This window comes from Solanum verrucosum, unplaced genomic scaffold (assembly GCF_900185275.1).
Source record: "Solanum verrucosum unplaced genomic scaffold, falcon-dt-bn FXZP01000257.1, whole genome shotgun sequence".
Lineage (NCBI taxonomy): Eukaryota > Viridiplantae > Streptophyta > Magnoliopsida > Solanales > Solanaceae > Solanum > Solanum verrucosum.
In genome coordinates this window covers 349,480-490,953 of record NW_026020539.1, presented here as the reverse complement: position 1 = coordinate 490,953, position 141,474 = coordinate 349,480, and the positions used below count along the sequence as shown (strand labels likewise).

Sequence of the window (141,474 nt, the reverse complement as noted above, 5' to 3'; positions counted from 1 at the left end):
CACACAGTATGGATGACGTGACACATCTCAAATATTGGGGATTGCATCAATCTTATAATAAATGAAGTTATTTTTTTGTCTCTATAAAATGAAGTTTTATTTGGTTGCAGTAAGGAGTAGGGGCGGACCCGCATGGGGCTATTTGGGTGCTCGAGCACAGCTCGTATCGAATAATATATACTTATATCAAAATTAAGAAATTATGGTATAAAATAAAAGGCGAACACCTAATAAACAAATGGCTTAGTTGGTATGGTGGTTATAAGTGGGTGCTTTAATGCCCATGTTCGATTCTCTCTAGTGGCATTCTTTTTATTTTAAAATCAACTCTTTTCTTTCTACCTTTTCTTTTTTCCCTTTTCACAAACTGTCCTATTGCTAACTTTTCTTAAACAAAAATCCTTTTTCAAGATAATTTTTATTCTAATTTTTCTTATTGATTTTTTTCGCTATCTTATTTAAATATAATTATATTTCTTAAGACAAGTGTTAGATTTCTACATTTATATTTTATGATTGATAGCTTTAAAAGTAATCACGGTCTTAAAATCTTGAATCGGTTACCGCTCATGTCTATTATGTAACTTAATCTCCCAAAAATATAAGCAGTCATGATCTTACATGTCTATTAACTTTCTCTTTCTCATCAGTCTAATTAGGAAAAATGATAGGGAAGGGAAAAAAACAATTTGCTCTAGTGCCTTTGTTTCAGTTTTCCAATTCAAAAGTGAAAAAGTCCTCCTTCTTGTTGGATTGCCTTTTTGGTAATTACAGTTGTATGTGACGGTATATTATTTCTCCTCCTTTTTTTCTTGAACCAATCCAAAGATTCTGATTGTCTATTGCGTTAAATTGGAAAAAAAAATGCCTATGTTGATGAATTTTAGCTCGCAATTACGCTATTTGGTTGATATAAGTTTATGTTAAAAATAATGAGCACCCATAGCCGTAAAATCCTAGATCCGCCACTGGTAAGGAGTTTCCACAAAATAAGTATTATGTTTTCAGGGGCCGTTTGGTACAAAGATTAATAATGCAGGGATTAGTAATGTTGGGATTAGTAATGCAGGGATTAATAGTGCAAGGATTAGTAATGCAGAGTTTTTTTTTTATCAAGTGTTTGTTTCATTGCTTCCCACCACATCTTGTGTTTAGATTAAAACTTTATAAAAAAACCTTCTTTCCAATTATACCCTCGAATTATTATTTAATTAGGTTAAGGTAAATAATTGTCGGACAATATTTATTTTTTTATGGCCTTCTAACTAGCTATGAGAAAAACAATTTTGTTGTCATGTTTGCCTTTTTTTCACATAAATTATTTGAGGATAAATAATTGTCATATTAGTAAATTGATCACTTACAAAATGTCAATTTTCAATTTTTTTTTTTTAAAAAAAGATAAACTATCAACTTTTAAAATTGAAAAGATGGTAAACAATAGTAAAATTGAATAAACCATCTACATTTACACATAAAATTGCAAGTTGTAGTTTTAATATGTATGCAAATTTATAAATTGTTCAAAATACAAATAATTAGAAAACCATACAAATATATATATACTAGTTTCACGGCACGTGCGTTGAACGTGTATATGTAAATATAGTATACGATGTTGTAAAATAGAATTAATATTACTAAATAATTTTTTTAGTAAATAATTATAGTTTAAAAAACATAAGACAAGTGGTTTTAAATGATTAATACAAATTGTCATATAGTTACTTGTATTTTGAGATCAAAATGACCAGATATCATTGAAACATTTCAAAATACATTCAAAGTTTAAATATGGGGAGAAAGTGACATTTCTTTAGTAGTATTATTTTTTACTTTGCTAAATTTTGTAAGCAAATCTAACAAGCTTAGCCTAGTCACTATAATCCTGCAAATTTTCTATCGAAAGCACGTACCCAATGATTTATATTAATATGTATTTCGGTCACACCCCAAGAACTTCTCCCCATACTTGAATTCTCTCTTTATTTTTGTTGTTTTAGCTATACTTGTGACAAACCCCCATTGATATTTGACACTTTTGGTGTCACCCATTTGAATTTACTTTATTTTTATTCGATAATTTCTCAAACTACAGCTAACTAGAACAATATTCTAGCCTAACTACTATTTTCACTACCACTCCCTTAGGACACGACACCAACGCTTGCTTGAGTTACTATATTATCGACGATTGTAGACACTCGAACCGTAGGTTAGTGTTGTTGGTCACGATAAGCATCAAAATGGCGCCGCTGCCGGGGAGTGGTGTTAGTTGAGAATTTTTAGTTAAGTTGAATTTTTTTTCTTGTTAATTATAGTTGAACTTACTTAATTTTTAGTTTTGGTTTTAGTGTTGCTGTTATGAACAGAAAAATTGAGCATATCTGCTAGCAATGGTGATCCAATAGACCACCCTCCTCTGAAAATGATGATGCTAAGGGATAACATCCTAAGTTTCAATAAATTGGAGGGTGAGTCAGTTTATGAGTTGTGGCAAAGGTTTAAGGCTCTCTTGCAGCAATGCCCGACTCATGGAATTCCATATAAGATGCTTCAGGAATGTCTCTACCCAAAGCTGGAAGAGGGGTTGCCTTATGAAAGTGAGGCAAACCCCACTAATGGAAATTAAGTGGGGACTTGCGTCGTGCCACGACGTTAACTCACTACTAAAAAAACTGTGAATACCGACCTAGAAATACCGACCTCCGGAGGTCGGTATTCCTTGAAATACCGACCTAAAACCGACATCCCAGCTTAGGTCGGAAAAAGCTTGGTCGCTATTCAATACCGACCTCTGGAGGTCGGTATTTACTGACCTATCGAGGTCGGTTTTTATTTTATGTCGGAATATTCATTTTTTAAAATTCCGACCACTGGAGGTCGGTATTTTTATTTTTGTAATGTTGAAATTCCGACCTCCGGAGGTCGGTATTTTTATTTTTGTATTTTTGAAATTCCGACCTCCGGAGGTCGGTATTTTTATTTTTGTAATGTTGAAATTCCGACCTCCGGAGGTCGGTATTTTTATTTTTGTAATGTTGAAATTCCGACCTCCGGAGGTCGGTATTTTTATTTTTGTAATGTTGAAATTCCGACCTCCGGAGGTCGGTATTTTTATTTTTGTAATGTTGAAATTCCGACCTCCGGAGGTCGGTATTTTTATTTTTGTATTTTTGAAATTCCGACCTCCGGAGGTCGGTATTTTTATTTTTGTAATGTTGAAATTCCGACCTCCAGAGGTCGGTATTTTTATTTTTGTATTTTTGAAATTCCGACCTCCGGAGGTCGGTATTTTTATTTTTGTAATGTTGAAATTCCGACCTCCGGAGGTCGGTATTTTTAATTTTAATTTTTGAAATTCCGACCTCCGGAGGTCGGTTTTTTGCTGCAATTTTTAGTTGCCCACCTGCATATTTATACCAAAACAACCCAAAGCCAAATAAGCTTCATCCAACCAAAACAAACCAAAGCCAAATAAAATTCATCCAACCAAAGCCAAATAAACTTCATCCAACCAAAACAACACAATATTTTCAACATATACAAACTATTTCAAAATAAACTTCATCCAACTTCAAAATAAACTAAAATACGATCAAATTAAACAATTCTAAAAATATAGAAGTCTAAAATGTCAAATAGATACAACTACTCTTCATCACCCTCACTCTCCTTATCATTCTCATCACCCTCCTGATCAAATCCATCACTGCTAGCCGGACATGGAGGAAGAATATTTCCTGATTCAAAAAGAAAAGTTAGTTGGGCCTGAAGCGCTGCATACCTCTTGTTCTCTACCTCCTTTGCTGCCGCAATCTCCTCCTCTCTCTTCTTCTCTCTTTCTTCTCTCTTCTTCTCTCTTTCGGCTACAACAGCAAGCTCGGCATTGAGATAAGTTATCTTACTCTCCATTGCAGATATTGTCTCTCTATCCCCACCATCAAAGCTTGAGGATGATGAACCACAATACCAAGACTTCTCACATTTTCACAATTAACACACGGACACCTAATCAATCTTGAATTTAAAAAATCATCAAGTGTCATTGCATGATTTATAAATCTAGTGACACCTTCTGCAAATTCTGGAATCATACCCGCTCGACCAGGATTGTTTCTATTATACATCCAACTACGATCAGGATTCATCTACACAAACAATAATGATAATTTTAATTCCATCAACTAAATAACATTTGAATTTATTTAAACAACTTAACCACTTTCTAAGTCTAACTAGTTTTGACATATTTGTTTTAACTTATTTAAACAACTTAACAACTTTAACTAGTTTAGTTTTGACTTAATTCGAACAACTAAATTCACCAACTAAACCACAATATTTATTTTAACTTATTTAAACAAACTTAACTTTTTAACTTTAACTACATTAGTTTTGACTTAATTCCAACAACTAAATTCACTAACTAAACCGACATTATTTATTTTAACTTATTTAAACAACATAACAACTTCTGAACTTTAACTACATTAGTTTTGACTTAATTCCAACAACTAAACTAACTAACTAAACCGACATTATTTATTTTAACTTATATAAACAACATAACAACTTTAACTAGTTTAGTTTTGACTTAATACAACAACTAAATCCACCAACTAAATCACATTATTTATTTTAATTTATCTAAACAATTTAACAACTTTTTAACTTTGACTACATTAGTTTTGGCTTAATTCCAACAACTAAATCCATCAACAAAACCACATTATTTAATTTAACTTATTTAAACAACTTAACCACTTTCTAAGTCTAACTAGTTTTGACATATTTATTTTAACTTATTTAAACAACTTAACAACTTTAACTAGTTTAGTTTTGACTTAATTCGAACAACTAAATCCACAAACTAAACCACAATATTTATTTTAACTTATTTAAACAAACTTAACTTTTTAACTTTAACTACATTAGTTTTGACTTAATTCCAACAACTAAATTCACTAACTAAACCGACATTATTTATTTTAACTTATTTAAACAACATAACAATTTTTGAACTTTAACTACATTAGTTTTGACTTAATTCCAACAACTAAATTCATTAACTAAACCGACATTATTTATTTTAACTTATATAAACAACATAACAACTTTAACTAGTTTAGTTTTGACTTAATACAACAACTAAATCCACCAACTAAATCACATTATTTATTTTAATTTATCTAAACAACTTAACAACTTTTTAACTTTAACTACATTAGTTTTGACTTAATTCCAACAACTAAATCCATCAACAAGACCACATTATTTAATTTAACTTATTTAAACAACTTAACCACTTTCTAAGTCTAACTAGTTTTGACATATTTATTTTAACTTATTTAAACAACTTAACAACTTTAACTAGTTTAGTTTTGACTTAATTCGAACAACTAAATTCACCAATTAAACCACGATATTTATTTTAACTTATTTAAACAAACTTAACTTTTTAACTTTAACTACATTAGTTTTGACTTAATTCCAACAACTAAATTCACTAACTAAACCGACATTATTTATTTTAACTTATTTAAACAACATAACAACTTTTGAACTTTAACTACATTAGTTTTGACTTAATTCCAACAACTAAATTAACTAACTAAACCGACATTATTTATTTTAACTTATATAAACAACATAACAACTTTAACTAGTTTAGTTTTGACTTAATACAACAACTAAATCCACCAACTAAATCACATTATTTATTTTAATTTATCTAAACAATTTAACAACTTTTTAACTTTAACTACATTAGTTTTGACTTAATTCCAACAACTAAATCCATCAACAAAACCACATTATTTAATTTAACTTATTTAAACAACTTAACCACTTTCTAAGTCTAACTAGTTTTGACATATTTATTTTAACTTATTTAAACAACTTAACAACTTTAACTAGTTTAGTTTTGACTTAATTCGAACAACTAAATCCACCAACTAAACCACAATATTTATTTTAACTTATTTAAACAAACTTAACTTTTTAACTTTAACTACATTAGTTTTGACTTAATTCCAACAACTAAATTCACTAACTAAACCGACATTATTTATTTTAACTTATTTAAACAACATAACAACTTTTGAACTTTAACTACATTAGTTTTGACTTAATTCCAACAACTAAATTCACTAACTAAACCGACATTATTTATTTTAACTTATATAAACAACATAACAACTTTAACTAGTTTAGTTTTGACTTAATACAACAACTAAATCCACCAACTAAATCACATTATTTATTTTAATTTATCTAAACAACTTAACAACTTTTTAACTTTAACTACATTAGTTTTGACTTAATTCCAACAACTAAATCCATCAACAAAACCACATTATTTAATTTAACTTATTTAAACAACTTAACCACTTTCTAAGTCTAACTAGTTTTGACATATTTATTTTAACTTATTTAAACAACTTAACAACTTTAACTAGTTTAGTTTTGACTTAATTCGAACAACTAAATCCACCAACTAAACCACAATATTTATTTTAACTTATTTAAACAAACTTAACTTTTTAACTTTAACTACATTAGTTTTGACTTAATTCCAATAACTAAATTCACTAACTAAACCGACATTATTTATTTTAACTTATTTAAACAACATAACAACTTTTGAACTTTAACTACATTAGTTTTGACTTAATTCCAACAACTAAATTAACTACCTAAACCGACATTATTTATTTTAACTTATATAAACAACATAACAACTTTAACTAGTTTAGTTTTGACTTAATACAACAACTAAATCCACCAACTAAATCACATTATTTATTTTAATTTATCTAAACAACTTAACAACTTTTTAACTTTAACTACATTAGTTTTGACTTAATTCCAACAACTAAATCCATCAACAAAACCACATTATTTAATTTAACTTAATTAAACAACTTAACAACTTTATAACTTTAACAACTTTTTAAAGCTAAGTGTCAACACTAGATGGACACAAATCGATCTTCCAAGAAAATCAATTTTGTCATCTATAGGATCAACTAGTGTTGATACTTATGCTTAACAAACACATTATTCCTAAATTAAAGCTTAATAGCAACACTAGATGGACACAAATCGATCTTGCAAGAAAATCAATTTTGTCATCAATAGGATCAACTAGTGTTGATATTTATGCTTAACAAATTTATTATTTCTAAATTTAAAGCTAAGTGTCAACACTAGATGGACACAAATCGATCTTGCAAGAAAATCAATTTTGTCATCAATAGGATCAACTAGTGTTGATACTTATGCTTAACAAACACATTATTCCTAAATTAAAGCTTAATAGCAACACTAGATGGACACAAATCGATCTTGCAAGAAAATCAATTTTGTCATCAATAGGATCAACTAGTGTTGATATTTATGCTTAACAAATTTATTATTTCTAAATTTAAAGCTAAGTGTCAACACTAGATGGACACAAATCGATCTTGCAAGAAAATCAATTTTGTTATCAATAGGATCAACTAGTGTTGATACTTATGCTTAACAAACACATTATTCCTAAATTAAAGCTTAATAGCAACACTAGATGGACACAAATCGATCTTGCAAGAAAATCAATTTTGTCATCAATAGGATCAACTAGTGTTGATATTTATGCTTAACAAATTTATTATTTCTAAATTTAAAGCTAAGTGTCAACACTAGATGGACACAAATCGATCTTGCAAGAAAATCAATTTTGTTATCAATAGGATCAACTAGTGTTGGTACTTATGCTTACCAAATATATTATTTCTAAATTTAAAGCTAAGTATCAATACTACATGGACACAAACACATTATTGAAAACAATTGTACTTGAACTTTAGAAATTTAGAAGCACCAACCTTATCTCCTACTTTGATGAAAGAAGCAATATAGTCTTATATCAACTTTTTTAGATGTTGAGCTTCCTCAGTTGCCTAGCACGAAAAGTTCTAAAATTAGTTATATATAAACTTCAAATCCAAGAATATTCAAGTTTTAATAAGTTCAAGTTTTCAATTCAAGTTCATATCTAATTTCTAAAATTAATTAGTTATATATTCAAGCTAATTAGTTCCAAGTTCAAGTTCTAATTTCAAGTACAAGTCTAAGTTCAACTTCAAATTTTAAGTTCATGTTCAAAGTTCAAGTTCAAGTTCTAATTTCAAGTTCAAGTTTTAAGTTCAAGTTCAAATTCTAATTTCAAGTTCAAGTTCTAAGTTCAAGTTCAAGTTCTAATTTCAAGTTCAAGTTCTAATTTCAAGTTCAAATTCTAAGTTCAAGTTCTAATTTCAAGTTCAAGTTCAAGTTCAAGTTCTAAGTTCAAGTTCAAGTTCAAGTTCTAAGTTCAAGTTCAAGTTCTAAGTTCAAGTTCAAGGTCAAGTTCAAGTTCAAATTCTAAGTTCAAGTTCAAGTTCTAATTTCAAGTTCAAGTTCTAAGTTCAAGTTCTAAGTTCAAGTTCAAATTCTAAGTTCAAGTTCAAGTTCAAGTTCAAGCTCTAAGTTCAAGTTCAAGTTCTAATTTCAAGTTCAAGTTCTAAGTTCAAGTTCAAGTTCTAAGTTCTAAGTTCTAGTTCAAGTTCAAGTTCAAGTTCAAGATCAAGTTCTAAGTTCAAGTTCAAGTTCAAGTTCAAGTTCAAGTTCAAGTTCAAGTTCTAGTTCTAAGTTCAAGTTCAAGTTCTAAGTTCAAGTTCAAGTTCTAAGTTCTATGTTCTAAGTTCTAAGTTCTAAGTTTTAGTTCAAGTTCAAGTTCAAGATCAAGTTCAAGTTCTAAGTTCAAATTCTAAGTTTAACTTCAAATTATAAGTTCAAGTTCAAGTTCAAGTTCAAGTTCAAAGTTCAAGTTCAAGTTCTAAATTCATGTTCAAGTTCTAATTTCAAGTTCAAGTTCAAGTTCAAGTTCAAGTTCTAAGTTCTAAGTTCAAGTTCAAGATCAAGTTCTAAGTTCAAGTTCAAGTTCTAAGTTCAAGTTCTAAGTTCAAATTCTAAGTTTAACTTCAAATTCTAAGTTCAAGTTCAAGTTCAAGTTCTAAGTTCAAGTTCAAGTTCCAAGTTCAAGTTCAAGTTCAAGTTTTAAGTTCACGTTCAAATTCTAAGTTCAACTTCAAATTCTAATTAAGTTCATGACATTCAAACATTCATCTTCTACTCATAACACTTCAATTACTAATTTCTAACTTCAAATTAACACTTTACTAACTAGTCCTAAAATCAAATCCAAAAAAATCTCAATTTAACCTCAAATTACATATTCTCAAGTTTAAACTAGTTCTAAAATATAAAAATGATAATTCTTCACTAACTAACAATGCCCAATTTAAAAATGTCTACTTTCTTTTTAAAAAAACCTTAAAATACAAAATCTTCAATTATCTATACCTAACTAACAATAATCAAATCAAATTAACAATTGAATAACACAACCAACAAACAAAAACAATAATATACTAACAAACAATCAATTATAATTACTAGCATTAAAGCCAAGTATTAATACTAGATGGACACAAACACATTATTCAAAACAATTGTACTTGAACTTGAGAAATTTAGAAACACCAACCTTATCTCCAACTTTGATGAAAGAAGCAAAATAGTCCTGTATCAACTTTTTTACATGTTGAGCTTCCTCAGTTGCCTAGCACGAAAAGTTCTTAAATTAGTTAAATATAAACTTCATATCCAAGAATATTAGTTTATATATATATATATTCTCAAGTTTTAATAAGTTCAAGTTTCAATTCAAGTTCATATATAATTTCTAAACTTAATTAGTTATATATTCAAGCTAATTAGTTCCAAGTTCAAGTTATAATTTCAAGTTCATATTCCTAATTAAGTTCAATTTATAGTAAATTCAAGTTATAATTAATTATAAGTTCTAATTAAGTTGTAATTCAAATCCCTAAAATTCTAAATTCAAACTAGCTAGCTAGCTAGTGTCCCAACTTCAAACTATTAAATTAGTCCTAAAATATCAAATATAATTCAAACTATTAGTCCTAAATTCCAAATTCAAATTAGTCTTAAAATCACAAATTGAAAGTACTCCTAGAATTCAAAAATCAAACTATAGTGCTAAAATCCCAAATTCAAACTATTAGTATTCCTAAAATCTCAATAATAATTCAAACTAGTCCTAAATTCAAAATTCAAAATTCAAACTAATCTTAAAATCACAAATTCAAACTAACCCTAAAATCCCAAAATCTAACTAGTACTAAAATCCTAAATTCAAATTAGCTAGCTATTCCTAATCCCAAATTCAAACTATTAGTCCTAAAATCTCAATAATAATTCAAACTAACTCAAATAATATCCAAGTTCAAACAACTCCTTAAATACCCTAATTCAATCTAATCTTACAATTCCAAAATCAAACTAATTAACTTAAGAAATACCGAATTTCAAACAAATCCTAAGATACCCTAATTCAAACTAACCCTAACATTAAAATTTTCAATTCACAATCAACAAACACAAACTAACAATCAAATAATACCTAATTCAAACTAACAATCAAAAACCCTAAATCATTCACTTACTAACTAACAATCAATCAAACTAACAATCAATAAAACTAAGTATATTAGTACTCTAATTTTGAGATACTTCAACTAAATAGAAACAAAAGTAATCTATTATGGAGGTTCTAAAAATTCACCTTCACTAAGAAGGTCGGGGATGGAGGTGCTGGTCGACATGGAGGCGGCGCCGGTCGGAATGGAGGCGGCGCCGGTCGGGATGGAGGCGCACGACCTCATGCAGCTGGGCGTGACTTCCTCTGCAGCTGCAGCGACGTCCTCTGCTGCTGCGAAGGTGGGTGGCTGCGGTCGTGGAAGGCAGCATGGCGCCGGTGTGGCGTGGCGCCGGTCGGGGATGGGTGGGAATCGGCGCGATGGGGGTGGGTCGGGGGTGGATCTGGAGTGGGGGAGTGAAAGTGGACTTAGGTTTTTGAGAGTTAGTGTTTAGGATTAAAACTTATATTGTCATTCTTTTTTTGAAATAGGTAACTTTAACTTATATTGTCATTCTTTTTAAAGAGAATTCTTTAATATACCGACCTCGGGATGTCGATATTTTTTAAAATAATTATCTATATTTAAAAATATTTAATAAATACTGGCATCATGAAGTCGATATTATTTAAATAAAATAATAATTTAAATATACCGACCTCTTTAGGTTGGTATTTATTAATTAATTTTAATATAAATTCACCTCTAAAGGTTGACTTTATATATATATATATATATATATAAAATTTAATTACATATCAACAAAAGTTTAATTTAATAAATTTAAATATATATGTATATATATATGTATATATGTATACATATATATATACATATATGTATATATATAACTACATATCAACAGAATTTTAATTTAATAAATTTAAATATATATGTATATATGTATACATATATATATATATATATACATATATGTATATATATATATATATATATATATATATATATATATATATATATATAAACTCACCTCTTGAGGTTGATTTTATTAATTAAACATATATATATATATAATTATTTTAATATAAACTCACCTCTTGAGGTTGATTTTATTAATTAAACATATAAATTATATATATATAAAATTTAACTACACATCAACAGAAGTTTAATTTATTAAATTACAAACGTATATATATATATATAGATGTATACATATATATAGATGTATACATATATATGTATATGTATACATCTACATATATATATATATATATATATATATATATATAATTTAACTACACATCAACAGAAGTTTAATTTAATAAAAATTTTTTTTATATATATATGTAATTTAATAAATTAAACTTTTGTTGAACGGTAGTTAAATTTTATATATATATATATACACACACACATATGTATATATATATACATAATTATTTTATTATGTATATATATATATATGTAATTTAATAAATTTACATATATATATAGATGTATAATATATATGTATAATATATATGTATACATCTATATATATAATTATTTTAATATAAACTCACCTCTTGAGGTTGATTTTATTAATTAAACATATATAATTTAACTACACATGAACATATAATATATGTATATGTATACATACATACATATATATATATATATATAAATTTAACTACACATCAACAAAAGTTTAATTTAATAAATTTACATATATGATATATATATATATATATACATCTATATATATATATATGTAAATTTATTAAATTAAACTTCTGTTGATGTGTCGTGAAATTATATATATATATACACACACACACACACATACATATATATATACATATAATTATTTTAATATAAACTCACCTCTTGAGGTTGATTTTATTAATTAAACATATATATATATATATAAATATAATCACATTAAATTTTAAGAACACAAAATAGTCCTCCGGAAAATGATTTAAAAAAATTAAATCAAAAGAGAAAATAATACCGACATCAAGAGGTCGGTTTTTATTGTAATTCATTTTCTGGGAAAAATTCCGACTTCTTGAGGTCGGAATTTGGTTTACCCGGAAACCGCAAACCGACCTCCGGATGTCGCTTTTAAAAGTAATTAGATGAAATAAAAATACCGACCTCCGGATGTCGCTTTAATTAATAGTAATTATATGAAATAAAAATACCGACCTCCGGATGTCACTTTAATTAATAGTAATTTGAAGAAATAAAAATACCGACCTCATGAGGTCGGTATTTTAATTACATACTACCGACATTCGGAAGTCGGAATTATAAAATATTTAATTGAGAAAAAATTCCGACCTCCTGAGGTCGGAATTTTTAATGAATTACAATAAAAACCGATCTCTTGATGTCGGTATTATTTTCTCAATTAAATATAAAAAATATCGACCTCATGAGGTCGGTATTTTATATTAATTTATTTTTACTCTTTAATTTTACCGACATACAGAAGTCGGTATTATAATTTTTTTTGTTTTTTATTTTACACAAAACCTATTGAGAAAAAATAAAATATTGTTATTTATATATATATATATATATATATATATATATATATTTTAATATAAACTCACCTCTTGAGGTTAATTTTATTAATTAAACATATGTAATTTAATAAATTTACATATATATATAGATGTATATATGTAAATATATATATGTAAATATATACACATATATATGTAAATTTATTAAATTAAACTTCTGTTGATGTGTAGTTAAATTATATATATATATATATATATATATATATATATATATATATATATATATGTAAATTTATTAAATATTAAAATTCTGTTGATGTGTAGTTAAATTTTATATATATATATATATATATATATATATATTTATTTTAATATAAACTCACCTCTTGAGGTTGATTTTATTAATAAAACATATATATATATATATATATATATATATATATATATATATATATATATATATATATATATGTATCACATTAAATTTTAAGAACACAAAATGGTCCTCCGGAAAACGATTTAAATAAAATTAAATCAAAATAGAAAATAATACCGACATCAAGAGGTCGGTTTTTATTGTAATTCATTTTTTCCGAGAAAATTTCCGACCTCTTGAGGTCGGAATTTGGTTTACCCGCAAATCGCAAACCGACCTCCGGATGTCGCTTTTAAAAGTAATTAGATGAAATAAAAATACCGACCTCCGGATATCGCTTTAATTAATAGTCGAAATAAAAATACCGACCTCATGAGGTCGGTATTTTAATTACATACTATTTAATTTTTACCGACATTCGGAAGTCGGTATTATGAAATATTTAATTGAGAAAAAATTTCGACCTCAGGAGGTCGGAATTTTTAATGAATTACAATAAAAACCGACCTCTTGATGTCGGTATTATTTTCTCAAATAAATATAAAAAATATCGACCTCATGAGGTCGGTATTTTATATTAATTTATTTTTACTATTTAATTTTCCCAACATACGGAAGTCGGTATTATAATTTTTTTTGTTTTTTATTTTACACAAAACCTATTGAGAAAAAATAAAATATTGTTATTTATTTATATATATATATATATATATATATATATATATATATATATATATAATTATTTTAATATAAACTCACCTCTTGAGGTTAATTTTATTAATTAAACATATATAATTTAACTACACATCAACATATAATATATGTATATGTATTCATACATATATATACATCTATGTATATATATATATATATATATATATATGTAATTTAATAAATCTACATATATATATATAGATGTATATATGTATATATATAAATATATATATATATGTAAATATATATATATGTAAATATATATATAAATATATACATATACATATATGTAAATTTATTAAATTAAACTTCTGTTGATGTGTAGTTAAATTTTATATATATATTACTATATAAGAAGAGTGAATAAAGATCCTCTTTTCCGTCGACACGTGGCAAAAAAAAGAAAAAAAAAAGGGTTGAACTGGACCCCAGCAAAAAGCTACAAATGAATAAATTGGCTGAATTAAATGGGGATATTTTTGGTATTTACTAGCTTTTGCTCCTTAAAACTTTTGTATGTCAATGCTTTATAATTGTACCTTTTCTTCTTTAGACAAAAAAACCATCCAACATCTCCATAATGACACATATATCCATCAAATCTACTACTCTTTAATTAATTAAAGTGGGCCCCACCACCTTTCTCATGGCGGCTGACCAATAGTTGTGTTTTTCTTTATTTTAATTATCATGTGTCACCATTTTTCCTTGATTACATATTTTAAAAATAAAAAATAAAGTAGTATATATAAATAATTAACAATTTAGTATGCTTAAAAATAGTAAAAACTACATAAAAAGTACTACATATTATATTACAATAATTAACAATTAATTGACACTTTAAATTCTATCAATGCTATATAAATAACGATAAAAAAGGCAACATATAATATTTAAATATATTTAAAAATAATATAAGTAATACTATACTTAATATGCTTAAAAATAGTAAAAACTACATAAAAAGTCCTACATATTATATTACAATAATTAACAATTATTTGACACTTAAATTCTATCAATGCCATATAAATTAGGATAAAAAAGGTAACATATAATATTTAAATATATTTAAAAATAATATAGGTAATACTATACATTACAATAATTAACGGCTTAAATATTTCAAAGTTATATAAAAAATTTAATTGACTCTCTAAATTCTATTGGTACCACATAAAATGGATTATCTGATAAACATATATCGTTTGAAATTGACGAAAAAGATACTATAAATTACAATAATTAAAAAAAAATAGTCGACTCCAAAAAATCTATCAATTAACAACATATATTGTTTGAAATTGATAAAAAAGAAACTATAAATTACAATAATTAACAAAAAAAATTCGCTCGACTCCAACAAATCTATCAATTAATGCCACATAAATTGGGACATGGGAAATAACATATATTATTTAAAAATTAAGTTCAAAATGTACTATAAAATACAATAATTAACAACTTAATATATTAAAGAGACATATAAAAAAGGGTTAATATTTAAAATTCTGCATGTGCCACATAAATTAGAACAAAGAGAGTAATAACTATTATTTTCAAAATTATGTTAAAAAAAAGTACTACAAATCACAATAGCTAACAATTTAAAATATTATTAAAATCATATAAAAATTTCAATAACTTCTCAAATTCCATAATATGACATAAATTAAAATAAATAAAAAATATATATTGGGCCCCGTGCTGGCACGGGGTCCTATATCTAGTATATATATAAACTCACCTCTTGAGGTTGATTTTATTAATTAAACATATATAATTAAACTACACATCAACATATAATATATGTATATGTATAGATACATAAATATACATCTATGTATATATATATATATATATATATATATATATATATATGTATCACATTAAATTTTAAGATCACAAAATGGTCCTCCGGAAAACGATTTAAATAAAATTAAATCAAAATAGAAAATAATACCGACATCAAGAGGTCGGTTTTTATTGTAATTCATTTTCTGGGAAAAATTCCGACTTCTTGAGGTCGGAATTTGGTTTACCCGCAAATCGCAAACCGACCTCCGGATGTCGCTTTTAAAAGTAATTAGATGAAATAAAAATACCGACCTCCGGATGTCGCTTTAATTAATAGTCGAAATAAAAATACCGACCTCATGAGGTCGGTATTTTAATTACATACTATTTAATTTTTACCGACATTCGGAAGTCGGTATTATGAAATATTTAATTGAGAAAAAATTCCGACCTCAGGAGGTCGGAATTTTTAATGAATTACAATAAAAACCGACCTCTTGATGTCGGTATTATTTTCTCAAATAAATATAAAAAATACCGACCTCATGAGGTCGGTATTTTATATTAATTTATTTTTACTATTTAATTTTCCCAACATACGGAAGTCGGTATTATAATTTTTTTTGTTTTTTATTTTACACAAAACCTATTGAGAAAAAATAAAATATTGTTATTTATTTATTTTTTTAATACCGACATCAAGAGGTCGCTTTTTATTGTAATTCATTTTTTCCGAGAAAATTTCCGACCTCCAGAGGTCGGAATTTGGTTTTCCCGCTTTCCGCAAATCGACCTCCGAATGTCGCTTTTAAAAGTAATTAGATGAAATAAAAATACCGACCTCCGGATGTCGCTTTAATTAATAGTAATTAGATGAAATAAAAATACCGACCTCATGAGGTCGGTATTTTAATTACATACTACCGACATTCGGAAGTCGGAATTATAAAATATTTAATTGAGAAAAAATTCCGACCTCCTGAAGTCGGAATTTTTAATGAATTACAATAAAAACCGACCTCTTGATGTCGGTATTATTTTCTCAATTAAATATAAAATATACCGACCTCATGAGGTCGGTATTTTTATTGTAATTCATTTTTTCCGGGAAAAATTCCGACCTCCGGAGGTCAGAATTTGGTTTTCCCTCTTTATTTTGAATAAAAACCGACTACTTGTAAATACCGACCTCCGGAGGTCGGAAATTACCGACCTCCATTTGAGGTCGGAAATTTTTAGGTCGGTATTCACTGTTTTTTTAGTAGTGACTAAAGCACTACTTGGGAGGCAACCCAAGACCCTTTATCGCTTTATTTTTGCTTTGATAAAATAATGGTGTGTTGATTGTGCAGATGGAAGTGTGGAAAGTGATCGAAAAGTGTAGATTGGTGAGCAAAAGGTCCAGTCGGTGCATCGCCGAAGAGGTGGGCGACCCCAACCCAGACCGTCATTAGACTCAAGACAATTTTACATTGGGATCTATAAAATTCGGTGAGCCTAGGAAATTATTGGCGAATCGCAGACCATGTCGGCTATCCCTATCTAATCCGTCATTTGGACCCCCACATCAACTGAGGATCCTGTAAAACTTGGCGAGGTAAGTGACCACTTGGCGTTCCACCGAGTGAGTAGGCGATCTTGACTAATGTCGCCGAGTGGGAGAAAACTGGACGGTTTTTGCAAGCCAAAGGTTTAAAAGTTTCAACTTCATTCACTTTCCCTCACTTTTTATCTGTCCAAACTCACACTTGCACTCTAGTTTCTATGTTTTTACATTTTTAGAGTATTTTTAGTGTCGAATTGTGCTACGAGTTGGATTACAGTGCTTCCTAGCATGTCAATATCCATTTGATCAGCACAAAAGGTTACTGTCCCGAACCCCATATTTATCTTGTCAAAATTGTACTCATTTGCAAATATTGTAATCTTGTCGAAATCTGTTGAACCTCCCTGATTGGGCTTAATTGTTTATGTGTCGATTTTTCTTCGATAGCCCCACCTTTATTGCCTACACTGTGAAATCTTGCTCTCCAATGCATCGAGTGGAGTTAATGCGTGATGAGTGGTATTCATATGTTATGGGTCCTGGTCGAATTTGTGATTTTTGTGCCTAAATTGCATTTTCAAGGGTTGCGGGGCTGATTTTGAGACGTTAGGTCAAAAGTAGGCATGTTGGGTCATTCGGCGAGTTGTGACGAGCTCGCTGAACTATTACGTAGTTTGCTTAGTTACCCTATCTTGCCCTTATTATCATGCTTTATTTGTTATGGCATCTATAACTTTCGGCGAGAAGTATGAGGTCGCCAAGAGCACTCGACAACTTGCTGAAAGTCTTCTTATTCACCCTTTGTCTGCACCCCTAACTCATTTTGCACTATGACCTTCGGCGGATTGTCTGTGGCTTGCCGAATGGACTATCTGGATTTTCTGCAGCTGAATGTCTTTGTTTTGGTTGTCAAATATGTTCTAACATTATCTCAAGACTTTGCAGACATGGCCAGACCAAAAGTTGCAGAAAGAAATATGTCACCCAGACACATAAGAGCACAAAAGTTTAGGAGAACTGCAAGGAGCGAGAACAAGACAACCAATTTGAGGAAGAGGATGCCCATCGACCCTAATATCCCTTTGTGGGCTCGAGGGTTCAGCAATGCGATACACGCCTTTGTGGCAACTCACGAGTTGGACAATATGATCAAGGCTAATATCGCTGCAGAAGCTGAAGCAGAGCGAAAAGAAAAAGAAAACCAGAAGCAGAATGACAACACTCCGGGCACTATTGCCCAGACTAATGGAGCGACAACTTATCCAGGATCCCTTCTTTACCTTCCACTCTATCTTTCTTTAATTGTCATTTTGGATATTTTTTCATGTGCATCTGAGGACAAATGTTTTTAATTGTGGTGGGGTGAGGCCCACCTTTGTGTGCTACTTGTGTTCGTGTTTTATTGATATATTTTGGGTTATTCTATTTAAAATTGTGTTAATACTGCTTTTTTGTGGATGCTTGAGCTTATGGCTCCTTTTATTTTAAATTGCAAAATGATTTGAAACCCTTCAAAAAAAAAATTGAATTTTTCGCACATTTTCGCCACCCTTTATCTGCTCTTGAATGTGGCTATTCTTTTGCAAAAATTTGAGTCTCAGTTCCAATCAATACCTATGACCTGAATAGTTCTCTCAATCGAACAAACATGAATGCACGGCTACGATGAGGCCAAATGAAGTTGCATAGACAATATGTGAACTCTTTGCGTCTCGTTATGAGTAGCCTTGTAACAAGTTGATTCTCTTGTGATGATCATTGCACACTAGCGAAAGTGTGGAGTCTTGTTTAACTTTTAGTGTCAATGCCTAGTGTGATTAACTTACCTGTGAACTATGCAAGATAGATCCTAAAATTTGCCCCGTTGGTCCGGTCAACTAAGTGATGTTATCTCTTGATATGATCTTAGGCAACTTCTACAAGTGTGAGCCAATTTTACATATACCTCTTTTGTGACTTACCCTGTGAGTGTGTGAACCGCTTTTGAACACCCTTTGAGCCTTTCCCTTTTCTTTGGAAGAAACTTGATGAAAACTAGACCTTTCTTAATCCATCATCCATAATTCTCATGAGGTTGTGGTTAGTTGAATAGCCAACTTAGGCCAAAAGCCTAAGTTAGGGGTGTGTTGAAAGGATAGGGGCAAGTCAAGAAGTGCAAGGAAAGTCTCCTCTTACCCATGATTTTGAGAAAAATGGAACCCTTCCATATAAAAGAAAAGATAGAAAAGAAAAAGAAAAAGAATGAAAAAGAAAGTTGTGGAATAAAGTACAAAAGAAATAGGGTTTCCTAACAATTCATGGGAAGCAAATAAGAGGATGACCTATTAAGCACTAATGAAAATGATTAAGGAAAAAGGAAAGAAACTGTTGAGAGCACCACATTTCATGAGGATGAAAGTCACTAAGCCTAAATGACCACACATTTGCACTCAACCCCATTACAAGCCTTGAAAAGACCTTTTTGATCTTGAGTGAGCTGAAACAAATATTGATTGGAAAATACGGGCAAACATATGGGTGAAATTATGCATTATGTTCTTCTTTGTGAGTGTGAGCGTTGCATATGGAATCATTCTTTGTGTGAGGGTATTTGTACACTATAGTTGAGCTTGAACTTGTATTTGAAGCAAGTATTGTGAGCATGAGATTCATTTAAATTGGCGAGTCACAACTTGAATCTTTGAGTGCACATTTGATATTTGCATAAGTAAATTGAGTCTTGTGGTGTGCATTCATGATTGAGTCTTGTGTAGCACTGTTCGAGACACCCTTTTTGAACGGCTGAACTTGAGTTTGCTTGAGGACAAGCAAGAGTTTAAGTTGGGGGTGTTGATGAGTCCACAAATTGGACTCATTCAGGGATGTATTTTAATAGAAATTGTGTCCTCAAATGCTTATTTTATCTCAATATCTGATGAAAACCCTTAAGTTTCAGGTATTTGAAGTTTTAAGGAAAGCATGGACACTACATCCCAAAAAGGAACGAGAAGGCTGAAAAGAATGAAGAAATGAAGACCTGAGGATCGCCGAGTCCACTTGGCGAGTCGCCAAATAGTCTTACTTCACCTTTTGCTTCAGTGTGCTGAGCCCTGAAGAAAAGGATCAAGTCAGCGAAAATAGAGAGCAGTTGGCGCATCGCCGAGCAGTTCCGTGAAGCAGTACCATGCCGCCCAATGAACCAGAACACGACGATATTGAATGCTGGTGCAAGACGGCAACGAACTACACCTAAGGGAGAGTCACCGAGTTGATCGGCGATTTCGACTAATGACGCCGAACGATCCGCTGTAGCACAAATCTATGATAACTATAAATACTAGTTAGAATTTTAGTTTTAGAAGGAACATTATTGTAATTTTGAGACTTAGAATATTAGTTTTTGCATTTTTCTCTAAAGTTTGGAGAGGGTTTTGGGAAGACTTAACGAAAAAGGAGTTCATCTTCCTCAAATCGGAAGTGGGTCTTCTCTATTCTTCTTCCTTTTCTTATATCAAGGTTTAATTTCCTATACCCATTTGGTTTTAACATCATTTTAGGTATAATTTCTTATTTCTTGATGTCTAAAAAACCTCATTCTTGGGGTGTGATTTAGCAAATATGTGTTGATATTATTGTTGGGTCTTGCTTGTTGATAGGTTAGATGTATTTTAATGGTGATTTCACCTAGTGGTTGTGGTTTAACTTAATGGGTTTGTAGTTGCAAATACAAAACCACCTATGTGTTTTCGGCTTACTCGAGAGAGAGGTCGCGAAACCAAGACCGCTAGACTGATGGCCTAAGGAGTGGGTCGACATGAGGTTCAGCCCGAGAGGGTGAGCCCTAGTCCCATATCCTAACACTCAGCTCGAGAGAGCGAGTGGGGTAAGGCGTAGGCTGGCCTTCATGCAGCAACTGGGTGTCCAAGAGGAACCCATTTGAAATGGGGTAAGTTGCTCGAGAGAGAACTTATTTCCATCTAAAATTTAGCCTAGTCACTATTATCCTGCAAATTTCCTATCGAAAGCATGTACCCAATGATTTTTATTAATATGTTTTGCGGTCACACCCCAATAACTTCTCCCCATACTTGAATTCTCTTTTTATTTTTGTTGTTTTAGCTATACTTGTGACAAACTCCTATTGATATTTGACACTTTGGTGTCACCCACTTGAATTTACTTTGTTTTTATTCGATAATTTCTCAAACTACAGCTAACTAGAACAAAATTCTAGCCTAACTGCTATTTTCACTACCACTCCCTTGGGACACGATCCCAACTCTGGTTGGGTTACTATATTATCGACGATCGTAGACACTTAACCGTAGGTTAGTGTCATTGGTCGCGATAAGCATCAATGCTCAATACTACTCCCAAAATATAATACTAGCTCTTATGTTTAAAAACATAATTTCTTTATGTGGTTTTAGATAATTGCTCAAAACTTAGCTCAAAGGCTCTCTTGGAAATCAAAGTTTCCTCTCTTGCTTAATTATGAAAGCATTTACTCTTTACTGAAAACTAGCTCAAAGGCTCGTTTGGAAATCTCAGTTTCCTTTCTTGTTTAAATGTGAAAACATTTTACTCTTTGGGAATACATAGTCCCGATATACTCTTTGGAAGAAATGACTTCAAATTTTTACTCTTTACTCAACTCAAAACTCAGGTCTTAAAACAAAGTTAAAACATTTGTAAAAGACTTTTGGAAGACTTTATGAACTTTTCTTGACTTGACTCTTAACTTCTCTTGACTTGACTCATAACCTTCCTTGAACTGAATTATGGATTCAAGGATGGTGATTTGTGATAGGAAGGATCTCATGATATTTAGGAGTAGTTTTAGATAGTTAAACATGAGAAACGATCAAGAAATCACTATCTGGAAGCAAGTCCGCGATGCGGAGATGCATTTAATTATTTGGTTGCGAAATAAATTTTGAGGCAGATCGGTCCATGACCACTCCGCAACGCGGAGAAAATTTTGTCAATCCTAAGGAATAGGTCCGCGACGCTGACCTGCTACTCAGATTTTCCCAACTTGTTCCTTCTCCATTTTCTAACCCCTATTCGCTTAAACTCGGTTCTTTTTCACAAATTCTCTTTAGATTCAGATACCCAGTATGAATTGATGTGAGGCTAAATATACATATTTTTAATCATTATTTCCTCACATTTCTTATTTATATTTGTCCTTTTTGAGCATGAATTTTATGGATTGTACTAAATTGTGTATTTTATGTGTAGGATTAAATTGGTGGAAAAATGAAAAAGTTTGGAGCTAAAACGAATTAAAGATGGAAGGTTGAATAAGGAAATCAAACATACAACTTAATGGATTAAATTTATTAAAATAATATATTTATACATATGAGGCCAATGTGAATGAATTGCCAATTCAAATTGAATTTGGCTCGCTGATGCCACATGTCTATAGCTAACCGCCCCTCTGCCGCCAACAATTTGAAGAAATCCAGCTAGCAATTGGAAACCCAATTTAATTAGGTTTTGTTTTCCTAATTTGTCTTGAACTTAATTATTTTATTTAGGGTTTCTATGTCTATAAATAGGGCATGAAAAATTATTCTTTAGGGAAGCGAAGAACCAAGATACAAGACATAATATAAATTTTCTTCTAGCTTGGGAACTTTGGAAGAGCCGCCGTGGAGGCCGGAGAATTGTGGTTTATTCTTTCTTCTCCTTTATTATTTATTTTTATTCGTGATTAATAAAAGATAGTTTAGCTATTCTTCTTAACTTTTTAATGATTAACACAAGCATATTTATTTTAATAAATTTTGATTGTGTTTTTGAGATAATGAGTAGCTAAATTTCATAACTAGGATTGTGGGAACCATAAGCGATTAACAAAGTATGAATAATAACTAAGTAATTATTGAATAGTGTTGAAGCATGCATTGATAATTCTTTCGTTTAAAAGTCTTTTTAGCGGTTGCAAACGTTAGAACTCGTCTTGTTGCTACTTGCCGGACCAAGGAGGTAATCAACAAGAAAAGAATTATCAACATAGATTTAGTGTGATACTATCTAATAGACTAGTGTCGATTGGTGCGAAGTAATAACTAAGCCAAACATCGATTATGATGTCTAATATGAGGTAAAGGTAAGGGTTAGTAAATTATACACACGTAGCCGGACCAAGGTGCGGGGTGAAATTCTCTAGATGCCGGACCAAGGATTTAGAGATACATAACTTATCACTTTGCATGTGATACACTAGAAAAGGATTACTATTATTAGGATTACTGCGTTATGAGCTTATGGGGAACACATTCCTAGTTACTTTTAATAATCTGAATATAAATAAATACTTAGTTCAAAGTTATCTTTTTATTGTTTTTTATTTTATTTCAAATTAAATCACCCCATTGTTATTTAACGACTATCGAGTTAAATATTTGTTATTGACAATATTCTTCCATATTCTCTGCGGGATCGACCCCGACTCATAGTTGGGTAAATATATTGCATACGATCGTTTATATTTCTTTTCAAGAAGTATATTTGAACGTTATCAAGAATGGTGCCGCTGCCGGGGAATATGGCTTAGAAATTGTCTTTAGTATTTATTTTGACTTGTAGTCCTTTTATTTGTTTTTTTTAATTTGTTTTAATTTACTTTTCTTTATTATATGTTTGACTCTTCTTGAGATGTCATGTGAAAAAGTATGTAGTGTTAAGTGTTGTTGCAATTTTTGTACTTCTGACATTTTGGATTCTTATAAGCTAATTTTTTTCTCAACAAAATAAGTTGTGTGGGGACATACAAGGTTTATTGATACTGTGCTATAAATCAATATTTAAGTGCATAATTGATGAAGATACCTATTATTGGGATCTCGAGAAAGTAAATTTTGAGTTGAGTGAAAAGATTAAATCATATGACACCCAACAATTTAGTAATATTATGTGTGAGGAAGAAAAAATACTTATAAGTCAACTTGAAGAGCTAAAGGTTGAGGGACAATTGCTTGATCATACTTTTATTGATGTTGTCATTGTTGAGAAGAATGCACTAGAGTTATGTAATGAACTAGATAATATTATTTTTAAAAACTCTACTATGTGTAAATATGAGGGTGTAAATAATAAAATAATTCATAAGTTAGGGCGCACTAGACCTCATTCCAATCATTTTTTCACATTATGTTTAGATGATGAGAAATTAATCGAGCCATCTGAGCCTATAGAAGAGTGTATGGAGGAGGAAAATTGTGTCTATATTCTTGAATTTATTGTTCCAATATCGGAGAATTACATTCCTCACTTAGGATCCAAGAAGGGCATAATGCAATATCTATTGCTTGGGACCTTTATTTTTGTACCACCACCACTTGAACGTAATAGACAAATTGATGCAAAATTAGGGGTGCAATTCATATCTTCGAAGTGGAAGGAAAATTAGTAAAATTGATGGTGTCGTGCCGCGACGTTAAATTAAGTGCTTATTGGGAGGCAACCCAATTAGTAGTGTAACTTCTTATTTTATTTTATTAGTATCACTTTTTTTTCTTTTCGTGTTTTTGCAGATTAGGGGAAGTCTGAGTACCCAAAAAAAAAGAATTGAAGGAAAGGAGCATGTTTGAGCTTAAGTGTGGGGTGACGACCCTTGATGCAAGGAGGAAAAAAAAGCATGTTGTTAGCTAGGCCATAGAGGGCCCGAGGGAGTATTTCTCACCCTTCTTCTTCTTCTCTTTTCTATAAATTGCTTTGGAGACAAAGTATGATTTTAAGTGCGGGTGGAGGAATGATTTCTACTTTTTACTTTTTTATTGAGTTTTTTTTTTTAGGATGGGTTCCTTGGCTTTTGTTTTCGGTTCTTTTCCTGAGGATAGTCCCTTTGAACCGAGTGTCTTTTATTTATTTATTTTATTTTAGGAACAAATTTTATTTTTATTTTTATTTTATTTTTCTTTGTTTTTGGAGAGAAAAGAAAAAAAACCCTTTTGAGTTATGTGATACTTACTATTTGGGTCTAATTTTTGAGTAGCACTTTCTTGTGAATGCTTGATTGCTAGTGAAATTGCAAAATTTTTAACATCTAGGTTCATGGTTGCGACTTTGTATATAGCTTATTTTATTTTGTGGTTTGTTATGATCTTGTCTCTCTTAGAAGTGGAATTGATTCATCTTGATTGATACTTGTGCCATGTGTGGTGAAATTTTGTTTATTCCATGTTTTGCATCTTAGTCTAGAACTTGCCCTGCATGTTATTGAAGCGAAATAAAAAGTGTTGCTTTGTTTAGGAGATGCTAATAGGTTTTCTTTGCTTTGTCTGCTAAACATTTTCAGATATTTTATCACTAGTTAGCCCTTTTGAGCCTGTAGCCTTTTATTGGTAGCCATATTTTGCCCTTGACTATTTTGTTGAATCCCAAGTTTTTGCACCTTGCTTCCTTGAGCATTATAGCATAGACTTATTCTAATTATCAATTTTGAGAAAAAAAGGATGGTTGAGTGAAAGGTAATCAATGATAGCTACAAACTGCTTAAAAGTCCTCTTTGAAAGGATGTGATATGAAAAAAAAAGTGACATGAAAAAAAAAAAACTTACCTTGATGATGGCCCTGGTCCTTCCAAGAAATTGTGTACCTTAACGCATGTAAAATATGTAAGTTGAGGGTGGCTATTATGAAGGAAAACTTTAAAAAAATGATTGAAATATTCTTGAGAGGATGAGAATTACTTGTGAAATAATTGTTGAAGAGAGGGCTGAAAATAAAGAGAAGAAAATAATGGGTGATGAAGTCTAAAATTGCAAAGTGCTTAAGGAAGTGTTAGTCACTATTATATAGTTTTCCTACCCGTCCCCTAGCCTACATTACAACCCGTTAAATTCCTATTCGATTCTATTCAAGCATGCTTAATTAGTGGAGATGTACATAATGGGCAAGCATATGGTTCTTTGTGCATACAGGTGAATTCTCTTTGTGAGTGTGAGAGTGTTCTTTGATGTTAAGTCCTTAATTTATATTCAATCTTTTGATTTGAGTGTGTGGACTATTTCTTCTTGTGAGGGCACATGTTTCATGATAGATAGGTGATGTTATTAACTTTCTTTGATGAGAGTAGGAGAGAAAACTTAAATTTGATTAGTTCAAAGTCCTTCCTCGAGGTTAGGAGGTTAGGAGGTTTGTTATTTATTTGTATGACTTGCATAATGATTGAGAAGTCTACTTGATGTTTTGAAATTGGTACATGGCCTAATTGTTTGTATTAACCAAAGTGATGACATTGCTAGTATGAATTTTTTTGGGATGAGGTTTAATGTTTGCTCGAGGATGAACAAAAGTTAAAGTGTGGGGTGTACCCAGTATGTATACACAAGAATCTAACTCAAACAATTCAAGGAAATAACATTATAACCTCAAGGAACACCTCAATCTCAACCTAACTCAAGAACGAAGGCCAATTTCAAGAATACCATTCAAGATTCATCAACTTTCAACTTTCTAGAATGAATTTCGCTAAAATAAACATGGTTGGAACATGGCTGAACGAACCCAACGCTATGAAAGTCTCACATACCTCGTAGGGATCACCCCTTGATGAAATCCACGATCTTACTTTCAAGAACTTAATGATTCCTTGTCTCTTCTCCTCTTTTATCCTCTTCTTTTCTCTTCTCTCAAAACCCTAACTCTAATTTCAAAAGCGTAAACTGAATACAATCAATTTAGACCGCAACTTAATTACCAAAAATTAAATTAATTAATTGGGTAGTGAAAAGAACACAATACCCTTCAAAAATCTGGTTTTGACTTTTCTTATCTCAATATCCCAACTTCAAATGGGCATATCTCAATCATACAAACTCGAAACTGAGCAAACTCGGTGGAGTTGGAAAGAAAATGCAAAGATCTTTCCTGCGGTATCTTTTAGCACACCTAACTTATCCTAAGATATGAGTTGTGGTTGTTTGAATTTGACCCAAAACTCATTCTTAACTTAACTTTGTCAAATTTCTAGATTTTTTATTATTTCCACAAATCACTCTTTCTAATCCTAGATCTTTCTTGTTGCAGGATGTTACAATTCTTTTCTTAACGGATGTTCTTGAATTGATGGAATACTTGCGGCTAAACACTTGGAACGAAGACTTCTTTGTATGCGGAAGACTTGCAGATCACCACTGAAGAGTAAAGATTATCTATGTATGTCTTTGTGTCTTCTTCTTTTTTTCCTCTTTCCTTTGATCTTATGAGGACCCCTTTTATGTAGCTGTGAGCTAGGGTTTTGTGGGTATTTCGGTCTTCTAGTAATTTTAGAGGGTCTTGGGCTTGAAGAATATGAGTTGGGCTCATTTTGTCAACTTAATGGACTGACCCAAATGTAATTTGGACTTTATTTAAGTCATATATTTTGACTTAAATATTAATCTAACTTTATTAACCAGTCATTTGACTTGGTCAATATATAAGGAATTTATGGATTAATCCAAAATTCAATATGAATAATAAAATTTCACTGTCTACAAATCCCCCCTGCTTTGAGGCTTGGTTTGGTGTTCAACTTGTCGAACCTTTAAAGACAAGGCTTGAAGTATTCATGAAGTATATACATTTTTTTTAGAGTTTTTCAAAACTTTCCATGTTTGTGATTCCAATGAAAAATTTCCATAACTTGATTCGTAAAGAAACTTACCATAATTTGGTTACTAGGAAAATTTACCATAACTTTGTTTCAAATATGATTTTTTTCATAATTTGTAGGAATACAATTTATGTACTTTTGGTTTCTATAAATGTCCATACTCTTACAATGGTTGATTGTCAACTTGAGGCATATAAAACTCAATTTCGTCACTATTTTTTTCAACACAACACATTTGCGGTCAAAAATTCATAACTTGTTGTAGAAATATCAAATTCATGATTCGTTTGATTTTCCAGAAACTAGACCCACAAAGTTACAACATATCTGAAATTCAAAATCAAAACCATTCTCAATTGATGGAATTATTTTTTGAAGTTTGCTATCAAATAAGTCTTCTTCTTTTTTTACAGCTCTATGCAGTCTCACAAAAACTTCTCTATCTTGGGGTAGGAGAGTATGAATGACGGGCGACTTGATTTTATAGAAACTAGACATCAAAGTCTACAACATATCCAAAAATCTTCATGAATTGACGAGAATTAATTTTTGAATTTGGTCTTCATTATTTTCATTATTGTTTTGCAAATTTGTGGAGTCTCACCAAAACAATTGTATCTTGGTGTAGGAGAGCTTGAATGGAGAGAGACTTAATTCAATACAAAATAGACTATTAAACCTAAAACATATCCAAAAATCAAATTCAAAGTTCTTATAGATTGACCAACATTGATTTTGTTAAAGTTAGTAATCAAATTGACTTTGGACAACATTCATGAGTTCACTTCTTTGCTTCTTCACCGAAGAGCCACATATTGATTTTCGTATTGATTAAGAATTTTGTCATCATCTACATGAAGAGAGAACAAAAAACTCTTAAGCCAATAGGACCATATTCATCATGAAGAGTGCGAGAGCATATGCCACAATTTTCACCATGCCGATTTGAAGCTTCGTGCTACTGGCACTGTGAGACACATCACCTCACTTTTTTTGCAGGTTTATGATGGACCGCAAATAGTCTCAATATCAAACCAAAAAAATGTGAGATGTAATCCATAATTGGCAAGGAACCACTTGGTGCAAATATTTTTAGCGATTGTAGCTTTAGTGGAGATGAACCACACTTCGTGCATCTTCTTTTGAAATTGCGGCTTTGGCGATGAACTACACTTGGTGCATTTTATTTTGCAGTTGTGGCTTAAATAACAAAGCACACTTAGTGCATCTTATTCTACAATCACATCTTTGATGACGAACCACACATGAGTCATCTTCTTTTGCAGTTGCGACTTTGATGACGAACCACACATGATGCATCTTCTTTTGTAGTTGTAACTTTGATGACGAACCACACTTAGTGCATCTTCTTTTATAATTGTGGATTTAGAGACGAACCACACTTAGTGCATTTTCTTCTACAATCGCGGCTTTGATGATGAACCACACATGAAACATCTTATTTTTTCAGTTGCGGCTTTGACAACCAACCACATTAGTGCATCTTCTTTTGCAGATGCGGCTTTGATGATGAACCACTATTAGTGCATCTTCTTTTGCAGATATGGCTTTGATTATAAACCTCACATGATGCATCTTTTTTTTGTAGTTGCGACTTTGATGACGGACCACGCTTGGTGCATCTTCTTTTGTAATTGTATCTTTAACAACGAACCACAGTTAATGAATTTTCTTCTACAATCGTGGCTTTAACGACAAACCACACATGAATCATCTTCTTTTGAAGTTGCGACTTTGACAACGAACCACATTTAGTGCATCTTCTTTTGCATATGCCACTTTGATGACGAACCACACATGATGCATCATTTTTTGTAGTTGAAGTTTGCCAACGAATCACACTTTGTGCCTCTTCCTCTGTAGTTTTGGCTTTGGCGAGAAAGAGATTTTTCCGCAGTTTGTCCTAGTTCTAGAGAGGAACTACTTGTCACATTATCAACTCTTAAATCAAACTTCAAAATATGCCCCCATGTCAAAGATAGAGGCTCACTTGTGGCTGCATCGATCCATAAAAATATTTGAAGGGATGATGTTTGATGAAGAGGTGAATGCAAACTTGGTAAAGACATCCGAGACGAGTTGACAAATCACTTCTTGACGTTTGATTTTTTCTACTCAATTTTTTTGTATAGGATGATATGTCCAATTTTTTCATCTCTTCCTTATGATTGTTGATGTGTAAAAACTCTTGCAATTTTGAAGTAATAAAATATATTTACTTTACACTTCAATGCAAAACATGTGACTTTTTTTTTCTAATTTATATAGGCCACATATTCCAAGATTTTCAACCTATTAATTTTTTTTTGGACCATATAGATTTAAAATCATGAGGACCAAAAGTAACAACTTGAAGATTTAACTCATTTTCATGGAGATTTTGTGACTTGAAGATTTGGCTTGCATTTGAGAAGCATCGTGATATGAAGACTAAGCTCAAATTTGAAGAGTTTCGAAACTTGAGACTTCGCTCGAATTTGATGAACTTCATGACATGCATTTTAGACTCATGTGTCGAGAAACATTTTTCCTTAAAGATTATGTTCGAATTTGATGAGCTTTGAAACTTGAAGATTCAATAGAATTTGATGAACTTTATGACATGCATTTCAGGCTCATGCGTCGAGGAGCATTTTGACTTGAAGATTTTTGTTGAATTTGATGAGCTTTGAAACTTGAAGATTCTGCTAGAATTTGAGAAACTTCATGACTTAAAAACTTAGCTTAAATTTGATGAGTTTCATGACATGCAATTTTGACTCGTGCGTCAAGGAGCATTTTGACTTGAAGATTTTGCTCAATTTGAGAAACTTCGTGACTTGATAAGTTAGCTTGAATTTGATGAGCTTCATCACATGAAGATTTAGCTAAAATTTGATGAGCTATATGACATGAAGATTTAACTCGAATTTGGTGAGCTTTATGACATGAAGATTTAACTCGAATTTGATGAGATAAGAGTATTTTTATTTGAAGACTTAGCTCAAATTTCAGAAGTTTCGGAGCTTAGGAGCTTGAATATTTAGTTTGAATTTGATGAGTTTCATGACATGTATTTTAAGCTAGCGTATCAATGAGCATTATGACTTGCAGTTTAGTCTTGTACGTCAAGGAACATTTTGATTTGAAGACTTTGTTCAATGAGGAGCTTCAGAACTAGAAAACTTAGCTCGAATTTGATGAGCTTCATGACATGCATTTTAAGCTCGTGCGTCGATAAACATTATGACTTGCAGTTTAGGCTCGTACATCAAGGAACATGCAACTTACATAGACTCTTCAATTTTAATTCAGATGAAAACTTATCCTCATCATCAATGTCAATTATATTTTCTTTGTAAGGCTCAAAGCTAGACAACTCTTGATCTTATTTGATGTCATACTCAAGACAAATATCAAAGATGTTTTCTAAAAAATATTTTTCATTCACCAACCAAACATTAAAAAATATTTTCCAGAAAATATTTTCTACTCACCAACCAAATATGAGAAAATAAGTTAGAAATCCACTTCTTTTTCCAATTTTCTAAGAAAATATTTTCTAGGGAAAACATATTCCTTCATACCAAACACACCCTATATGTTATATTTTAATTTGGAAGAACCGCCACCATGTACCATATAGATCTTGACAAGAAATGTTCATACCTGAACAAAGGAGTTGACGAAGTTGACAATAAATACCCTTTAAATTAAACATCTATCAAATATATTATAATGTGCTTTAGTTTTGTGTCTGATGTTATGTGAAAAATTGAAATTAAAAAGTTGTTAAGTTCATATCTATAAAAAACTAAAAAAAGGTAGGACAAAGAAATCTAAATATATGAAATATTATTTTTTGTCCAAGGTAAAGTAGTAAAAAATAAAAAGTTGCCTTGAAAAAGTTCAATAGAATATATTGTAAAATTATAAGTGTAGCTTCATAGCTATAAAATTAAAATATTATGATATTATAAAAAAGTGTCCTAATTAAATTGATTCAATCTTAATAAGTTATTAATATTTTAAAATATTGACAAGTAAATAGTAAATGTTAGTTAATTTTCTTTTAAAACATGATTAATTTTTTATAATAACTATGCATCATGCGTGTAACGACCTGATTTTCATCGTTAGGGAAAAGCCAATGGAGAAAGAATTGGGGTCCGAATAACTTGGAATTTCCTAACCTAATCCAGATTTGGACGAAATCGGAGTTAGTAAAGTCTAGGGAAATCTGGTAACAACTGGGTTGAGTCATAGAGTTGATTACTATTGATTTTTAAGTACCTAAGAAAGATTTCATCTAAAAAGTTTTGGTTTATAATAAGGTAAATGGTCGGAGTGTTATGATGGTTGATAGTATTGTGGGAATGATTCACTAGATATGCTCTCGTGTGTTTTCACTTTTGTGGGTGGATCCCTAGTGGTGGATCAGGGGTACTAAATCCTGCGATGTTCTCTTGGTTGAGTGGGAAGATTGGGAAGATTTGGTTATTTCGAATGACATAATTGGTGTTGTCTTGGAGTTGTTAAACTATTTTAGTGGTTCTACATGCAACAATTATATGTGGTTGAATGTGGGAATCATTGGGTCCAATTCTACTGTTCTTAAGGGTAAACTACAATCATAATTGTTAAATCTAGCATTCGATAGTGTGGCTAGAGGGTTTGTATGCTTTGACATATCCCTCAATAAGTACCTGATGTGTAAAGATCAAATTTTTATAACTTAAGCTTATGAAAATTTATATTGTGAGATAAAGAAGTTGATAAGGACTACGATAGTTTGGGAATTATGAGTGTGTGTTGGTTGGTTCGGGTTCACTTCTAATTTAACGAGTATTGATTTAGAATTTTATCATGGTTGTGAGAAAGGATTAGTTCTAATGTTGTGTCAAAGTCCTTGATAACATGTTGCAGACATGTGAACGATCAACTTTGGTGGTTATAGGGAATAACTTTGTTGTTAGTTAATTGCACATACAACAATAATTATCACTCGAGTATTGAGATGATTTTCATTGAGGCATTGTAAGGGAGGATGTGTAGGTATTCAATTAGTTGATTTGAGGTTGGAGATATGAAACCCTTAGGGGGTAATGAGATTCGGTAAGAAGGGCATGTGAGACAAGTATCCCAATAATTTGACGATTCAGATACTACTCTACCCTTACTTTAGCTAGTCTTTCCTAGTTGATCACTTAGGGAAGAGTGATGGGTAAATTGGTATCTATTGTAACGACCTAATTTTAGTCGTTAAGGAAAAGCCAATGGAGAAAGAATTGGGGTCAGAATAACTTGGGAATTTCCTAACCTAGTCCAGATTTGGACAAAATCAAAGTCAGTAAAGTCTAGGGAAATCGGGTAACAGCTAGGTAATTTAATTATGATTTTGATTACATGAATAGATAGCTAAGACATTAAGGAACTCGTACGACTTTACATAATTGAATTCGGGCGAGTAGAAGTCCCGAAAAAGATCTTAGCGTGAGCGGGTGGTTTTTGAAAGTCAAGGGTTAAAGGTGTGTTGTGAAATGGGGGTTTGGAATTCAAATTCCAGCATTCTGTCTCTGTGCATGCTGCCGTAGCGGGATGGCTGTCGCTGTAGCTGGATGGGTCCCGTCGTAGCGGGACAGAGGCGACTTAAGTCAGAAATAAAAATCGAAAATGTTTTCTTCTGCACTTTTCGACGTTGAGAGTTAAGAAACGACCCCAAGGTTTTTCTTGAACGTTTTCAACCATTTTGAGGCTAAAGGTAAGGTTTTCACTCCCCGAGTCCATATTTGGATCTGTAGAACTTAGTTTCTTGGGTGATTATTGTTGGGGAAGGGTTTTGGAACTGTTTGGATGGTGAGAAAAAGCCCTAATCTGGGTATGGGGATCAAGGGTTTGACCTAGGGTTGATATTCTTGATTATGATCCGGGTAATTGGGTCTTGAATGTTGATCCTTACGTATAAATTATTGTTTGTAGACCTAGAACAAGCGGAAAGAATCTGAAAAGGGAAGGTTCAAGTGCCTTAGGGGATTCAAGCTTGGATTCGAGGTAGGTGATGGTTGTGATTTCATGTTGGTGTGATATATGTTTGTAATTGCTCATTATAATGTATGTAAGTGAATGTTGCATTATTGATCACCCTAATCGTAAATGAGGATAATTGAATAAATGTATGACATGAATCACCTCGTGTTGTATGATTGTTAGAATATACTAATTGATTGTGATTCTGGTTTGTTGATTGGATCGGGTGCCACGTTTCGGCATAAACATTGGATCGATTGCCACGTTTCGGCATAATTATTGGATCGATTACCACGTTCCGGCATAAATATTGGATCGGTTGTCACGTTTCGACATAAACAATGGATTGGGTATCACGTACCGGGACACTACCAGTTTGGGTGTGGGTTCCATGAGAGGACTATTAAATTGGGTTCTGTTAGATGACCATTGAATTGTGTTGTGTATCTACTTGTGATGATTACATTCATATCTAATGTTTATTGATATTGAAAGAATGTATGTTGCTCTAAATTGATAACCAATGTGTATTATTGAGAATGTGGGATGCTACATTGATCCTAAAAAGATGACCAATATTTGTATATGTTCGGCATATGCCTATTTTGTAATATTGTGGTTACTTGCATGTGTTTCACTAATTGGCATAGTCGCATGATCCTACCAGCACACTATGTACTGATACTACACTAGCTTGTTCTTTGTTGAGTACAGGGCATCTTTAGGCGGCTATTGATAAAACTCAGGTATGTGACTATTATGTTTGACCGGATTCAAGGGTGAGCCAGTTCTTTCAGGCTGCCATGGATCTCTCTTGTTTAATACCACTCTTTTCAGACTCAGACTATTGTTAAGGTGTTGTTTAGTTTCGAGGTTGTACCCCTTCTTCTTAGACTTGTTGTTAGTAAAGTTTTGGTATAATGACTTCCAGGTTCTAGGGGTTGTTCTTCCGCATTAGTTTGGCTAGTTGTTTGTTAAAACTTTGGAGTTTATGGGCACTCCATTTTTATAGTCATTTAAACATGCTTCCGTATCTTTAAATGACTTAGTTTTCATAAAATTTGTTTGTTTGGGTTGTAGTAATGGTTATCCCACCAGAGGGTTTGTGTGGGTGTCAATCACGACGGTCTGGGTCGTGACAAAGTTGGTATCAGAGCCCTAGGTTCATTGATCTCACTGTACCAAAACGAGTCTAGTAGAGTCTTGCAAAATGGTACGAAGACGTCCGTACTTTTCTTCGAGAGGCTATAGGACTTTAGGAAAAACTCACTTCTTTCTACTCCTTCGTTCTATGACTTGAATCCAATTAGTAAATGGGTGATACAAATTGGTATATTTTCTCCTTCACTCTATTGTCCAAACTAAAGCAACAAAGGTGGTAACACCATCACTAGCAAGAGAGGATGTGTATAGATTACCGACAGATTAATAGGGTCACCATTCAGAACAAGTATCCATTACCTCGGATAGATGACCTTTTTTACCAATTGCAAGGTGCATTGGTTTTCTCTAAGATTGATTTAAGGTCTAGTTGCCATCAGTTCAAGGTTGAGGCGGTTAAGAATTGGGTTCGACCAAGTTCTATGATTGAAATTAGCAGTTTTGTGGGGCATGCTAGCTACTATTGTCGCTTGTGGTATGAGTTGATTCCAATTGGTATCTCACGAAGTGAACTAGACGTCGTAGTGCCGGCTGAAGGGACACTAGCAATGTAATTGGAACTGAAAAGGTTCCAATTGGTATCTAGCCTTAGGGGACGTATAGGCATATATGATTAGTAATGGTCGTCTATGGAATGAACTAATTAAAGAATTTGGACTTGTTTGCAAGTTGTAACTGCCTGAGTGTCGTGAAACTTGTTGTGAAAAGAAATTCATCACGAGATTATGTCCAAGGATCTAGATAAATTACGATGTGGTTCGTGAGCGAGAAATCTAGACGTGTGTTACAACCAATTGATTACCGTGTGAGAGTCTGGGTGTATCCTGGGGATGTGTGTGTGGTAGTGTTGAAACGATGTAAAGGGATTCTAAACTGCGTAATTCGTTAGGTTGACCGAGGGGATATACAATGATTGTTCTAGCTAAAGGGATTTTCTTAGATGTCTAGTTATAGCCAGGAAATCTAGAGGAAAGGAACCCCAAAAATTGTTGGTAGGGATTTTGTTTCCGTCAGGGCCGCTAGGGCGGGATTTTCCCCGCCATGATGAGACCACATGTGTGGGATTTCTCCCGCCAGAACGGGATAGGGCGAGACATAACCTTAGCCTTGTCCCCCACCCATTTTCCCTTAGCCACAATTATGGACCCCAAATCGTACCCGAACTAAGCCCCACGACCTAATTCAGTGTTCATCAATCAGATATAAGTTATAAAGTATGTTAAAATTGTGGAGAACCTGGGCATATGAGGAGGAAATCAGCAAGGCCGTGGAGGCCGGGGAAATGGTAATACGGGTAGAGGAGCAGTGCAACGAGGCAAAGAGGTAACCCGTCAAGATGACAGGGCCCAGTTTTATGTTTTTCTGGGCAAGACCGAGTTTGAGGGTGTGATGCAGTGGTCACAAGTGCTACTCTTGTTTGTTCCCAGATGGCTATTATTTTGTTTGATCCGGGTTCTACTTATTCGTATGTGTTAGTTCAATTGCCTTGGGATTTGATTTGGTTTGTGATATACTTGATGCCCCCATCCATGTTTCTACCCCAGTCGAAAAGTCAGTCATAGTCACCCAGGTGTATCGTGTTGTCCTGTTGTAGTTATGGATTTTCAAATTTCGGTTGATTTGGTTCTGTTGGAAATGACTGACTTGATATAATCTTAGGCATGACTTGGTTGTCCCCCTATTATACCGGGCTTAATTGTAATACTAAGTCGATAACTCTAGAGATCCCAGGTAGGGAAAGATTAGAGTGGGAAGGGGTGTACAAGCCTAAGCTAGCTAAGATCATATCATCCATTCGGGCTAGGAAACTAGTAGGGCAGGGTTGTTTGGCTTATTTGGCTCATTTTTGGGATGTTGAGGTTGAGTCTCCCTCTATTGAGTATGTTCCTGTGGTGTCTAAGTTTAAGGAAGTGTTTTCTACGGATTTGCCTGGTATGCCTCCGGATAGAGATATAGATTTCTGCATTGACTTGGAAATTGGCACTCGCCCCATTTCCATCCCTCTGTAACGTATGGCCCCAGCAGAACTAAGAAAGCTTAAGGCTCAAAACCAAGAGCTTCATGATAAAGGTTTCATCCGTCCTAGTGCTTCCCCGTGGGGTGCTCCTGTCTTGTTTGTTAAGAAGAATGAGGGTGGTATGAGGACTGGTGAATTTCTCTTAAGCCATAAAGGAGTGGATTGATACCGGAATGACAAGCTTATGGACAAAGAAAGTCCTATTGAGTATACTTGGATAAAGGAAATTGAAGTATTTAGTAAGAAGGTGCGTATAAAATTGGGTTAGTCCATTGAATTTGATGAGTTTACCGGAGTTTGAGGCATCGTGTTGATAAAAAAGGTTGACTTCGTAGTGATAGTCAAGGCTGACAGAGCGTAATGGTAATAAGAGTTTGTGATGAATTGTGACGGGATGCAACTATATAATAAAATTGTGGGTAAGTGAATTTTTGTGTGGTAATTACGACTTGCGAGTATCCAAGGTCGTAGTTCTCCGATATTTGGTGAGTAAATTGGTTGTATGGAAAGTTTTAAGAGATGGTGGGACACCACTCGAACCGAATTTAAAAGATGCTAGAGTTATAATGAAGGAAAATATAGTGGAATATAGTACAACCTTTAGAGAGAGGCTAGAGCAAGAATGTTTTATTTAATTGCAAAGGCTAAAGAGATATCTTCAGAGGGGTTTATAATTGGGTTCAGAAACGCATGATTTCATTTGTTTTGTTATAGCTATGTGTAACGACTCGAAAAATGATAGGTTAAGCAAGAGCCTATGACTTTGTGTTGACTTTATAATGAGGTTCTATGAGGGGTTTTTATGTAATTTCATTTTAATTGTGTTACATCCGACAATTTAAAATGAATATGAAGTAGCTTGAAATTGGAAGTAGTCACTTTTGGAAAAAGTTCAGAACCTGGAAATTTGGTCAAGTGTGGGAAATCAGTGAGTTTTTGGCCAACTTTGAGAAGTCATAACTCCTAGCTCAGGATGATCCAGGAGTAGTTCCAGTTATGTTTGGAAAGCCCTTGGAACAATCTTTCCAACGCCACCGAGTTTGCTCGATTCCGAGTTCGTATGAGCGAGTTATGCCCTTTGAAAGTTGGGCAGTGAGCAAGGAGTCCGTCCGGAAATTTAAGGGCATTTTGGTCTTTTCACAAATCTTTTCTTTTGAGGTTATATTATTGTGTTAGGCTGATTGTGGATCATTTTTGTTCCATTTTAAAAGAGTAAGAGTTAGGGTCCTTGAGTGAAGAAGAGAAGAAGAGGGGAAGAAGAAGAAGAAGAAGTTGGAGCTAGGATTGAAGATTTTGAGTTCCTTCTTCTTCAATTCTCGTGGGTTTTCAACTTAGAGGTATGGGGATTCTTTATCCTTGATTATTCTTCCTTTCAAGGAGCTCAATTCAAATGATTCAAAGTTCTTCCAAAAACACAAAAATCCTAATTTCGATTCTAAGCATGGGTTTTTGCATTAAATGATTTTTTTTGATGATTTACGTTATTAATGGTGTCTATTGATGGTTTTAAGAAAGAAATTTACATGAACCCATGTCTTGGCAAGTTTCCTAATGTTGGCTTATGAAGTGGGTTTATTATTTATGATTGAATGATGATGGAAGTATGCTTGGATTGAGTTGAATAGTTGACTTCTATTATTATCTATGCTTATCTATTGTGAATTGTTGGAGAGTTGAGGAATGGTGATTGTGGCTTGGGAAAAAGGGTAAGTGGACCTAACTTCATTGTTAAGGTAGAATTGATATAGAATTGTGATAGATTGATGTGTGATCCACTTATGGTGGAGGTGTTTACTTATTGAATGTATTGTGTTTATGGCCTTGGAGACATTATATGAGGAATTGAAGTGTTGACATGATATCATATATGTGAATGGGATGTGAAGGACTTGAATGAGAATCAAATGAAGTAAAGGCAATCATGTTGTGAATATAAAGGTGTTCATGTGATCTCAAGGTGATCTTGTTTAAAGTGTTACTGTATTGTGATTGAAAGTGTGTCCTCTATTATTGTTCATAAGTGATGGTTATGGAATGTGAAGGAACTTTATAATGTGATGTGTGTCTTGACTTGGTAGACTTAGGTGCCTCTTCTTGATACATTAGAAGCTTTGTTGAATATGAATCGATAGGATATGGCATTCCTTTCGGATGTAAGTGACGAAACCTGTTTTTGAGCTGGATAGTGTTTGGTATTTTAGGCATATCTCTTGCTCTAGAACTTAGTTTGCAGTGAATAAATATGATTTGGAAAGCTAACTCGTATACCTGCAACTTTTATGTTTATGTAAAATTCTAATTTAACTTTTATGGATACGAAATATGGGACGCAACATAGGGCAAGTTCTGCCCAGATTCCGAGAATTGAAATCCTGCATGACCAGCGGCTAGTGTCTTGACTATATCTTTTTGTACAAAATATATTTTGCGGTGATCCTTGTTTGTTTGCAACCCTAAGAGATGTATCTACATCTTTCATGAAGGTTATAAAGTCTAGTTCTGCCATTTTCCTTTTCAAATCTAAGATGCAACATGAGGTACTAGGCTGGCCAGATTCCCTGTTTTGGGAGCATAGTTGTATTTGTACATGCTAGGTTTACTTATGATGATGACCCTATTTTACGTCATCATTACTGAGCTAATAGAAGTTAAATAAGTTATGTAATTGTATTTCTAAGGTTGATATACTCGTGAACAAGTTGAGGTATGTGGGTTTGATTGTGGAAACCTTCCTTTCCACAAGTCCAACCATTTATCCTCTATTTCTACTTCAAGTTTATGGGTCCTTATGATTATTTATGAACTCTTGAATTATGGAATTACTACTACACATCCTATTATGGTCTATTTTGCATATTATCATGAAATGGAATTATTATGTGATGTTTATGGTTTTCATGCTTCCATGATCAAATTATGAAGGTTGATATATATGTATGTTGTTGGTGGGCTGATTTATTTGGATTTTGGAATTGGTTGCCTAGTACGGGGGGTAGTAGGCCCGTATAACCATATCGAGGGGTTGGTACCTTGGTTGCCTAGTACGGGGGGTAGTAGGCCCGTATAACCATATCGAGGGGTTGGTACCTTGGTTGCCTAGTACGGGGGGTAGTAGGCCCGTATAACCATATCGAGGGGTTTGTACCTTGGTCCCTAGCTCGGGGGGTGGTAGGCCCGGGTAACCATATCGAGGGGTTTGTACCTTGGTCCCTAGCTCGGGGGGTGGTAGGCCCGGGTAACCACATTGAGGGGTTTGTACCTCTTTCGCCTCTCCAAGGGGGTGGTAGGCCTTGGAAATACTATATTGATGGTCACTCACCACACATGTACTACGCCCCACTAAATATGATTTATTTTATGTAAGCATCATTATACATATCATCTCATTAATATGCTATCTATCGGGTATGATTATGCACGTTGCCTATAAAGTCCTTATCTAAGGTAATCTTGGGGAACACTTAAGTGTGCTTGAAGAGGATCGTGTGGGCGGTCACTTCTTGTCTCACTCAAGTGTGTCTTAAGGTTATATTAGGTAGGGGTCCTATGGTAATAAAATGACATGTGTCCTTCTAAAGTTAAGCATGGGTTGTATATGGATTTATGTTAAGTATATGTAGGGTTGGCTATGGTCTTATATGTTAATGTTGACTTGTATTATGTCTCTTATACTTGTAACGGAAAGGTTTTATCAAAGGATATAAAAGCATACATTTCTTGTAAATGTCCGTTGTGCATATTTTCTTGCATGGTCTCCATACTTAGTACTTAATTGTGCTAACCCCTTTCTTTCGCTTTTTGACTAAAGTGTAGGGATTTGGAGATGGTGATATGTCATGGCTACTTGTTAGGTTTTTAAGAGTTGAAGATGAAGACTTGGTGAGTCCTCATAGATTCGAGGGCAATAACTAACATGTTCCTTTTTTTATGTCTCTCTAGTATTTGCTTAAGTTTTGAGTGGGCTTAGTCCCAATGTTATATTCAGGTATTAGATGGTTTTGAGACATATTGTATAAAGTCTAGAAAGTCTTCCGCTTACTATTTATTGAAAGTATCTTCGTGTGTGAAGAAAGTTTTTAATTCCTTATGGTTTTGGTGTCTATGCGATGAATGAATGCTAAGAGGCTTGTATTAGACCTCTTCGAGGTCGAGTACGCCGGTTACGACTAGGGGGTGCTCCCGGGTTGTGACACTATGGTAATAGTGTCACAAGTCCTTCAGATTGGTTAAAAACAATTGGAAAGGACTTGAGAAAGGAGTGGACAGACATTAGCTCGAGTGTGATGATAAGTGTTTTTTCTCTGTTTTGAGTTTAGTAATGAGTACGATTGAATTGTTAGCGAAAGGTATTGTAAGATAGATGGAGAGGCGATCAATGATAAGCAAAAATTCATGAAATTATAAAAATCTTCAACGTATAAGCTAATGTTGATAAATAAGGGAATTGTGTTATACGGTTGAATGTACAATTCAGATTTTTCATTGTAAATCTACATTTGTGGTGATATATTTTGTCAAGGTATGAATTGGAAAGGTGAGAAATGATCAATCGTATCAAGTATTGAGCCTTTGAAAGGACTTACACCTGTGTTGAATCGTAAATTTGACTACCATTGATTGTTAAGTACCTAAGAAAGATTTCATCTAAAAAGTTTAGGTTTATATAATAAAGTAAATAGTCGGAGTGTTATGATGGTTGTTAGTATTGCGGGTATGATTCACTAGTTATGCTCTCGTGTGTTTTCACTTTTGTGGGTGGATCCCTAGTGGTGGATCAGAGGTACTAAATCCTGCGATGTTCTCTTGGTTGAGTGAGAAGATTGGGAAGATTTGGTTATTTCGAATGACATAATTGGTGTTGTCTTGGAGTTGTTAAAGTATTTTAGTGGTTCTACATGTAACGATTATGTGTGGTTGAATGTGGAGATCATTGGGTCCAATTCTACTGTTCTTAAGGGCAATCTACAATCATAATTGCTAAATCTAGCATTTGATAGTGTGGCTAGAGGGTATACATGCTTTGACATATCCCTCAATAAGTACCTTTTGTGTAAAGATCACTTTTTTATAACTTAGGCTTATGAAAATTTATATTGTGAGATGAAGATGTTGATAAGGACTATGGTTGTTTGGGTATTATGAGTGTGTTGGTTGGTTCAGGTTCACTTCTAATTGTAGCGAGTATTGATTTAGAATTATATCATGGTTATGTGAGAAATGATTCGTTTTGATATTGTCTCAAAATCCTTGATAAGATGTTGCAGACATGTGAACGATCAACTTTGGTGGTTATAGGGAATAACGTTGTTGTTTGTTAAGTGCACATACAACAATAATTATCACTCGAGTATTGAGATGATTTTATTGAGGCATTGTAAGGGAGGATGTGTAGGTATTCAATTAGTTGGTTTGAGGTTGGAGATATGAAACCCTTAGGGGGTAATGAGATTCGGTAAGAAGGGTATGCAAGACAAGTATCCCAGTAATTCGATGATTCAGATACTACTCTACCTTTACTTTAGCTAGTCTTTCCTAGTTGATCACTCGGGGAAGAGTGATGGGTAAATTGGTATCTATTGTAACGACCTAATTTTCGTCGTTAGGGAAAAGCCAATGGAGAAAGAATTAGGGTCAGAATAACTTGGAATTTCCTAACCTAGTCTAGATTTGGACAAAATCAAAGTCAGTAAATTCTAGGGAAATCGGGTAACAACTAGGTAATTTAATTATGATTTTGATTACATGAATAGATAGCTAAGACATTAAGGAACTCGTACGACTTTACATAATTGAATTCGAGCGAGTAGAACTCCCGAAAAAGATCTTAGCGTGAACGGGTGGTTTTTGAATGTCAAGGGTTGAAGGTGTGTTGTGAAATGGGGGTTTGGAATTCAAATTCCAGCATTCTATCTTTGTGCATGCCGCCGTAGTGGGATGGCTGCTGCTATAGCGGGATAGGTCCCGCCGTAGTAGGACGGACGCGACTTAAGTCAGAAATAATACCCCAAAAACGTTTTATTCTGCACATTTTGACTTTGAGAGCTAAGGAACGACCCCAGGGGTTTTCTTGACAGTTTTCCACCATTCTTGATGCTAAAGGTAAGGTTTTCACTCCCCGAATTCATTTTTCGATTCGTAGAACTTAGTTTCTTGGGTGATTATTGTTGGGGAAGGATTTTGGAACTGTTTGGATGGTGGGAAAAAGTCCTAATCTGGGTATGGGGATTAAGGGTTTGACCTATGGTTGATATTCTTGATTATGATTCGGGTAATTGGGTCTTGATTGTTTATCCTTGCGTATAAATTATTGTTTGTAGACCTAGAACAAGCGGAAAGAATCCGAAAAGGGAAGATTCAAGTGCCTTAGGGGATTCAAGCTTGGATTCGAGGTAGGTGATGGTTGTGATTTCATGTTGGTGTAATATATGTTTGTAATTGCTCATTATAATGCATGTATGTATTTGAATGTTGCATTATTGATCACCCTAATCGAGGAAAATTGAATAATTGTATGTCATGAATCACCTCTTGTTGTATGATTGTAAGAATATACATTGATTGTGGTTTGTTGATTAGATCGGTTGCCACGTTCCGGCATAAACATTGGATCGGTTTCCACGTTTCGGTATAAACATGGGATCGGTTGCCACATTTTGGCATAAACATTGAATCGGTTGTCACGTTTCGGCATAAATATTAGATCGGGTACCACGTACCGGGACGCTAACAGTTTAGGTGTGGGTTCCATGAGAGGACGATTGAATTGTGTTGTGTATCTACTTGTGATGATTACGTTCATATTTAATGATGATTGATATTGGAAGACTGTATGTTGCTCTAAATTGATAACCAATGTGTGTTATTGAGAATGTGGGATGCTACATTGATCCTGAAAAGATGACTAATATTGTATATGTTCGGTATATGCCTGTTTTATAATGTTGTGGTTACTTACATGTGTTTCACTTATTGGTATAGTTGCGTGATACTACCAGTACACTGTGGTTGTGTACTGATACTGCACTTGTTTGTTCTTTGTTGAGTACATGGCATTTTCAGGCGGCTATTGATAGACCTCAGTTAAGTGACTATTGAGCGTGACCGGATTCAAGGGTGAGTCAGTTCTTTCAAGCTGTCATGGATCTTTCTTGTTTAAGTCCACACTTTTCGGACTCAGACTATTGTTAAGGTGTTGTTTAGTTTCGGGGTTGTACCCCTTGTTCTTAGACTTGTTGTTGGTAGAATTTTGGTACAATGACTTTCAGGTTCTAGGGGTTGTTCTTCCGCATTAGTTTGGCTAGTTATTTGTTAAAACTTTTGAGTTTATGGGGACTCCATTTTCATAGTCATTTAAACCTGCTTCCGTATCTTTAAATGCCTTTGTTTTCTTAAAATTTGTTTGTTTGGGTTGTAGTAATGGTTCTCCCACCGGAGGGTTTGTGTGGGTGTCAATCACGACGATCTGAGTCGTGACAATGCGGATACATATACTAGCTTATTAGTTGGCTTAATTACTCTTCTTTATATATATATATATATATATATATATATAAAGAAGAGTAATTAAGCCAAGTATATATATAGGTATGATAGATAAATTTAATAAATGAAATAAATATGAACAAAAGAATAAAGTTTAGAAATAAACTAAATTACAGAAATAAGTATAATTCATTTTTATTTATACAAAATTAAAAATAAATAATAAATAATGATATTAGGTAAAGTGGCAAGCTATTAAAAAGTTACGTAATGATGAAAGGTTATAATTACTGATAATAATAAAATTAGTAAACAAGTTATAAATTATAATGAAATAAATTTGAAGGAGACACCTTTCTTTTAGATAAGAAAGTATTTTTTAGTTATAACAAACATAGTCTTAAATTATATAAATAACGTAACTAAAATCTCAATAAATAAAGAATTCATTGAACATTAAAATATAAAAATTTAAGTAACTTAAATTTAAATTCAACATTTTATATATTAAAATAAAAGATGAAAAAACTCAATTGCTTAATAAGAGTAGCACACCCAAACAAAAATATGCAAAAGATAAACGAGCGAAAAGTACAGAATGTTGTAGAAACTACACATTATTGTCCATAAATTTTAAATTGAAGAGATGTGAACAATAAAATAGATTTGTTTTTTATATTAATAATAAGAACATTTGACAATTATATATTTAGCCAAGTGATAAGCTATTAAAAATCAATATTAACAATTTAAAACATGATTCATTATCTCTATTCATATAAATTTGATTACTAGGGATTGAGTGGGTGGGGTGGGTAGAGAAGGAGTATATTTCATTAAGGAACAATATAAAAGCAAAAGAAGGGGATCTGCTGAGAATTCTTGTCTTCCACGGCATATTGAAAATTCATATATAGTTGAACTTTTTTCTAAGCTAAGGTAATATCATTTAGCATGTCCAAACAAGACATTCCAATCTAAAATGCTTAGAAATAATATTTTAATAGTATCTACACATCGCACTATACTAGTAAAATAGTAATAGTAAAATGATAAGGCCATTCGAATTAAGTTCGAATAATATTTTCATTTATTATTCTGTATATGACGTTAGGCAAACATTAGATCGTTTCTCATATATTTGTTTTATTTTATTATTCATATGTTTTTCATGTTTATTATACTTGTACTGTTGTACACTATTTTATCTCCTACTCAATTTGAAAAAAAAAAATGAATTCAATTGTGACCCACAAATGTGGATTTTGAAGGATGTATAATACCTTCCCTTCGGAATCACTTGAACCCTTACCTAGAATCCATTAGTTTCGTAGATCATTTAATTGGTTTCCTAATTTTTCCTAAAATTAGGTGGCGACTCTAAAATCTTTTTCTCAAAATTCTTTTAAATTAAATTGAATTGAATTAATTGATTATTCTTTGAGTTACCACGACGTTTCGCCTTATTTGAATAAAGTAGGGATGTAAACAATAGGTAGAGAGATTCCACATTAACACATGGAGACCTCTTAAGACTTTTACAACCATCCAAATCTAAATGAGCTTTGTGGACCATCCCAGGGAATGGTGAAACCGACAACTCTGTTAGACCAATTTCTACATTTCGGGATGGATGGATTCGACAAATTCCATTCCGACACTTGAAACTCCAAAAGACATCGAAAATTACTTTTAACAACTTTGGCCTTTCAAAATCAAGAACTTACATAATTCACATTTTTTTACTCAAAGTTTGAAACCAATTTTTAAAACTCAATCAAAAATAACTTGAATCGATATTGGGAGAAGTAAACGACAATTTTATGAAAATTTCCAAAAATAACCTTCCGCATCATTATAGAATTTCACATGTTCGACCCCTTTTCTCGCAAAAGCTGATGAAAAAAAAATACATCTTGGAATATTTTGAAAACTTGAGAAGAACACTCCATAGCTTGGGCTTAGGGTCTTGATAGCAAATTTCCTTACAATTCACCTTTGGATTGAAGATTAAGTTTTCAATTATAACTATTTTTATCTTTTCTTCATTCACTTGTTTTGTGTTGCATGAATTGTAGGTGTGATTGATCATAGAAGAATTGGAATTTTGTGCAAGAATCAGACATTTGATGGGTTGTTGATTTTATTCTTTTGCTTTTGTAATTGATTGAATGCTTTCTCATTTATGAAATGAGTGTTTGATTATCTAGTCAATTTTATGCTTAATTGCTTTCCTAATTGATTTGATCACTCCTTGAACTTTCCCGTTTACTTTGATTGAGCTTGAGAGAGTCAATTGAGGTTGAACATTATTAATTGGTGCATAATTTGAGGTGTAATAACTCATATATAAAATGATAGCGAGAGATAATGAATCTATGCAATGCATATAATTGGACTAATTGTGATTGCTACTTAACTAGGTTCGAGAGAACTAGCAGGTAATATATATTTGTTTACGTTCAAGAGAAGTAAGTGAATTAATGTATACATGATCAAAGACGAAACCGATAGTGAACCTATATATATAATATACATGCACCGGCAGGTTAATGCTTAATCTTAGCTAGTTCCAATGTGTCACAATCAACATTCATAATTCACTAAGTACATTTGTTGTTGCTCCAAGTCAAATCCAATATTATGGTTTTTGCATGGCTGATAAACCTATTATGAGATTTTCTATTTCATTCATTTCCATAACTGAACATTCCGAGGACAATTGTATAATCATGAGTTTCTGAGGACAATTGTAGCTCCCATCCCCATATGCTAATCTATACAAGCATTTATTATCTTCGTCATCACGTCGATGTACGAGAATAGTATGAAAATTTGGAATACGTCGATGAATTGGCTGGATAAATGTAGGGAATTTCTGTAGAGAATAGCAGAAGAAAAGTATAATCAGAGAACCTTCTGCTAGCCCAAGATCGTTAACTAAGATCGAAAGATTCAACTAAAGAAGAGGAAGCGAGAAAGGAGAACTTGTTTTTGGGAGAAGACTCTTTTATTTGAGTTGTTCTTGGGTTAATTACAAATGCATAATGTCACCCCTATTTATACTTGTATAGGGATACTTCTAGAAACTATTCTAGATACATCTAGAAGAAATATCTAAATATCCTTATCTTCTAACTATGTAACAAGAATCTAGATATTTCTATACTTCACTATAAATATCTAATTATCTATAACATCTAGATTTTTCTTAAGTATAAATATCAAAGATATTTACTCTACAAAATTCTAGAAAGTTCTACTAAATATCTAAGATATTTTTTGTACCTCCAAAAAATCATCTTTATTTTTCACAATTTCTTCTTGGTTACCACATTTAACACATGGATAACACTGAATCCAGAAAATATATATTGCTACCTATGTCGTCTATTAGTACAAGTTGATATAGCTTGAGAAGAGGGGAACAAAATAGTAAAAATGAAGGGTGTGTTTGGTATGAAGGAAAATGTTCTCCTAGAAAATGTTTTCTTGGCAAGTGGATTTCTAAATTATTTTCTCATGTTTGGTTGGTTAGTAGAAAATATTTTTTAATGTTTGATTGGTGAATGAAAAATATTTTTCATAAAATATCTTTTATTTTTGGGTTGAGACTAAAAAATACTCTTGGAAAATAATTTTTGATCCGAAAATCAACCTCGATAATTGATCTAGGACCCGACCCCGACACCCAAACTAGGACAAGACCCCGATAACCATTCGAATATCCGACCCTGAGATTTGACCCAAGAATTTTTTTTCCAAAAACAATTTTTAAAAAAAAAATTGACAGGGCCGGGGTGGTGGAGTTGGCGTAAAAATGATATTTTTTTAAAATTTGAAATATTTCTCAAAACAGTTTTTTCTTTAAAAAATTTTTTGACAGGAATGGCCTGGGTGGGGGGGGTAGGAGTAGGGGTAGGTGTGAGGGTAGCATAAAAAACTAAATTTGAAATATTTTTCAAAATCATTTTTTTTTTTGGGTGGGTAGGGAGTAGGGGTTGGATGAGGTAATTTAATTTTTTTTTTGTTTGGGGGTGGGGAGGGGGGGGGGGGGTCTGATTTGGTGGTAGGAATAAAAATATATTCGAAATTTTTCTTTAAACAAAAATTGAATGGAGAGAGTCGGGTACGGGGTATGGGTATGGTAAGAAAGAAAAATTAAAGGATAAAGTAGGGTTTTGAAAAATGTTTTCCTCAATTTTGGAAGGGAAGTCATTTTTCTCAAATTTGAGGAAAACGAGTTGATTTGGAAAATATTTTCCAAACATTTTAAGCCAACCAAATATGGAAAAATTAGAAAACATTTTCCAGAAAATATTTTTCACCATACCAAACACACCCGTAAAGATAGACAAATTGTTGTCATTTCCTATATTTTTGTTAGCTTAATTGGCTGAACTAAAAAGAGATATACATGTATATTTTTTTCTATTATATTAGAAAAGGGCTATTTCAACATGGTAGCTTAAAGTCAATAAATTTCAAGTTGAGGGTATATTTGACTTTTCAAACATTTTGTTATATGTGTCTTTCATCTTTTAACAAAATGGACCGTAGTCTATCACATAAAGCTACATTAGATCTTCTACATCTTTCTACTGGAATAGCAACATTAAAATAGTAACAACAATTGTTTCTCTTCTCTTCCGACTCTCTTCATCACACAACACAAATGTAAAAAGCTCACAGAGGAAAGAATATAAGGAGGATTTGCAGAGAGCAAAGGAAAAAGTTGAAAGGGAGTTATTATTGTGTTACATGAAAAAGAGATTTCCATATATTAGTAAGTGATAGAAGTAGTTACAGTTAGTTAGTTAGGCACAGAAATCAAAATAACAGAGTTAGTTAGAATTGAATCCATTTCACTTGTATTTTCAATTCTATATAAAGTGTAATACAGTTCTATACAAGATATGAAATATACAGATCATTTTCTTCTCTTCTTCTCTCTTTTTCTCTCTTATTCTATTCATCACCATTGATTGCATCCTCAAGTTCTCTCCTAGACAATCTTTCGATCCTCGAATCTTTAAGATTCCTGAAATCGATCCACTATCCAGTAACATTGGTATTAGAGCTACTCTTTCCTCGGCTACAATGGTGAAGGGTACTCGATCCAATGGAAATTCAAGCAAAGAGGCTGCTGAAATAGTGGAATTACGTGATATGATGCAGCAATTAATCACACAAGTAAACACTTTGACTGGGAAAGTTTCATCACTGTAAAAATTAGATCAAGCAATGATTGATTTAAGGAATCAAGTTACAGCTGGTGGAATCAGAGGGGAACAATCAGAAGAAGGGGTACGCCGAGAAAGAGAGAACAATTTTCACTCTCACCATTCTAATTTCAGTCGATGGTCAAGGATGGAGTTCTTGATGTTTAATGGAGAAGATCTCAAATCTTGGTTGTTTAAAATTGACAAGTTATTTTCCATGGAAGGAGTTCCAGCAGAGGAGAAGGTAGGAGTAACTGCTTTACAACTAGAGGGTGAAATTATTCAGTGGCACCTATGTTTTATGAGGTATAGACAGTTTCTTCACCCTGCTACTTGGAATGAATATGTGATGGCTATGGTCAAAAGGTTTGGGGTTTATTTTGATGATCCCATGGAGGAGATAAAAAAAGGTTAAACAGATGGGCAGTGTGAAGGAATACCAAGTTGTATTTGAAAGGAACTTGACAAGGGTGAATTTGTCATAGGAAAATGCTATCAGTTGTTTCATTGGAGGACTGAAGCATGAATTGAATATTGTTGTGAAAGTGACCAACCCCACTACATTGGCCCAAGTTTACAAGAGTGCAAGTTTACAAGAGGCTTATATAGCTGCAGTTCGACAACCTGCGAAAACAAATTCTCAGGTAAATTCAAGAAGATTCACATATCAGAGAAATTACAATAGCAAACCTATTCTACCTACACCTGGATTTGGGGGTTCTAATGGATCTAGAGGAATGAACAAGAGAACATTAAGCTTAGAAGAGATGAATGAGAAACGATCAAAATGATTATGTTATTTCTGCAATGAGAAGTACATTCCTGTACACAAGTGTAAGACTTCCAAACAGTTGTATCTTTTAGAAATAGATGAACCAGGGGAATTCCAAGAAGGGGAATGTCTGATGGAGGAATATGAAAGACAAACACATGAAGAGGGACCTAATCAAATGGAATTGGTCCAACATGCAGAACATATAGAGATATCTATGCATGCACTAAATGGATCATTAGGATACAGAACATTGAAAGTGACTGGTTATCACTCAAAGAAGAGGATAAATATTTTGATAGACACTGGCAGTTGTGTAGTTCTCACAACTTTGTTGAGCCTGAGTTGGTTGGTCAACTCGGATGTGAGATCAGATCTACTTCACCTCAATTGGTTGCTGCATCAAATGGCTACATGAGGGTGGACAAGATGACCACGGTTAGTTGGTTACTCCAAGGAGCTGAATTTATAGCTGATTTCTTACTGTTGCCACTTGGATGTTGTAGAGTAGTTTTGGGGGTCCAGTGGTTGCTCACTTTGGGAGATATAAAGATGAACTTCATGAATTTGACCATGGAATTGTGGTACAAAGGAAGGAAGCATTTACTCAGGGGAGCTGGCAACCAGGTGTTAACTGTTGGTGCTGGGAAGTTAGCAAAACATTCAGGTAATCAATCTCAACTTTGTATGATTCAAGTAATGCAAATGGGAAGTGAAGAACTGAAAGCACATGAGATAGTCAATGTGAAGGACATGAAAGGTGATCTTAGTCTTTTAGCCTTATTAACTGAATTTAACAAATTGTTTGAAGAACCTGCTAGTTTACCACCTTCAAGAGGCATTTTTTTTTATCATAGAATTGTGTTGAAAGCTAGGACTGAACCTATGAACAAGAGGCCTTACAGATATCCTTTAGTTAAAAATGATGTCATTGAGGGGTTAGTTTAACAGATGCTAGATCAGGGGTTAGTTCAACAGATGTAGTCCATTTGCATCTCCAGTTGTATTGGTTGGGATAAAAGATGGGTCATGGAGACTGTGTGTTGACTATAGGGATTTGAATAAATTCACTGTGAAAAACTAGTTTCCCATCTCTATTGTTGAGGATCTCTTAGATGAGTTGGGAGGATCCAGGATATTTTCAAAAATAGACCTGAGGTCTAGATATCACCAATTGAGAATGGCATCAAATGATGTACCAAAGACTGCTTTCAGAACTCATTTAGGACACTATGAATACTTAGTGATGCCTTTTGGCCTCTCAAATGCCCCAGCTACTTTTCAAGGTTTAATGAACTATGTATTTAAGAACTATCTCAGGAAACATATGCTTGTTTTCTTTGATGATATCCTAATTTACAGTAGAACTATGGAAGATCATGTTAGGCACTTGAGATCTGTTTTTGTAGAGATGGTGAATCATCAACTTATAGCCAAGGGGAGCAAGTGTTTCTTTGGGGTTCATCGAATAGAATACCTTGGCCATTTTATTACATATGAGGGAGTGTCTACAAATCCAGAGAAGGTTGAAGTTGTAAGGAATTGGCCTACACCAACCACTCTTAAACAACTAAGGCATTTCTTAGGGTTGGCTGGGTAATTACCGGAGATTTATCTAGGGTTTTGGCATGATAAGCAAACCATTGACTGGCTTAACTAAGAAGAATAGTTTCAGATGGTCAAGTACAATGCAGACAACCTTTACCACACTAAAGACTGCATTAACACAGGCCCTTGTATTAGCATTACCTAATGTCACCAAGACCTTTGTGATGGAGACAGATGCTAGCGGATATGGAATAGGAGATGTTCTTATGCAGGAAGGACATCCTATAGCTTTCATTAGTAAAGCTTTATCCCCTCGACATGTTGCCATGTTTGTGTATGATAGAGAACTATTAGTCATAGTCCAGGCAGTGACTAAGTGGTCTCAGTACCTGTTAGGACAAAAATTCATCATAAGGACTGATCAAAAGGCTCTGAAGTTTCTTATAGAGCAGAAACTACACACAAATTCTCAATTGTTATGGCTAACTAAGTTGATTTCATTTGACTATGCCATTGAATACAAAAGAGGAGTTGATAATAAGGTAGCAGATGCCCTCTCTAGAGTTTCTGGTGCTGAACTATTGGCTTTGGTGGTGTCCCCTACTGGTACTGATTTATTCCAAGCTATAGTAGATAGCTAGTTTTCAGATGCTGAACTTCAACAACTCATTACAGACATACAGACAGATCCCAATACTCATAAGCAGTTTAATTGGTCCCAAGGTCACCTAAGAATAAAAAGGGAAGCTTGTAATTGGCAAGGATCAAAATCTTAGGACTGAGATTATGACATTATGGTATGCGGGTTCTCAAGGAGGTCATTCAGGTGTGGAGGCTACACTGAAAAAGCTTCTCACCTTTTTCTATTGGAAGCATATGAGGACTGACGTAAAACAGTTTATGTAGAAGTGTGATGTTTGCCAAAAAGTTAAGTCCGATCCTGTTGTATATCCTGGCTTACTACAACCTCTTCATATTCCTGATGTGGTTTGGTTACAAATTAACATGGATTTTATTGATGGATTACCTAAATCCAATGGCTATGAAGTGATATTAGTGGTGGTGGACAGCTCAGTAAGTATGGGCATTTCATTCCTCTTAAACATCTTTATACTGCTCAGTCAGTTGCTCAGGTGTTCTTTGATATTGTTGTTAAGCTGTATGGCTTACTTGAGACTATTACTAGTGATAGAGATGGTGTTTTTGAGTTCATTCTGGCAAGGACTATTCACTATCCAAGGGGTACAACTTAATACTTCTACTGCCTATCATCATCAATCTGATGAACAGACTGAGGTGTTAAACATGTGTTTGGAGACATATTTGTGATGCTATTGTCATGAGGATGCCTCAAATTAGGTTTCTTGTTTGTCGATGGCTGAGTATTGGTACAATACTTCATACCACTCAGCCATTCAGACCACTCCTTATAAGGCCTTGTATGGTCGACCACCCCCTCTACATTTACCTTACCTGCCAGGCGAATCATCTTCAGAAGAGGTTGATAGTACATTAGTTAGTAGGGAACTTAAGTTACAGCTTCTTAAACATCATCTGAGTAGAGCTCAACTGAGGATGAAAAAACAAGTTGATTCTCATAGAAGTGACCGAAATTTTAATGTAGGGGATTAGGTTTACTTCAAGATCCAACCTTACAACAAGCCACTATTTCCAACCATACTTATCATAAGTTGGCTGCAAAGTTCTATGGTCCATTTCAGATTTTACAGAGAGTTGGTCCAGTTGCTTACACTCTCTTATTACCTAGTTTTGTCAAAACACACTCTACTGTGCATGTTTCTCTCTTAAAGAAGTGTTATGAAGTGCCTACCTATGTTACTTATCCTCCTACTATTAATTTGGCTTGTCCCATTGCCCTGAACATGAACTAGTGTTGCAGCAAAGGATGGTCAAATGGGGTAGCAAGGTTGTTGCTCAAGTGCTGGTCAAGTGGTATGGTTTTCCTGCAAATAATGTCACTTGGGAATTTACTACTATTTTGAAGACCAGGTTTCTCCTGTTTAATCCTTGAGGACAAGGATCTTCTATTGGGGGGGGGGGGGGGTACTGTTACATGAAAAAGAGATTTACATATATTAGTGATAGAAGTAGTTACAGTTAGTTAGTTAGGCACAGAAATCAAAATAACAGAGTTAGTTAGAATTGAATCCATTTCAGTTGTATTCTCAATTCTATATAAAGTGTAATACAATTCTATACAAAATATGAAATATACAAATCATTTTCTTCTCTTCTTCTCTCTTATTCAATTCATCTCCATTGATTGCATCCTCAAGTTCTCTCCTGGACAATCTTTCAATCCTCGAATCTTTAAGATTCATGAAATCGAGCCACTATCCAGTAACATACTGCTTCCTGTTTTCCATGCTTGTAATTTTAATTTTACTTTGAAAAATAAATAAAAATTCAAACACCTTTTTTACAGTAAACATGTACCGAATGACCCTTAATTATCTTTGCCTGGTCTCTTGAAATTCTCAACCCCAAAGCGAGGATAATAATAATAATAATAATAATTGTTGCAAAAATTTTAATGTTATGATGATGTTTTTCTTCTTTCTCTGATCAAATGGATAGTGCGGGAGAGAAATTGGACCCGTATCTTGGCCGGGGTAACCCAGATAAAGATGAACCTGCAACCGGTGCTTGCGGTCATGGTGTGGTGATTCCAATCTCTCTTGTCGTGTGGTAAGAATTAGAAATTTGAGCATGAGTGTTTCGTTTGTTGATAAGAGTGTCGATAACAATCTTGTTACCTCCACAAGGTAGGAGTGAGATTACACTGGTCTTGTTGTTGTTGTTACAGTTGTGAACTTCGCAAGTCGATAAACACATGCAAATTTCTCTGTTATTAAAGAAAGAAAGCTTATCTCAGAGATAAAGAAAGGGTTGTAGAAGGTAGAGGGAAACACTTCAAAGGTTTGTTGCTCCTTCTGCAATGCTTGTGATTTCAATTTTTGCTGTGAAAAATATAGATTAAATAGCTTTTTAAAGTTAACTCAACTACCAAACGGCCACTTAATCTTTGCTTGTTCTCTTGAAATTCTCGTCCCCAAAGTGAGAATTAAAAGTAGTAGTAATAATACTAATAATAATTGGTGCGAAAGTTATGAGGTTATGATGATGCTTTTCTTATTTCTATGAGCAAATTGATAGTGTAGGAAACAAATCAGACTTGTATCTTCGCCGAGCAACCTGGATGGTTGCAGGTTAACACCCTATTTGCTAAAACTAGCATCTTTTATAACATGTATTATAAACTTTGTTCTTTTCTAATGGATTTGTGCCTTTTACTCTTTTCTTCATTTTTCGTTCAAAGATATTATTTCTGGAATATACAGACACTACAATAAAAAATGCTTTTAGCGGCATTTATTTAGTGTCAATAAAAAAATTGCCACTATACATCATATAAACTATACAATTACCAGCATTTAAACTTTAGCCGGTATACCAAGTACTTTTCACCGGCAATTAAAAATAAATAGGCTATAATAGTTTTTACCCCAAATCCTCTTTTACTGAATTGATTTTATTTTTTTTACTTTTTACCCCGATTCCTTTTTACTTTGAATATTCCTCCGTCTTCTCCCTTCAACGAAACTCAAATGGTCAGCAATGAAAATCAACACCACGGCGGCGAAAAATGGCACAACAGCGGTGGAGTTCGGCACAGCAACGACGGAGTTCAGTACATCAGTGCTATTGATGAGAAGAAAGACGAATCAAAGTCGTCGACGTCTCTTCACAAGCTCACCGTTAGCAGTTTGTATTCATATTAGCAAATTCATCATCGCCGATTGCCTCATATTCAATCGGATTGAATTCGAACTGTACGGCCATGCCGTTTGGTGACTACTAATATTCATTTTATTCAATTGTTGGGCCTTGTATGGGTGTATGTTCTAGAGTTCTATATTTTATGTTGTTTGAATTGATGCATGTGTTTTTGTATCACATAGTCTGATCTTGTGTCCAATAAAATTGGTGCAGAATTGCAGATAGCAACAAAATTAGCTGTTGTGGAGTTCGATTTTTGATCTCCTATTTGAAGGTAAATAACTAAACTTAGTAGTTAATTGAAACTGCATTTATTCATATAAAACTCAAATTTTCAATTACTAGGCTAAATCTTTTCGTGATCCTACTGTCGAAGTCAGGCTAGTGAATCATTAAAGTGTACTTTTACAGTTTTATGCGGTGAACATGAGACTTCGCGCACTTATGCAAAATCTGATATTCAAGTTCCTAATGTACCTACATTTTTTCACTCGTATTCCTTCTAGAAATTCAATGAACATTAACATAGGTTTTGGTCTGCTCCAGCTCATTTGCACACTGTACAACTGTATTTCATACAATGAGCAATTGTGAATAAAGGATTTATATTCACAGAAGGACTAAGTATCACTTTGCTTGTAATCTTCTACACTTCTGTATGTTCTATTGATGTTACTTTGGGTGCTGAAGTTAGAAGACCAAAATACTGGGCATGAGTAACCTGTATGTATCTTATCTCGAACAAATATAAGTAAAAGAACATTTCTGTTAGAGTCACAATTTGCACTATGCAAATTGTGGACCATGAAGCCATTTCAACAGATGTTTAGGTTATCTTACCTCTAGAATCATATTTGTAATACTTGTGATACGGTAAGAGAGACTGAAATCGCTGCCATGACTGCAAGTTTGAATTTTTGGGTAAAATATAGCATGATTTTGTAATTATATTTCCCAATCTAATTTTTGCTTCTTTCTTCCTGGTTATGAAAAAAATATGTTTTTCCTTTCTATCTCTTTTAATTTCTTCCATTTTCGTCTTTTGAATCTATTTGTTGAGGTTTCCAATTCTAGTAACTTGGTGCAAATTGTGAATTTTTTTTAACTATTGCTATTATGTATGCAAGGTTGTATGTCGTATCAGTGATGGAAAGGCATGTCAGGGACTCATTAGTAAGTTCATTAAGAGTTATTTTTTCACTACAGGCCAACACCCTAATGTCAATTTATAAATTCTTGCTAGGAGATGTATTTTAGAATTCTATTGTATTATTTTGTTATACAGATTCAGAAAATACAGCATCACTATCACACCTTCTTATAGTGTGGATCAATGGAGGTACATTTCTCTAATAACATTAATTTTCATATTATTAATTTGATTGAATCTTTTCCTTAACATAACAATTTTGATTGAATCTTTGTTTTAATGGTATCAATTTTGTCGAATCTAAACTCTTAGGTCATTTGTGAATTATATGGTGCTTTTAGGAAACATGATTCTTTTTAGCCAAGGATTAATGAGAGCCTAATGTATAATAAGTATTTTTAAATTTTAAATGATTTTTCTTATTACTTGACTGATAAATATTCAAAAAAATTTATCACCCTAAAATTGCCCTAAAATTGGACAACAATGACTGATTGTAATTGAAACACACAAGATAAACGAACATGTCTAATTGGGGTCGAACTTTCATACTCAAATACAAGGTGACACCACACCAATTGGGATGATACTTCAACTACTACACCACTTCTTCAGAAATAATCAACTATCAAATTTTGCGAAATTATGTTATCACCGTTTGATTTAACTCCAGAATACTTGAGTCACAAAGTTAAATCTTTGAGGTACTTCTGTTAGGAGAATAAGTACAATTCGATAATATCCCTCTTGTTCACAAAATATGTCGTAAAGACATTTTCTTACACTTGAAAATTAGGTATTTGGGAATTTACACGGTTAACATTTTTATTATATTGATGGCCGCTTGATTGTGTAGTTTGCAAGTTTGTTTTTGTCACGACCCGATTTCTCGAGTCATGATGGCACCTACTATACCCTACCAGTAGGTAAGCCAACCCATAACCCAGAACATCAAGCAATGAGCAAAAGGGCAGAAACTAGCGAAAATAATAATCTAAACAAGGATAACAAAGCGGAAGCAACCCAAAATAAATATATACAGAAATCCCTCCCAGAACCTGGAAGTCACTAGTACAGAGCTATCTAATAAAGAGTACAAGTCCCAAAAGTGGACCACAACAGAGCGTGTCTCAAAGGCAACAAGACTAGCTAAAACAAAAGAAGGAGACAGAACAAACCCCAAAACGCCAAGTGCTCGCCCTCGTCTCCGAATCACAACTGCAAAAGAAGGCTGGAACTAATCACCGCTGGTAACTGGTACTGGGACCTGCATCACGAAATAGATGCAGAGCGTAGCATGAGTACCAACACAATAGGTACTCAGTAGGCATCATAGGCCGACTGAGCAAAAAGGGTAAAAACAATAAGAAAGGATAGAATCTAGACACAGAGAGGTCAAACAGATAAGAAAAGAAAGCACACGAGCATACCAGAAACAAATTAAGTACAACTAGACTAAACCTAACTGGACCCCCATAAGCCCAGAAGGTACACTCGTGCACAAGTTTAAATAAAACCTGAACGAACCCCCATAAGCTCGACAGGTACATGGAAAAGCTAAGTCTACGGAGAAAGAAGAAAATCGGGCTCTCAGCCCAAAGTAACTAAGATAATCCATCAGACTCCACCCAGCCAGCAGTGCACTCCCAGCCCAGCTAGAAAGAGTGACCCTAGGGGGCACCCAACCAAACAGTCCACTCCCAGCCCAGCTAGAAAGAGGGACCCGTGAGTGAGGTAGATATCGCGAGTCGTCCTACCATGCAGTCAGCTCCCAGCCCAGCTAGAAAGAGCAACCCGGGGACACCCAGCCAGTAGCACACTCCCAGCCCAGCTAGAAAGAGAGGCCCGGGGGCGATCGCCGATATCACCGAGTCTACCCAACCAGCGATACGTTCCCAACCCAGCTAGAAAGAACGACCCCGGGGGTGATGGTATCTCCAATAGGATCCAATCCCACAATAACCACCGTGGAACGCCGTCTACTCTAAGAAATCACAGAAAAGGCTCCAAGCCTATACTATCTCAATCCCACGCCTTTAGTGATGCACTAAACCTTCGAGAATGCGTCGGAACCGCAGAATAAGAGGGAGAAGATACAGAAGTGCAGCAAGCAGCGATAACGCCTAATCTAAGGCTCAAACTATCAGACTCAAGTCTGCTATTCCAGTCTACAAGGAGCTAAGTCATCCGAACGACGTCGGCAGAAAGTCAAGGCTATCCAGCCCACACGGGTCATAAGTCTAAGGCAATGCTAGCCTAACCTAGACTAAGGCATACAATACAAAGCATACAAGCATACAATAACATTTAGCACATAGACATGCAACTCTACTAACCCGGATAACATGATACTATACCCGAAATGTGGCCAATCGATCCTAACCTAAGGTATCTAATCAAAGTAAGGTAGTAAACTAGTATCCACCCCCCAATTCACTCCTATCGACATGTTTTTACACAATTAAGCTCAATCTAAAATAAAGGAAAGCCGTAGCCTACCTTAAGGCCAACCGCGCGCTCTCCAAATCACTTTACCGGAGCTTTTCCTTTCCGAACAGTCTCAAAACGCTGCCCCGCTATCAAAAATAGAGTCACAACGTTACTATGGTCATTTAGACACCAAAATCACAACAAACGGAGACGGGTCAATTTTGGAGTCAAAACGGGAATCGTGGGACCCGCACCGAACTGTCCAAATTTGACTCCGTCAAGAGACCCTAAACAGCACTCCAAACTTGTGTTCCAAAATGGAACACAATCCGAGGCTTAAAACATAGCAAGAACCAACAAGCAAGAAACTACACTTTAAACAACTAAAAGAAACCCTACTACAGCAGTCCAAAATCGAAATAAACGAAAATCAAAAGGTGCCCAGCACTCTTTAAACACTCTACAACGAATTCACGACAATTCTCAACATGTGGGACTTCGAATCACCCAAAACCGAGCTAAAATGAGTGAGATATGACCAAAACAAAAATTCCAAAAACAAGGACTCGAAAACAGTACAGCAGTCAGGTTTTTCGCGAAATTACCTCAAACGGGAACCCTAAACCACTATCCGAGCTCACCAACGCGTTGCCCTCGAAAAATCTCACAACTTAGCCTTTTGAATCGCCCAAATCGGTTGAGAGATGAGAGAGTTAAGAGAGTTAGAAGTTTTGGAATTGTTGCTGAAAATCTGCAATATCTGCAATTTTTCCAAAACTAAAAACCCCGACGGGGTACTCCGATCTCGTTCGGAACCCCGTGCACGCAAACGAGATATGCAACCATACCAAATTCGATATTCCAGACTCAACGGCGCAGTCGAAATTTCCATCAGAGGTCATTTCGATAAAAAGTGGGTCCCACTTCCAAAGGCCATTTTAAGTCAAAACCCACAAAAGGGCTCGGAAAGATATCGAAAACCTCGGGACACAAAAGAAGGGTCAATCTAGACCAAACTCAACATTCCGGAGCTAACCGCACTGACGGAATTCTCATCCGAGCGCGTTTACTCAAAATGTTGACCAAAGTCAAACTTAAGCCAAAATTCAAAGGTTAAAACGCCTAATCACACCGACTCACACTGAAAAACCTCGGGAGTCATGTCGACCGTGCTACTAGCCTAAAATGACCCTTCCGGAGCTGATGAAATCGTCAGAATTGGATTCCGATGTCATCTTCTTGAACTTTTGATTAAAAATGATCGTTCAAGGTTCAAAAGCTCCAAAACACAAAAACTCACACCAAGACCAAACGAACGACCAGGTGACCGAACTGTCAGTCCCAGCAAGTCGTAAATGACTTGGGGTCGCTATAGGAAAGCTCTAAACGACACACAGAAGGCAAGACACAAAAATGACCAAGAGGGTCATTACAGTTTTTCCTTTTACAAAATTCAAAGCAACTTAATTGATGGTTTATTTGTATATGTGTGATGCCACCTAATGACAAAGCCGAGTCTTTAGGACTTCGTACTTTTGTTTTTCTTAAAAGAGAGAAAATTATACATGTTGTGATATGTTGTATCTATTTTCACTCTTAATTGTAATGACATTTTCTTTTTGCAAGATATTGACAATGAAATGACATTACACTTGAAGCGGTTGACAAGTTTAATATTCATTATTAGAATGAAATCTTTTTCAGATTAGAGGATATTTGTTTCTTAAGAGATGTATGATTAATAACACACAAGTAGCAGGAGATGATTATAGTGTCGAACAATTATTATTAGCAGTTCTTATGCTCTATCTTTGTTTGAAAGAAAAACTCGAAGAAGCGGAGGATCTATACTAGCATGGTAACAACTACGGGTAGATTTGTATGCAAAATTGTTAAGTTTGAGCTATATATCACACTTTTTTAGGGATAGAATTTTATTATTGTCATGTTTGATGAATATATGTAAACTTTTTTGTTTGAGATTTCATTTTGTAAATGATTGATTCCATTAGTTTTAAAAAAATGTTTCTTCGTTGGGATGCAATTATGATTCTAAAGAAAAAAATATAGGAAACTATGATGCATGAGGATGTCGGTATAGTCCTCTATTACTTCTTGAAATATATCTGCTTATTTGATATGTTAATCTTCAGCTAAATATCTTACTGGAATCAACTTACCCCTTAAACAAATTTTATCACATGAAAAGTGAAATTGCACTCTCTATTTAATTTTGTGACTTATAATTTATGCAAGTAAAACTTTACGCAATCACCAAAAGCCATTTGGAAACATGCTACAAATATTTGTAAACAAGGTAACATAGAAGCACGGGTCAATACAATCTAGTATATATAGATATTAGCCAAAAGTAGCTTGGTTTAAATTTGAAGTGGAAAGTAACAATTGTTCATGCAGGTTGAGAATATACTAACTTGCCTTTAACCAAATTTTACCAAAAGATTGGTAATTCATGCAAGAAGAAAGTCGTTTACATGTCAAATTAAACAAGCACCCCTCATATAAATGGGGTATATATGTTTAATATAGGGAAAAGTAAGGGTGTCAATTGGGACAGTTCAGTCGGTTATTTCTAAAAAATTATATCATCTCAATTTTTTGGGGTTTTATAATGTATAACCAAAATTAGATTTTTTAAAATTATTCCAATTATATCGATTTTTCTTCGATATCGGTACGTTCCGGTTAATTTTCAATTTTGTTTTACTTTTAAAGTATCACCTAAAATTATACTATTATAAAATATGTTTTTTGCAGGTATGTTCTTGAAGAAGCACTTCAATTATTCACCAAGATGTCAAGAATGTAAAACCTTGTTACCGCATTGTTTGATCTTAAACATTTAATAGGAGTGCTTGCATATGTTTGGCCATATTGTTTGATGGAGTACCTATTATACTATCTAAGACTTGGGTTATATTTATACTAGTGAATTCATCCGCGCTTCGCGCAGTCATGAAAAACACAAATAATTCACTAAATATTATTTACATAGAAGAGGTATTATATATATATATATATATATATATATATATATATAGATAGATAGATAGATAGAAATGTCTTCTTATGTATATTTAATATATTTGAATTTTAGTTGAAATTTTTAAATACTTTTTGAGAATTTCTTCTTACATAAAAAGAATATAAAATAAAATAATTATATTATACCTTCCTATAAATGTATAGATGTATAATTTGGTTCCATAGGAAAAAATTACATGTAATATCTTCTTTAGATGAAAGAACGTAACATTCTTATGATTTATAACGATTTAAAATAAATAACATAAATACACTATTTTTGAAAGTGAAAAAAAAATGATAGAAGAAGAAATAAATAAGTATAGTTTTAAAGAATAGGTGATATGTATTGGATTTGGTAATTATAATTAATATACTTTTACTGTAAATAAGTAATAGTTACAATTAAATAATGAGTAATATTTTAATCCTGGAACTTCTACGTACCAATTAACTTTAATGTAGAATAATAATTTTTATAACATGAAAAAAATATAATTAGCGTTCTTGTTCTTAAAAAGTCAAGTCAATTAATTATTGTTATTATAATTTCAAAACATTATGAGCATGTAAACCAAAATGAACTCAAACAATGATGACCCAAAAATGCCCTCTTCTCATATTTATTCTATATTTAAGTTATTTATCCCGATACAATATATATTTGACTAAATATACATACATCATCTTCTTATTTTGAATTTTAGAGATAAATCTAGCACTAATTTATAATACTAATTAGAACTAAAAGAAATTATAGATTTACAAAAATAAGAAGTTCGTACGAGAACTAAACTTAAAAGTCATCATAAAGATACACAAGAAAGAAAGAAAGAATGAAAGAAATAATACAATACATATATCATTGTGACTTTAATCATTAAAATAAAAAATAGAAGGAAAAACAAAATCAATACATATTGTCTAAGATCTTGTCATATCCACTTCACAAGTCTATCAATATTCAAGAGCTTTCTTCTTCTTTTTCAAGTCAAACAAAAGCAGCGAGACATCACTCTTGTTGATAGCCACTTCACAAATCTATCACTATTCAAATGTTTTCTTCGTAAAAAATTAAATTTAAGAGACATCATAGAGATATATATAAAAAAAAAAGAGAAAAAAAAAGAGTAAAAAGGAATAATACAATATATTCAAGAGTCTTCTTCCTTCCTTCTTCTTCTTCTCCTTCTCCTTCTGCTCCTTCTCCTTCTTCTCCTTCTTCTTCTCTTTCTTCTTCTCCTCCTTCTCCTCCTTTTCCTCCTTCTGCTCCTTCTTCTCCTTCTTCTCCTTCTTCTCCTTCTTCTCCTCCTCCTCCTCCTTCTGCTCCTTCTTCTCCTTCTTCTTATTCAAATGCTTTCTTCGTAAAAAATTAAATTTAAGAGACATCATAGAGATATATATAAAAAAAAAGAGAAAAAAATGAGTAAAAAGGAATAGTACAATATATTCAAGAGTCTTCTTCCTTCCTTCCTTCTTCTTCTTCTCCTTCTCCTTCTGCTCCTTTTTCTCCTTCTTCTTCTCCTTCTGCTCCTTCTTCTCCTTCTTCTTCTCCTTCTTCTCCTTCTCCTCCTCCTCCTCCTCCTCCTCCTCCTCCTTCTTCTCCTTCTTCTCCTTCTCCTTCTCCTTCTCCTTCTCCTTCTCCTTCTTCTTCTTCTTCAAGCAAATAAAAGCATGAATATAATACTATAGTAAAAATGAAGGATAACTTTGGATAAAATCTCATGAAACAAAAAATATGAATTTATATAGAAATAATAGAGGAATATCATAAGGTATCTTAACTTTCATATTTAATATTTAAGGATTATGAATATGAAAAGTGGTAAATTATGAGAGTTATAACTATATGCATATTATATCTAATAAAGAAGATATATTATGGTGGGAGAGGGTTATGAATATGAAAAGTTGAAAATTATGAGAGTTATGAATATATGCACAGTATATCTAATAAAGAAGATATATCATAGTGGGAGATGAAAAGTTGAGTAATTGAATATAAAGACTTTATGAGTTATTAAAATAAAATAAATAATTAAATGAAGAAAAATGGTAAAAAAAAGGAGGAAAAAGATAAATATAAATGGAGGCCATAGAGAGGTGCCACATCACCTTGTCTATGTTCCTCCTTCATATAAATATATAGATTTGAAAAATGTTATAAAATATGAGTATTTATATATTAAATTAACATATTGTTGATATATAAAATATAATAACATACATGTAAGGTTATTTGGTTCAGTTCGAATTTTTTTTGATCTTTTTTATAAATTAAAAAGTTCACCCTAATTGTTCAGGACAATTATACACTTAAATAAAAATCCACAATTTTATTTGAAAAAATGATATAAATCGGTTCGGTATAGTTAGATTCGTCGATTCGATCGATTTTTCATATTCTTTTGACACTGTTAAGATAAAGTACACAACATACCCTAGAAGCAAACTACTTACGTGTTACACCCCTTACTAATTTTGCCAATCCCCTTTCAATCTTAACTATTTACCCGAATGCCCCTATGTTGTTTTTGAAGGCCTCTTTATACATACGAGTAATTTCAACATTTTTAAAAAAAAAATGAAAAAGAGTTAAAAATACCCTTAGACTATTCGAAAAGGTCTAAATATACCCCTCATTTACCTATGGGGCTAAAAATACTCCTTAGTTTACCTTTTTAGTCCATTTATACCCTTAAAACTAACAACCTTTTTAAAAAAAAGGGAAAATGGTCATATTTGCCCTTTAACTCTTAAAAAAGGGTCATATTTACCCTTCATCATACTTTTTTGATATATTTGTCCTTACCATCCAACTTTAGGCACATATTTACCATTGTACAGTTAAGTATTGTGTCATCATTTTTAACAGTCTATGTGGCGCCTATATGGCGCCTATGTGGTTCTATTTTTATTATAATTAAAATTTTATTTTCTATTTAGTATTCTATCTTACCCATTTAGTAAAGTTTGACCCAACCAAAATAAAGACCCATTAACCCGATTCCAATATCCATCCTTTCACATTAATTTAGCCATCAAAACATGATAATATAAAGACACCGACCTTTAACTTTCTTTTCGTAGCTTTACATGATCTCAGAAGAAGTACCTTTTTATCGTAGAGAAAAACTTGTTGAGAAGATAAAGTTTTACCAAAGCATCCACAAGCACACAACAAGCTGATGTATTGCATATGCTATCAGTACTCCATAGCACAACACATTTGCTCCTCTGTTTGGGGTTCTGCATAATTGTATCAAACGGTGTTTGTGTGGAAATAAGCATGTCAATTAGTGCACGAAAAAAATAACAGAGACAACTTAGATTGAAGGCTTCGATATAGAGAGAAGAGTCATTCATGTTTTGATTCTGCTAATCGATCGGACTTCTTGTCTGTCGCTTTAATTTTACTTCTATAGTTATCGAGTAAGCGTGAATGAAAAGTTTGAATTTTGATGCTCTTCTTAATATCACTATTTAAGTTTTAAGTGACACACACAACAACTTAGGCTTCCATAAAATAACAATTGCATTAAGCCAAAAACAATCAGAAATTCAGAACTCCTTATAGTACTCTGCAAATTCACACAGGCTCTTTGAAATCAGCTAGTTGTTGTCCTGTTGTATAAGATGCAACGAGCTAAAGGACTATCATTCTTGAGAGTTGTCAATATCATATACCTGGAAATGGTACCCTTGGGAGTTTTACTGCAAAAGGTATCCAAAATTGCGTTCTTGAAGATTCGTGCAAAATGATGCATAAGGTGTCAGAAAATGTTTCTTATAGAGATCTTTTGTCCAGATTTTGAAAAGATTCAAAGAAACAAATACTAAGGATAAAACTCTCACCTAATGTTGGATCTTCTCTCTCAATCAAGACATGAATGTCTTTTCTCTCTATATGAAGCGTTGCAAGAATGACGAGTATAGAAATTAGGGCTAATGGGTATTGAAATCGGGTTAATGGGTCTTTATTTTGGTTGGGTTGGATTTTAAGAAATGAATCGGATAGAATACTAAATAGAAAGTAAAATTTTAATTATAATAAAAATATATAGACATGGAGACATGTAGGCGCCACATAGACTAATAAAAATGGTGACACAATACTTAACGGTGTATAAGGGCAAATATGTACCCAAAGTTGGATGATAAGGGCAAATATATCAAAAAAGTATGACAAAGGATAAATATGACCCTTTTCTAAGAGTTAAAGGGCAAATATGACCCTTTTCCATTACAAAAATATTATTATTATTTATTACATGTCATTTTCTTATTGGATAAATTAAATTCGAACCCATTTAATTTTCTCCTACCCACCTATTCTAGTTGCCCATGACCCAAACCCAAGAAGAAGACCCATAAAATAGATTTATTGATTCTTTTTTTCTTGGGCTAACCCATCGGTGGTCCCTTAAACTTGGCACGAAATTTCACTTAGGCACCTCAAGTGGGTGATGTTCATTTTAGACACCTCATGTAGGGTCTCGCTGTGTCATTTTGACACTCTTTTGCCAATCAACAAAAATATATGAGGTGTGTGTTTACACTCGCGAATGACGTGTAAAGTGGCAAATTAAATGACGACATTTGTCAAAAAATAATTTGTAGATAATGAATTTTGAGTAAAAATATAAAGTAACCAATGACTCAACGACACGTGTATTTTTGCCCAAATAATTTTTTTAAAACAAATTAAATCAATACCCACATGACCCCCCCCCCCACCCCCGCAATTGTCTTCTCCAATAACCCATACCCATTTGCAGAAACAACCCCCCCCCCCCCCCCCCCCCCAGCCTTCTCCAAATACCCCTTCTCATTTGCAGAAAAATCTGCACATACCCATTCCCCCACCCCATTGTCTTCTCCAAATACCCCCATCTCTTTTTTGCTAAAATATCTGGGCACCTACATACTCTTTCTTTTTTAATAGTGTCTTCTTCAAAAAAAATAAATTCTTTTTTACCCTAATTAGTAAGTTTAAAATTCACCAAAAATTAAACTTACTCCTCTTTAATATTAAATTCTTTCAAGAAAGAATTTCTTGAATAATTTAATATTTAATATTTAATCTTGAAATGGGTCTATTCCTAAATTTCTAAAATAGTTTCCATCATTTTACTGTATCTATTTTTATTCACCATGTTGGATATTTAAGTTTGCAAAAATGGTGGCTGAAAATGGGAAAGAAGAAGAAAAAATTAATTAAAAAATCGACTAAATAGGTTTTTCACGCGCGCTCAACAAGTGTATTACACTCACATGCCATGTAAGCAAAAAGTGTCAAAATGACACAGCGAAACCCTACATGAGGTGTCTAAAATGAACATCATCCACTTGAGGTGCCTAAGTGAAATTTCGTGCCAAATTTAAGGGGCTACCAATGGGTTAGACCTTTTTTCTTTAACCTTAAGTCTCTTTCTTCTTCCCTCTTTTCTTATTAAAAATTTTCAAGACTACTTTCAATCAAATGATACAATTTCCAGTGCAATACTATTTTGAAGTGGAAGGATTCAAGGAGTATTGATTTTGGAAGTCTTATGTCAAATATAACATAGCAAATTAACATAGTTCTAAATTTAAAACAAATTAGTCTTATGTCAAATATAACAACATACATAAATATCATTACTGACGAGTGTAATTGATGCCGAGGTCATTGCTGATGCCAATGTCATTGACAATGAGTTTTTTTTTATGCCGAGGTCATTATCGATGAATGTTATTGATGTTATTGGGAGCAAATGTTATTGATAATCTATCAAGTCTAACTAAAAAATAAATGACTTGAAATGTGAAGTCTCAGGTCAATACTACTAAAACAAATGAAACTAGAAATATAACATAAGATCTAAATTGAAAATAAATTAGTCTTATATCAAATATAAAATAACATATATAAATATAATTTAAAAAAACAAAAATACTTAAGTCTATAACCTTAGTGAACAATTTAATTTAAAAGTTTATTTAGGGGCAAATTGCTTGGATTTACGAGCACGAGCAATTGAAAATGTGGGATTGGGAAGGGTTTAGTATTTAAGTTTTGGGATTTTGGTGTTGACAGCTTGCAAAGTCCTTTGGCGCCAATTCTCTCTTCCCCACTGAAAATGCAGCGGCAGAAAACTTTACTTTCGTATCTCAAGAAACCTTCGCCGGAGGACCAAAGCTCCGGCGATAACACAATCAATGGCCGGGAATTTCTAAGTAAAAATGTAGTTCCGATAGACCTTAAGGAAGAAATATTGGGAACTGAAACTCCTCCTGAGAAGGTGCCACTCCCGTTCAACAATGGCCATAAGTCTTCTGTTTTCTCTTCTATTAAGCACAAGTTTAGCAGAGAAAAACCACGGTATCACTTTTTGCTTTTTCGTATTTTTAATTTTTAAAGTATTTTATTGCTTATAGTTTTGTCTGCTCTGTTTTTATTCATACTATACATTCTATTACTAAAAGCCTTGTCAAAATTACCATTGTGAAATTGTTTGATACTATTGCAAATTCTGCTTTAATTGGAGCTACTTTGTCTGTGTGTTACAATTTTTGGCTCTCTATTCTAATTAATTAATATATGCCTGGTCGAAATTATGTAAATTTGCCGACTTGATGCTTTTTTAGTTATTTCTATTTTCTTGTTTCTTTCTGCCTTATCTACTGAAAACAAGGGTTTACATTTCAGTCCTACAGGTGGTGTTGTTATGCTTCGTTGTTAATATTTTCAGTTGTTGCAATAACCATGCTCTTAGATTTTGGTTCTATTTATTTTGTTGTGAGTGATGGAATGCACACTGATTCCTAGCTATTTTGATGGCTATTTATTACTACTATGTTGCAGCTGAAATGTTGTCCATCATTTGATTTTATTGTATCTGCAAAATATTCATACCATCTTGTGAGATGGGGCATGATATTAACTACTTTTTGATGTTGTGTACAGGAATATTGCGAAAGGTGATCCATGTAAGATATCCTCTGTTTGTACAAAAAATGAAGGATCAGACGGATTGGGGAATGCTTCTGTTTCCTTACAATCAGGCACTAATAGAAGTTTTGTTAGTTCTAATGGAAATAGTAATCAAGAGGGTAAAGGATTAGTATCTCTTATTGCAAGTGATGATCATGGTTTTGGACCAGAAACACCAAGTATGCAACCTTATGTACCTGGATTAAAGCGAGACCAAGACAACATTTGTTCCTCAGGGGATAGGAGTGATTGCTTTTCATTGAATGCAAGCAAGAGGATTAAAAGTCTTAAGGGCTTGAATTTTGAAAGGAAGAACCTTGAGGAGGAGTTTGAAATGACTAGCAAGTTTGAGTGGCTTCATCCATCTCAAATCAAGGATGCGAATGGTAGAAGGCCAGGGGACCCACTCTATGATAAGCAAACACTCTATATTCCTCCTGATGCGTTGAGAAAAATGTCCGCTTCTCAGAAGCAGTACTGGGATGTCAAATGTAAATACATTGACATTGTGCTTTTCTTTAAAGTGGTTAGTTCTGCTTTTCCCTCTTGTATATTCTTCCTTCAAGCTGCTGTATGTCATCAACTTACTGGACAAAAGTGACTTTCCCCCGTAATTTTATGCTTGTTCATTCTTTTTCTTTCTAGTGCAACAAGTTTTTGTTGTATGAGCGTTTGCTTTTAGATAGTGTTAAGTGCTGATTTTACTTCATCATATTTAAGAAGTTGAGCTATAAAACAACTGAAAATAGTAACGATTCAGATGGATAGGCTTGTGAATATTGAGTAAATAAATTACCTTAAGGCTTCTAGTTGGAACTTGGGAACAACCATAATTATTATCTGAGATGTAGATTCTTCTATTTCATTATGGTAGGACTTGGTCTGTGTACTCAGGGCAATGACAATATGGTTACACTTGTTACATGCCTTGAAGTATACCCTTGGAAAAGAACTTTGAAGTTTAAAGCCATTAAGGAAATTTTATTTCTTGTTCTTTTGATATTTTTGTCATATGAGTGGACTCTTATGCACTGCACAGTGATATTTACTGAAACAATTAAGATACAAGTTAAGTTATGCATTAGTTTGTTTCAGATAATTTTTTGGTTAAGTTTCTTTATCAGTATTTGCATAAGTATTGTTTCATATATTTGGAAATTATGATAGTAAATTATTACACAGTGGTATCTTTCTCAAAACCCCCTCTTTGTATTTTCACAATTTTTTTCCTAGTTATTTTTATTTTTGTTTCCTTTATTAGTGGTTTTTGTGTAACCTTGTATTGTATGGTGCCTATGGCTATAACTACCCAAAAGTCTTTGTCTTATCTATCCTGAATTTGATTATGAACCACTTGATGATAATCTTATAAGTTTGTTCATGTAGAGTCCATGGGAAGTAACAACTATTAGGAACACATAAGACATGGCTTTAGTTTTTTAGGTTTGATCCAATCTCTAAATCTTTGACTCATTCTTCGTAGAAGATCCATCATTTTCTTTTAAAAACTGATGGTCTAGCTGGCCCAGATACCATGGTCATCCATTTTTTTTTATCATATTACTCTAAGGTTAAATTTCTAACAAGATGTTGCTAGATGGTATAACTTCTAGGATTTTCTTGGAATTCTGACTGTTTTCTTGCTCTTTCTCTTGGTGTAATTTTATCCATCAAGCATGGTTTTGCTTTTAGTTCTTGGCTTTCAAGTTTCTCTATCAACATTTTTAGGTCTTCTCTTTTTCTGTAGGTTATATATATGAGAAGTAAAGGCATGGGGAAATCAGTATTAAGATGCATAGCTTTACTGTATTTGCCCTATTTATACTTATATTCTACACAGTATACACCTTCTCAAATGTGGGACACTAAGTCTACTATATACATTAACTATATAACACTTCCCCTCAAGTCGATGCATATAAGTCATACATACTGGGCTTGTTACAATATAACTAACATGAGAACCAGTGAGGAACTTGGTGAAAACATTTGGAAGCTGATCATTTTACTTTTTCTCTAATAAAGTGACGATGAATCTGAATGTGCTTAGTCCATTCATGGTATATCAATTTGATGTAATATAAGAGCTACTTGATTATCACACACAAGTTTATCTAACTGATCTCTCTAGAGTTTGAGCAACTGTTTGATCCAAACTAGCCCATAAGTTGTTGTAGCTATTGCTTGATATTTTGCTTCTGCATTGATGGAGCAATCACATTCTGTTTCTTGCTATACAAGGACACTGGATTACCTCTTACTAAAATACAATATCTAGATGTAGAACATTTATAAGGAGGTGATCCTGCCTGCTCAACAGCTTTATCTCCAACGATCTGCCATGACCTTAATCCTTGAAAATTAGCCCTTTGCTTGGGATTGACTTTATATATCGCAAAATGTGGGCAATTGTATCCAATGACTATCACTGGTAGAATTTATTAACTCTCTTACAACACTCACAAGAAAAGAAATGTTACGTTTAGTCATTGTGAGGTAATTCAATTTACCAATCAATGGCCTATATATTCCAAGATCACTAAGTGATTTCCCTCGTCTTGGTAGTAGTTTAGCATTTGAATCTATTTATGTGTCAACGGATTCACACTTTGCCAGTTCTATCTCCTCAACAATGTCTAGGGCATACTTTTGTTGTGAATAACAATGCATGATCTGGACTGAACCACCTTAATATATAGAAAATACTTCAATCTGTGAAGATCCTTGGTATGGAAGTTCTAAAAGAGATGTTGCTTTAAATAAGTGATACATCTTGATTATTGCCGGTGATAACGATATCATAAATATAAACCACCAAATGAATACACAGATTTGAATCAGAATGTTGATAATACATAGATTAATCAACTTAAATACGAGTCTGTCAAACTCCTAAATTATTGTGTTGAATTTACCAAACTAGACTCAAGGAGTTTGTTTCACACCATAGAGTGACCGGCACAATCAGCATGTAAGGCTCTACTAGGCTCCCTCAGAGCAACAAAACTAGGTTAGTTGCTTCATATAAACTTAATCCTCCAGGTCATCGTGCGAAAGCATTATTATTGTCCAACAATAACTATGGATAGAAAAAGGCAGACATATGCTATTTTATCCATGAGATTGTAATCAAGTACAAATATCTGAGTATACCCTTTGGTATAAGATGAGTCTTAAGCCGATCAATTTGGCCATTCAGACCAACTTTGACGGCATGAACAAATGACAACCAACAATGAATTTACCTGAAGGAAAAGAGAGGTTTAGGAGTGAGGAATCTGAAGTTACACAACAAAAGCTTGCTTTTAAAGGGCTATCAAGAGATAATAGGAGTAGTGAGCAAGTGGCAGAAAATGTTGGATGCCATCTATGGTGAAAAACATAGAGGATATGGAGTTGCATGATTCCCATTGTGGGGACTTCAATACTGTTAGAACAATGGCAGAAGGGGAGGATGCAATAGAATAACCAATGTAATGGTTGATTTCTTGAGCTGGATAGAGAATATGGAGTTATATGCAAAGCCTTGCCGACAATTTGGGCTGTCAAGTGGCCCCCAAGGCCTAGCTCCAGTGGCAAAAGGTGGAGGATTTGTGGCTTAGGTCGTAGGTTCAAGCCCCACACCATGCAAAGCGAACCCTTGTATTTAAGTGGAGAAGGGTAGAGGGGCGGACCCATTATCCACCGAGTTTAGAAGGCAGTGATTGGTCCAAAGGGCGAGTCACATGCGAATTTCTCGGTTATCAAAAATAAAAATAAAAATAAATTTGGGCTGTCAAGTGGCTTGTCTTCCCACCATATACCTAGGGATGCCCTTATGAGCCAAGAACGAAGAATTGGAAGTATGGAGTGTCGTCTTGGAGAGAAGTAAATGGAAACTAACAAGGTGGAAGAGTCGATATCAATACCTAGGAGGCCAATTTTAAAAAAAATATCTATTCCTGGGAGGTAGATAAGTAGATTGACTCTCATTAAATTAGTTTTGGATGCCCTTCCAACTTATATGCTAAGCCCTTTTCCTTTGCCAAAAAGAATTGAAAAGAAACTCAACAAGCTGAGAAGGGTGTTTCTCTAGCAAGGGAATAAAGAGAAGTGTGGAATAAGATTATTGAATAATTTCATTCATATCGTTCTATGTCATGTACATGGCTTTATATATACATAAAAGATTGTGGAATAGAATCACCTAAATCTTTACATTAAGAGAAAGAATCAAAGATATGATATTCTAGATTATCACAATTATCCTAAGATCTTAGAGGATCATATCTTGATATGAAGAATATCTTCTCATCTAGGATCACATCTTTGATGACAAGAATATCTTCTTGGAAATCCTCCATCAGCCAACACTCCCCCTCAAGCGGGTGAATGGATATCTTCCATTCCTAGCTTGCTTATTAGATCTTGAAACATATTGTTTGGCAATCCTTTTGTTAAAACATCAGCCACCTGATCTTTTGTAGATACAAATGGCGTACAAATGAGACCGTTATCTAATTTCTCCTTAATGAAATGTCTGTCTACCTCAATATGCTTAGTGCGATCATGTTGTACAGGATTATGAGCTATACTTATTGCTGATTTATTGTCACAATATAGCCTCATAGGTCCTTCCCATCTTATCTTCAAATCATCAAGGATTATCTTTAGCCATAACAATTCACAAATTCCCATCGCCATGGATCTAAACTCAGATTCTGCACTTGATCTAGCTACTACATTTTGTTTTTTACTCCTCCAAGTCACCAGATTTCCTCCTAAGAAGGTGCAATATCCAGAACTTGACCTTCGATCCACTAATGAACCAGCATAGTCCGCATCTGTATAAGCCTCTAAAACCATGTCTCCTCCTCTTTTGAATAATATTCCTTTTCCTGGATTTCCTTTAAGATATTGTAGAATCCGGTTGACAGCTTGAAGATGCATTTCTCTTGGATCATGCATAAATTGGCTAACAACACTTACAACAAACGCAATGTCCGGCCTTGTATGGGACAAGTAAATCAATTTCCCTACAAGCCTTTGATACAAGCCTTTATCTACCACTGATTCTTCTGGAGCATTGCATAATCTAACCATCTAGCACCAGAAATATTAGGAATGGGAGAGGGTCCCCAAATATCACTATGAACAAGAGAGAATGGAGTTTGACATCTTTTGTGACTAATTGGAAAGGAAATAGGTTTGTGTTTTGCAATTTCACAATCATCACAATGAAAAGACTCAACAATCAAATCTTTGAACAAAGATGGGAACATCCTTTTGATTACATAAAAGGAAGGGTGACCTAACCGACGATGATAAAGCCATACTTTCTCTTTATTGGACATGATAGATTCAGACAAGAATGAACTAGACATGGAATTCTTAGATATATATTCACCATTGTGGAAATCCAAACAATAAAGACCACCTTTCTCACTAGCACGCCCAATCATCTCCTTCGTGTTCTGTTCCTGAAATAAGCAATATGAAGGGAAGAAGTTACTTGGCATTTGGAATCTTTGGTGAGTTTCTGGATAGAAATGAGATTTGCAGATAACTTTGGGATATGAAGGACATCTTTAAGTATCAACGATTTTCCAAGTGGTATGTCTCCTTGCCCAGCTACAGTAATAACTGAACCATCAACTATAGTTATTTTTTTATATCTAGGACAAGGGGAATATGATATGAAGAGATGAGAGAGACTGGTCATGTGATCAGTTGCCCCGGAATCAACCACCCACGTTGGAGAAAGTTTGTCTGAGACATTAGTAATAAAAGAGTAAGAAATACCTGTGAAGGCCAATAAACAACTACCTGTTGAAGCTGAATGTTGCAAATCTCCAATTGAAACTGTAGAGTTATTTTCTACTGTTGCAGAAACATTTTCAGAGATTGGAATATTTGCGATAGTACCATTTTCAGACATGGTTTGGGCAAATAAAGATAGCAAAATGGGATTTTTCAAGATAGGATGAATAAAATTGGCCAGGAATAAGCCTAAAGCTCTGATACCATGTGGAATAAGATTATTGAATAATTTCATTCATATCGTTCTATGTCATGTACATGGCTTTATATATACATAAAAGATTGTGGAATAGAATCACCTAAATCTTTACATTAAGAGAAAGAATCAAAGATATGATATTCTAGATTATCACAATTATCCTAAGATCTTAGAGGATCATATCTTGATATGAAGAATATCTTCTCATCTAGGATCACATCTTTGATGACAAGAATATCTTCTTGGAAATCCTCCATCAGCCAACAAGAAGCATGGATACAACTTGGTTAAATGTAAAGAGGTGACAATGAGCAAAACACGAGGGGGTCTAGGCATTAAGAACTTGAGTATCCAAAACACTAAATTGCTGCAAAAAATGGTTGTGGAGATTCTGTTGTGAAGATATGGCATTATGGAGGAGGTTCATTGCTGAGAAATATGGCCTATAGAGCAACTTGATAATTGAAGAAGGGAATGACACTTTTGGGTGCTTTGTATGGAAACTATCAGGAGAATGTGGATTGCTTTCAATGCAAAGGTGACCTTCAGAGTGGGGAGTGGTTTGAAGGCTAGTTTCTGGAATGAGATCTGGTTAGGTGATGTGAAATTGAGGATACTTTTCCCTGATTTGTACATTATTAGCCTACAACAGAATGCCATTATAACGTAGATTTGGTGCCCTCAAGGTTAGGACCTTATGTTCAATAGGACTCTAAATGATTGGGAGGTTGGAGGAGTAGCAAAACCTACTACATACTTTAAACTAATTTTCAGGCATTGCCACAGAGTTCAACACACCAATTTGGAAATTGCATAGCAGAGGAGTTTTTTTTAGAGTGAAGTCCTGTAACTCGAGAGGAATACCAATCACTCTTTGGCAATAGTTTGGCCCTGGAAATTAATCTAGAAGATAAAGATCCCTTTAATTTCACATGGTTGTAATTAGAAGAGCTTGTCCAATCCTTGAAGTGCTACAAAGAAGAGGTATACAAATTTGTTCAAGGTGTTATTTGTGCGGACAAGAGGCTGAAGTTAATGGCCATTTATTTTTGCATTGCATGACAACTACAAATTTGTGGAACATGTTCGTTTGTATACTCGGGGTAAATTGGACAATGCCCAAAACCACTTTTAAGGTCCCAATACACTGGCAAGGAATTGGAAAGAGAGGATCAAAGGAAGATTGGTGGAAAAATATCCCTGCTTGCATTTGGTGGACACTATGGAAAGAAAGGAATTAGAGATGTTATAAAGAGAAGATTAGCAGAACACAGAAGATCAAGATGAAATGTCTTGGTCTTTTAAATTTTTGGTGTAAGCAAGATTTAGGGGGGAAGTAGATATTTTAATGGAGTTTACAGACCAACTATAAATTTTTGAAAGTTTGTTTTTGGATTTTGAGTATGAGGCACCCCTTGGGGTTTGTAAATCTCTCTTCATCAGTTTCTTGATGAGTTCTTTTGTGTGAATACAAAGTTACCTATTTCAATAAAATCTACCTGAAAAGCAAAATTGGTGACAAAATCCTACATTGTTAAAACTATGTGGGTAATGGAAAAAATAAGTGAAGGGTGGGACGAGTTCTCGCAACACACAAGATTGGTGGTTGATAATGGTGCTAGAATCAAAACCCGGTTAGATGTTTGGAATGGAGATGAGAGTTTCTAGAGTAAATTTCCAAATCTCTTTAGCTGTGTTGTGAACTAGGAGGGATATGCCACACCCCAAAACTTTGGTAGGGACGGACTGACGATCAGTCCCTTGACTTAATCGAGCGAATTAACCTTACATGATTTATGAAACGTGATACATGCATAAGAGGAAAAATATTGCCTTTTTCCTTCCAAGAAGTACTTTTCTTTCATTAAACGTCTTGAGTCTTCCTTTCATAAGCTTTTAATATTTACATATTCAAAACAAGGATACATGCGTGCAGGATGAGATATTAATGAAAAAGAACTTAACAATACTAGTGTGTATATGGAACCTCTATGATAAACTTGAGTTTGATCGGGTACATCTAGTTGAAGCTAAAAAAATGCTATTAGGCACTTTTTTGAGGTTGTCAATTTTAGTCCTTTTTGATTTTTCAGTCTCCATGGGAGAAATTCTCCAGCTGCTTTGGCTGGAGTATTTCAATAGATATGGGGGAAGATAGGATTTTTTATAATGTAGGGTTTAAAACCTACGACATTACTATGAAATATTAAGATTCAGAAGTATGGTTCGACTGGATCAAGCGCAACAGATATTTAATGAGACAAGTTACTATTAGCATTAATGTCATGAAGTGGTTGGTGTTCGTCTTCAATGTAGCTACGGAAGAAAAGAAGAGGATAATAAAGAGATGGAACATGAAGGACCACTTTTCATAATGAAAGTGGTAGGTACATAAGCTTCATAGCCATTCATAGGGGATTCACATGTATCTGGGATACACAACAAATCTCCCTCACCTTTTCCCCATCTCACTCGCCATCCCAGATACACGTCAATCACTTTAGATACATATAGATACATGTGTCTAGTGTGTATCTAGTGTGATTCGCATGTATCTGGGATACATACGAATCTCGTTCGCCTCCCTCCTAATCTTGCTCGTCTCTCTCCCTATTTATGTGTATCTGGTAGCAAAAATACATGTAGCTAAGTGTAAGACACGTAGGAAACTCTTAATTAGTGGTAAGATACGTAATATTTTGAAAGTATATGTGATAATCTATGTTGCACCGACTCTTCATTTTTGCAGGTGAACCCGTCTCAATGCGACACTGGTGCGGGTGCGGGTGCGGGTCGGATTCGGTCAATCCGATTCGGACACTTTGACCAGAGCCGAGAAAAGATTTGGGGAAAAAGTGATCAGTTTCGGAGAAGTCTTCAGAGAGGATGAGGAGCTACTTTTTATGATGAAGCTTGAAAAAGTACATGAAACTTGAAAAAGTACAGAGAAGAAAGAGGAGTTTTTTCTTGAAAAAGTACAGGAAGTACTGAGCTTTTTTATCTTTCTTGAGTCTTTTCAGTTTTTCTTGAAATAGAAAACTAGAGACGAAGCCCCCAAGGCCTAGCTCAAGTGGCAAAAGGTGGAGGATTTGTGGCTTAGGTCGTAGGTTCAAGCCCCACACCATGCAAAGCGAAGCCCGGTATTTAAGTGGAGAAGGGTAGAGAGGCGGGCCCATTATCCACCGAGTTTAGAAGGCTGTGATTGGTCCAAAGGGCGGGTCACAGACGGATTTCTCAGTTATCAAAAAAAAAACTAGAGACGAAGGGTTTCTCTAGATAAGTGTCCTTTTTTATTTATAAAATAAATTATACTTTTAATGTTTATTATATTCTCTCTCTTCTTTAACAATTATAATCCTTTTATTTTGTATGCAATTATACCAAAATATGCAATTAATTATTATATATATTTCATAAATATTTTTAGTGATATATATATATATATCCACTTATTTGATTATACTAGATATATTATTATTGTTGTTATTGATATAATTTATTTTTAGAGGTATGCTAAAAATAATAAGCTATTATACCATGTATATATAATATTACACCTTATATCATATATACCAGGTATACCAATTAACCGTATCCCCGCACCCGTATCCAAACTCGGATTCGCACCCCCGAATCTTAAAATTTAAATTTTGCCAATCCGACTCTCGAATTCGCATCCGTCTTGGATACCCGCACCCGAGTCCGAGCAACTTAGGTGATAATAGTATATATGGTAGTGAAGTATGTCTAATTATGTCGTTTTTCCTTTTTTATTAATAAATAAAATACTTTTCTACTTTTAAATGCTCAATGTTTTTTAAAGGAAAAAGGGTCTGAAAAATACTCAAACTTTGGCCAAAATTGCTGTTACGATTCCAAACTTTATGGAGGACCTTTTACCCCCTGCACTATTTAATAGTGTATTTTAAAGGTATATATGTGCCCACGTGGACACATTACTATTTATAATTATGCAATATTTATGATGTCCACGTGGGCATATACCTTTAAAATACACAATTAAATAGTGTAGGGGGTAAAAGGTCCTTTCCAAAGTTCGGTATCGTTACAACAATATCGGTCAAAGTTCGGATATATTTCAGACCTTTTTCCCTTTTTAAAAACATATATTAATCGATAAATCTATTATTGGTAAACAATGAGCCTCATCTTTACTTAACCAAAAGTTTTGGGCTCGACCTCCAAAATGGAAAATAGTCTTTCTTGAAAGCGCTTCTCTCCTTAATGGTCGTTAAGTGTGGGAATCCAAATTAATCGGGTCCCACAATAAAAATATCAAGCACGACATGAAAAAATAAAATTGGGGCTTGAAAACTTTGCTTTAGTTGCTTCGCCCTGTGGTTGGCCCTGTGGACAATACCCTCTCAGCTGACTAAGTAGTGCCCCCTAACACATTGGCAGATTTGGCCCGTTTGAAAAATCATAGCATTCGACTCCTTGCACATAAAGTTCTTTAGGTTTCAAATCATGTTGCATTTTAGTGGAAAACTTATAAAATACGTATTATCTGTTAGAATAGGAATAAGTTTATACAATCCTATTAGAATAGGAATAGGAATAGAAATAGAAATAGGAATACTAAATAGTATCCTACCTGGTAAAGGATTGTATTCTAGGGTCTATAAATAGGGTCTCAATGTAATAATGTAGAAACAACAACAATTCAATAATATTCTTTTCTTATATTTCTCACATGGTAGCAGAGCCTCTACGATCTTGGTAAACAATCAAAGAGCTTCCGCTGCCGGCGGGTGGCTATTATCCATATATGCCGCCCGTCTGGCCAACGATTATGCTAGCAAAAGTTGGTTCACCGTGTATCTTTCCGGTGACTATTTTCTCATATCTAATTTGTGTAGCACCGTGCCATCATTCCGGTGACTACTTTCTTATATCTAATTTGTGTAGCACCGTGCCATCATTTCGGTGGCTACTTTTTCATATTTAATTTGTGTAGCACCGTGCCATCATTCCGGTGACTACTTTTTCATACTTAATTTGGGTAGCACCATGCCATCCTTCTGGTGACTACCTTTTTTTTGCATATCTTATTTGTGTAGCACCGTGCATCTCTTTGGACTACTTTTCATATTTAATTTGTGTAGTATCGTGGGTTTTTCCGAACTATTGTCTCATATCTGAGTTGCATAGCATCATGTGTCTTTTCAGTGACTCCTCGGATTTGATTTGCATAGTTCCATTCGTCTTTCCGGTGACTTCTCAAATCTGATTTGCGTAGGGTTGTGCCATCATTCCAACCCTACCCATATAATTTTTCTTTTTCAGCAGGGTCGTGCCATCATTTCGACCTAACCCATATTATTTCTCTTTTTAAATGGGGTCGTTCCATCAATTCGAACTATCCTATATAATTTCTATTTTCTAGTTGGGTCATGACATCATTTCGACCCTACCCATATAATTTTATTTCTTAGATTGTGACCACTTTTAGCCATCAAATCTAATACTCCGGCATATGAGCATGTTCTGGCCAGTTTTTCGGTGACTTGTTTAATATCGACTCATCCATTGATTCCAACATGATCCATATACTTTATACTAGATTTTGAGCCTTTGTTGCCCAGGGGGAGTTTAGTAGCCTTGTATGTCAATTATGTGAGTCACTCTATGGTCTGAAACAGTCTTTGCAAGTTTGGTTTGGAAAGTCCAACACTGTAATTTTATCACTCTGTGTTTTATCGACATTATGCATCAAATTCAATAATTCATGATAAGACCAAGCACATTGAGATTGATTGTCAATTTTGTGAAGTCGAGTGATCAACTTTCAATTATCTCACCAAGCCCCTCATCGGTCCTCGTGTTAATTACATTTGTAACAAGCTAGGTACATGAATTGTATGCACTAGCTTGAGGGGGAGTGTTAGAATAGGAATAGGTTTATACAATTCTATTAGAATAGGAATAGGTTTATACAATCCTATTATAATAGGAATAGGAATAGAATAGAAATAGGAATACTAAATAGTATCCTACTTGGTAAGGATTGTATTCTAGGGTCTATAATAGGGTCTCAATGTAATAATGTAGAAACAACAACAATTCAATAATATTCTTAACCTTCGATTAATGAAGCAAATATCATAGTTCCATAGATATGAGAACATCAAGAAAAACTCATATAATCTTAACATTCTCTTCCCATTTCATGAACCTTTACTTTTAACATTTTGAAAGCCATAGAATCTTCTAAATTCATGGGAAAACCTTAGCATAATGAAAACATCATTTGGAAGTTTGAAACATGCACATTTTGATCATGCAAAGCATGACTTGTGGGTCTAAATATTTATTAGATGTGGATTTTCCAACCAATTTTATGACGGGATTTATTCGTGAAAATCCTTTGGAACATGTATTCATTCGATTTTGATGCTTGGGCAACATATATTTGAATAGTTTTAAGACATTTTGCAATTTATTTTTTGGAGAAAAAAAACAGGGAACAATAAGTGTTTGGAATGTAATGTGGATCTATTCCTATTAGTTTAAGGGCAATATTGGCAAAGATACTTGCACCATAAGTGCTAGGATAGATACCCTATATATGGTTAGACTTGAGAAGAAGAGAATATTTACCTTTGGTGAGTTATGGTTTGTCTTTATCTGATTTTTTATACTGCAATAAGTTTATCTGTTTATTTTCCTTCAATTCGAAACAATTGTGCACAAGGCTACTTATATGATATAGCTCTCTAAAACATTAATGCTTTAAAAGGGAAAATTTTATGAGCTGTATGAGCTAGATGCTGAAATTGGTCACAAGGAGCTTGATTGGAAAATGACGCAAAGTGGCGTGGGAAAATGTCGACAGGTATGCTGTACTTAGTTCACTTGGGATATTTGAAGAGGGAGTTTTGATCATTTTCAGGTTTAGCTTAGTCTTCGGAATCTGATTCATGTACTTATTTTCTTGCTTTTCTTTCAGGTTGGTATATCTGAAAGTGGAATTGATGAAGCTGTTCAGAAGCTCCTAGCGCGAGGGTGAGTTAGAAATCTCATTTTTGAGATCTGTATCTTTTTTCAGGGGAACAGGATAACAGCTTTTGCTGCTACCGATCTCTGATTCCTAGTTACTAATGACTCTGCTAGTTTATCTGTAATTAGAATTGCTGATCTGTTTGTTTGTATTAGTCAGTTTTTAACAAGTCATCACTCATGGTCATAGCTATGTCACCTTTTCAGCATGACTTATGACTTATTCTTTAGTAACAATTTACAATTGACCACCTTCACCACCAACATGCCAGTGTAATCACGTGGGTCTGGGGATAAACAAAGCAAATGAAACAATGGTTATAGGAAGAAATGAAGAATAAAATACTATGCGAATACTAAATAATACTACTAAATAAGGAGAAGATGAGTAGAAGAGACTAGCCCCCTTGCCTTTCCCGCATAAAAGTATGACAACACTCTGCCACCTGCTACCATTCTACCCTATTCCTTGACTTCCATACTTCCATACTTCCATATCTATGGTCATGTCTTGTTTAATCACCTTCCCCAGTTCTTTTTCAGCCTACCTCTACCTCTCATAGAACCTGTTATAGCCAACCTCTCATACCTGCTCACTCGTGCATCACACACCTCCTTTTCACATTCCCGAACCATCTCAACGTTGCTTCCCTTATCTTGTCTGCCACAGAGGCCACTCCACCTTGTTCGTATAACTTCATTCCTAATCCTATCCTTCCTACTATGCCCACAAATCCATCTGGGCATTCTCCTCTCTGGCACGTTCATCTTCTAAACGTTTGCATTCTTGACTAGCCTCACTCTACCCCATACAATAAAGTAGGTCGAACCGCCACTTGGAATTAACCTTTAAGTCTTGATGACTTATTCTTATCACATAGTACCCTAGATGCGAACCTTGATTTCATCTGTCCACTCTAATATGATGTGCCACATCATCATCTATCTTCTTGTTTCTTTGAATTATAGACTTACGATACCTGAAACTTCCCCTCTTGGGTATGACATGTGTATCAATCTTCACTTCCACCTCCACCTCATGCGTATCATCACTGATTGTGCACATTGGTACTCTGTTTTAGTCCAGCTTAATCTAAGATCTTTAGATTCTACTTTCTAGAGTCTGTCTCCAAACTTCTAGCGTATTGTTAACTCCATCACGCATCTTGTCGAACAATAGTATGTCATCTGCTAATGACATATTCCATGACAACTCCCTTTGAATATGGTGCGTCAATTCTTTTGTCACTAAGGCAAACAAAAACACACTAAGATTTTATCCCTAGTGCAACCCCATTTTGATCGGGAAGTGTTTTGAGACACCTTCCATTGCTCTTACCCGAGTCATGTCTCCAAATATATGCCACATGAACACCTCTAGCTTCCAAATACCTCCATAAAACTCCCTAGGAGCTTTATGGTTTTCTAGGTCAATGAATACCATGTTCAAGTCTTTCATCCTATCCCTATACTGCTCCAACAATCTCCTAGCTTCTGTAGTTGATCGGTTGGTATGAATTCGATTTGGTTCTCGAGATAGACACACCACTCCACATTCACATCTCGACCACCCTCTCCCAAACTTACGTTATGGGGCTTTAGTATCTTCATACCCACATAATTGTTGCGACTTTTAATATCACCTTTGTTCTTGTACAATGAAATCATTGTACTCCATCTCCACTTCTCTGACATTCTAGTTGGGCTAAAAATGACATTAAACAACTCAATTAGCTCACTCCTTACCTATTTTGCCAGCGTTCTTCCCAAATTCCACCATAATCTTGTGTGGCTTGGTCGCTTTTGCTTCCTCATCTTTTGACTTGGCCCCTTAACCTAGCAGACTTTATACATCTATAATGCCTAAAATCCCTACGACCCTCGGAAAGCTCTAACTCCCGACGCAATAACCCTGTCACCTTCCTCATTCAAGGGCTTATGGAAATAGGACATGCATCTCCGTCTAATGTATGCCTCTTCTACTAATACTTCTCCATTCTTGTCCTTGATACACTTCACTTGGTCTAGGTCATGGGCCCTCCTCCCTCTCGACTTGCGAGTCTATACAACTTCTTATCCCCACCTTTGGCCTTGAGCTATTCATACAAGTCTCAAAAGTTGCCGTTTTAGTTGCTCTGCCTACCTCACTATGGTAGGTCACCAATTGCTCCTCTATCTTCTGGAAGCTCGAGTTGGCTATAACCAAATCGAAAGCTTTAGCAATATCTAAAAGCGAACCCCCTTCTTTGTTTCTATACCTAGAGCCATAACAACCATGCACAATCCTTCGAAGTGGTCCCTATTTGACCATTAAAATCTCATCCTAGAAATAGCTTCTCGGTGTGCGGGATACCTCTCATAACCTCGTCCAACTCGCATTTGTCCTCCTCATCTAAACTAGCTTGCAATGCGCATGCACTAATTATGTTAAAAGTCAGCCCTCCACAACTATCTTAATGACCATCATCCTATCATTAACCCTCCTAACCTCTACCACTTGATCCCAATAGACTAAATTGCCTACTCCCGTCCTACTCGTTGAGCTTTCTGAGTACCACAACTTAAACATGTCTACATCCCTAGCCTTAGTTCCCACTCATTCGACCATTAGGTTTTCTGGACACACGCTACAGTGACATTCCTCTTTTTGAGAATCTTCACCAACTCTATTTACTTCCCTATCAAGGTCTCTATCATGCCCTAAGCCTATACCCTAGATGTGGTCGGCACTCAGAACCATTGTTGGTCCCAAGCGATCTCTTGTCCTGGCTTACTAATATGCAGAAGATTGAACAACTTATGCGGAAGCTTTATAAAAGATGAACATCACAATGATTAAACAAAAATAAAACCATCTCAACAACTTTATCTAGAAGTCTAAATAATAATGATATATGTGTTTGAAAACATCTGAAAACAATGACTTGACTGACTCATCTAACTCGTCTATGAAGCCTCTAATGAACTAAAGATAGGTGCTAGGACAAAATCCCTGACAACCTGAATATTCCACTAGCAATGTCTACTATGTACTGAATAACCATATGAACTGGATCCCTCTGAAAGCAAGAAGGTCTCACCAAATGCTGATGGAGAAAGATCCTAGTGAAGCGTTTGTTGCCGATCTTGAAAACCTGGATCTGCATCTTTTGAAGATGCAACACCAAATGACGTCATTACATGGAATGTACTGTATGTAAAAATAGTTGAAAGAAACAACTTGCTAAACTAAATATACTAAATTGAAAGAGTAAATCCGAGGTAGATTGTAAAATAGTCAACTGAAAAGTAACGCATGCATGAGTACTTTAACAACCAAGCTTTTCAATTGAATATGTATGCAATAGTAGCAAATACTAAAAAATACTATAATTTGCTTTTCTTGAGGAGTTTCTCTAACCAACAACCATCACGTGAGCCTCATGATGATACAACGTCTTGCCCACGTTGCTAGAGCCATCCAATTCCTTACCAGGGCAACGGAAAAATTGAACTAATGGATCCAATCTCTAAGCCCTTATCGGGGGCTTTCTAAGGAGTTGTCCGAATCAACGGCACGATCCTATCCTATACTGGCGGTGCAGTTCTAGGGTTTGGATTATATGAACCCTTACCCAACTTGGTGCTCAAAAAACTCCCAAGATAATGCAATAATGCTCAATAACTTTAAAGATGTCCCACTTCATGGAAAGTATCCCACTTTAGGGGAAAAACTGAAAGTCTGTTACTCTGAATCTCTGCTCACTAATACTGCTTTAGAATTGAACTTGAAAACTTGACTATGCCTTTTTGAAAATCTTGTTATGGTTTTAAAACTTGACTATGCCTTTTTGAAAATCTGGTTATACTTTTCTCAACTATGAGATATACTTTCAAACTGACATGCTTACTTTAAGAAACTATCTAGATCTTCTTTCTGAAAATATGCATCTTGAATGCAAAATATACTTTCTTGAAATTCTTCCTGAAATACTTCTTTCATGAAATATACTTTACTCATGAAAACAATGCATAAGAAATAGTATGACAAGATTCTCAACTAACTTTAGCTAAGAAGGGGTCATGTGGTGGAATAGCATGAACCCTAAATTAATCAAGGATCATTAACAACATAAACTATAATGATTTCAATAATAGAATCAACAATGAGCATATTCGAAATAAAAGAATTCAAAAATCATGAACTTTGGGGTGAAACCTTAACTTTGATCTACTTACTTAGATTATAGATGTATGGCATGAGGAAGAACTTCGTTTCTCAATATACTATCCTTACATACCTTAGTGACAAAGCTAGATGAAGAACCTTGGAAGAGGAACCCAGACTTGGTGTTTCTTGAAAATTCTTGAGTGTTGATGTTTGGGGAGAGAATGAAAGGGTTTCAATGATGAAAACTGATTGTCTAATCGTCCTAAGATGTTGTAAGGTCATTTAGATAACTTCCCCAAAGGTTTTAGGATAAAAATACCCTCCTCTAACACAAAATCGATGAAATTTCACGCCCTACCGTCGTCTGAGTGATAGGCCGTCGCTTGGGTGACGGGCCGTCATAACTAGGCCAAAAAAATGAGCTCACTGGTTAAGTGTGAAGCCCACTTATGACGGGCCATCACACTTGTGACGGACCAGCACTCACTGCCAGATTGGAACATCTCTAGTAATCAGTCATAACTTTTTACTCCGGACTCGGATTCACGAATGGTTGGTGGCTTTGGAAAGAAGACTCATAGACCTTTAATTTGTTAGGTCGTGAGCCACCTAACATAGATGTCATCGTTTGAAGTTGACCGAACTAATGTGAAAAACTTAGCCGATAGGAAGGTTTTGAACTCGACTTAGTACTGAAGGTCCTTTATGACCTTCAACCACATCCGATATACTTTTCACACTTAAGAATGGACCTTAACACATGTGTACAAGTAGCATATCATCTGGCCCAAGTTGATACACTTACGACGAATGGTTTGGATCCTTAGAGTTGAATTTGCGAGGTGTTACAGTCCCTATGTTCCAAGACCAAACTCTCAACCTAAAAGCTCCCTTGGTACCCTTGCTCCTTGCTCCCACTCCCAACCAAGGACTTGGAAACTACCATCAAACCCCGAAGCCACTAACATAGGTACTAAAATTCCGGAATAAACAGTCTAAATCAAGAACTAAAAACAAAGGCTGAACAAGACATAAGATAAATTGAGCTAGAAAATAAAGGCTGCACAATAATTAAAAATAGAGGCTATATCAAGAACTACATAAGGACAAGAACTAAAAAGCAGTGGCTAAGAGCAAGTTTGGATTGACTTTTAATTTTTGACTTATAAGACAAAAGTCACAAGGTTGAATTTCTAACTTATGACTTTTGGTTTATTTTTATCATTTTAGCTTAATATCAAGTGCTTATAAGCCATTTTTTAATTTACCCAAACACTCCAAAAATGCTTAAAACCTATTTTGGCTTAAAAACACTTTTTAGATGAAGTAATTGATTCCATTCATGGCATCAAGACGATGCAAAGCAGTTACAAAAGAGTGAGCAGTAGTATGTTATCTCTAGTACACTATCATAGAGCAAACAAAATCTAAAAAGCTATCAGGGGAATCCATTGGGGACAAAAAACCCAACTATATAAATACAAAAGACATTTAGCTTTGAGCATAGATTGTCTAGTTGAGAGGCCATCAAAACATCTTCTATTTCTTTCATTCTAGATAGTCCAAAAGATGGCAGCTGGTATCATCTTCCAAATCTTTTTGATGGTGCTGTCAACATTCCAGTGGCTCCAGTATTCAAAAACTTCCCTGATAGTGTTAGGCATTACCATCTGAGGCCAAAAAGGGTGAGGAACATGTGGCATAAGCCAATCCAAACAGGCTCTAAATCAAGAACTAAATAGGTTGAACAAGAACATCAAACAGGTGGCTGAACAAGAACTAGAAAACAAAGGCCCAAGAACTAAAAATAGAGGCTAAAGCAAGAACTAAATAAATAGAGGCTAAATCAAGAACTAAATAAATAGAGGCTAAATCAAGAACTGAATAGGCAGAACAAGTACTAAAAGACAGGGTAAATTGGAAGATATAACCTGGACAGAGCTCGAAACTATCCCTGCCGATGACTTCTGCACGAACTGGTTCTGGAAGAAGCAAGTGTTTATTTTTGTCCTAGCATTGGATAGAGTTTTGGCCAATTGGGAAACAGTTGTTAACACAACTATGATTTATCAGGTGAGTTTACATAACTGGATTAAAAACGTCTCCTTCAAATAAAAACCATCTTAGAAGCACATTGACCACCCCCTTTTTGAATTTGTAATCAAATCCATGAAAGCTTTTCAATTGAGTATTGACGTTATGACATACTTCCACATAAAATTTTGGTAAAAAAAAGCCAATTTGATCTAATTGACGCATCATAATTAATCACAAAATTTCGAAAACAGATCATTCATGTCGGATCTAATTATAAAGCGATTATCAGAAAAGAAAAAGAAAGATCCGATAAAATATAGTAATTTTTTTGCTCATGCTGAAGAAATAAAAATCAAACACTGAAATACAAAAACCCAGCTAAAAGTACCATATGATTATAGTAAGAACACAATAGATTTAATCAAGATACTATATAGAATACATAAAGAGTTGAGTCTCTATCATACCTGGTGCGAAAAACAACCTAACCTTAATCAGATCTAGCAATGCCAAAGTGGGAAAAAAGATATAATAAACAGATCGCATTTGAAGATAGATGTAATACCTTAGGTTACTCGGGGAGAACATCCCAGCCCAGATGCGCCCTCTCTCTTGGTCTCCAGTCGAGATTCATCAATGGGAACCTGGTCATGTGATCATCTCCATCACAGAAAGCTAAGAAATCTAGAAAGAGAGAAAGTCTTTAGAGACAGAAAACAGTTGCGCGGAAAGTTAGAGAAAGATGGAATAGATTGATAATGGAATTGACCCCCTGTTGATAATTTCTTATTCAGTGTCTTATTCTCATCTGATGGTATCTTGTCATTTATGTTGAGTTTATCTAACAAATTTGAAGGTACAAAGTTGGACGGATGGAACAGTTGGAAACATCCGAGCAAGCAAAATCTAGAGGCTCTACTTCTGTAAGTGCAGCATGAATTCATTGGGTTTATGTAGTTCTTAAAAATATTTATAATGCTTGGGGCAGTGAGGTTGGTGATAGTCCTTTAACTGTTCTAAATGTGATAACAAAGCAACAGAAGATACATTGAAGCAATTAATGCATCAAAAATTTCTGAATTTTTATAGTTTTATGGATCTTTTCGTTTAGCGCTCATAATTTCTTCTGTTTCTCCTATGAGCACTAAACTGCTCTTTGTTCATCATGGCATTGAGTGATTTGATAATGAGAAATATCGGTTTCAGGTTATTCGTAGAAAACTAGTTCATGTACTCACCCCTTCTACGACAAGTGAGGGTAATATTGGGCCTGATGCAGTTCATCTTCTTGCCGTCAAGGAGGTCAGCATCTTTTTAAATAAAATTGACATTGACACGATAGAGTCTGTTAATTCTACATGGCAGTAGAGTTATCTATTGTAAGTGCAGAGTAAATCTTTGTGCAATCTTATGTTGTTTTCTTTCTCTGGCAAAATGATCAAAAGAAAGCTTTAAAATCTTTTGATGTCCATATGGTTATCCTTGTGTTACATCGTGAGGCTTCAACTGAGGCAGATGATTTAATGTTCTTCTTTCACTATGACATAGAATTGCAATGAGCTGGGGAATGGTTCAACCACTATTGGATTTGCTTTTGTCGATTGTGCTGCTCTGAAAGTTTGGGTTGGTTCCATTGACGATGATGCATCTTGTGCAGCTTTGGGGGCTTTGCTGGTGCAAGTACGACACTTAAAGATCTAATATATTTCTTGAGTAACTTAATATGTGTGATTTGTTTGGTTGATAATTGTATCTTGCTCTCTGTTGCATGTGTAGGTGTCACCGAAGGAAGTTATATTCAATGCTAGGGGTACATATTTTTGTTAAATTAGACTTTGGGAGGATTATTTTGTTCTCTGGAAATAATTATGTTGAGCCTGACTTCCTTGTCTTGCGCCTCCATTTTAACAGGTTTGTCAAAAGATGCCCAGAAAGCTCTGAAAAAATATTCATCAACAGGTGAGGATTTTCTTGTTTCTGATAAGTTGTTCACTGTATCATGAAACAGCTGTGATTTTGATAGTTCTATCTTTGAATATCTAAAGCAGTTTGTCGTACCTATCATGTGAAGAATCTGGTTCTTTCTTTGTGTAATGTGAAAGCCTGGATCTTCATACCGTTCCATATAACTTTTGCCCTGAAAGCCATGTATGTGGTCTTTATCTGTCATTTATAGTATGCAGCGACAAATTGGCCTAAAGTTGATGTGAAAATATTATGAAAAAATTTAAATTCCTACTTGGTCATTGATGGGACCCAGAATACTTTGATTATGTAATTGGAGTGGAATCAGTTAGCATTTAGCAATTTCAATGCTATAACTAACGTCTGCCAATGAAATAGGACCTGGTGGGGAGAAATTTGTAAAGCCTTGTAAAAGTTCTATATTCAATTCGGGTTAATTGCAATCCTAATGACACTTCTAAATATTTTTGGAGCATTACTGGAGCTACAAAATGATTTGGAGTGTTTGAGAAGATTTCAAGAAGAAAAGGCTTCTTTGTATTTCTCAATGATGTTACATTCATGAGAATGGGTACTTATACAATGAGTCCTAAGCCTAAATAAGGAAAGACAATATTGCACAATCAATTATATTTACAATATTAATCAACTTCTGTAATTAAGCTTGGAAATCACTAATCAATCAATCAACACTCTCCTCAAATTGGTGCAAAGATGTCTCACATGCTCAACTTGTAAACTAGTGTATGGAAAGTCCGTTAGTTGAGGCCTTTGGCAGACACATCAACTAGCTGCTTTACAGAGTGACACATGGAATAAACTCAAGACACCACTCATAACTTTTTCTTGAAGTGTCAATCAATTTCATGCTTTGTTTGATCATGCTGGACTGTATTATGAGCTATACTGATTGGAGCCTTGCTGTCACAATACAAAGAAACATATTCCCTTTTCAGACAATCTCAATTCCTCTAGTAGCTTTTGTAACAAAAAAAGTCAGCAAACACCCTTTGTTGTAGCTCTATATTCTGCCTTGGCACTTGTTCTAGCAACTAGACTTTGCTCTGTGCTTCTTCAAGTGATCAGGTTTCCTCCTATGATTGTACAAATCTAAATTGAGACTTACAATAGTCTGATGTGAAAAATGCATTTCATGGAAACTTAAAAGAAGTGGTGTACATGGAGATTCCTCCTGGATTTTATTTTGAACAAAGTCAAGGAAAGGTATCCAGACGGAAGAAATCCTTGTATGGACTGAAGCAATCCCCTAGATCTTGGTTTGACTTATTCGGTAAAGTAATATTCGCCTTCGGTTACCCATAACGTAATGCTGACCACACCATTTAATCCTCGAGGACAGATTTTTTGAAGAGGGCGGTATTTGATATGATACAATTAGAGTGGGGTTTCATTTCTCATTTTGCTTCCATATTCATTTCATCTGCAATTAGTTTGAAAAGTTGTCCAGGGTCGATTAGTTGTCACGTGCGACCCATATGCGCAGTTAGTTGGCCTTTCCTAAAGTTAATTGTAACTAACTTTCCCTCCCATATTTCATTCAGCATATAAATGAATACTATAGCAATTGTAAGCATTTGTATTGGTGATTCATAGTCAAGAACTCTCTCCAACTCAGTAAGAACTCTTAGAGTTCTCGAGTGATCTGTTCAAGAGCAATTCAATTCATTTGCTGTTTAGGACACTTGTTCTTTCCTTTTTGTTACAGGTCGTATCACTTTTCCACGTTCGGAACCTTCCAAACATTTCAACTCTATTCAAATATATATTTAATCGCTTCAACTAATGGCATTGGACTCAATTCTATAATCTAATATGCAGTCTAGGTTAGTAAACCAAAAAGTCAATCACGAGCCCACATGGTCAAACATCAGAACCAAGCTCATATCCAGTTTATCGATTACCCCATGAGTCCAAGTTTTTTGAATTCATTTATCAACTCATAATCAATTATATCATTTCTAGATCTTAGACCAAAAACTCCCAAATTCCACCATATTCCTTACTTTAATGGCTCCCAAGGCCTAGCTCGAGTGGCAAAAGGTGGAGGATTTGTGGCTTAGGTCGCAGGTTCAAGCCCTACACCATGCAAAGTGAAGTCTGATATTTAAGTGGAGAAGGGTAGAGGCCAGAGGGGCGGGCCCATTATCCACCAAGTTTGGAAGGCTGTGATTGGTCCAAAGGGAGGGTCACTGACGGATTTCTCGGTTATCAAAAAAAATAAAAATCCTTTAATGGCTAAATTTTGAATAAAAACATGTATAGTTTTCATGGGTTAGTGCAAAATCATTACCTTGAGTTTCTATGATGGTTGCACCCAAGGGTGTGGCCCAGTGGTCAATGAAGTGATTGAGAACCCTTAGGTCTCAGTTTCAAAACTCAATGGAGATATAAAATACTAGGTTATTCTTCTCATCTGTTCTAGTCTTGGTGGATAGAGTTACTTGGTACTAGGGGTGTTCATGGGTTGGTTTGGATCGGTTATTGGTCAAAACCAAAACCAAACCAACTTAATCGGTTTTAAAATTATCAAAACCAAACCAAACCAAATATAATATACATTTATCGGTTTGGTGATTATTGGTTTCGGTTTGGTTTGGTTCGGTTATTCGGTTATTAACCATACACAAAAATAAAAGAAACAATTCATTTAAAATGTGAAAAAAGTGACAACAATCCATTCAAAACAAAAAATAGTTAGAATGTCTTAAATTACTGAACTTTCGATCACGAGCTGCCCACAATATATTTGGGAATGCCTCTAGGAGATAAGAGCAAATCAAAAGGCATATGGAACAATGTACTGGAGAAAAGCGAGAAGAAGCTTGCCAATTGGAAAAGTCAGTATTTATCCCTGGGTGGCAGAGCTACTCTCATCAACAGTGTTCTTGATGCTTTGCCTACCTACATGATGTCGGTGTACCCTATGCCAGCAAGTGTAAGAGTCAGATTAGATGCCATTAGAAGAAATTTTCTTTGGCAAGGAAACTGCGATCCAAATAAGCACAAGTTTCACTTGGTCAAGTGGAATGAAGTTTTAGTCAGCAAGAAAGAAGGGGGACTAGGAACAAGGAATCTGAAAATACAAAACCACAGCCTGCTAATGAAATGGCTGTGGAGATTTGCATCACAAGAACAGTCGCTGTGGAAAGACACCATTAAGGCTAGATATGGAATGGAGACAAGGTGGATCAGCAACATAGCAACACAACCATATGGCACCGGAGTGTGGAGGACAATCAGGAATCTATGGCCAAAACTTATAAACAAGTGCACAATTAAGATAGGAGATGGTGGAAAAACTCTATTTTGGGAGGAAGTTTGGGCGGGACAAGCTTCACTTAAAGCTAGTTTCCCTGACCTATTCAACTTGAGTCTACAGAAAGTGGCCACTGTCAAAGAAATGAGAGATGCTCAAGGTTGGAATTTAAAGTTCAGAAGACCTTTAAATGATTGGGAGGTGAATAGAATGGTTGAATTTCTAAATATCCTAGAACGATACAAGGAACTCAGTAACAGAGAAGACAAACTGTTATGGGCTCCAGATACACAGGGGAGATTCTCAGTTGGAACAACTTACAGAAACTCACAGAGGACACACACTCAATCAAGCTACTGGCCATGGAAAATGATCTGGAAAGTTAAGGTGCCCTTCAAGGTGGCTTGTTTTACTTGGCTCTTAGCAAAACAGGTTGTTCACACTCAGGATAACCGTATGAAGAAGGGCCTCGATTTGTGCTCCAGATGTTTTTTTTGTGAATGTGAGACAGAGACAATAAATCATCTTTTTTTACACTGTAAGGAGACAGTGAAACTTTGGCAAATTTTCATCAAAAGAAGGGGCATCAGTTGGTCTATGCCAGGAAACATAAAGGAAGCTTTGGCATGTTGGAATCGGGATGGAAATCAGTCGGGGCACAGGGAGAGATGGAAGATTGTCCCAGCCTGCATTTGGTGGACTATTTGGCTGGAAAGGAATCAAAGATGTTTTGAGAACAAGAGCTGCTCTATGGAGAAGATGAAGCTGAAATGTTTAGCTCTTTTCTATTTTTGGTGTAAACATGAATATCCTCATGAAGATGAGGATATCACTAGTATGTTAGAGTCCTTAAGGAGTTCATAGGTAAACAGAAACACTTTTGTATTTCTGATTGTAAGTATTACTGGAATACATCCTGAGTATTCCTGTGTTTATAATACAAGTTACCTTTTCAAAAAATAAATTTACTATCAATAAAGCTTTAAAATTCACTATATTGGCCTAGAAGGAAGAGACAATAATATTTTCAGTCCCACAAAGGATTGTCACAGACACTCATATACATGAAATCAATAAGATAAATGTTTTATCTTGGGCATTTTTGCTTTCAATAAGTAAATTATAAAGAAATTTTAATGAAAATATGTATAAGATCTTTAAAATTGTTTATAAAAACAATATATTAAGTATGTATATTAATAAAATATATGTATATAATTCATCGGTTTGGTTATTTCTTCGGTTTTTTTGAATAAAACCATAACCAAACCAAATACTATCGGTTTTCAAAAATCTAAAACCAAACCAAACCAAACCCAAATAAAATAGATTTTATTTTATCGGTTTGGTTTGGTTTTTCGGTTTGGATCGGTTTTTATCCAAACCGTGAACACCCCTACCTGGTACCTTATGGTGGTGGGAGGTATCTCATGGAATCAGTCGATGTGTAGAAAAGCTGGCTCAGACACCATGGTCGTTAAAAAAAATAATGGTCTCCAAACTAAAATCCCATTAATCTCATAGCTAGTTCGTCCAAAATGGTGAAATAATGAAAAATTCTGAAATTATGTCCTTATACATGGACCAGGTTCTTCGCAAATGCGGTCCTTTTCTCCGCAATTGCGGACCAAGCCCATGAGCAAGTTCTTCGCAATTCCAGCGCACCAACTTCGGACCTGCACCAGCACTAGTTTTTGCTCAAAAATGTACTGAAACCAACTCAAACCCCTCAGGTCTCAACCCAAGCTATACCAACAGGTTCCAAACAAAATACCAACCTATGTGTTAGAATAGGAATAGGTTTATACAATCCTATTAGAATAGGAATAGGTTTATATAATCCTATTAGAATAGAAATAAGTTTATACAATCCTATTAGAACAGGAATAGGAATAGAAATAGAAATAGGAATACTAAATAGTATCCTACTTGGTAAAGGATTATATTCTAGGGTCTATAAATAGGGTCTCAATGTACTAATGTAAACAACGACAATTCAATAATATTCTTCTCCTATATTTCTCACATGGTATCAGAGCCTCTACGATCTTAGTAAACAATCAAAGTGTTTCCGCTGCCAGCGGGCGGCTATTACTCATATATGCCGCCCGTCTGGCCAACAATTATGTTAGCAAAAGTTGGGTCACCGTGTATCTTTTCGGTGAGTATTTTCTCATATTTGATTTATGTAAGCAGCGTGCCATCATTCCGGTGACTACTTTCTTATATCTAACTCGTAGCACCGTGCCATCTTTCAGGTGACTACTTTTTCATATTTAATTTGTGTAGCACTGTGCCATCATTCCAGTGACTACTTTTTCATATATAATTTTTGTAGCACCGTGCCATCCTTCCGGTGACTACCTTTTTTGCATATCTGATTTGCGTAGCACCGTGCATCTCTCCGGACTACTTTTCATATTTAATTTGTGTAGTATCGTGGATTTTTCCAAACTATTTTCTCATATCTGAGTTGCATAGCATCATGTGTCTTTTTAGTGACTCCTCAGATTTGATTTGCATAGTTTCATTCGTCTTTTTGGTGACTCCTCAAATCTAATTTGCGTAGGGTTGTGCCATCATTCCAACCCTACCCATATAATTTTCTTTTTTCAGTAGGGTCGTGTCATCATTTCGACCCTACCCATATTATTTCTCTTTTTCAATGGGGGTCGTTCCATCAATTCGAACTATCCTGTATAATTTCTATTTTCTAGTTGGGTCGTGACATCATTCCGACCCTACCCATATAATTTTATTTCTTAGATTGTAACCACTTTTATCCATCAAATCTAATACTCCGGCATATGAGCATGTTCCGGCCAGTTTTTCGGTGACTTTCTTGTTAAATATTGACACGTCTATTGATTCCAACATGATCCATACACTTTATACTTGATTTTGAGCACTTTCGGCAACCGTTGCATTTTGAAGAAGTCTATATGGAGCAACCACCTAATTTTGTTGCTCAAGGGGAGTTTAGTAGCCTTGTATGTTGATTACGTAAGTCACTCTATGGTCTGAAACAGTCTTTGCAAGCTTGGTTTGGGAAGTTCAACACTGTAATTTTATCACTCTCTGTTTTATCAACATTATGCATCAAATTCAATATTTCATGAGAAGACCAAGCCCATTGAGATTGATTGTCAAATTTGTGAAGTCGAGTGATCAACTTGCAAATATCTCACCAAGCCCCTCATCGGTCCTCGTGTTAATTACATTTGTAACAAGCTAGGTACATGAATTGTATGCACTAGCTTGAGGGGGAGTGTTAGAATAGAAATAGGTTTAAACAATTCTATTAGAATAGGAATAGGTTTATACAATCCTATTAGAATAGGAATAAGTTTATACAATCCTATTAGAACAGGAATAGGAATAGAAATAGAAATAGGAATACTAAATAGTATCCTACTTGGTAAAGGGTTGTATTCTAGGGTCTATAAATAGGATCTCAATGTACTAATGTAAACAACGACAATTCAATAATATTCTTTTTCCTATATTTCTCGCACTATGCAAGGCCTCAAAACATGAAATGGAACGCAAATACTCAAAAACGAAGAGTTGAGTTGCTATAGAAGCTTATTGTAGCCAAGCTTGAATTCCTTATGTTGATGGTGGTGCTTGAACAAATCTGTGCCTTGAGCTTAGTTTGTTCATCCACTGGTTGCTATTGTAACCAAGCAATTGATTGGTTTCCTTTCCATAAAATCCTTTAAGTTTGTTGTACGATTGTTCCCTTTTCCCACAAAAATTCCCACTTCCATTGCTGACCTTCCATAGCATTTTCAGCTTTGTTCATTCCCTTAATTCCTGTACAAGAAGACAATCAAGACCCTATTATGTCGCTGACTTATCGACCAACCATGTCAACTTAATTCCATTGCAAGATGATAAACTTATAGTCCGTAATAGTGATTTGGGCTTAGTGCATAAACTCTTTTATATGTATGTCTCTATTCTTATAATTTATCTTATACATACGTAAATAATACTTCTAATTAAGTGTATAGCTATCTTTATGTATATATAGACTCTCTTTCTCTCTCTCACTCTCACACACTCTCTCTCGATTTAACATAGTACTCCCTCTGTCCCCATTTATGTGACACTTTTCGGATTTTGAGATTCAAACAAGTCTATCTTTGACCATAAATTTTTCATATATCTTTTATATATTTTGCATTGTCAATTATTGTGACTTATGGTACTTTTTAAGTAGTTTACAAATATATAAATTTCATATCATAAAAATTGATAATTCCATGCACAAATTTCCGGTCAAACTTAAATTGTTCGACTCTTGAAAAATAAAAAGTGTATAAATTGGGACACAGGGAGTATTGATTTTCTAAGTCTTTCTATGCCAGCTAACAATGCCACCGACCCTGAAGACAGAAACTGACCTATCTAATAAATTAACCTATGCGCGCTGCAAAATATATATATATACTTACTAAAATAAGAAAACAATAATTGGAGAAAATAACTTAAAGGTTCAACATGATCCCAAAAGACTAAAATAAGAAAACAATAATTGGAGAAAATAACTTAAAGGTTCAAAATGATCCCAAAAGACTAAAATAAGAAAACAATAATTGGAGAAAATAACTTGAAAGGTTCAACTTGATCCCAAAAGACTAAAATAAGAAAACAATAATTGGAGAAAATAACTTAAAGGTTCAACTTGATCCCAAAAGTGTTAGGATGCTACAAAATTATAGAGAACTTCTAGTACTCTTTATGTTTTCCCCGTATTACCGTGGTCTTAGATGAATTGAAATAGAGAATCATGGTCAGTAAAGATTCATATAGCTAACCACAACTTTTTCTTGTTGTTATATATTTGTTTGGCTCGGGGGGAGGAGGGGTACATAGAGTTCTAATTTAGGCTAATTCTTCTGACATTTCCACCAAAAAAGTGGGAATTAAGGGGTTGTTTGGTTACTCGATAAGGGATGAGTTATTCAAGTATAAAATGTTGCATAAGCTTTACCGTGTTTGGTAGCATTTTTATATCAGGTATAAAATTCAACACACATAATACTATGTTTGGTTAGAAAATTAGAAAACCACATAACTAATACATATACATGTATAAATTATGAGTTAATCTATGTATTATTTTATGTGAGGGCAGAAGATGGAATAAGTTATACCTAAATAATAATACTAGTAATTGACAACTTTACCCTTAATCACTTTCAATCAAATATACTCCACTTTTTTTAGGAGACATTCAGATCCTCTTTGCGCATTTCTAGATCTAGAATGACTCCTCCTCTACTTCATCTTACAATGGAGGCAATACAAGAAGGCAATCAACTGGGAAGTTGCTGACAGCTAACAAGATGTTTTTCTTCATTATCTGAGAGCTTCCACGGATTACTTTTATAAATATGGCCAGAAGCATTGGTCTGAAAAAAAGCCATGACATTCTCTATGAAAAAGAAAGAACAAACTTATTTATATATATACACGTTGGTTCAACTATATGAGGAAGTTGAAAAATGTGACACCCAATTCCTTTCTATAATTTTGCCTAAACAAAATGCAAAAAGAAAAAAGAAAAAAGAAATACAAAGGTAAGAAAGGTCAAGGGTATAATTGTAAATAAATATTTTATTTTTAAGAAATATATAATTTTTATTAATTTTCAATATAACAAATCAACACCGAAAGAAATTATTTAACCCTGCATAATTAATACCTGAATAACTAATACCTACATTACTAATACCTGCATAACTAATAGATATATTACTAATACCTGCATAACTCTAACCAACGACCAAACGGCCCCTAAGATCTCTAAATTTAAATTGCACTTCTATGCCTAATTATTTTCTTGTTGCAAGTCTCTAGGGCTGAAACTGCTTTTCAGATATGGGTGCTTCTAACTTCAGAAATTTTAAGAAACGATAAGAAATGAGCCTTAGGAATAGAGAGGAGGGATGATGGTGTTGATGGAGTGGTCACTTCATCAGATCTCTTTGATAAACAAATCCTGAGTTTTATTTTGTTTCTGCATTTCTAAAATGCTGACATGTGGATGAATTTCTTCACCGTGAATTCTGCTATAAACTCATTGACAGTATCATTTTTTATTTACATGGGGCAATCAAGAAAAGAATAGGAAAAGAAAAAGGAGAAGTTGAGCAAAAAGAAAAAGCTGGGGGTGGGGGAGGGTAGAGTTTTCACTTTCTTAGATCTCTTGATAAATATTCTTTGTCCATTTAGGTCCTGCAGCACCACTCCTATCTCCAGTTCAGCCAGGTGCAGATTTTGTTGATCCTGCAGAAGTGAAAAATTTCCTCGACTTGAAAGGTTACTTTAAAAGATCTTGTAATAAGTGGGATCACACCTTTGATGGAGAGAACCATAATGTTGCTTTATGTGCTCTTGGGATTCTTGTTAATCATTTAGAGCGATTGATGGTAAGTCTCAGAAGCATGGCCTATTTTCTGTGTGTAATACTTATCGTATTATTTTAGTGAATATTTTGTTCTGAATTTAACAGTTAGATGAGGTCTTACATAATGGTGATGTTCTGTCATATGAAGTCTATAAGGGTTGCCTCAGAATGGATGGACAGACACTTGTCAATCTTGAAATCTTCAACAATAATGCCGATGGGTGTCCATCAGGCAAGTACAATATTTTTTTGTCAAATCAAAGCTCTGTACTCATTCTAAGGGGCAGTTCTGGCAATTGTATTTTCTTCTTTGTGTTTCAGGTACTTTATACATGTATCTGGATAACTGTGTTACATTACCTGGGAAGCGACTTTTAAGAAAATGGATTTGTCATCCCCTCAAAGATGTAGAGAAAATCAACCATAGGCTTGATGTAGTTGACAAACTTGTTAACAATTCAGATGCTACATTATCCACTGCTCAATATCTTCGCAAGCTTCCAGATTTGGATAGGTTGCTTGGACGGGTTAAGGCAAGCATTCAATCTTCTGAAGCACTCCTTCTGCCCTTGATTGGTGCCAAGATATTGAAGCAGCGGGTAAGTCTTATTTGATATCATAATTTGGTTTTCTTAGTCTGTGTTGGTGTTAACAGCTAAAGAAAAACATACGACAGAAGAAGAAAAAGAGATATTTTTATTAAGCTGAAAGAACAAAATATTTAAATAGAAGGAACTCCTAACAATCTGCAGTAAATAATGCAGTAACTGAAAAACAGAATCTTCCTATTAACTAGGCACTAAGTCTACCAACAACTCTACATGCCTAAAGACTAGGACACTCACAACTGAAAGACAAACAGAAAATATCTATCTTCTGAAAACAGAAAACACATCAGCAGCCATGTCATTATGCCAACTCAACATCAATTAACAGCTCATGAGGCAGATTTCAACACTCCTCCTTGCATCAAGAGCTGCAAATTCCAAGTTCCTTTCTCAAGAACTCAAATTTGCTTGCCGGAAGAGCTTTTGTAAATATGTCAGCCAGCTGCTCTTCTGTTCTGCAATATACCAGATTCACTAAACCATCCTCTTGCACTTCTCTAAGAAAATATAGTTTCACATTGAAATGCTTGGTCTTTCTATGAAAAACTGGGTTGTGAGAAATAGCAATGGCAGCTTGGTTGTCCACAAATATCTCAGTGCTTTCCTTCATCTCCAACCCAAGATCGCAAAAGATTTTCTTTATCCATAAAGCTTGATTGACCGCAGCTGTAGCAGCAATGAATTCTGCCTCTGCAGTTGATTGAGCAACAATCTCTTGTTTTTTTGAACACCAAGAAAAGCATCCAGCGCCAAAAATAAAACAGTACCCTGAAGTACTTTTCATATCTTCAGCAGAACCACCCCAATCACTGTCAGAAAATCCTTGAAGTTTAAAATTCTGGCATTTGCTAAATTTGACTCCATAGTCCATTGTGCCTTTGACATATCTGAGTACTCTTTTTGCAGCTTGCATATGCAATTCACTAGGAGAATTCAAGAATCGGGATAGTACACTTACAGCATACAATATATCTGGCCTTGTTGCTGTAAGATACATCAAACATCCTATCAAGCTTCTGTAGCTTCCTTCTTGTACTCGTTCAGCACCATCGTCCTTCATTAACTTCTCCTTTTGATTCATAGGCGTACTCATACTTTTGCAATCGTCCATTCTAAATTTCCTCAGAATTTCTTTTGCATACTTCTTCTGACAAATGAATATTTGATCTTGGATTTGTTTAACCTCCATTCCAAGAAAGAAAGCCATCTCTCCAAGATCCGTCATTTCAAAGACTTTCATCATCTCCTTTTTCAACTCTTCTATGAGCACAACATTACTCCCTGTTACTAAAAGATCATCAACATACAAAGAAATTATAATAATGTCAGAGTTAACATGCTTTACGTAAAGAGTCGATTCACTTAGGCTTTTTTGAAAACCTAAGTCGGGAAGATGATCATTGATTCTACCGTACCAAGCCCTTGGAGCTTGTTTTAATCCATAGAGGGCCTTTTTCAGCAAGTAGACTTTGTCTTCCTGTCCTTCTGCAACAAATCCTTCAGGCTGCTCAACATAGATTTCTTCTTGCAAGAAACCATTCAAAAAAGCTGATTTAACATCCAGTTGGTAAATTTTCCAACCCTTTTGTGCTGCAATTGTCAAAAGAAGCCTGATTGTGTCAAGTCTTGCGACTGGTGCAAATGTTTCAGAAAAATCTACACCAAAAATCTGAGCATAACCCTTCACCACAAGCCTAGCTTTGTGTTTGTTCACCGAACCATCTGCATTTAGCTTAGTTCTGTAAACCCATTTAACACCAATAACCTTTCTGTCTGGAGGCCTTTCTACCAGCTTCCATGTGTCATTTTTCTTGATCATGGTTAGCTCCTCCTGCATTGCGACTATCCATTTCTTGTCTCTTTTAGCTTCTGCATATTCAGCAGGTTCAAATACAGCTACATTGCATCTTTGATAGATATCTGAGAGTGATCTGGTTCCTCAAATGGGAGGATGATCTACTCGTTCCTCAAAATTGTGCAACTCATTAGCTTCTCTTTCTTGCTTTTCTCCATCCCAATCCCATTGCTTTTGTTCTACAAAGTCCACATCTCTGCTTACCAAAATTTTTCCAGTTTGTGGTTGGAAAATTCTGAAAGCTTTTGACTGCAGGCTATAGCCAATGAAAATTCCAGGTTCTGCCTTCTTGTCAAGTTTATCCCTTTTCGGCTGAGGTATGTGAGAAAAACATAAGCAACCAAAAATCTTGAGATTCTTTAGTAAAGGTTTGTACCCATGCCAAGCTTCAAAAGGTGTTTGACCACTCACTGCCTTTGTAGGCAGCCTATTCAACAGAAATACAGCAGTATTGGCTGCCTCTGCCCAAAACTTTTTGGGAAGCTCTTTCTCGTGCAACATACACCTTGACATCTCCATGATGGTCCTATTCTTCCTTTCACTTACTCCATTTTGCTGGGGAGTATATGGAGTAGTAAGTTGATGCTCTATTCCAGCAACTTCACAAAAGTCTTTGAACTGATCCGAAGTGTATTCAGTCCCATTAACTGATCTGAGCACTTGTAGTTTGCAGCCGCTTTGATTTTCTACCAAGGCTTTGAATTTCCAAAAAACTACAGCAACCTCCGATTTGAATCTTAAGAAGTATATCCAACACATCCTTGTTAGATCATCAATAAAAATTATGTAATACCTGCTTCCTTTCAATGATGGAGTTCTTTGGGGGCCTCCAAGATCTGTATGAATCAGCTGCAATTTATGAGTCGCTCTCCAAGTTGATTTTGGGAATGGCAATCTTGTCTGCTTACCAAATTGACATGCCTCACAACTTGGGAGTTCCTCTTCAAGTGGAGGTAAACCTTTTGCCAACCCTTTTTTCTGCATATACAAAAGCGCCCTGTGGTGGAAGTGACCCAACCGTTTGTGCCAAGTTTCTGCAACACTGGACTGACTTGGAAAAGCTATTTGTTCTTCCTCCATTGGATTCAAAGAAAAGCTTTTACCCTGCATTTTAATTCTAAATAGTTCCTGACCACTTGGATCAATGATCAGACACGCCTTATCTTCAAAAAATAATTTGAACCCTTTTTCAAGTAGTTGTCCAACACTTAATAAATTCTGATCAAGTTCAGGAACAAACAAAACTTCAGAAATAAGTTTTGTACCTGTATAACTCTCAATAGCCATAGTCCCCTTTCCTTTTGCAGGAAGGTATTCTCCATTTCCAATCCTGACTCTTGATGTTGTTGTTCTATCAAGCCTTTTGAAAAGCTTTTCATCACTAGTCATGTGGTTTGTACAACCACTATCAATAAGCCAACTGTCAGTTGAAATACCAGATGCAAAACATGATGCAACAAATAGTTGTTCTTCCTCATGTTCATTTGCAACTTGAGCTTCTCCTTGTTGCTGTTGTCCTTTTTCCTTGCAGATGATCTCAGCATGCCCAAGTTTTTGACATTTTCGACATCTCATATCCGGCTTTCTCCAGCATTTGAAGTGAGGATGATTCTTCCTTCCACAATATTGACACGGAGGGAATTTTTCTCCTCTGTGGCTGCCTGAATTTTGGCTACTTCCATTACCAGCGGAAACCTGATTATTTTCAGCATAATTCTTCTTCCCTTTGATTTTCTTGTATTTGTTTCCAGGATGGTTTTGCAACTTGGCCTGAAGTGCACCTTCTACCGACCCTTCCTGTCTCATTAACCTTCTTTGCTCTTGTGCCTGCAATGCATTTAGTAATTCTGCCAAAGTGATCTTTGACAGATCCTTAGTATTTTCTAAGGAAGCTATGGTTGGTTCAAACTTCTCAGGTAATGTAACAAGAAGCTTCTCAATAACTCTGCTATCAGGAAGCTTATTGCCCAACATTCTTACCTTGATCACAATGCTAAGAAGCCTATCTGAGTATTCTTTGACAGTTTCAGAATCTTTCATTCTTTGTATCTCAAATTCTCTAATGAGATTCATAACTTTCATACCTTTGATTCGCTCATCTCCTTGGTATTCTTCTTTTAGAAAATCCCAGATTGCTTTTGCCGATTCCAACGTCATGATTCTAGAAAAAATTGTAGGTGAAAGTGCAACATATAAGCAAGATTTCGCCTTGGATTTTCTTGTCTTCCTTTCCTTGTGAAGTTTGATCTGAGCCATTGTTGGATTGCCTGGTAAAACAGGAATTTCGTAATCCTCCTCTACTGCTTCCCAGAGATCACATGCCTCCATGTGAGTTTGCATCTTGATAGCCCATACCTGGTAGTTCTCTCCATCAAACACTGGTGGAGAAATAGCATAAGAACCAGAAGAGTGTTCTGAATCCATGTGTTCTGATGGCTTTTCAGGGCAACAGGTAGGGACTTTGTTGATGGTTCACTCAGACTGCACTCACAAGTCACTCACAAGTCCCTTAAGAAGAGAGCTCTGATACCAATTTGTTGGTGTTAACAGCTAAAGAAAAACATACGACAGAAGAAGAAAAAGAGATATTTTTATTAAGCTGAAAGAACAAAATATTTAAATAGAAGGAACTCCTAACAATCTGCAGTAAATAATGCAGTAACTGAAAAACAGAATCTTCCTATTAACTAGGCACTAAGTCTACCAACAACTCTACATGCCTAAAGACTAGGACACTCACAACTGAAAGACAAACAGAAAATATCTATCTTCTGAAAACAGAAAACACATCAGCAGCCATGTCATTATGCCAACTCAACATCAATTAACAGCTCATGAGGCAGATTTCAACAGTCTGTGGTGCAGTTATTCTCCAAAAGAAGTTCTCACTTCCTGAATTACTAGTTTGTGTGGTTACACACACAGTAGTTCAATCTGCTTCCAGAAAGAAGACTAGCAGATAATTAGTATTTGAGCATCACTTGCAATTTTCACACCTTTCTACCTACCAGGGAAACAATGGACTGACTATCTATTCATTGCGTGTTGGATGAAATTATGTGTCTTTTTTGCATATTTCCTGCTTTTTAGACAAATGAGCAGCAACAACAATAACAACAATTTTAAAGAATGACAGAAGTCCCACATTGGTGGTTAATGAGATGAGTGAACTCTTTATAAGGCTTGAGCAGTCTTCCTCCCTTTGAGCTTAGCTTTTGAGGTATGAGTTAGGCCTAAGACCTAATTTAACATGGTATCAGAGCAGGGCCCATCTCACCCAATGTTGGTGCCCCCCAAAAAATAAAAATTGCCCACGCACCAGATGCTAAGCATTGGGCGTGAGGTCGGGTGATGGAGAATGACAAAAGTCTCACATTGATGGTTAATGAGATGGGTGAACTCCTTATAAGACTTGGGCAGTCCTCCCATTGAGCTAGCTTTTGGGGTGTGAGTTATGCCTAAGACCTAATTTTACAAACAACAACAACATATCCATTGTAATCCCACAAGTGGGGTCTGGGGGAGGTGGTGTGTACACAAATCTTACCCCAATCTTGTGAGGATAGAGAGGTTACTTCCAAAAGGCCCTTGGCTCAAGAAAAGCATAACAAACCGGGTATGAAAGGAAATATAGTAGTGGAGAAACGAACAGTAGCAACAACAAATAATACGATAATTGAAGAAAACGAAACGACAAGTAACAACAAAATCGAAGAATAAGATTGTGGGAGAGTAACAATAGTTACAAGACGTAGGAGCTCAAAGGTAAGCTCCTCTATATCCTTCCACTATTCTCACACTTCTGCCAACTCTTAATACATATCCTTTTTGGCATTTGTATTGGATTTCTTTCTATTCAAGCATCCATCCAAATGATTTTCCTTGGCATTCTATTATTTGCTTTTTCTACTTCAGTTAGATTTCCTTCTTCCTCTACTATAAAATCCATGTAAGGTTGGAGGCAATTTTGTTGTTACCTTTAAATTTCTCAAATTTGTTCATTTTTTTTTTGAAGAAGGTAACTTGTATTATGTACAAAAGGAATACTCAGAAAAGTATTCCAATAATACTTACAACAAAATTACAGAGGGAGAGGTGTCCCTACTAAGCTTCATAAATAATCTAAAATACTAGGAATATCCTCTTCTTCATGAGGATATTCGTGTTAACACCAAAAAAAGAAAAGGACTAGACAGTTCATCTTCAGTTTCTGCAGAGAGCAGCACTTGTTTTTGAAACATTTTTGGTTCCTTTCCATCTATGTAGTCCATCAAATGTAGGCTGGGACAATCTTCCATATCTCCCCCTGTGTCCTGACTGATTCCCATCTCTATTCCAGCAAGCTAGAGCCTCTTTGACGCTCCTTGGCATAGTCCAGCTTATGCCTCTTAAATTGATGAAAATCTGCCATAACTTCACTGTCTCTCTACAATGTAGAAAGAGATGATTTATTTTCTCAATCTCACATTCACAAAAAGAGCACCTAGAGCAAATTTGATGACCTTTTTTCCTAAGGTTGTCCTGGGTGAGTGTGGCCTGTTTGGCTAGTAGCAAAGTGGAACATGCAACCTTGAATGGTACCTTGACTTTCCAGATCATCTTCCAGGGCCAGCCACTACTCTGAGAGACTGATCGACTGATCTCTGTGATCTCTTGTAAGCTGAACCAACTGAAAATCTGCCTTGCTTGTCTGGTAGCCAAAATAGATTGTCCTCATTGGGAGTTAAATCTTTGTATTGCTCCAGAGTATTGAGTAGTTCAACCACTTTGTTAATATCCCAGTAGTTCAAGTGTCTCCTAAACCTGAGAAACCATTCTTGATTATCTCTCATTTCTCTAATTGTGGATACCTTTTGAAGGCTCAGGTTGAACAAGTCAGGATACTTGTTCTTCAAAGTTTCTTGTCCTTCCCACACATCTTCCCAAAGTAGTGTTTTTCCCCTATTTCCCACCTTGATTTTACAGTTGTTTGCAAACTTGATTCACTGACTTCTGATAGACCTCCATACTCCAGTCCCATAAGGTTGTGTGGGCATGTAGGTAGTCCATTTGTTCTCCATTCCAAACCTAGCCTTGATTGTCTCCTTCCACAGTGCTTGTTCCTGTGATGCAAATCTCCATAGCCATTTCATCAGATTTTCTCATACTTGTTATCATATGAAAAGTATAAATAAACGATTGAGTGATAATTATATAATGAATATAGTCCTATTCTGCATGTACTGATTATTGAAAAGCATTACATAAGTTGATGATACTAAATTGGCCAACTCAACTTTAGCTTTGATTACTTTGCCCTTCTGGAAAAATGCTAGAAAGACAACGACTAATATTTCTTTGTCAAATGGCGCTTTACCTCAAATTCACCAATTAGTCATATCCCATTCACTTTCTTGTTGTGGACATATTCTGTTTCTTAATTTCTTTCCTATTGAACTTCTTTTACTGTGCCTTAATTTCTTTCCATAACCAAGACATCACCATTGCATCATGTTAATCCCATTCATCAAACTTAGGTCTTCTTTAGATGGTCCTGTACCGAGAAGGTGTCATAATTTCCCTTTACCCTTTAAAAAGTACAAACTAGTTGTGCCCTTTTTTGGTAATTTTTTCCATTCAACCAATAAGAGGCTTGAATGTTTTGCAAATCTCCAGTTCAACTGTAGAGTTATTCTATATGATTGCTGAAAAATTTTCCGAGGCTCGAATATTTGTAGCAGTACCATTTTCGATCATGGTTTTTGAATGGTTTCAATCTTTGGGCGGATAAAGATAGCAAAAAAAAAAGGATTTTTCAAGACAAGATGAATAAAATTGGTTAGGAACAAGCCTAAAGCTCTGATACCATGTGAAGTAAGATAGTTGAATAGTTTCATTAACATCTTTCTATCGCATATACATGACTATATACATAAGAGATTGTGGAACCGAATTACCTAAATTCCATGAAATCTGGGACTATACAGAATCATATATTTTACATAAGGTGAATGAATCATAGATATAATATCCTCTATTAGCCAACAATGGAACATATTCAAGGTGAGGTGTCATGGTGTATGTTATTTGTGGATGACGTAGTTTCGATTGATGAGACTCGCAACAAAGTTATGCTAAGTTGGAGATTTGGAGACAAACCCTAGAGTCTAAAGGGGTCCAGATTAAGTAGGACCAAGACTTATTACTTGGAGTGCAAGTTCAATGGCGTGATATATGAAGCTGGTGTGGACGTGAGACTTGACACACATCTTCCAGATGAGAGGTAGTTTCAAGTATTTTGAGTCCATTATCCAAGGAAATGGAGAAATTGACGAGCATGTCACTCATTGTATTGGTACATGGTGGATGAAATAGAGGCTTGCTTTCAGAGTCTTGTGTGATAAGAAAGTGCCACCTAGACTTAAAGGCAAGTTCTACTGAGTGGTAGTTAGACTAACTATGTTGTATGGTGTGGAGTGTTGGCTAGTAAAAAAACTCACATTTAAAACATGAAAGTGGTGGAGATGAGGATGTTGCAATGGATGTGTGGGTATACCAGGAGAGATACAATTAAAATGAGGATATCCTAGACAAGGTGGGGGTGACTTTGGTGGAAGACAAGATGCGGGAAGCGAGGTTGAGATGATTCATGTTTGTGATAAGGTGATGCATGGATTACCTAGTGCAGAGGTGTGAGAGGTTGATTATGGATGGATTCAAGAGAGGTAGAGGTAGACCAAAGAAATATTGGGTATAGGTGATTAGACATGACATGACACAATTGCAACTTACTAAGGACATAACCTTAGATTGGAAGGTGTGAAGGACATAAATTAGGGTTGAAGGTTAGTATGTAAGAGTGCGTCTATGCTAGTAGATAGGAGTGCTTTGTCTTGTTGCCAATTGCCCTTACTAGTAGTAGTAGGACTACTCTTGTAGTTTCTTGTTCTTCAATTTCTGTGACTATCTATTATTCTGTGTAGTTTATTTGTAGTATTATTTTGTTATAGTACTATTATGCTGGTATCAGAACCAGGTTCCACATTCCATACTGTTTCCTCAGTCACATCTCTATTCTATCCCCCTTCGTGTCTTTGGGAGCACATGCTTTGTTCATAACTTAGCCCCAGGGAAAGATAAATTTACCCCCCGTGCCCTCAAATGTGTCTTTCTTGGTTACTCTCGAGTTCAAAAAAGGGTATCGTTGTTATTCACATGATCTTCATCGATACCTTATGTCCTCTGATGTTACATTCTTTGAGTCTCAGCCTTACTATACATCTTCTGATCATCCTGATGTATCTATGGTCTTACCCATACCTCAAGTTTTACCTGTACCAACTTTTGAGGAATCTACGGAAACTTCTACATCTCCAGTTGTAGTGCCACCACTTCTAACTTATCATCGCCGTCCGCATCCAACCCTAGTCCCAGATGATTCATGTCATGTGCTAGACCCTGCTCCTACTGCGGACTTGCCTCCTCCTAGCCAACCGCTTGCACTTCAAAAAGGTATACGATCCATTCAAAATTCTAACCCTCATTATACCTTCTTGAGTTATCATCGTCTATCATCCCCCCATTATGCCTTTGTATCGTCTTTGTCCTCTATTTCCATTCCTAAGACTACAGGTGAAGCACTTTCTCATTCTGGATGGAGGCAGGCTATGGTTGATGAGATGTCTGCCCTGCATAAGGGTGGTACTTAGGAGCTTGTCTCTCTTCCTGCAGGTAAATCTAATGCTGGTTGTCGTTGGGTTTATGCAGTCAATATTGGTCCAGATGGTCAGGTTGATCGGCTTAAGGCTCGCCTTGTTGCCAAAGGGTATACTCAGATATTTGGGCTAGATTATAGTGACACTTTCGCTCCTGTGGCTAAAATAGCATCTGTCCGTCTTTTTCCATCTATGGCTGCCGTTCGTCATTGGCCTCTTCATCAGTTGGACATTAAGAATGCTTTTCTGCATGGTGATCTTGAGGAGGAAGTCTATATGGAGCAACCACCTGGTTTTGTTGCTCAAGGGGAGTCTAGTAGCCTTGTATGTCGATTGCGTAGGTCACTCTATGGTCTGAAACAGTCTCCTAGAGCTTGGTTTGGGAAGTTCAGTACAGTAATTCAGCAGTTTGGCACAACTCGTAGTGGAGCTGATCACTCTTTGTTTTATCGGCATTCTGCACCAAATCGGTGTATCTATTTGGTTGTGTACGTTGATGATATTGTTATCACTGGTAATGATCAAGATGGTATCACCAAATTGAAGCAACATCTCTTTAAGCACTTCCAGACTAAAGACCTTGGCAGATTGAAGTATTTTCTAGGTATTGAGGTTGCTCAGTGTATTGTTATTTCTCAACGCAAGTATGCCTTAGACATTCTTGAGGAGACTGGAATGATGGGATGTAAACCTATTGACACTCCTATGGATCCGAATGTTAAACTCCTTCCTGGACTGGGGGAGCCACTTAGTAATCCTGAAAGGTATAGACGGCTCGTTGGAAAGTTGAATTATCTCAAAGTGACTAGACCTGACATCAGCTTATGGCTTCCCCTTGTGATAGTCATTGGGAAGCAGTTGTTCATATCTTGCGATATATAAAGTTAGCTCCCGGTAAAGCACTACTCTATGAGGATCAAGGCCATGAGCATATCACTGGGATGCTGATTGGGCAGGATCACCCTCTGATAGACGTTCGACATCCAGATATTTTGTTTTAGTAGGAGGTAATTTGGTGTCGTGGAAGAGTAAGAAATAAAGTGTGGTTGCTCAATCTAGTGCATAATCAAAATATCGAGCAATGGCGGCAACAACTTGTGAGTTAGTTTGGATCAAACAGTTGTTGGGAGAACTAAAATTTGGCGAAATTGATCAGATGTGTGATAATCAAGCAACTCTTCATATCGCATCAAATCCAATGTTTCATGAAAGGACTAAGCACATTGAGATTGACCGTCACTTTGTCAGGGAAAAGATACTCTCAGGAGATATTGTTACGAAATTTGTGAAGTCAAATGATCAACTTGCAGAAGTCTTCACCAAGTCCCTCACAGGTCCTCGTATTAATTACATCTGTAACAAGCTAGGTACATATGATTTGTATGCACCAACTTGAGGGGGAGTGTTAGAATAGAAATAAGTATATACATTCCTAATTAGAATAGGAATATGAATAGGAATAAGAATAGGAATAGGAATCCTAGTTGGAAAAGGATTCCAATGTAGTGTCTATAAATAGGGTCTCAATGTAACAATTTAGATACACAATTCAATAATATATTTCTCCTATATTTCTCAGTTACTATCTATTATCTATTGTACTTCCATAAAGTTTTTTCCTAGACTATCTTTGTCTTGAGCCCGGGGTCTATTGGAAGCCTCTGTACATCACCTCAAAGGTAGAGGTAAGGTCTACATACACACCCTCCCTAGACCCCACTGTGTGGGACTACACTAGGCATGTTATTGTTTATGTACAATTTATCACTAACAACTACACATGTAATCAAACATGGACATAGCTCATAATGTTAATTTAGCATGTAAATACGATGCTTATTACATTATTCTAGCATGGTATATTGCTCAAAAAAGTCACGGTATAAAAAAGAACATGTAAAGCATGTATGACAATAATACCCTATACCTCGTATTACAATCATAATTCTGGTTATCGCATATATGCTTGTCACCTCACATTTATGGTACTCCCATATACATAGTATATGTCAAACAATACTCCCTCTAGTTCATATAAAGTGAATTGTTGGAGTATGACACACCCCTTAAGAAAAAAGTTCTAACAATTCTCTTGAACTTTGAATAGTTCACTTATTTTGAACTATGAAAAAAGTTCCAACAATTCACTTAATATGGACTAGAAGGGAATATCAATTTGGGAAAATTCCCCCGTTGCGGTCAAAGCCTTAGCTTACCTGAGTCCGAAGAAACTCCTAGCCTTATCGAATTGCCAGATGAATCCATTGATGTCAATTAAATATTTTGTCTCGGTCAAATTCAAAATAAACCCAAAAGGTCTACCCCAAGCCTCGTGGTCAAATATCGAAATAAATTATGTTCTCAGTTTAACAATAATATTTTTCTTCTTTGTTTGACATAATCTAATATGCCTGAACCTTCAATAACATTTTCAATCCTACATCAATTCGGTGTTCTAATCTCCAAATTACATACTCTTAAACATAGGTCAGAATCCCCAAATTCACCATTTCAAATTCGTCTTTTAGGTGTTAGATTCAATGTGTAATCATGAAATATAATAACATCCGTGTTTAGCTTACTTACCCAACATTGTAGATGAATGCCCCTTTGAAAATTGCCTTGATTTGAGCTCCCAAGATCCATAAATAGTCAAATAAGCGAAAGGTCCTTATTCTGAAATTTATACGCATGTACAACCTTTAGACCAACAGTGCTATAGTACCCAAGCAACCGCGATTGCGGTGATCAACTGAGACCAACAGTGCAATGGCACTTCCTTGGCGCTATGACCCTTAGGATAGAAATCCTTCAGCATGATCGTGTCCCAAGCGTGATCGCATTGGCACCAGGAAAAAAATAAAATATGCACAGTTTAAATCTGGGTTTTCTTGCCCAAAACTCACCCGGACCTCTCGTGTCCCAACCTGAACCATCCCAACAAGTCCCAAATTGTAATATTGACTTGTACAGAGTCTCAAACCGTAAAATGGGGCATTCAGATTAAGGGTTGGTTTGTTATAAGTTAATAGCTTTCTTCTCTTTTTAATTAAAAATTTCATATGTTCATTGAATATAAATAATGAATATTCGTATGACATTCTATGTGCTTTTGCACGATTTATTCCATGGTATTTTTCTCCTCAATGAAGAATTTTTCTCGATCACCTAAAATGGCCATTTCATATATATTGATGTAGTCAAGTTAACCTCTGTTTCACCTAAGTTTGTTTTCTTGTTACTACAGGTCAAAGTGTTTGGGTTGCTCGTTAAAGGGCTACGGATTGGGCTGGACTTGCTAAGATTGTTGCAGAAGGAATGTCTAACCTCTTCCCTAGCTAAAGTTGTCTCCTTGCCTGTTCTAGATGGTGACAATGGCCTTGATAAGTTCCTCACCCAATTTGAAGCAGCAATTGATAGTGACTTCCCCAATTTTCAGGTTGGTGATACAATATACTTTTGGCTCTTTCCATGTCAAGAATATTTTGACAATTATATTTAAATCGCTTTTAATCTTCAATGTATGTGAATGTGCTCACTATTCCTTTCTTCTGTTTTTCACCTTTTTTTGGTAAGTATTGGAGATTTCCTCTGGGCTTCTAGTCAGACTCTAGTCAGCATACAGGTTCAAAATTCCAGAGAATGTAGGCCTGGCCTCTACCCTCTACCCTCTAAGAAAAGAAAAAGTGCTTGCTTGTTGATTGTCTAATTATGTGTGTTAGAGTCTGGCCGTTGATCTAGTCACAGTTTTCTTAAAGCTGCATTTTCAAGTTATGTGATTGATAAGGAACTGTTACATTCACAATCCTTTATTTTTGGAAGAAGCAGGTGTTTGAAGGCTTTAGGAAACATAATGTAAGATTGACCTATATATCTGCTTTTATACTCGACAGTTCACAACTTTATTTCTTGTTTTCTATAATCAAAATATTGTTTATGCTTATCTTTCGAAACTTTTATGGATTAGCTAGCCTAAGCAAATTGGAGACAAATACTATGGACAGGCTAGGTTCTCGTTAAGTTGTATGTATAATATGGAACCTTGCTTGGTGGTCATGTCTTCAAACCCCAGTGTGAATAACAATCTGCTGCTTCCACATAAAAGCATCATTTTTGTTCTGGAATTTCTTCCTTTCCCCACAGCTGTCAACAACCACTATATCCCCCCCTGCAAAATAAAAAAAAAAGGAACACTTTACCAGTTCAGTACTTTAGTTTGATGCTTAGCCGTAGTTATATGGATTGTAAATCTAATCATACAATGCTTAGAGTGTGTCCTTATGATGAACCTTTTGTTTTACTAACCTCATGCTGCAGACTTCAGAGGGCTGTGTCAGTAATTCATTTTTCTTGTGCTGTGTCAGGACCATAATGGTACTGATTTTGATGCTGAAACGCTATCCATTTTGATGGAGTTATTTATTGAGAAGGCTACTGAGTGGTCTCAATTCATTTATGCCATAAGTTGTGTTGATGTATTAAGATCATTTTCCATTACTGCAAAATTTTCTTCTGGAGTTATGTGTAGACCAGTGATCTTGCCTCTTTCAAAGCCGTCAAATTTCTGCAATGAGACTGGTGGACCAACACTAAACATCAAAGGATTGTGGCATCCATATGCTCTTGGCGAAAGTGGGGGACTTCCCGTTCCTAACAATCTCCATCTTGGAGGGAATACGAATATCCGCTATCCTCGTACTTTACTATTGACTGGACCAAATATGGGTGGAAAGTCGACTCTTTTACGTGCCACTTGTCTGGCCGTCATAATGGCTCAGGTTCATTCTTTTCTAGGTTTAGAGATTCTCTCATTTATTTATTTAAATAGTACTTGGCTTCTGGAGTTTAAAGATATCTGTTTTATTGCAGTTGGGTTGCTATGTGCCTGGAGAAACATGTGTGCTTTCACTTGTGGACATCATCTTTACACGTCTTGGAGCCACTGATCGAATCATGACTGGTGAAAGTGAGTAATATAAAAGAATTTGAACTATCTGTCCTACCCCTCTTTACCTTCTGTTTTATTATCTATACAGTCATTCATTCTTTGGACGAATGTGTTTTCTAATTTACTAGGAAAAGTCTAGTTTAAGATGTCTGCCACCGTCTCCAAGTTGTACTGGACCACTGTCTGCATGGAATGAAAATCAGAAAAATAAAAGAGAAAAGAGGTAAAGGACAATTTAGTTGGACCCGAAGAGGCCTATAATTGGCTGCTTTTTGAATATTCAAGTGATAGTCTTCCTCGTCATGACTAAGCTTGTGAACATCCCATCATTAACACAATGATAAAAGGGTGCCTGTTCTTTTCAATGCGATAGGTGGTCTTCTTATGTATACATAGTTCCTACTTTGTCACAGAATTTTTAAGTGAGTCGAAGTATAGCTGTGAACTTGGGCTGGAAAGTAGAAAGCTCCTTGCTCTCGTTGATGCAAGCTAAGTTGCATCAAGGCCATTCACGAGGAGTCAAACTCGAGATCTCTAAGCACTACAAGGATTATTCATGAAGATGGAAGTACTTGAACACACTTTGATGCCATCTCAGGGATTCCATATCATAAATATTACCTTTGATGCAATATCAAGATGTGGAAATCAAAATATTAATGCTAAGAACAAGAACAAAGATGAACAAAAGATAAAAAATACAAGAAACACAGAAGGTGGATAAGAATTGAGACCCTATGTTACTCGGACTCTCCTGAATGCTTCTGCACCCGGCTCGGATCCTCCATAAATGCACTAATTTGGAGGATCTGACACGCACCTATTGACATTTTTGAAGAGTCCGAGCAACATAGTTGAGAACAATGGTTATATGACAACCAATTCCCCCCATTTACCATATTTCAAAACACCAGTTCTATAGGAAGCAATACACAAGAATGGGACTAATAGGCAGCAATGACTATATTAAATCCAAAACCTCCTATTAAGAACACCAAACAAGCACCTATACTATAGAAACATCCTCAAGAGGAACATTTCAATCAACAATGGCCTTCGCCGTGACTCCCTCAAGAGTATCACTATTCAATCGAATATCAATGATATCCAAAATAATCTAATTCTATAGGAGCTATTCTCCACTATTTATAGCCTAGGCTAATTATTACAAAAATACCCTTTGTGAAATAAAGTTCTTCTTAGACAAAATACTTGCAATTTAGAAATAGCCACTTTGCATACTTAGCCTCTTTCTCCCTTCTTCAGAGTAGTGTTCTAAGTGGAGCTTTGTACTTCGACTTGAGCATGTTCTTGAGCTTCAACTCTCCATTCCAAGCACCCTCCAAGTTTCCAAAGCAACAACTCAGACGTATGTACAAACTCCTTAGCTTGGCTTCGTGTGCAAGGTTTTAATGAAACTCGACTTGCATCATTCTCCCTTTCTTGGAAAGGATTTGTGCTTGAATCCAAACCGTGCAAATGCATAGTGAAGACAAACAACAACAAGAACCTCATAGCATGAGGGTTAACAAACCTACCAACATGTCAAGGATGCACAAATTTGTGATATATCCAAGCATCAACTTTACTCACAAAGAACAAATCCTCACATGAAGCATAAAATGCTTGGCTATTCCCACGATCATGCAATAAGAATGTCCTAAAAGTCCTAATGGTGTCAAAATACCAAGAAGGCAATATCACATTGGTTTAGAGAGACATAAAACACAACTGATCCGCTATTTCAAGATAAAACCACTTCCAAGGTGATACCATGACCAAATCACAACAATTTAAGGAATCACCGAGGTCAAAAGGAAAGGAGATCCACATATCATGGTCAAGACAACAACCATCTACCCCATTAGATCTCATATCAACATAAGAGACACTCAACACAAATAAGAGCATCATATGCAAATAGATAATAAAGATAAGTGTCTAGCAAAATAACTTCATCCATGGGGTCCTCACTCATAAGATCACTATTAGATTCAAAAATATCATCAAGCATATTATCAAGAATAGGACAACCCAAAGAAGTACCCTATTTCAAACAAATGTCACCCTCCTCAAAAGAATAATACCCAATTTGACACAAACCTCCTCTAACGTCAATGTGGTTATAACTCAAGTCATTACATGAATTAAGTAATCCATCCTTATCCTCATCAAAAAAAGGTGGGGTGTCATACAAAGAGTCACAATGAAGACCATCACTAGTTGGCTTTCTCAAATAATCAAGCAAATCAAGGTTATCTTTACCCAGAGGATCATCCTTTTTCAAGAGTGAGAGATCGATATCAACAATTGGATAGTTAGCACAATCTTCAGCCAACCCTAAATTCTTAATGGACTTCAAGAAATAGGAGAACAAGTGAATTTCAAGTATGCTATCTTTATTTTCAAACAAATCACTCTATGTACTCTCTTCATCACATGACAACGAACTATCATTCAAAGCACAAGTGTCAACACTAGGTGGACACAAATGAATCTTGCAAGAAGGATCAATCCGGTCATCAATAGGATCAACTAGTGTATGAACATTCTCAACAAAGAAATTATCACTATACTATAAAGAATCATTAAGCTCACATGAAGACAAGCTATTCTCACACTTTTTTCATTTGAAAATTTTAACGTGTCAAGTTTAGCTATGGTAACTTGAGTCTCACAAGAAGGATTTTCTTTACCTTGGAGCGGAGCTTCGACTCACATATTTTCAAGCATGTCAAACTGTTTGTTCAAGGAGACTCATATTGATCACATCATTAAGTGTAGGCTCCTTGTTGGAGTTTGTATTCCTCCATTCGCCAAGCTTATACCTACACAAGAATCCTTATAAAGAGAGGATAAGCAAAAATGTTAGATGGTGTTTGTGCCAACTTAGTCACTTCACTCCTCACATCCTCTCCTTTTTCCACTCTAGAGTTTCCACGATTCACTCCCTTGCTCCTCTCTATCTTTTGTCTCTCATTATCATTGGAAGAAACTCCAAAAATCCTTTTTGAGAAATCTTGCTTCTTCTTTTGGGAAGTGCCTTTGATTCTTCTATGCCCCTACTAATGGTACCTCAAGTTCCTTTTCAATGCATCCCATGTCTCAATCGGGCTTCCCACCTTCGTTGTTCTCTTGCTATTATGCTTCCAATAAATAACAAGCTTCTCTTAAAGAGTCCCAAGAGCCACTTCCATCATGGATTCCCATTTTTCATACTTTTCTCCACTAGCTTCCATAAACAAGGTAGGCCATTTTAAATTGGGATCTTATAATTCCAAGACCTACAATACGAACAGACAAGATTAGTAATTAAAGTTCCTTACTATCACTCATATTTGCATTCCTTTGTGCTTGGCTAGCACCACTCAAATATACTCTCACACTTTAGCCTTTTACCACTCAAGAGTTCGGCCAAAGTTGCTATTCAATTCGATCAACGGCTTGCCAAGAGTCAAAATGGACGACTCAAAGAAAATCTAACAGACTTGAATCAAGAAAATTAACAATGAAAAGAAATGAAATAAACCCAAGAAAGAAAAATTGCTTGAAACAAAGTCAGACATAAAGAACTTGATTTAATTTAAATCAAGTTACAAAGCCAAAAAAGAGAATTAGATGTATAAGAACCTAAATTATCAAGATTTGTACCAAGAAAATCGTGTGGTAAGAAATTGAATTGGACTTTATGATGAAAAGGCCTCAAAACATGAAGTCAAGCTTGAATCTTCCTGTGTCAAGCTATCTATCTTTCTTTTCTTGTTCTTAGTTTAGGGTTTCGTTTTCATTTTTGGCTTGCATCACAGATAAAGATGATGTTTAAGTCAATGACACCAGATGGTTGTGGTTTCACATTTATCATCCACTTTCTTAGTGCATCATGAAGAAAATATACCGTGTTCTGTGTAAAGCTTAAGCAAGAAACATCTATACCAAATATGCAGGATAAAATTTATTTGAATATCTTGTATACATTTTGCAGGTACCTTCTTCATTGAATGCACGGAGACCGCATCAGTTCTTCAAAATGCTACATATAATTCCCTTGTTCTTTTGGATGAATTGGGTAGAGGAACAAGCACTTTTGATGGATATGCTATTGCATATGCTGTGAGATTCCCCATTATTTTCTTTTATTGGATGATTGATTAGCTGCATGCAAGAGTTCTATTTTCTTTCTAGAGATAGATTGTGGGAGTCTTCTTTTTTTTGCATTTGTTTACCTGATACTTGATCTGTCTTTCCCAGTAAACTGGTGTAATGATAGGTGCCTACCACATATACATGATTATAGTTTAGCAGCTTTTTAGTATAATATCTTGAGCTTAATTGAGTCACTCAGAATAAGTATCACCTAAAGATATGGTATGAAATACTATATTAGTTTGTGTGCAATTACTGAAGTGTTCATTTTTTCCATCTGAATTAGCTTTTTATGTATGTGATCTATTCCAAAGGTATAAGATCACAAGATATAGAATGGAGCAAACTTGTGGGGGGGGTCACCCAATGACCTTAAGATTCTCTGCATTAGTCATTACTGAAAGAGACTGTTGATTGTCTTTGAGTCATTTTGGTCGTGACATCTTTGGTTTTGTTTCATACATTCAAACTGTGAGGTGTACTCTTTGACATGTTATAAATTCTGTCCAGGTATTCCGACACCTTGTTGAGATGGTGAACTGCCGCTTACTGTTTGCCACACATTATCATCCACTCACTAAAGAGTTTGCTTCTCATCCTCATGTGACATTACAACACATGGCCTGCTCTTTCAAGTTGAAATCTCAAAGTTCATCTCCAACAGAGCAAGAACTGGTGTTCCTTTACCGCCTAACCTCTGGAGCATGCCCGGAGAGCTATGGGATGCAAGTAGCCCTCATGGCTGGAATACCGAAAACTGTGGTTGAATCTGCATCGAGTGCAGGGCAAGTAATGAAGAAAATGAACGGAGAAAGTTTTAAGTCATGTGAACAAAGAGCTAACTTTTCAACACTGCATGAGCAATGGTTCATGGCTCTTCTGGATATCTCGAAGATGGATGGTGGATTTGACAATGACAATGACAATGACCTTTTTGATACATTGTTTTGTTTGTGGCATGAACTTAATGCTGATAGATCCACTTGCTGAAGATGTTGGTCTTTTGAATAGAGCATTATGCTGTAACCTGACGATGTTTTTATTTTGGAAGAACAGGGTGTACATGTTTTATGTGGGAAAAAGGGTCGAAATGATTTATTGGTTGGCTTTATCCGTCGTTATATTATTTGGTCAAAATTATCCTTGCTGTTTCAAAATTCAACAGATATACCCCAAAATTAACTATTTCTCCCATATCAGCCCCAATTGCGCTTCAATTGAAAATTACCCATTTTGAACGGATCTCAATTTACATTTGATCCGTGACCCACCAAATCAAAATTTGAACCTGGTTTTCTGCCCCGCCCTACTTAAGTTATTGTTGCTACATACGTAAAGTAAATTATATTTTCATTAAATTCTCCATGAGATTTGTTGAATTAACGAGAAAAAAAATAATGATTTTACTCTAATAAATTAAACTCAAAAGTAAATTTTGCACGTTGATAATGAAAACAAATTAAAGTTGATTTCCATTTTTATGACCTCTGTCTTTCATATTAGGATTTTTAAAATATGACTTTTTCATCCTTTTGAAATCATAAATACTTGTTAAATCTAATAGTTTGGTCTTATAACAAAGAAGCTTTTGCTTATAATTGAGGTTTGAATTTATTTTTTTTAACGAAAATCTTTTCTCTAAAATTTGATACTTTTTACCTGATAGTTTGTGCAATAAAAAATTCTGAAGTGCCAGCCATAGCCAAATGCATATAAATCTTTTTCTAAATTTTTGGCAAGCGAAATATAAAATGAGACATGCAAGAAGACTTATGTTATTTGAAAATTTTATCGAACTAGAAGCAGTAGAAAACAAGAAGGGAGGATGCCCGCACCCCATAATTTTTAAAAAATTAAGGCTTTGACCTACCCCACTCCTGCTTAGAGACTGCCCTGCCCCGCCCCGCCCCATTGCCATCCCTACCTTTCATCCACAATAACTCTCCTCTGCTTAAATAAGCCACCAACCACCTAAACAACAAACAAACAAGAATTCCCTCTTCAAACCTCTTTGAAAAATGTTGTACAAATCAATAAAAAGAAAAACAAGACCAACAATCTCTGAAGCATTCATTGAACTCATGTTGTTACGCAAAAATAACACCCTAATACTACTATTTCATCTTCTTTATACGTTTTCTGAACAAGAAAATGTCAAACAAAGATTGAAAATCCATCTCTAAAATGCTTAAATACTTGATACCAAAATAATAGATTTTTTCAATGAGGCATGTGAGAGATCTATAGGACCTGATGCTCCGGTAGTGGAAGGACTTCTCTAAGGCCTTCATATTCCACTATTTGCCATGAGAGGTTCGAGAGGCCCGTCTTGACCAGCTTATCAGTTTGAAGCAAGGGAACATGAGTATGAGGAATTATAGGCACATATTTAATTCTTTGACAGATATGTACTAGATATTGTACGTACCATGAGAGCCAGAGGTCATCTTATGTGGATGGTTTGGCAGATCATTTGATCAGAGATTGCAGGGTAGCATCTCTATCGGATGTTGCAGACATCACGTAGCCGAAAAGAAGCCAACTCAATAGCCTCGGTGCGGAGGCATGCATCACCCTCAATACTTTGTATATATGGTCTCTAAAGTCCTGGGGATCCTCAGTAGAACTAGATCTCGTAAATAATGGAGGGGCCAAATGAAGAAACTCGCATACCTTCAAACTCTAGCTGTCGCTCATGAATAGAAACCATCCTAGTCTGCAACTGAACAACCTCCCTTATCCCCTATTCCCCAGTCTTTGGTGGAGGAACAACAGGTACTCTGGAGGTCCTGTGTCCCTAGCTTCGTTGGGTTACAATGGAACTGGTAGGGCTGGGGTACTGCATTTCCTAGAGCTTCAACATGTGCCAGGGAAGCTGGTATTAGGGGTACTGGAGATTCACTCTGTGCCTCCAAGGGAAATCTATCCCTTTGACTTGGTGGGGAACAACTAGTATCTTCCCCTGGATCCATACCTATCTCTCGTTGTGCCATCTCCAAAGCGTGTGTAGCCTGTTAGATAAGAAACATAAAACATGATTTAGATTTCATATGTTCTTATAATTTTGCACCATAGCACCATCTATCAATTGAAAGAAATGTAACCATTCCTATATGCCATGTTGCCTTTTGATCATAAGTATGGTGCACAACACATCCATAAACAATACTTTACTAGACACGACTTGTGGACCCTTGGGATACGACCTGTTCTGATACCAAGTTTGTCATGTCCCAAAATAAAGAGGTGTGATTGACACTCGATATCGTATTCAATCGAGTTAGCCACTAAAACTGTGAAACATACTAGCTATCTAAACTGCGGGCTCAAAAGATTGGGAAACACAACATCTGAAATATGAAGCCTAGACCATTAAGGTCATGACATAATAGTAAACCATATAAACAATGATAGACAAGCCAAAAATAAAGAAGTACTAGCTAGAGGACGAGCCTACAATTGAAGACATACATACTTACACACACACACACACACACACACACACACACATATATATATATATATATACATGCCAAACCTATGGACTAAAGATTGAAACCTATAAAAGAAACCCATAATACTGTGTCCACAATAGCCTGTACGAGTGACATAAGCACTTTTGGGACAAGGCCCTGACTATACCCAAAATGTACAACAAAAGTAAACATCCTCTAATATATATATACATGCCAAGCCTATGGACTGAAGATTGAAACCTATAGAAGAAACCCAGAATACTGTGTCCACAATAGCATGTACGAGTGAGATAAGCACTTTTGGGACAAGGCCCCGACTATACCCAAAATGTACAACAAAAGTAAACATCCTCTAATATCCCCAAGATAAGATGAAGTTTACCAACTCACAGTTGAACTTGAATCCTAGCGGGTGGGTCGATTAGAATCCCTACATGGAACTTCTTGCACGAAACAAAAAAATAGCGTCCCCAAGAAATGGGACGTCAGTACAAAGAAAAATGTACTTGAATGTAAGGCAGAAAGTAGAATCATAAAGAGATGCTATAAAAATGGTAATAGAGATACACCTGAAACTGAAACTCAAATAATCTCCATAGCTAACATTTGACCTACTATTCAAATATGCATGATATGCTCATGTAATCGTATGTCGTGTATACATATATATATATATATATATATATATATATATATATATATATATATAGATTAAAATGCATGACATAGCCAACCAAATGCTACCAATGGGGGTGTCTCCCGATAGCTAACCAACATCATATTCACCAACTTGTGGCCATCTGTGTCTCATACATATAAATATAGGCAATAGACCCCATACCTCCCAATTATAGCTCAGGAGTAGAATGCATAACATGCCTTGTCATGTCATGGATTTGTAATGCATGTATGTTACCATAATCATGTTGCCAATCTTAGTCCATTTGTACTCTTGTTCTCATAATTCCTTAATCACTTTTGTATAACATGTAAATGTGTCATGAAACCTCATGTTTTTCTGAATAAGCTTGAAAACTTAACTCGACTTTTAGAAAGATAACTTAACCTTGAAGATATTCATAAAAAGCTTAAGGTTCTTCACTTAGTTCCTATACTTGTACGCACCTATAAACAATTTATAATTGACCTTAAATCGACAGATTTTCCATATGGTCTTAAGTCGACGAAACGTCCATAGAACTTTGTAAAAACAATCATAAAAGAGTCCCGAGATGATTACCTTAGCAAACCAAGTGTAAACTTTGAACAAAACTCAATAATTACCAAGTTGTCTTCCAAAACTAGCTCCAAACGCAGCTAATAAAAGGGGAAAATGATTTCCAAGTGTAGAGATCACGTTTCTAGGCACGGGGGCAATCTTTAATGGTAGAATATGCTATCACAAACCTTCATCATCAAAGAACTCTATTAGAACCCCTTCATAAGCTTTCTTTCTGGTTAGGAACTAAAAATAAATAATTTTATGGTTAAACATCGAATAGACGATATACCATATTTTATTACCCGACCTAGTTCGCGACCCAAATTTTTCCCAGACAGTCTGTAGTACAACACTCATAACTTTTTACTCCAATGTCGGTTTGATGTGAGGTTTTGTACGTTGCAAACTAGACTTGTAGAACTTTTATTTTATAGGTAATGGGCCTTTTAACTTTTTATATATTGGTAGAAGACATCCAAGACATTTGACCCAAAGTTCAGAAAATTTTATTAAAGAAATTTTGATAATATTTGCCGACCTTTGTTTCGCTATTTTTATTGACTTCAAAACTTAACATACGACCATTTTGATATTATAATACCTCATAAAATAATATTCTTTGCATATTAGAAACTCATAGACTTATTCCGGTGGTATGAGTTAATTTAAACCTTTCAAACGGGTGAGGTGCTACCCAAGCCATTTCTTTAACCCCATCCTCTGTATGAGGGATTTCTTTGACCTAAAGCTCTAGTTTAGTTCCTTGATATTGCCACCCATTTGCAGTCTTATTCTTGAATTTACTTTACCCAGTCATAAGTCATATAACTACGCCACACTACGCCACATATTTTATGAAAAGATAGAAAAAAGGTATGTGACTCACATATAACAACCCCTATAATGTTTTTACCCTCACAACTATACCAAAAATATCTGAAGTCTTCTTCTCAAAATTCTCTCAAGAGCTCTCAAGGTGAAGGTTAGAGTTTCAAGAGCTTCAAGGTCTTATTCTCCATTGCTTTTGGACTTTGATTATCAAGGTATGTGGGTATTCACCAATGCATCCATTTCATTCATTGGATCTCAAAATAATCTCAATCTCCAATTTAATTTCACCTAATTATCTAGGATTTCATGCAGATCTCCATGGGTCCTATTCATTATGATTCAATTGTTTATTTTCAATATTATTATGCATGATTTGATTCATTTACATGGTTTTCAATTTATTTAATATGGACCTATGCCCATGTCTACTTTATGAACATGAATTATGTATTATGCTTATGAACTTATAAATTGCTATGCATGTTTTATGAAAAGAATGATTTATGAACTATGGATGCTTTCGAGATAAGTATCAATGATTTGTGAAAGGTTTTCTTATATATAAATGAAATAAAGATTTAGATGCTTAGAAAGGTAAGTGTCTATTGTGAAGAAGTTTATGAAATCATTATTTGAAAGGAGCTACTCTATGATGACTTATGATTGGCTTGATAGTTTAATTTTGCCTTTCCAAGTATTTTGATATGAATATGATTATGTATTTTCTGTTGGGAATTACTTAGCACCAAGAGGACTTTGAGTTTGTCACGCCTTGAGGATGCCCCCTGGACGCAGACACGGGATCTAGGATAACGAGTGACCATAAGCTAACCTGCTGGCATATCATAAGCATACTAAAGATAAAATGAAAAGGTAAGCACTGTGCGGAAGCTAAATCATCATGAATAATCTGAAATGATGGGGAATACCCATATACTGTCTGAATAAATGAAAACTGAGAGTTTAATCAACAACTGAAAAGTCAAACTCTAACACTATATTTGAATCTAACTATGTCTGAAATAAGCCTCAAAACTGACTAGAAGTGCTGGGACATGCCCTAGCTAAATCTAACAAAACTGAAAGCGAAGAGAGACAATCATGTCAAGGAGGACTCACCACTGATGCTGCTGAACTGAAGATAAAAAATCGATCTAAGCGTGATATGGAATCTGAGAACCTGAACCTACATCATGAGAAGATGTAGCGCAGAGTATGCGTCAGTACTTGAAAGGTACTGAGCATGCATGATAGAGTAAAGCTGAACAATAACATAACTGAACCAAAGCATAAGGTTTGAGGAATGATATGAGATAAGCATAATACTAACTGAGAATACTGCACATGAAATAACTAAATGCAATGACCAAGTTTATAACATACTGAAACTGAAATCTAACTGTAACTGATGACGTGGTCAATGCAATAGAATCTGTCTGTAAGGGAGCTACTAATAACCGACATAAAACCACATAAGCTAAATGTGGAGTCCGATGTATATATCCCATCGAGAGGACCCAATGTACCTGGCCAGAGGTATAGAGGCATGCTGGCGTGATCACTAAAATAATGCCCACAGAGGGGACTTACAACCTACAGGGCACATAGTTTTGGGACTTCAGGGTGAATGACCCTAGTCCACTCGGTATTAAGCTTCTCCAAATTGATTAAGTAATTAACAATTTATGACTGAAGTTCTGTAATACTGGAAAGCTCAAAATAATGACATGCTAACTTAGAATGCAACATTAATGTGCTGATAATGAAACATTTAAATTTGAGGCATGTATAACTGAAATATCTGACCTAGCATGTGTAATTCATGAACTAAAAGAACTACATATCTAGGGTTCTGAGTTTATCCATGAATCTGGGTAAAAACGATACTACAACATGATAATCTGATTAGGAACATTAAAGTAACTAATTCATAATAATCCACTGAAATTCTAGAAACCCTAGATCTAGATAATCTTAAGGGAATTAAGAATCTGACTGAAATCTAAGAACCTAATGGGTGAAAGGAACCCACTAGTGAAATCCCACATACCTAGTGAAGAATTTCACAGAAAAATCTTTTGATTTCAGGGTTGAAACTGATGAAAACCTGCTGCATTCTTGGAACTAAGGCTGGTCGACTTCTTCTCCTCTATTCCTCTGGTTTGATCGATTATTTTGAGAAAAAATTGACTAGGGTAGGTTCTAATCAAGTTGCTGGGCTAAAACTGGACAAAACTACGTAGTTTAGAGGTTAAACGACGTAGTTTAGGGGTCCAACGCATAAGGAAAAAACCAAACGACCCCTGACTTAACTGCTGTCGGGGCCAATTGACGGACCAGACCCATGGACCGTGGATTAACCGATGGTCCGTGCTGGTCAACTGTCGATCGGTGACTGGTACTGGAATCTAGGGCCTCGATCCACCGACCAGGACCAAGATCCGTGGCCTGGCCTACGTCCTGTAGGTCCAGCCGTGGGTCGACACTTGGCCAAAATTTTGGAGGGTTCTGGGGGAAGGGTCACAGGTCGTGAACCACAGACCAACAGAACGGACTGTGGGTCCTCCTACGGTCCATGGGTGGTGCCACCTGAAACCTGCATTTTAGTTGTTTTAGCATACACGGTGTTACATTATCTCCCCCTTGGGAACATTCGTCTTCGAATGAAGACTAAACTAGCTGAAATGGAGGGAGAAAGCTGTAACCTCTACCACTAAACACTGAAAAAACTGATTTCTGTCTGAACTAAGTTCCAAGGACATGCAAATACGCTGAAAATGCAAGTACAAACTGAAGGAACATGATGCTAAGACTGAAACTGCGCATGAATGACTAAAAAATTGAAGAGGAATTATTACTCAAGCTGGAATGGAATCGAAAGGAAAGAGATGAGGATACTTGGTTTTCATGGCTGCTTCTGCTTCCCAAGTAGCTCCCTCTACGGACTGACTCCTCCACAATACCTTCAATGAAACGACTTCTTTGTTTCTCAACTTTCGAACCTGACGATCAAGGATTTCAACTGGTACCTCTTCATAAGGGAGACTATCCTTCACAACCACACTTTCTAAAGGTACAATAGATGTTGGATTACCCACACACTTCTTCAACAACGAAATGTGAAAAATCGGACACATTGCTGCTAGTTCTGTTGGCAACTCTAACTCATAAGCCAATTTACCAACCCTTTACAAGATCTTGTAAGGGCCTACATATCTAGGACCGAGCTTCCCTTTCTTGCCAAATCTCATCACCCTCTTCATAGGTGACACTTTCAGGAAAACCTAATTATCAACTTGGAACTCTAATTCCCTTCTTCTTACGTCTCCATAGGACTTCTGGCGACTCTGGCTATCTTAAATCTATCTCTAATGAGTTGCAGTTTCTCCATAACATCATGAACTAAATCTGGCACTTACCAAGGTTGCTTCACCTACTTCAAACCAACCAACTAGAGATCTACATCTATACCCATACAATGCCTCATAAGGGCCCATCTGAATGCTGGAATGATAACTATTATTGTAGACGAACTCTATGAGAGGAAGGTGATCATCCCAACTACCCTTGAAGTCATTCACGCAAGCTCTCAACATGTCCTCTAAGATATGAATAGTACGCTCTGCCTGGCCATCAGTCTGTGGATGAAATGATGTGCTAAGATTAACCTGAGTACCAAGACTTTTTTGAAATGACTTATAGAAATGAGAGGTAAACTGAGGACCTCTATATGAGATGATAGACAAAGGAACTCTATGCAACTTGACTATCTAATTAATGTAAAGCTTGGCGTAGTCCTCCACCAAATCTGTAGTCCTAACAGCCAAAAAACATGCAGACTTAGTGACCCTATCAGCTATCACCCAAATGGAGTTATGCTGTCTGCGAGTACGAGGTAAACCTGTGATGAAGTCCATGCTGATCACTTCCCACTTCCAAGTAGGAATGTTGATCTATTGTGTCATACCTTCTGGTTTCTAATGTTCTACCTTCACTTGCTGGCAATTAGGGCACTTTGGCACAAAATCCGCTATATCCCTTTTCATACCATTCCACCAAAAGACCTCCCGTAGATCATGGTACATCTTAGTGGTGCCTGGATGAATGGAATATCTGGAGTTATGGGCATTTAGAAGAACCTGCTGTCTCAACTCACCCACCTTAGGAACATATAATCGACCCTGATAGCGAAGTACACCATCTCCCCCTTGGGAGAAAACCTCAACTCTCTGCTGATGGACTTCAACCTTAAGTTGGAGCAATATCGAATCACTGTCTTGTTTTCCCTTAACCTCTGCTACCAATGACGATTCTGACCCATTCTAGACTGTTACATCCCCATATGATATGCTCATAAGACGAACTCCTAGGCGAGCAAGTTTGTGAACATCCTTCTCTAGTTCCTTTCTTTCTTCCTCAACATGTGCTATACTACCCATATATAGTCTAATAAGAGCATCTGCTACTACATTGGCCTTACCAGGATGGTAATGCACACTCATATCGTAATCCTTGAGGAACTCTAGCCATCTCCTATGGCGAAAATTCAACTCCTTCTGGGTGAACACATACTGAAGGCTCTTATGGTCTGTGAACACATCTATGTGAACACCATACAAGTAATGTCTCCAAATCTTAAGTGCAAATACCATTGCTGTGAGCTCGAGGTAATGAGTTCGATAGTTCTTCTCATGCACCATATGCTATCTAGAAACATAAGCTATAAACTTACCTCGCTGCATCAACACACAACCTAGGCCGATTGGATGCATCACAATAGATAACATAACCGTTTGAACCCTCTGGTAGAGTCAAAACGGGAGTTGTAGTCAACCTAGTTTTAAGTTCTGCGAAGCTTTTCTCACAATCATCTAACCACTGAAACTTGACCTTTTTCTGAGTCAACCTTGTCAATGGAGAAGCTATGGATGAAAATCCTTCCACGAACCTTTTGTAATATCCAGCCAAACCCAAGAAGCTTCTGATATCTGTAGGAGAGGTAGGTCTAGGCCATTGCTTTATTGCTTCTATTTTCTTAGAATCCATTCGGATCCCTTCGCTAGACACTATATGAAAGCAACACATTGCAACCAAAACTCATATTTGCTAAACTTAGCAAATTATGGAGATTTTTGAGAGTCTGTAGAACAACCCTCAAATGATTTGCATGTTCTTCCTCATTCCTAGAGTAAATGAGGATATCATCAATAAAGACGATAGTGAACAAGTTCAAATACTGCTTGAAAACTCTGTTAATCAAATACATGAAAGCTGTAGGAGCATTGGTTAGTCCAAATGACATAACTACAAATTCATAATGACCATACCAAATTCTAAAGGCTGTTTTTGGGATGTCACTATCTTTGACTCTGAGCTGATAATAACCGGATCTGAGATCTATCTTTGAAAAATGACTAGCACCTTGAACTTGGTCAAACAAGTCATCAATTTTGGGGATAGGATACTTATTTTAAATTGTGACTTTGTTCAATTGCCTATAGTCAATGCACATTCTGAGAGAACCATCTTTGTTCTTCACGAATAACACTGGTGCACCCTATGGTGAAATACTGGGTCTGATGAAGCCCTTATCCAGAAGGTCTTTCAACTGCTCTTTCAATTCCTTAAGCTCAGTTGGAGCCATTCTGTAAGGAGGAATAGAAATAGGCTGGGTATCTGGAAGGAGATCAATTCCAAAGTCAATTTCCCTTTCGAGAGCAACTCCAGAAAACACTTCTGGGAATTCATTGACTACTAGAACTGACTCAAGAGTTGGGGTTTCAGAGCTTGAATCCTTAACCCGAACTAGATGATAGAGATAAGCCTTAGAGATCATCTTTCTGGCCTTAAGGTAAGAAATGAATCAATCCATAGGCACTAAGCTACTACCATTCCATTCTAATATTGGTTCGTATGGAAACTGAAAACAAACAATCCTAGTTCTACAATCAACTGAGGCATACAAGAATGTAACCAATCCATGCCTAGAATGATATCGAAATCTTCTATTTCTAACTCTACAAGATCTATTGAGGTGACTTTCTGGGAGACTGTGACAGGGCAATTTTTGTATACCCGTCTAGTTATGACTGGGTCACTAACTGGAGTTGAGACTGTGAAGGGTTCTGAAAGAGTTCCTGGACTAACATTGAAGTTGACTGCTATATAGGGAGTTACAAAAGACAAAGTAGCCCCTAGGTCTAACAATGCATACATATCTAAGTTTAAAACTCGTAACGTACCAGTGACTACATTAGTAGAATCTTCCTGATCCTGGCGAGCATACAACTTGTTTTGGTGCTGTCCGCCACCTGTACCAGATTAGTTACCCTGCTGAGTCGGGTGACTTGTTGGTGTTGCTGAAGTTGTAGTCTGAGCTCTACCATTGTTGTCCCCTTGACCTTGTTTAGCAGAAGGACAATCCCTCAACCTGTGACCAAAATGACCACACCTAAATCATCCTTCCTTTCCTACAAGACACTCGCCCGGATGGTTCTTACCATACTTTGGACAAGTTGGGTAGGTTTTGGTGCCTGAAATACTACCTTGAGACTTAGAGCCTATTGCCCTACCTTTATGATCATTTCGGAACTTAGAGAATCGAACACTAGCTGATGAAGGTGCCAGAGCTGAAGACTTCTGCTGAAACTACGAGCAATTTCCACCACTCGATTTCTATTGAGAATAATCTTAGTTGCCTGTCCTAGCCTTCTTATTCTCCTTATCCTGTTCCCTAAGCATATCACCCTCGACCTGCTGAGCATGAGTCATGAGCCTAGAGATGCTCATATCTTCCAGCAACATAGCATTATTACACTCTGTTTCACTAGGTCAAATACCCCATAAAGAAACTTGTTCATTTGAGCCTTGAATCACCAACCATGTGTGGAGCATACCTGGAGAGTTGGGTGAACTTGAGCCCGTACTCTTGGACCGACATGGAACCCTGCCTCAAATTCATAAACTCCTGAGCTCTTGCCTCTCTCAACTCTCTTGGGAAGAACCTATCTAGAAAAGTTTCACTAAAGCATTCCCAAGTGATAGGAACTGCATTTGTATCCCTGTTCTCTTTCCACTGAGTATACCAGATGTGAGCTACATCCTTCAGCTGATAGGATGCCAACTCTACCCTATCATTACATGTCACTTGCATTACTCCAAAGGCGTTCTTGACCTCATCTATGAAGTTTTGGGGACCCTCACCAATCTGTGATTCTAAGAACTCAAGTGGATTCATCCTAACAAAATCACGAACCTTGGCTGCTGCTGATCCACCACTAGCATTTGCAGGAACTGGAACCTACTGGTTGTTCTGGGTAGTCACACTCTGAGCTAAAAGCTGAATGGCGTTTCGAAACTCAGCATTAGAAACATTCTGATCTGGGTACTAAAGGAGCTGCATAAGCATTTTGTGCATTCGCATTCCTTCCATAAGCTCTACGAGGAGGCTTGATCTAGAACGCATAACGTCGAGTTAGAAATGAGGAATTAGATCATACCTTACGCACGATAAGAGTAACAAGAAATTGAGTTTTCCTAAAACACTTCACAGCCTCCTGTTCATTAGATGTGGTGCATTTCACACCCATGAAAATGACTCTACTTAGTGCGGTTTTTCAGACATCCTAGGACTATTAAACCTAGTGCTTTCATGCAAAGTTTGTCACGCCCCGAAGCTATCCCTGGACGCAGACACGGGACCTAGGATCACGAGTGACCCCAAGCTAACCATGCTGGCATATCATAAGCATACTAAAGATGAACTGAAAAGGTAAATATTATGCGGAAGCTAAATCATCATGAATAATCTGAAATGATGAGGAATACCCATATACTGTCTGAATAAATGAAAACTGAGAGTTTAAACAACAACTGAAATGTCAAACTCTAACACTATAGCTGAATCTAACTATGTCTGAAATAAGCCTCTTAACTGACTAGAAGTACTGGGACATGCCCTAGCTAAATCTAACAAAACTGAAAGCAAAGAGAGACAATCATCTCAACCGTCCTCGAAGAATGTGGACTCACCACTGATGCTGCTGAACTGAAGATCGGAACTCGATCTAAGTGTGATCTGGAATTTGAGAACCTGAACCTACATCAAGAGAAGATGTAGCGTAGAATATGCGTCAGTACTTGAAAGGTAGTGATCATGTATGATAGAGTAAAGCTGAACAATAACGTAACTGAACCAAAGTATAAGGTCTGAGCAATGATATGAGATAAGCATGATACTAACTGAGAAAACTGCACATGAAATAACTAAATGCAATGACCAAGTTTATAACATGCTGAAACTGAAATCTAACTATAACTGATGACGTGGTCAATGTAATAGAATCTGTCTATAAGAGAACTACTAATAACCGACATAAAACCATATGAGCTAAATGTGGAGTCCGATGTATATGCCCCATCGAGAGGACCCAATAAACCCTGCCGGAGGTATAGAGGCATGCTGGTGTGATCACTAAAAGGATCCCCACAGAGGGGACTTACAACCTATGGGGCACGTAGTTTTGGGACTTGAGGGTGACTGACCCTAGTCCACTCGATATTAAGCTTCTCCCAATTGATTAAGTAATTAACAATTTATGATTGAAGTTCTGTAATACTGGATAGCTCAAAATAATGACATGCTAACTGAAAATGCAACATTAATGTTCTGAAGATGAAACATTAAATCTGAGGCATGTATAACTGAAATATCTGACCTAGCATGTGTAATTCATGAACTAAAAGAACTACATAGCTAGGGTTCTGAGTTTATGCATGAATCTGGGCAAAAACTATACTACAACATGATAATCTGATTAGAAACATTAAAGTAACTAATTCATAATAATCTACTGAAATTCTATAAACCCTAGGTCTAGATAATCTAAAGGGAATCAAGAATCTGACTAAAATATAGGGACCTAATGGGTGAAAGGAACCCACTAGTGAAATCCCACAGAGAAAATCTTTTGATTTCAGGGTTGAAAATGATGAAAACCTGCTGCGTTCTTGGAACTACACCTGGTCGACTTTTTCTCATCTATTCCTCTGGTTTGATCAATTATTTTGAGAAAGAATTGACTAGGGTAGGTTCTATTCAAGTTGCTGGGCTAAAACTGGCCAAAACTACATAGTTTAGAGGTTAAACGACTAGTTTAGGGGTCCAATGCATAAGAAAAAAACCAAACGACCCCTGACTTTACTGCTGTTAGGGCCAACCGATGGACCAGACCCATGGACCGCGGATCGACCGACGATTCGTGCTGGTCAACTGTCGATCAGTGACTGGGACTGGAATCTGGGGCTTCGATCCACGGACCAGGACCACGGTCCGTGGCCTGGCCTACGACCCGTAGGTCTAGCCGTGGGTCGACACTTGGCCAAAATTTTGGAGGGATCTGGGGGAAGGGTCGCAGGTTGTGAACCACGAACCAATAGAACAGACTGTGGGTCCTTCTACGGTCCATGGGTGGTGCCCGTTGGTGCCACTTGAAACTCCTGAAACCTGCATTTTGGTAGTTTTAGCATATGGGGTGTTACAGAGATAGAGGCTCTCCCATTAGTAGAGGCAAGGTCTGTAGAAGAAATACCATTATCCCAAACTACGTGCCCCTTTAGGATTATCTTAAATGACCTAGCTAGTGGATCCACAAAAGAAATTATGAATGGAGAAGTTCTACCTTGGCAAGTAGATTCCCCTTTTCGGTGTGAGGGTCATGTCAGATTCCATGTGATAGCTCACATAGTCTTATTGTCAGTTAGTGGTAAATATACCACAAATGAACTATTTTTTCTTCAAAGATTTTATGAATGCTTCTTAAATGGTTTTAAGTATGCATTGACCTCGTATATAATTTTTGATTTCTCTTTAAAGGCTCTTACTGTATTTTACTTTGTCTTGCATATCATGTTTATGCTCATCATGTTGTCATGCCTATATTTTTATGCATTTCCACAAATGAGTTTGCAACGTGCCACATTTATGAATGGAGGCTACAAGGCGTTTTGGAAACTTTACTTCTTTCACTACTCTAAAGTTGTGCCATAGAGTTCATCTCTATAAAAGGTCTTCCTCCTTACTCTTGTCAGATTATTTTCAGGATATGCCTCTTCAAGGAGATAACGAAAGAAGGAATGTGGAGCCCGAGGTTCCTTAAATGTCGATAGATCCTTTTCCCGAGCAAGTGATTAATGTCAAATTTTGAGACTCTTTCCAAGTGTTGGCTCAAGATATGACACCCCAAGCTAATAGAGAGACCATTGATCCCGTGAAATCAAATGTGGGTATGGCGGTGATAAGGATGAAGGACTTCACTAGGATAAATCCCTGGAGTTTCATGGGTTGAAAGTTGATGAGGATCCTCAAGAGTTTATTGACGAGATTTATAAGATAGTGGTAATTATGAGAGTTTCAATGGCGGAGAAGGAGGAATTGACTGCTTATCAATTCAAATGTGTTGCTCAAGTTTGGTTCAACCAATGGAAGGAAGAGAGGGCTATTGATGCGGGTCCTCTTGATTGGGTTAAATTCAAATGAGCTTTTCTTGATCATTTCTTTCCTCTTGATATGAGAAAGGAAAATGTGCTTGAGTTTATTAGTATTCTTTAATGAAATATGAGTGTGAAGGAGTATGCTTTTAAGTTTATTCAATTGGATAAGTATGCTCCAACTATGGTTGTCGATTCTAGGGAAATGATGAGCAAGTTTGTATCAAGTGTGTCCAAAATGGTAGTCAAGTAGTGTCGTACCACCACGTTGATCAAGAAGATTGATATCTCTCGTTTGATGATACATGCCAAACAAATTGAAGAGGAAAAGATATAAGAGAAATATAGGGATTCAAAGAGGGCAAGGACCAATGATGGTGAATTTTCTCATTCTTGGTCCGGTGGACATGGTTGTGCTCAATTTCGACAAAATTTTTCTGGTCAAGGTTGTTCTGATGTTCCAGCTCCTAAGTTCAATAAAGATAGCTTGCCTAACCCTAAGTCTCAAAGAGGTGGTGGTAGTGGATCTTCTATTCTCTCTTGCCAAAAGTGTGGCAACAGTAACTCAAGAAAATGTTTAGCAAGTATGGATGGTGGCTTTGGTTATGGGAAAAATGGTCACAAGATGATAATCTTTCTGTTGCTTGCTACTAAGAGAAGGGATTGTAGGAAAGCTCAGCCTAATTGTTTTGATTTGGGTGCTCCTTGTCAGAACAAATTCTATGCTCTTCATACTTGACAGGATCACAAGGGTTCTCCAAATCTTGTGACCGATATGTGGAAGAAAGTCTTTCATCTTGATGTATATGTTTTTCTTGATCTAGGTGCTACATTTTCATTTATTTCTCCTTATGTGGCCATGAGATTTGATGTTGGTTCCAAAATCCTTTCTAATCCCTTTTTATATCTTGTGTTGGTGATTCTATTGTTGCTAAATGAGTTTATAGAAATTTTCCTGTTTCCGTTTCTCATAGAGTCACTCATGTTGATATTGTAGAGCTTGATATGTTAGGTTTTGATATTATTCTAGGTATGGACTGACTCAACTCTTGCTATGCTTCCATAGATTGTAGGACCTAATTGGTCACATTCCAGGTTCTGAACGAACCTATCTTAGAATTGAAAGGGGGAAATTATGCTCCTAAAGATCACTTCATATCTTGCCTAAAGGCTAGGAAAATGATTTCAAAGGTTTGCACTTATCATCCTTTCAGGTTAGGGATATAGATTCTGAAACCCCTAATCTTGATTAAGTTTCGATTGTAAATGAGTTTCTAGAAATGTTTCCCAATGATCTTCTAGTATTTCTCCTAAAAGGAAATAGACTTTGGTATCGACCTTCTCCCAGATACGTAGCCTATTCTATTTCTCTTACCGTATGGGCCCAACAAAACTTAAGGAATCAAATGATCAGTTGAAAGATTTGTTAGATAAAGGTTTTATTAGACCGAGTATCTTTCCATAGGGTGCTCTGGTATTGTTTGTTCGAAAGAAGGATGGTTCCCTTCGAATGTGTATTGATTATCGGTAATTGAATAAGGTTACCATAAGAATAATTATCATATTCCAAGGATTGATGTTTTGTTTGATCAACACCAAGGTGCGAGTTTCTTATCTAAGATTGACCTTAGGTTGGGTTATCACCAATTGAGGGTAAAAGAAGGTGAGATCCCAAAAATAGCGTTTTGGACTCAGTATGGTCACTATGAGTTTTTAGTGATGTCGTTTGGTTTGATTAATGCCCCAGCGACATTCATGGACTTAATGAATAGGGTCTTCAGACAATATCTTGACATGTTCATGATTGTGTTTATTGATAATATTTTGATTTACTTTTGGAGTGAGGAGGAGAATGTTGAGCATTTGAGGATTGTGTTGTGAATTCTCTAGGATTGTGAATTGTATGCTAAGTTTAGCAAATATGAGTTTTGGTTGAGGTCTGTGGATTTCCTTTTCCATATTGTCTCCGGTGAAGATATTCAAGTTGATCCTAAGAAGATCGAGGTGATTAAGAATTGACCTAGACCTTTGTTCGCTTCAGACATACCAAGTTTCTTGGGTTTGAAAAGTTATTATAGAATATTGGTGAAAGGATTTTTATCTATTGCTTTGCCCGTGACGACATTGACCCGAAAGAAGGTGAAATTCCTATGGTCAGAAGCTTATGAGAAAATCTTCCAAGAGTTAACGGATAGAATCACTTCAGCCTACATATTGACATTATCGGAATGATCATATGATTTTGTGGTTTATTGTGATGCTTCTCAAATTGGTCTTTGTTGTGTTTTGATGAAACATGAAAAGCCATTGCTTATACTTCAAGACAATTAAAGGTGCATGAAAAGAACTATCTGACTCATGATTTGGAGTTAACAACGGTAGTATTTGCTTTAAAGATTTGGAGGCATATATTACATATATGATGTTCATGTAGATGTGTTTACCATAGATTGATGTATATGTTCACTCAAAATGACTTGAATCTTCGCCAAAAGAGGTGGCTTGAGTTATTGAAGGATTACAACATGAGTGTCCTTTATCATTCAGGTAAAGCAAATGTGGTGGCAAATGATCTTAGTCAACTATTGATGAATAGTGTTGCTCATATTGAGGATGGTAAGAAAGAGCTAGTTCACGATGTTCATAGATTGGCCCAGTTGGGTGTTTGCTTGGTTGATTCTAATGAGGGTGGTGTGATTGTTCAAAATGGTTCAAAATTGTTTCTTGTATTTGATGTGAGGGCTAAGCAAGATCTTGATCTGGTTATGGTCAATTTGAAGAAGTCTGTTTTTAAAAAATCCATTGAGGCATTATCCAAAGGGGTAGATGGTGTCTTTCATTACCAAGGTCGGTTCTATGTTCTACATGTTGGCAAAATAAGAAATCAGATTTTGATGAAAGCTCAGAGTTCTCGGTATTCTATTTACCCCGGAGCCACCAAGATGTACCGCGACTTGTAGGAGGTCTATTTAGGGAATGGAATAAAGAAAGATATCATGGAATTTGTAGCTAAATGTCCTAATTGTCAACAAGTAAAAGTTGAGCATCAGAAACGAGCACTTTGGCTCACGACATTATCATTCCTACATGGAAATGGGAAATTTTAAATATGGATTTCATCACGAGTTTACCTCGTACCCCTCATCATTTTGATTCAATTTGGGTCATTGTGGACCTAATGACAAAGTCAACACACTTTCTTCGCGTAAAGACTTCATTTTTAGTCGAAGAACATGCCAAGCTTTATATTGGGGAAATAGTGAGATTGCATGTAGTTCCTTTATCCATTATCTATGATCATGGTACTTAGTTTACCTCTCAGTTTTGGAGTTCATTTAAAAAAGGTCTTGGTACCCAAGTGAAGCTTAGCATGGCTTTTTATCTACAGACCAATGTACAAGCCGAACGTACTACTTAGACTTTGGAAGATATGTTGAGAGCTTGCGTGATTGACTTAAAGGGTAATTGGGATGATCATTTGCCTTTGATTGAGTTTGCTTATAATAATAGTTACCACTAGAGTATTCAAATGGATCTGTTTGAGACTCTCTATGGTAGGAGGTCTAGGTCTCTTATTGGTTGGTTCGAAGTTTGTGAGGTAGCTGTGATAGGGCTTGAGTTGGTGCATGAGGCTATGGAAAAAGTTTGGCTTATTCGTGAAAGGTTCAAAATGGCTAAAAGTCGACAAAAGTCTTATGTCGATGTCAAAAGAAGAGAGCTTGAATTTGATGTTGATGATTGGGTCTACTTGAAAATTTCACCCATAAAGGGTGTAATGAGATTTAGAAAGAAAAGAAAGTTTAGTCCTTGATAAGTTGGCCCATATCAAATTTTGAGGCGTATTAGTAAGGTTGCTTGTGAGTTAGAGTTACCTACCGACTTAGCATAGGTACATCTGGTATTTTATGTCTCTCTTTTGAAAAAAGTGTGTTGGAGATCCATCGTCCATAGTGACATTGGAATGTTTGGGAGTTAAGGAAAGTCTTTCATACGAAGAAGTTCTAGTTGAACTTTTGGACAATCAAGTTTAAAAGTTGAGAAACAAAGACGTTGCTTCCAGAAAGTTTCTTTGTAGGAATCAATTAGTTGAGGGTGCTGCTTGGGAAGCCGAACTCAATATGATGTCCGAGTATCCTCATCTTTTCTCTCTGCCCCTATTCTAGCTTGAGGTGTTAGTTCCTCATGGTTCATTCTTTCGATTCATGCGTTTTAGTCATCCTCATGTTTCCATATGCATGCATGTTCTTGCAAACATGATTTTGTTGTTATGATTTAGCGTGGAGTGATTTATCCTTGTTTGTGGGCATTTTATAGGAGTTTCATTCATGTTTGGTTGATAGTTTCTTTCCATACTCTATTCATGCTAGCTTGAGTCTCATTTAAGGATGAATATTCCCAAGAAGGAGATATTGTAACACCTCTGAAATTGGAAGTTTAGTTGGAAAGGAAAGTTGCATTTTTGGCACTGATGTAAAGTCTACTAGATCCACATATGTACCATAAGAAGTCCTACGGCCCCTAGAAAGGCAGTCGTAGGATTTGCTAGAGTTTTTGGAAATGGAGTCCTACAGGCTATAAAAAGGCAGTCGTAGGATTTTCTAGATTTTTGGAAATGTTAAGTCTTTAATGTTTGACCTACGAGTGAGAGTTATGTTTCATATTGCTTTGTTGGTATCGCTTATGTCACTCCATGATATGAGAGTTATGTTTCTTATTCTCTCTTATTGTATTTTTTTACGTCATGCTTATGTCAAGTGACTTGTTTAGGTCCTCTCAGGGTTCTATTTTCCATGTCATACCTATGGAGTATTTCGGGCCGTGACAGGTAAGTACAATTTCTGATCAAAACAACAAAACCTTGGTGAGTCCTCATTCTTCAAAGATGACCTTCATCTTTATTTCAGTATGGTTACTTGAGTTTTCAGACTTTAGAGTTAGCTAGGGGGGTTTGTCCTAGGAACACATGTCAGTAGAAGCTTTTCAGACAGTCATATATAAATTTAGTTTATGCAATTTCTTTTAAATATTGGTCTATCTTAGTATTATGGGCTTTATTAAGATATTTTAGATTTAGCTTCTGCGTTTACTTTCAAATTTCTATTGTTTTATCAAAATCTTAGTACAATGTCATGCCATGAGGTTAGCTTGGGATCACTTATGGTCTAAGCACCGTGTTGCATCTAGGGGTAGTCTCGGATCGTGACAAATTATCTCCTTAATTTTATCTAAGCTTTGCTTAGTTTCATTCTCTTCATCCTTTGGGGGTTGATGGTGTTCTTAATGTTGGGGTTCTCTCTTTGTGAAGTTTTCCCTTTGTTTTTTTTTCTTGAGTCAAGTCTCTTCTTTTGACTGGTGCAATCAGGAACTTCCGTCTTCTATTCTTCATAATTTATTTGTAATGAATCCCCTATTTTCTTAGCAGTGATAGAAGGGAAAACTTTGCTGACATCATTTGGATTAATACCACCTATAAGGATCCTTTTTGCCTATTATCTAAGTGGGTATCCTTATGAAGGATTTTGGTTGGACCCTTTTATATGATGTTCCATAATTTGAAATTTTATCTAATGATGAAATCTTTCATTCACACATCCCACCAACTTTGATGCTTGTCATTGGCATTAGATTGTAATGACCTGAAATGTCATTTTTGGAATTTTTTATAAGTTTACTATTTTAC

At 35.4% G+C, this 141,474-nt stretch overlaps 1 protein-coding gene across 1 annotated transcript; it reads left to right on the top strand.

Moving 5' to 3' along the window:
* Positions 1–68,759: 68,759 nt before the first annotated feature.
* LOC125809938 (DNA mismatch repair protein MSH7) lies at positions 68,760–120,874 on the top strand. The gene is made up of 17 exons (XM_049489469.1): positions 68,760–69,052; positions 69,638–70,190; positions 82,423–82,518; positions 82,633–82,688; positions 89,726–89,792; positions 90,076–90,171; positions 90,418–90,549; positions 90,646–90,679; positions 90,781–90,828; positions 100,355–100,555; positions 100,639–100,761; positions 100,851–101,128; positions 113,934–114,125; positions 115,051–115,464; positions 115,556–115,652; positions 119,617–119,744; positions 120,288–120,874. Exons 1-17 carry the CDS (start codon positions 68,811–68,813, stop codon positions 120,765–120,767), a joined length of 3,237 nt encoding a protein of 1,078 aa, XP_049345426.1. The 5' UTR covers positions 68,760–68,810; the 3' UTR covers positions 120,768–120,874.
* Positions 120,875–141,474: the final 20,600 nt, after the last annotated feature.

What these genes read in the sequence shown, in the direction of transcription:
- LOC125809938 (XM_049489469.1), top strand. Translation starts at nt 68,811, where the DNA reads ATGCAGCGGCAGAAAACTTTACTTTCGTATCTCAAGAAACCTTCGCCG. An exon ending in ATCTTCTTGCCGTCAAGGAG is followed by an intron (nt 90,172 to 90,417) that starts GTCAGCATCTTT and finishes ACTATGACATAG; the next exon opens with AATTGCAATGAGCTGGGGAA. An exon ending in TGCCGATGGGTGTCCATCAG is followed by an intron (nt 100,762 to 100,850) that starts GCAAGTACAATA and finishes TTTGTGTTTCAG; the next exon opens with GTACTTTATACATGTATCTG.